This window comes from Dromiciops gliroides, chromosome 3 (genome assembly GCF_019393635.1).
Source record: "Dromiciops gliroides isolate mDroGli1 chromosome 3, mDroGli1.pri, whole genome shotgun sequence".
Lineage (NCBI taxonomy): Eukaryota > Metazoa > Chordata > Mammalia > Microbiotheria > Microbiotheriidae > Dromiciops > Dromiciops gliroides.
In genome coordinates, this window is record NC_057863.1 from 91,254,353 (window position 1) to 91,398,531 (window position 144,179).

A 144,179-nucleotide genomic window follows, 5' to 3' on the forward strand; every position below is an offset into this window, starting at 1 on the left:
GAATTGAAGTAAGCAAAAGCCTTACTGTGAGTACATGCTTAAAGAACTCTGGAAACAGTGAGAGATTGAATTGGGCTGAAATCTCGGGTTTGTATGGAAAAGATAAATCAAGGCCGGATTCTGGAGGATCACTCACTCAATCTATTGATTAATAAACATTGATTAAGTAACTACCGTGTGCATTTCATTTTCTTGGATGTGTTTGGATGTGTCAAATAAATCTATATTCTCCCTGATCTTGGTAAGGGGAGCTTTGGGAATCCTAATAGCTTTAAGGAGATGAAGATAATTTTTAAATTTTTTTTTCAGATTCTCTCTATTCTAGGTCTTATGAGTTGAGTGTGTATGTGTGTGTGTGCTCCAAACTTAATCATAAAACTTTGTATCTCCAGTCATTAGGCACTCTGCACTCCCAGATTCAAGATTAATTGGCAAAGTCATGCAAGTATTTACTTAGTTGGAGATGGAAAAGTATCTCCACATTTTTCATTTCTCCTTTCATTTTTTTGGATATGTTTGGATGGGTCAAATAAATCACTTGAAAGAGCATTGTTATTTATAAATTACAGTAGGATGGGTGAATTGAAATTGCCTCATTCCTCATCTCCCTCGGTCTTGATCTTATTTGTGCTTGATTGACATTCTTCTGTGAGAAGGCCTAGAAGGCACACCAGCATGGGGAAAGGAAGAAACACCCTACTTCAGGCTATTTCTAAGGATGGGATTCACGACAGGTATCCATGATAGATGGATGCATAGTCTGATTGGCCTATTGTTCACATCACAGAACTCTGGAAAGTAGCTGTATAATAGCCCAGCAAGTCCTGGAATCCTCACTGGAAATGGAAATCAATAGAAAGAAAAACCTGGCTCAGTCCTATCATTAATTCCCTTCACGCCCACTAGACTCCAGCCAAATCGGCTTACTCACTGTTCCGAGGACATGTTATCTAGTCTCTTGCCTGTGTCTTGGACAGCCTTGCAGGCTGTTCCCCCTGCCTGGAACGCTCCTTCACCTTTGGCTCTTGTGATCCCAAAGTCTCCTTAAGGCTCAATTCAAGTGTTGCCTCTGAGATGAGGTGATCCCTCCAGTTGTTGATGCTCCCCCTCCCCATTAATTTGTAATGATCTCCTACATATTGTATATTAATTTATTTATCTACTTACATCTTGTTTCTTCTCAATAGAATGCTGGGGCAAGGGATTGTTGTTTGCCTTTGTCTTTGTAACCCCAGTTCCTAGTTTAGTGCTTGGTGCATAGCAGATCCTTAATACATTTTTGTTGAACTCAATTGAAGAAAGCTTTTCTGAGGGTTCCCTAGGGAAGAAGAGCTCTGTTCAAAGATGACTTTAGTGGATCTAACCCTGCCAATTATTTCTGTCACACCAAAGTTGTGCCCTCATTAGCTAAAAGGTACCCTATACCCAAATTGAGTTGCTTGCTTTATGTAAGACTGTATGTCTTCCAAGGAAAAGGAACAAACTGGTCACAGAATCCCAGATGCTAGGCTGGAAGGAGGTCACCTAATCCAACCCCCCAAATTTTATAGATGAGGACAATGAGGCCAGAGAGGTTGAGTGACCCCACTCAAGGTCCTAAGGTAGGTAGTAATGGAGTCAGGATATAAACTCAGATCATCAAACATTCAGAACTTCTCAGTTTCCTCAATGTCATAGTGCCCCCAATTCCTCCCACCAGTGGTCTTTCCAGATGTGCTATTGTCATCTCTTCTGTGATGCCCTTCTTGTGAGCGAGAACTCTTTCTATACTTTTTTTTTTCAGGACAACCAGGGTTAAGTGATTTGCCTAGGGTCACACAGCTAGTGTCAAGTGTCTGAGGTCAGATTTGAACTCAGGTCTTCCTGAATCCAGGGCTGGTGCTTTATCCACTGCTCTACCTAGCTGCCCCTCTTTCTATACTTCTAACAGTTCCTAGCCGAGTGCAGTGTTAAAAATGGGGACTTACCATTAGTGGAATGGAATACCTAGGCAAGCAATCACAAGTGTAGAGACCAGGAAAAGTAGGAGTAACAAGAGTAATTCCTGTCAATCAGAAAATACATGTTTCCATTGTACTGGAAATTTTTTTAAAAATGCAATTCATCTAGCGCATATTGTGTAACAGATATGTGCCTAGCACTGTATTTTGAGTGTAGAGAATTGGTTTTTTAAAAAGAAGATGAGGGGGCGGCTAGGTGGCGCAGTGGATTAAGCACTGGCCCTGGATTCAGGAGTACCCAAGTTCAAATCCAGCCTCAGACACTTGACACTTACTAGCCGTGTGACCCTGGGCAAGTCACTTAACCCCCATTGCCCCGCAAAAATCAAAAACAAAACCAAAAAACCAAAACCAAAAACAACAACAAAAAAGAAGATGAGATGTGATGGCTGTTTTCAGGGATGTTAGGGTCTCATTGTGGCACTAAAGTGCGGTAAGCATCACCATGTAGGAAGTTTTGGCTTTATGAGCTTCGGTGGTCACTGGGTGATGGCTGCAATTTCATGAAATCTGCTGTTTTCAGGACTAGAGCTTTTAATATTTCTTACTTGGATAAATTCATCTCTTTTCTTCATCTGTCCACCCACAAGGAGTTTGCTTTCCTGCATGCCCAATTTTGAGAAATAATGAACTGAAGGATTAGCCTGAATTGCTGTGGATCTTCCCTCTCTCAAAGATTTCTTTCATACCCATGTCTTCCAATGGAAACAAGACAATTGCCTCATACAATTAGCTCTATTTAGATATCTAAATAGTACTAAATGTTTTAAACTCATTTCTTCCCCATTCATGTTTCTGGAAGAAGTATGATTCAATGGGTCAAGTGAAAGATTACCAGTTAGTCAATAAGACACATCCTTAGAGGCAGCATACCATGGTGGATGGAGAGCTGGCCAGGAAGCCAGGAAGATTCGTGTTCAAGTCACGAAATCAATCCATCTGTTGTCAAGCATTTATTAAGTGCCTACTATGTTTGGGTGCAAGGCCCTGTGGCAAAAGTGCAAAGAATGTAATTATCCTTATTTGGAAGTTTACATTCTGCTGAAGAAGACAACAAATATGCTTAGACAACTAGGTGGCACAGTGTATAGAGTTTTGGACCTGGAGTCAGGAAGACTTGAGTTGAAATCCAGCCTCAGATACTTACTATCTGTGTGAACAGGTCTCTAAACCTCTGTTTGCCTCAGTTCCCTCAGCTATAAAATTGGGATAATAATAGCACCTACCTCCCAGAGTGGTTGTGTGATTTGCAAACCTTAATTTGCTATATAAATCTCAGCTACTATGAAGTACATACATGCATATGGCACAAAATAAATCATTGGAATGCATGCCAAATAGTGACAGATAGGGTCATTTGGGAGGGAGGGCACTAGCAGCTGAAGGGATCAGAAAGAATTCATGCTTGAGCAGCATATTAAAGGAAGAGGCAAAGTCTATGAGATGGAGATAAGGGGGTCTATATTGCAGGCCTATGGGGATAGCCAGTGCAAGAGCAAGGAGACAGGAAATGGGGTTTTCTGTGAGAGGCACAGAGAGAAGACCAGTTACTTTTTTGGGGGGGGGCAGGGCAATGAGGGTTAAGTGACTTGCCCAGGGTCACACAGCTAGTAAGTGTCAAGTGTCTGAGGCTGGATTTGAACTCAGGTCCTCTTGAATCCAGGGCCACTGCTTTATCCACTGATCCACCTAGCTGCCCCTAGGCCAGTTACTTTGGATGGCAGAGTGGAGGCAAAGGAACAATGTTAAATGAGGATGGGGAAAAAAAAAAGGTTGTGAATGCTTTAAAATCTAAACAGAGGAGTTTATATTTTATTCTGGAAGCAAGAGCAAACTCCTGAAGCTGATTGAGTAATGGAGCCAGATGGGGAGATTTATACTTAAAGAAAATTGCTTTGGCAGCAATGAATAGGATAGACTGGAATAGAGATAAATGGGGCAGGGAAACCAGTTAGGAGGTTGTTGTAACAATCTAGGAGAAAGGCAAGGAGAGCCTGAATTAAAGCAGGAGAAATGCATAAGTAGAGAAAACCTGTTGGATGCAAGAGATGTCATAGAGTAGAAAAGGCAAGATCGGGCAATTGACTGAACATGTGGGATGAGGAAGAGTGAGGAGCTGAGGATGATGTCAAGGTTACCAACCTGGGAGATTGGAAGGAGGATAGGTGCCTTTGAGAGAAATAGGAAAGTTTGGAAGAGGGAAGGTTTTGGAGTGCACCACCTAGCTGCCCAGAAGACTAGGTCAGTAGAGAGAAAAGAACAGCTGTAATAGAAACTGTGGAGGTCAAAATGACAAGATTGTCCAGGTTAAATGTCCTTCAAATGATCCTTCTATGGCATGGACTCCAAGCCCTTGAAAATCCTCACTCCTCTCTTGTGGATACTTTCAGGTTGATTAGCCTTCTTCCTAGTATGTTCCAAATTCAACCCAATTCTCCAGATTTCATCTGACCAGGGCAAAGTAGATTTGAAAAAAGCTCTTGCCTATCATTTAAAATCTGGCTATTGAAATTGTTCCAGACATGGAACCTCCATGTATAGGCAAAGCCTACTTAATGTTATACAGTGGTTCCACTAAAACATGAGGTTAGTGGGAATAATAGCCTAAGTATGGCACTTGGTTCCCTAGGAACAATTTTATAATTTGGGAAATATTTTGCTGAGTGGCTATTAAGTCTTTTGGAGTGCTGAGATGATATATTTATGATGGTGATGATACTGGTCCCCTCTGCTGCATAACCATCCCTTTCTTCCTATAGAGAACCCAGGGTTTTACTTGGCAAAACAGAAGATGGGATAAGAGAACATCTTTTCAATCTCCATGGTTGCCCCAGAGATGTGTGTGGAGGACAGAGATTTGGCATATTCTCTGGTCCCCACTTCCTCTGTCAGAGTCATTAGGACTCAGTGTGGTGAGGAGAAATTCATACAAATCTGAACTTGTTCTCCCAGGTAACGGGGAGGTCCTTAGGGGATAGAGGTCAGGATGCTCTCGAAGGATTGTTGGCAGGTGAGTGTTCCCTGTGATTCAATGACCCATTTTCTGATTGGCCTAAGTATTAAGAACTTTGGATGGGCTACACTCCAATGAGCAATGACAAAATGGAGGGGATCCAGGTGTCCTTATGTTTTACTTGGCTAGAATGTACTTCACAACATTATTATAAAATAATTCTTCCTGTAAGTAGGAACATATTATTAACTTGTACCAGTGTCTCAACCACCATATTCATCTTTTTCTATTAACAAATGCAGAAATAACAAACTGAATAGAAATGATTTTGCCTCTAATGGCCTTCAGTGAAAATAATATCCTTTATTTCCTAAGATTTTAAAGCACGTTCTCAGAATTAATAATAATAATAATAACATAATAGAATAATTATTATAACAATGTAATAATAGATTTCATTGTTACAATATAATCATTATAATAATGGAATTGAGTAATTATTATAGCAATGTAATAATTATAACAATATAACAAACATTATAATATAATCATTATTGTAATAGAATAGAATTATGATGACAATGTGATAATTATAATGATATAATTGAATCATTAGAACAGAATAATTATTATAACAATGTAATAATTATTTTAATGACATAATCACCATTATAATAGAATAGAATAATTATGATAATAGAATAGATTAAGTATTATAACAATGAAACGATTATTATAATAATATGATCACCACTATAATATAATAATTCTAATATAACAGGCTAATTATGACAATACAATAATTATATGATAATACTACATTTACTATAATAATATAATAGAATAATTATTATAATGACACAATCATCATGATTAATATAATACTCATTATTTTATTCATCAATAATTCATATTGATGTAGCATTTCAAAGTTTACCAAGTAGTATCTTACAAAAACCTGTGTGGTAGGAAACTGTAAATATTTTCCTTCCTCATTTGACAAATATGGAAGATATAGCCAAGATAAATTAAGTGCCTCATTCAAGGTCACATGGTAAGTAGCAGAACCACCCCTCTCACCTGAGCACTTTTGATGACAAGTGGAGTTCTCTTCTCAGGGTTCCTTGATTACTTCTCCTGCTACTAACATCTGATGCAGCACTTTCTTGCTTATGGTCTTTGTTACTTTTATTGACTCATTTGATACTTAGAACTGTATAAAGTAGGCAGTGGAAAGTATTTTATCTACATTTTAGAGATAAAGAAACCGAGCCCAGAAATGTAGAATGTTTATCCAAGCTCACACAGTTAGGAAGTGGCAGATTCTTGATGGCTGCTCTTTTCCACCACAGCACAATGCCTCTTTCTCCAAATTCTTCAAGAAAGGTAAGCAGGAAATACAGATAGAGAAATAATTTCTTATAGTATAATAATCAAGTCAATAAACATTTATTTAAAAAAATAAGCATTTATTTAAGCAATATGTGCTAGGCATTATACTAAGCACTGGGGTTACAAAGAAAGGAAAAAAAAGGTGCCTTCAAAGTGCTCACTGTCTAATGGGGGATACAACATGCAAAAAACCATGTACAACAAGATATATACACATATATACGTGCATACATATCTGATATGTAGATAATCTCAGAGGCAAAGCACTAGCGTTAAGGAAGATTGGGAATGGCTTCTTGCAGACCATCATTTATTCAACCATTTCTCCATGTGTGGCTATACCCTTAGTTTCTAGTTCTTTTTCATCACAGAAAGAGCTGCACTAAATATTTTGTACATATAGGTCCTATTCTTCTTTCATTGATCTGAGTTTATGTGTGTACACACACATACTATATCTATATCTATATCTGTATGTATACATGTATATAAATGTACACATATACATACATACATACACACACATATAGATTTGTTGTTGTTGTTGTTGCGTCATTTCAGTTGGGTCCAATTCTTCATGATCCCATTTGGGGTTTTTTGGTGCAGATCGTGCAACGGTTTGCCATTTTCTTCTCCAGCTCATTTTACAGTTGAGGAAACTGATGCAAACCAGGTTAAGTGACTCATCTAGGGTCACATAGATTTAGTGTCTGAGGCTGGATTTGAACTCAGATCTTCCTGACTCTAAGCCCATCCTCTGCTCCACCTAGCTTGCCACAAATATGTTTTTACACATAAAAATAAATTATTATTATTTTTTAAGGGCAATGGGGGTTAAATGACTTGCCCAGGGTCACACAGCTAGTTAAGTGTCAAGTGTCTGAGGCTGGATTTGAACTCAGGTCCTCCTGAATTCAAGGCCAGTGCTTTATCCACTGCGCCACCTAGCTGCCCCCCATAAAAATAAATTATAACCAGGACAACATTCCTCCCAGGCAGGTCAAATTATCAGGATTTTCTTGTATGTTAATTAGCTTGAAGAATGGGAAGATAGGCATGAACAATTCAACAACATGAGGTTTGGGTGGGCAGGATCAAGACGAGCCAGTTTCTCTGTTTTTCTTTTTTGAGGTTTTTCCTTTTTGCTCTGATTCTTCTCTTATAATATGACTAATGCAGAAATATGTTTAATGTTATTGTACATATATAACCTATATCAGATTACTTGCTGTCTTGGGGACGGGGGGAGGGAGGGGAGGGAGAGAGAAAAATTTAAAACTAGAAATCTCATAAAAACTAATGTTGAAAACTATCTCTACATGTAACTGGAAAATAATAAAATACTTTTATAATAAAAAAATAAAAACAAAAGATTATAAGACCACTGGGAAACTGAATGGTTAACAGTAGTGCCCAGAATATTTTTTATGCCTGAAACATGCTAAAAGAGGAGAAAGGAAAAATAAAATACATTGTACTTTCTAGCTACTTTTAGTAATTAGCAAGGCTACTTATTTTTATGTATATCCATTGTCTCTGCAACTAGATTATAATTCCCTTAAGGAAAAGAACTCTATCTTATAATTTTCTCTAAACCAGGGATTCTTAACCTAGGGTCCATGAATGTTTTAAAAATATTTTGATAATTATATTTCAATACAATTGATTTCTTTTTTTAAATTAATAAAGTATTTAATTTTTTTCCCGTTACATGTAAAGATAGTTCTCAACTTTTGTTTATACAAGCTTTCCAATTTCAGATTTTTCTCCCTCCCTCCTACCTCCCCTAGACAGCAGGTAATCTGATATAGGTTATATATATATATATATATATATATATATATATATATATATATATATACATACACATACACATACATAATATATATGTGTATATATATACATACACATACATAATATATATGTGTATATATACATACACATACATAATATATATGTGTATATATACATACACATACATAATATATATATGTATATATATACATACATAATATTAATCCTATTTCTGCATTAGTCATGTTATAAGAGAAAAATCAGAACAATGATGGAAAACCTCAAAATAGAAAAAACAACAGCATAAAAACAAAAGAAATAGTATGGTAATTGATTTCTTTTGTAATCGATGTATTTTATTTTATACATTTAAAAGCATTATTCAGCGAAGAGGTCCATGGGCTTTATCAGACTGTCAAAGGGCTCTACGACACACAAAAAGGCTGAGAACCTCTCCTCTAAACCAAGCTTTGCATCTAGCAAGTGGCTCAGTAAATGTTTATCAATATTTATGAACTATTGGATTGTGCGATTAGGATGGTACATACTATGGGATGATCTGATTTAGTCTCTTCCACAGGTGCATTTGTGAGTGTTGAATTTATCATTTTAATGTATTATCATCTGTATGCCAGTCAATAAAGATTTGTTCTACATGTCAGGCGCTATGCTAAGTGGTGGTGGTGGGGATATAAAAAGGCAAAAGACAGTCTTTGTTCTTGAGGAACAATCTGATAGGGGAAATGATTTGCAAAAAGCTATGGTCAAACAAGCTATATACAGGATAGCTAGGAAATAAGTAACAGAGGGGAGGCACTAGAATCAGGAGGGATCAGAAAAGGCTTCCTGTAGAGGGTAGAATTTTAGCTGACACTTGGAGGTAGCCAGGAGGCAGAGGCGAGGGGGGAAAGCCTTCCAGGCAAAATATGTGGAATGAAGAGTTGAGGTGTCTTGATTGAACAACAAGGAGGCCAATGTCACTAGATTGAAGAATATATGATTGGGGTGGGGGAGCTGTAAGGTATAAGAAGACCAGAAAGGCTAGGTGGCGCAGTGGATAAAGCACTGGCCTTGGATTCAGGAGGACCTGAGTTCAAATTCGACCTCAGACATGACACTTACTAGCTGTGTGACCCTGGGCAAGTCACTTAACCCTCAGTGCCTTGCCAAAAAAAAAAAAAGAGGATACAAACTCTTGGAAGAGACCACAAGTTCCCTCTCTTTCTAGGGGCAGCTAGGTAGTGCAGTGGATAGAGTACCGGCCCTGGAGTCAGGAGGACCTGAGTTCAGGTCTGACCTCAAACACTTAACACTTACTAGCTGTGTGACCCTGGGCAAGTCACTTAACCCCAATTGTCTCACTAAAAAAAAAAAGAAGAAGACCAGAAAGGAAGAGTGGGTTATAAGAAGTTTTGAATACCAAAAAAGAGGATTTTATATTTTTTATATTTGATCCTGGAAGTGATAAGGAGCCACTGGAGTTTATTGAGTAGGGAGGTGTTACATGGTCAGACCTGAACTTTAGAAAAATCACTTTAATGGCTAAATGGAGAAGAGGTTGGAGCAAAGAGAGATTTGAAGCAGGCCGAGCCACCAGCGGGCTATTGCAATAATCCAGGTGTGAGGTGACAAGGGCCTGTGCCAGAGGGGTGGCAATGTCAGAGGAGAAAAGGGGAGGGTATTGGAGAGATATTGCAAAGGTGGAATTGACAGGCCTTAGCAACAGCTAAGGGGGTGAGAAAAGGTGAGGAATCCAGGATGACTCCTGGGTTGTGAACCTGAAGGACCAGGAGGATGGTGTTACCCCCTACAGTAATGGGGGGAGGGTTTAGGGGGAAAGATAATGAGTTCCATTTTGGACATGATTAAGTTTAAGATGTCTACCAGTTGGAGAAGTCTGAAAGGCAGTTGGAAACGCAAGACCGGAGGTCAGCAGAGAGTTTGGGGCATGGTAGGAAGATTTGAGAATCATTATCATAGAAATGATAATTAAATCCATGGGAGCTGATGAGCTCACCAAGTGAAGTAGTATAGATGGAGAAGGGGGACAGAACCCTATGGGACACCTATCGTTCGTCATCCTGGCCTGGATGAAGAAAAGTAATTTTTCTTATTTTTTGTCTTGCAAAGATCATTAAGTATGTCAATATTCTCAGACTCCTGGAAGTTGATTAAATTTTTTGGAAAAAAAAAAAAAGAGCTAATGTCACTTTCAGCCTGAGTTTAATTATAGCTTTTATAAAGCATCCAATGAAGCAGTAAAAAGCCCCAGTACATAGAGACTTTAGAATGTCAGCTTGAAGGGCAGATAGAATGGAAATCGGAAACTCTTAAACACTTGGTTTTAAGTGGTAAATATGGCCATTTATTTGCCAGTCATAATTAACTGGCAGCATTTATTAAGCGCCCATTACAGGTGCTGTCACAAATACAAAGAAAGGATCTTACTTTTTTGTATCTTCCCCTCCTCCCACCCCCATGCCTATTCCCCACTTTTGTCATTCCCCACTTATGTACTAGACAGGGAAGAGTACTGGATTTAGTCAGATGATCTGAATTCGAATCCCGCCTTAGCTACATTTCCTTTATGACTAAACAAATATTTTCATTTCTTTTGTCCTCTGTGTTCTCATCAGTCCAGGGAGGGCATTGGATCAAAAGATGATCTCTAACTCCTAGCTCTCAAACTATGTTCCTAGTAGGACCTTACACATTCCTGAGTGAAGAAATGACTGATTCCTAATTTAATTCTTCAAAGGTTTATTAAGTTTGTAAAGAGGGGCAGCTAGGTGGTGCAGTGGATAAAGCACCAGCCCTGGATTCAGGAGGACCTGAGTTCAAATCTGGCCTCAGACACTTGACACATATTAGCTGTGTGACCCTGGGCAAGTCACTTAACCCTCATTGCCCTGAAAAAAAAAAAGTGTAAAGAACACTGTCCTGGCACTGATCAAGTTAGAAAGTTTAAATAAGATATGGTCCTATGATCCCTCCCCTCTCGGCGCTTCTATTTGATTAATTTACTAGGAAGAGGCAAAATCTGATCAGGAATTCATATTGATCTAAGAAGTAATTAAAAAAAAAGTCCTCAGATTTAGAGCTTGCCTCTGATGCAGCTTTCAGAAAACGCAGGGCTAAATTATGCAGTGTTACAAGTCACATTAAGTTCTAGAAGTCACACACACACACACACACACACACACACACACACACACACACCTTATTGTTCCTACACAACAGCTGTGTTTATGCTTAGTAAGCCCTATCTAATCATGGTTGGATCATTTCCATAAAAATGGCCGGGGGAGTTCCAACATCAAGGCACTCGGCACTTTCTGGTAGTGACAATCTACTGTTGCTCCCTCTCTTCTGTTGAGAAATTGCAAAGAGTTCGGGTTGCCTTCTAAGCCTTGGGGGGAATTTTTGAGACAGTTGGACCACGATCCTCTCACTCCCTCAAGAAAGTCTGTGATAAATTAAGCGTGGAGCCAATCTGTTTATGGTATTATGGATGAAGCATTCAACAATAAACCAGGATTAATAAATTGGTGTTTGTTTACCTAAAGGCTGGCTTCATGTTGAAAATTGCATTTTAAGTAAAATGGACAAAACAGCAATGAAATGAAGCTATGGTCTGGGTCTGACCTTGCCCTAGAGTGTTCAAGTCTCAAACTCCAGGGCTCGTTGTAAATTGTCATTATCTAAAAGTCCACGAGGGGGTGCCTTCCTTTTTCTTAGGTCTTGAATCTAGCAATTCAGAGGGATGCATCTCTTCAGTTGCTCCATTGGCCACTGCCACTGTTCGATGCATTACAGTATACAGCGGCAAGTTTAGGCCAACTTATTTGGTTATAAATGGAGGTAGTATAGAGGATGAAAATCCATCACTGGGCTCTCTCTAGCAGGAATTGGAGTAATGGCCCTGCCTGTCCCCCTCTTCATTTTGGGTGATACAGAGTAACATATGGAAGACAAGCAAACCTGGATGGGTACTATCTCCATCACATTGCAGTATGTTATATTCCCTATCCCTTCTCCCCATTCATCCCTCTTCCACACTTCTCTCCTCACTCAGGTTCACAATGGCCGTCTTTGACTTCTCAATGACCTTCACCCCACCTCCCTAGCAAAGGAGTTGCCAAGTCTTGTCAGTTCTAACCTCCGTACCTTTCACTACTCACACCCACCCTTCCTTTCATTCTCTGCACTCACAAAGTCCAGGCCAGGCTGTTATCACTGTTTTCCTGGAATTTGGCAATAGCTATGATCCACACAGCTACCAAAATGATACTGCTAAGGTGAGTATTGCTGCCCTATTCAATCCATTACTGGCCCTCTACTGACCCTAGGGCCAAATGCTATTTCATCTTCATCTCATTTTAAATTTCTGTTTTTCCTTAAGTTTTATAAAGTGTATAATTATTAGCATAGTACATGGATATTTATTTTTAAAAGTAAATATACACAGTGGACAGAGCACTGGGATTAGAATCAGGAAGATGAGTTCAAATCTGGCCTCGTGACCCTGGACAAATCACGTCACCCTGTTTGCCTTAGATTCTTCATCTGTAAAACAAAGTGCAGAAGGAAATGGCAAACCACTCCAGTATCTTTTGCCAAGAAGACCCCAAATAGGGTCACAAAGAATCAAACAACTTAAATGATTCAACAACAACAACAAAAAATTCACAAAGTGAAAGGAGATATACTAATTTTCTTTAACCTTTTAGGGAAGGGTATATGATCAAACGTTTGGAAAGCCCTGGTCCAGATGATGTCTTATAACCCTCATAGCTCTACGATAATAAAGATGGATTCAGTTCTCAGAAATGTAAGAATCAAGTTCTTAACCATTCCTTTCTTTTAGTTTCCTACATTACTTATTATTCTTATCCTTTCAGACAGTCCCCACTGCCTTATATTCAGGATTCCTATGCCCCAGGAGACCATGTTTATTAAACAACTACATTTATACAATAACTATTGAAAATGACTGGGGGCAGCTAGGTGGTGCAGTGGATAAAGCACGGACCTTGGATTCAGGAGTACCTGAGTTCAAATCCAACCTCAGACACTTGACACTTACTAGCTGTGTGACCTTGGGCAAGTCACTTAACCCTCATTGCTCCGCAAAAAAAAAAAAAAAAAGAAAAAAGAAAATGACTCCCCCTTCCCCCCACCTTCACTTCAAAACTCATTGGTTTCTTTTCCTGTTTTGTGTTTTTTTGAGACCGGGTCTCCCTATCTCACCTAAGCTGGAAGCATCTTAATTCTGTCTCTCTGGTAGGAGGTACCATGCTTCATGAGTGATCCTATAGAACTGCGGTTATTCTGTTGAAGAGAGTTCTCATGTCTTTCAGGGCTTATTTGTTTTCACGCTGTTACTGTATAAATTGTTTCTGGTTCTTCAATTCCCTACATTAGTTCCTGCAGTTCTTTCCAGGTTTCTCTGAAACTATCGTTTTCAGCATTTCTTGCAGTGCAATAGTATTCCACGATCTACCCCGATTTGTTCAGCCATTCCAATGGATCACAGACTTAGCCGAGACCTCTGAAGTCATCTCATGCAAAGCCCTCATTTTCAGTTAGGGAAACCGAGGCAGAGTCTATGGAGTTTCTCCAAAGGTTCTGAGTGGCAGTCTTCACCTGACCCCAAATCCAGCTCACTTGGAGACAAGGGCTTTTCATGTGCTTTTTTTCCCTGCTGAATCCCTAGTACCTGCTATATGTAGATGCTTAATAAATGTTTATTGAATTGAATTTGTAGGGGAAAAACTGGATTTTAAATACTATTTAATGTCTAGTTTCTTCCTCCTTGCTCCCCTAAACTGCATGTTGCTCCCCTTGCCTGGGTTATACATTTAGCAAGTACTCACTACTCACCTGAAAACTGAGATAACAGACAGTGCCCAAACTGTCATCACCCTCAGTGTGACGGGGAGAGAAGAAGGTGCTTTCTCTCAATAGCCCAGATAATTAGAGTTGATTTGGAAATTGAAGGAAATAACCTTTTTGTGAGAATTGCTTATCCCAGAAATGCTGGCAATTTAAAAAAAAATCATTTTGCAATATTAAACAAACCTTTATTTCCAGGTTAAGCATCACATCTTGGAAAGAGGATTAAAAAAAAAAAGAGGGGGGCAGCTAGGTGGCACAGTGGATAGAGTACCGGCCCTGGAGTCAGGAGGACCTGAGTTCAAATCCGGCCTCAGACACTTAACACTTACTAGCTGTGTGACCTTAGGCAAGTCACTTAACCCCAAATGCCTCACAAAAACCCAAAAAACAACTAGTTCTTTAATTGTAAAGTTCAGAATGATAAGACTGGATAAAGCAGCCCATATGAATTTTTCCATATTCATATTTCACACCAGGGATAAATTTAGTGATTTTTGAGTTTAAAAAATTAACCTTTCCTTCAGAAGGAAACCTAATCTCTTATGACTTGAGTTTTAAATCCCATGATAGCATCAAATGCAAGTTCAAAATAAACTGATATGGGGCAGCTAGATGGTCCAGTGGATAGAGCACCGGCCCTGGAGTCAGGAGTACCTGAGTTCAAATCCGGCCTCAGACACTTAACACTTACTAGCTGTGTGACTCTGGGCAAGTCACTTAACCCCAATTGCCTCACTAAAAAAAACCCCCCAAAAAACTGATATACCAGAGTAGAACTCCTCAGTTGTTTCTATTCAGTGGGCAAGACTGCTTATCCTTTTCCTCCATGATAATTATTATTTTTTTTTTTGGTAAGGCAATTGGGGTTAAGTGACTTGCCCAGGGTCACACAGCTAGTAAGTGTCAAGGGTCTGAAGCCAGATTTGAACTCAGGTCCTCCTGAATCCAAGGCCGGTGCTCTATCCACTGTGCCACCTAGCTGCCCCCCATGATAATTCTTATTGGGAATGACTCAATGGAGAGTACTTCTAGCAAAATGTATGAACACCCAAAAGAGACAAAAAGGGAAAGCGATAACAGCAGCTTGAAAAGCAATCTTCGGTTTCTGGATGTGATGACAGCCCATCTTCCAAGGTCCTAGATTCTTAAATACCATCACAAGTGTTATTCATGACAATTAGCAGTTTTGTTAAAAAAAAAAAAAAAGATTGTGTAGTAATGCTGCAAATTACAGTCAAATGGCTCATACAGAAACTACTAATCAATTCTGAGGCTCTATAGTATCATTAACAGGTGAACTTTATTGGGGGGGGAGGTGGGGCAATGAGGGTTAAATGACTTGCCCAGGGTCACATAGCTAGTGTCAGTGTCTGAGGTTGGATTTGAACTCAGGTCCTCCTGAATCTAGAGCTGGTGCTTTATCCACTGCACCACTTAGCTGCCCCCTACAGGTGAACTTCTAAAACTGAATCTTGACAAAATCTACATAGCAATTCCCAAAACACTATTATCTGACAATCATCAAAGCCAGACAATGATCAAAAGTGTTAATGAGATGGGTATTTGAAGGATGATTAATCCAAATGTATGAGCATAAAATACACAAGGGGTAGGTTTATCTAACAAAAACAGCATTATCATCTATATATTTATCATATACTTTTTTGTCCAGGAAAGTCAATAGACACACAACCCTTTACTTACCTATATCCTCGATACCAATATGAATATCTGAATCAACATGACATCCTCTTTTCCCACAATTTAAAAGGATGGCTTTATGGACAATGTCAGATGTTCCCAGGGACAACAGGAGAGAATATTAAAAAACTTCCTATGATACTTTATTCATCAAGGCTCTTTTTCAGTTGAAAGTCTTCTAAACTCAACTTTCAGTGTGCAGGTGAGCTCAAATCTCTGACATGGTATCAGAGACTGGCTTTTGATAAGCCTTCTTTCTGCAGGGCTGAACAGGAAGAATGCTTTCCTTCTCTGCATCTACCCATTCAGTTTCTGGGCTTCTGGCAACAGTCTGTGAAGTTTTTATTGGAGGACCAACTTAGCCAAGTTTAGAGAGGGTGGCTGTACACTGGGCTCACCCCGGGGACTCTCAAAGACCAGAAGAATGGCCATATGCCTTAGTGGCAGGAATATCAACCCTGAGGAAATCCCAGATCTCTGAAGGCTCAGAGGAAAAAGCTTGAGTCTCATAGTTGCTCCGACGGTTCTTTAACTGTCATTAAAGGTGGTACAAAACAACTCGTTGGATCCAGTGTATCAAAACACAAATGTAGGAAGCACATCGTCCCTTTGGCCTTGAGGTAGGCAATATGAGCTCCCCAGCATGGGGAGAAGAATGCTAAGTAGGAAAGAGCTTGGTGCAGACATATCACCGTAAACTCTAAACTATTTTTATTTATCATTGTATGTCTATGTTTTTGTTTTTGTTTTGTTTTGTTTTTAGTGAGGCAATTGGGGTTAAGTGACTTGCCCAGGGTCACAAAGCTAGTAAGTGTTAAGTGTCTGAGGCTGGATTTGAACTCAGGTACTCCTGACTCCAGGGCTGATGCTCTATCCACTGCGCCACCTAGCTGCCCCTGTATATCTATGTTTAATAAGCAAAATGTTGCAAAAGAAATTATTTAAGTGACTCAGTGTATTAACAGTGGGGCTGGGAACCTTAACTTTGAACTCTGTTCTTCTACCAATAAAGAATATGTCTGTGAAAGAAGTAACAAAATACCCAAAGATAAATTTCACGAAGACCTTCTTCAGAATGTCTGAAAGACAGTTGCATATAAAGACACTATTAAAATGATCTCTGGGGCAGCTAGGTGGAGGAGTGGGTAAAGCACTGGCTTTAGGATTTAGGAGGACCTGAGTTCAAACCTGACCTCAGACACTTACTAGTTGTGTGACCCTGGGCAAGTCACTTAACCTTCATTGACCAGGAAAAAAAAATCTCTGGCTTATCTTGGTAAAATATTTTTAAAGACAAAACTAAATAAAGACCAAGGAAGCCTTAATGTTTTAGAAGATGGTGGGAAGAAAATATTGCACTCTGCATCTTTGTCCAGTTGACTTTTTTTTTTCAACCTAAAGTTCAACTTTCAGTGAAACTGTTCACTCTGTTTTAGAAGGTGATAACTCAGGGGCAGCTAGGTGGCGCAGTGGATAAAGCACTGGCCCTGGATTCAGGAGGACCTGAGTTCAAATCTGGCCTCAGACACTTGACACTTACTAGCTGTATGACCCTGGGCAAGTCACTTAACCCTCAGTGCCCTGCAAAACCAAACCACAACAAACAAACAAAATAACTCATATTTTTATCTTTTCTAGTGAGCTACTATTTACATTTGTGAGTGTTAGGAAAGACAGCACTACAGAGAGAGTGAGCCATTTGGATGATGATGTGACCCAACAGCTCATTCCATTTATATAAGATGGTGAAAAGCTGAAATTGAGCTTTCAATAAAAATTAATTTTCTCATTACTGATGTTAGCCCTATATGCTTTTTCCAAACCAGAACAAAGAAGCAGTGGAACAAATGTGATTAATTTGTTAGAGAATATGAGTAATGGAATTTGCATCTGAGATTAGAGTTTTATGGCTAACATAGTAAGGAGAATTGCTTTAAAGCATTAACAAGTTATCTTAATACCTTCATTTGGGCAGTTGAAATTAAAGGTTGCAGGAATTTCCCATTTATGTTTCTCCTATTCAGGGGATTTAGCCATCTGTAAATAAAATGGCATTCATGACTGCTCTGAAATAGCTGCCTAAATAAATTAGCTGAAAACTTTTAAATGCTCATGAACAAACTATGAACACTCACCCGCTAACAAAACCCTAAGACTAAGACAGCTTCGTTTTAAGACCTGAACAAAAAATGACTCTTCTCCTTACCTACAAGTACACATGACAGACCTTATTTCCATTATATTTTTTTTAAACCTTAGACATGATTGCCAGCACAGGCAGCTGTTTAGAGAGAAATTTCCCTAAGTCTTAGGTTCCAGGACTTTATGAAATGTTTCTCTCGCACATTGATCTGAATCATGGAGGCACAATCTGCGGTCAGAGCCGGTGAAGAGATAAGCAACCATATGGGTGTTGGGACAGAGGGTCTTAGCCCAGGTTTATAGCCGGTGCTTGTTAGGCTTTTATGGTATAATACAATAGTGATGAGATGAAAAGCTCACAATAATTATTTATAGAGAAGCCCATCCAAAGAAGCTAGAGAGGGCAGGTGCTGTATTGGATTTTACATACGGACCATTATTTTCTTCTGCTTTCACATTTTAAAGGCCACAAGAGAGAATGTAGGATTTGCAGGTTTACTGGAATGTGAAAGAAGAGATTCTTTAAAAAAAGAAGACTAACACAAAAGAACAAAGGTAGAAAAAAAAAGACTAATTCTTCCCTTACATGGAATTACAATCCCTCCCCTCCCCATGAGGCAGGAAAAAGGCTTAATACATTTACCTACAACTATAGCTTTGGTGTTTTCTCCTTAACCACTTAGTAAAATAATTGCTTCTGTTTTAATAGTTCTTTTAGTATAAGGTAATGAATATATTATAAAGATAAAAGTTTTTTAGGAAAGAAATGCCAGTTATTTCATCATCTTCTTAGTCCTTATGTGACTGATAACATGTCAAGTCAAACTAGGGAATGAGTATTAAAAAGAAGCATTGTGGCCTTTAAGAACCATCTTTATGAACTGTCAAGGCAATGCAAACTAACTTTTTTTGTTTGTTTGTTTTTTTGCTCTTCATTTAGAATTTTATTTTTTTCCCCAAGTTACATATAAAGACAAATTTTCACATTGATTTTTAAAACTGTGTTCCAAATTCTCTTCCTTCCTCCCTCTCCTCCCTTAAGAACTCAAGCAATTCAATACAAGATATACATCAAGCTACTTTTTTTTTTTTCCCTTGCGGGGCAATGAGGGCTAAGTGACTTGCCCAGGGTCACACAGCTAGTAATTATCAACTGTCTGAGGCTGGATTTGAACTCAGGTCCTCCTGAATCCAGGGCCAGCGTTTTATCCACTGTGCCACCTAGCTGCCCCCCAACTACTTTTTAATAGGGGTTTTTGGTTAAATTAAATGTAAGAAAATGCATATTTCTAAAAAGATTGCTGACGAGTCTCCTTTCTCTAACCTTTAAAAAGCTGTATTTCCCAGGGCTCCAAACGATAGCTTTATTTCAGCTGTTCCACTTATGATTATATTTAAATTTTTTAAAAAACATTTCTGATAGCAACATTCTCTTTTTGACTGTTAATCCCAACATAAGAGTACATTTTCTCTTTAAGGCTGAGTTTCAAAAACCAAAGATTTTATTTATACAGAAAAGCAGTATTATAATTGGCTCTCTTTTAAAATAAAATACATTTTGCATACAAATAAAAGAATATTTACATATCCAGTAACTGAATCCATGACTTCAAAGTACAGGAGTATGAAAAGACAGCTTGCTGTAAAGAGGATGACACTCACATCATAAAAACATGTTGCCTTTGCCGTGTGAAAACCGGCTGTTGAGTTCTCTAGATTTCTTAATCAGAGCTTTCTTCTGGGCTTCATCAAAGCGGTTGACTTTGAGATCTTGATCACGGTCAAATGGCCTTCTCTCTTGGGGTTTATTTTTCTCTTCAGCTGTCTTGTTCTTTAATTTTCTGTGATGTATGTCCATAAGAGATTCTGATCTTTTTGAGTCCTGGGGTGGGGTGGAAAGGGAAGAGGAGGTGAAAATCTTAGCATGAACATCACAATAATAAAATCTGATGATGAAGTAGAACTATTAGATATAGAAGTCAATATCAAAAAAGAGTGGTGTCTGACTTTGTGCTGCTTTCTCAAAGCCCAAAGACAGGTGGAATCAACAGGACATTAGTTAATGTAAATTAGATGCAACTTGAGACCTCACATGAGTTGTAACCTTGGAGAGAAAAAGATCTAGGGGGTCACTGCAAACATTTTAATACTCCAGTGTGAAGAGCTGACATTAATAAGGGAATACTGACAAAGGAGAAAAAAATTAGAAACTTACTCTAATAGAGCTCTAATAGAGCCTGCTAAAATGTAGACAGCATATATTCCTCAATAATACTGAGAGCAGATAGTTATTACCATACTATTATATAAAGGGGAAATTATGGAAAAGGTGAAAGGATGGGCTAGAAAAGCCAAATTTTTATTTCAGGTCTATAAAAGATGGGGGCAGCTAGGTGGCGCAGTGGATAGAGCACTGGCCCTGGAGTCAGGAGTACCTGAGTTCAAATCCGGCCTCAGACACTTACTAGCTGTGTGACCCTGGGCAAGTCACTTAACCCCAATTGCCTCACTAAAAAAAAAAAAAAAAAAAAAAGATGATGGTTTCAGTCAGCATATGGTGCATCAGTGATAGTCCCTTCAACTCTGACATGACAAAGCAGAAAAAGAAGATGTTCAAAGAGGAGAGTAATAATTACAAATTAAGAGGTTTGTGGCTCTGAGAAGTTAAGGGGAGACACAAATTTGTAAAACCAAGCCAATCAAGTATCTATGCACCAAACAAATTAAACAGAACTCAGTTAGGTATGATCTGGAAAGGGCCGTGGAGTTCATCTAGTCCGACTGCCTCATTTTATGGATGAGGTTAAGTATGTTGCCCAGGCATTCAGGATGGATGTGACAAAGCAAATGTATACTCTGTAACTCCAAATCTAGTCTTTTTTTTTTTTTTTAGTGAGGCAATTGGGGTTAAGTGACTTGCCCAGGGTCACACAGCTAGTAAGTGTTAAGTGTCTAAGGCTGGATTTGAACTCGGGTACTCCTGACTCCAGGGCCGGTGCTCTATCCACTGCGCCACCTAGCTGCCCCCAAATCTAGTCATTTTTCTACCATACTGCTGTATTATCAAAGTAACACAATAAAGTGTAGTTTCATTTCTAGGCTATGACATACATCTGACCAAAGGTGCTAAATTTGGGGGAGAAAATAAATAGCAAAAATATGATGAGAAGCACAAACTCATCAGGAGAGAAAACAATTAGGGAAAATGTCTGGATTTTATGTGATATTAACCAATTTTCAAAACAGTATGAAAAATAAGGGAAAAAAATTAAAAGTTTTTATTTTCCATGTAAGAATAATTCTTCTAAGGTTATATATTTGTGCATAAAACAATGCTCTCTAATACCTTTGTTGGCATTCTAAACTCTACAAATGAAGAAAGGAATAACAACTGAATGAGTTAATAAGCTACAGATTAAGGGACAGCTAGGTGGAGCAGTGGATAGAGCACCGGCCCTGGAGTCAGGAGTACCTGGGTTCAAATCCGGCCTCAGACACTTAACACTTACTAGTTGTGTGATCCTGGGCAAGTCACTTAACCCCAATTGCCTCACTTAAAAAAAAAAAAAAGCTACAAATTAAAAATGGAGGACTATAAACCTATCTGTTCTCTTGGTGAATTACCATTTGCTGGTGTTTTGAAAGACTTAAGGTAGAAGTAAAGAGACTGTCTCTTGGATCTGGTGGGAAGGTTCTTTTAAGTGGTATACTGTGAACATAAAGGCATCTTCTTTTCAGCTTCCTAGCTAGCAGGCCTACTTTAGTAATCATTAATGTTGCAGAGGAAGGCCCCTTAACAGTTCTGTGTGTCAATATAGGAAAGAAGAGCTTGGTATAAGGAGATAAGACTAACTAAGATGCTAAGTACAGACCAGTTTTCAATAATCGTGCAAGCAGGAGGGAGGTGGCATGACAGTTCTAAATAATGAATATTTTAAAGTAATCTTATTTGGCTTTAAACTACAGAGAGACAGTACTCAATATGAAACACGCATCATTAAATACAGTCATCCCTAATTCTACTCAGCTCTGCTCTATGACTGGCAACCTAGCTGATGTCATGGGAATGGATCTCTGTGGATAAGGCACAAACTCAACAATCAGAAAGAGAGCCAGAGTAAACTACAGGGAGATTCATTTTTTGGCAATGGTTTAAGCCAAAGTTCCCTTGGGGGCCTATTAACTGGAGAGGAAATAATGAAATAAGGCTGTGGCCATTAAGAACTGACCAACAATTTAAATGCCTCTTGCTTGTGCCTTTTTCCCTCTGTTGTCTCAGGAACGACAAAGAAAAGAGTAGGGTGCTCCTTCTGCTACAGCTGCTATGCATGTGTGAACTGGGGTACAGGAAAGTTATCCAGGAAGAAACTCGTCAACAATGCTGTATATGTTGTAAGCAAGTGGCAAGTTGGACGGTATTACGGTTTTAAGATATTGATGAAAACCACTGAAATGAACAGCAATGAGGAGTGAGGGAATTTTCATCAAAAACACATGAAAAAATGTTCTGGGTTTCAATAGTGTCAATGATTCATATCAGTTTCTTGAAGTTGGAAAGCATTTCTTAGAAATATCGAAGACTATAACAGAAAAGAGAAAAGACAATGAATGACATTTTCAACTAATCTGTTAACTGTTGATTCCTTGAGATTGCTCTGGGTTTAGACTTTTACATCAAACATTTAAACTCCTTAACACTGAAGAAGATTTGTATAACTCTGGGAGGCTCTTATTTTCTGAAAAAGGGCTGTCTATCCCCAATAATGGAAGTTCTGACAGATGAGTCACTTAAATAAAATACAAAATGAAAATATTATATGAGAACACATAAAAAAGATCCTACACAAAAGGGTATTTTTTAAAAAGTCTGACACTGCTTTCAGCAGCAGTTTAAAAAAAAGGTTATAGTGATATTACCATGGAAACCAACAGAGCTGGGTATTTTTCCAGAGAGACACACAGGGAAGCAGGGAAAGAGACAGGTGTATATGTGTGCATGTGTAAGTGTTTGAAGAAAGGGGAGATCAGCGTGAGGGTGGGTAGAAGACAGAGAAAAAGAGAGAAGTTGGAATAAAGGAGACGAGCATTTTGCTTCATCACTCACGTTGTATGAAGACACCTGCTCAGCCAATCTCTTGTCCCTTCCTGATAAGATGCGCTCCTCATCATTCTTACCCGTTGGCTTCTTTGCTTCCTGTGCTTCCTAGTGAATGAAAAAAGAGATGGAGCATTACCAAATCATAAAAGAAATAATAAATAAAAACAAACCAATACTAATAATATTCAGGTTAAATTACAACTAAAGACTGAATTAAGACTGGGTCATGGAATTCCCTCCCATTAGTCATGCTGATGATACTGCTAGATAGAAAACAGATGGGCAGAGCTAGGATCTAAAATTCTTTGTATTATTATAATGGGACTGAATGACTTTGGTGAAACAAGAGAGATGAGCGTTTTGTTTTTAAATTCTGCGTTTTGTTTGTGAGGCCTCTGTAATTTTACCAGTGCCATGAAATTATCTTTTAGAATCTGTAATGTAGTACCCATTATCCATAACAATTACATCGGCTCCTTATCTATAAAACAAGGGGGTTCTTCTAAATTATTCCCACAATCTCTTCCACTCTAAATGTATGATCCTAAATAAAACCAAGTTAGCGACACCTAGCATCACACGTGTTTTTTTCTCTTTTGGGATTTGGTGCTTCGACTGGGATGTTTGCTCCATTCTCCATCTTGGTTACTCAATGAATGAATAAAGAAGCATTTCTTAAGTATTTAGTCTATGCAAAGCACTATGCTAAGTGATGGGGATACAAAAAGAAAATAAGAGAGTCTCAGTTCTTCACAAGCTCACATTCCAATGGGGGAGATGACACAGAGAGGTTTCATTTGCAAGTCAGAAGAAAAGGTCTGGTGGGTCCCCTGGGCCTTGAGAGGCAGCTAGCTGCCAGCTCCCGTCTCTACCAGAGTTGTTGGACAATGATTGCAGGGGATGGCCGTAAGCAGTGTATGAAATTAAAAATTTATTAACATTTATGCTTTCTTGTCTTTTCAAGATGTCCTGATTTTCTCAAATTTTCCATGACAGATGATGGCATGAAACATATTTATGGAAAAAAAAAAATTAAGCCAGATGATCTTGAGAACATCTAAGAATGAAACTTGAAGGAGGCGGCCAAAAAAAGCAAAGCAAAGACATGTCAAGATTTCTTTAAACAAACTATTTTCTCCATCAATGACTTTCTGACTCCATTCTAACCCTGATGTATGATGTGAAGAGGTAGAAGTGGAATTGAGGAAAACAAAGATAGGAAGAGCTGCTGGACCGGAACAAGAATACACAGAGGAGATCTGTGCTGGAAGTGTTGAATGTTTTATATAGAAGAAAAGGGGATCCAAATATTTGAGGGGGAAAAAAACCTAAACTTTTACAATCAAGAAAAGGCAACTGATAAAACATCACCAGTTCTATGCATATGCTTACTTTTTATTTCTATGAAATCTTTATGAGAAGAATCTATACACATACCAAGGAGAAGATGAATGAAGATATGAAAGGGAATCAGGCAGATTTTCACAAACAATGTTGGACAACAGACCACACCTTTATGATCCCTCTTAGCCACTGAAAGGGGCTTATTGACTGCACTTACCGTCTGGTGAGCAAAAAAGTCCTTCATTTGGTAGAGCAAAACGCCCCCAGCAAAAGTCTCTCTTCTGGTAAGAATTTTCTTATGTCTACATTTAGGTTTTTTAATATTACTCCGATGAACGCCTCTCTGATTGTGAATATAAAACAGGGATATGTATGCTTGCCAAAGGCATCGATCTGCCTGTCTCATGGAGGAGTCCATCGCAGTGTCCTAATTCAAGAGGGATTCCCTCTAGCTGATGAAGTCTTCTTTAAGTTCCTGTTTGTAGATGACTGTATGTTGGGTGCATGAAGCACCAATACATTGCAGAACGTCCTAGATGAGATCCATGGTCATTCAAGAGTTCAGCCTAAACATCTACACTGGAAAAGCCAAGTGAATTTAAAAAATGCATATTGTCTAGACTGTGATATGCAACTCAAAGGATGGCTCAATGGATTGCCCCATCAATATAGAGCTTAGGCAGACACAGTGAATAGAGAGCTGAGTACTGAACAGGAGGAAGAGAGTGGGATGGATTGTAGCTGGGTAATTGTGTAGTATTTTTAATGACCTGTCATTGTATTATGCAATTAAATTATACTACACAAAGTATTGAAATGACAGTATTTTAATGAGCTTCTTCCTGAAACAAAGGCCCATATTTTTAATACCAATATTCTTCCAGTATGAATAATAGAATAATGAATAATGGGATAACACAATCTCTGAACAATAAACATCATGAATCACCCAAAAGGTCACAGAAAAGTGCACGGCACATATGAGCACACCATGGCCTATTACTAGAGAAGAACTGTTCATAAGAAGCAGCACAGAAGAAATTAAAGAGATGTGGACTGGTCCTGTGGCAAGTTTGAAGTAGAAATGATGGAAACCACGCAGGGAACACAGTCTATAACAAATGTCCACAAACTCAGGAGTGGGGCCCTAAGTGCACCCAATGGGCTGCTTGTGGTAGATTTATGAGAGAACACTGACAAGAGCTGTACAGGATGAAAAGTCATGGATGGATGATTTGTCATTGGCACTATTGGCAGGGGGTACCCACACTGATGGATCAATGATTCCTAGAAGTATTAAGGAGTAGAATGTTCCCCCTGCTCCCCGCCCCCCCCCCCCAGCTTAGATTATATATAGATTGTTGAGTATTTTTAGAGAGGGGGTAGGGGTCACAGAGCTGGCCCTGGGTGCAAAAAGCAATGGGTTAAAGTCCTGCCTCTGAAACATACTAGGTAGTTACCCAACCTTCCAATGTTCCAGTAGCTTCAAACTCAAATAGAAACTTATTCCTGAGAGGCAGAGCCCCATACTGACTTAGAAAACCCCAGTGAACAGTATCTACGTTGTACTGTGCTGAATGACTGAATGTCATACATTGTTAGCTTTGCTCAATGACTGATCCAGACCAACATTCACAGCAATAGGCAGCTCTTATACGTATTTAACTCCTCAGGCAGGGGGGTGAAGACACTGCTTCTTCTTGTCGTGCCTCTTCCCTAACTGCTTCTTCTCTCTCCTTTACTTAAGGTGGGCATTTCCCGGTGCTCATATGTGAATCTTCTTTCTTTTTTTCTTTCTATACCCTCTCCCTTAACAACTGAATTAGGTTCCATGGTGTCTATGCCATGAGGTCACTCCTCTAACTCTTTCTCCTGGACTCTCTCAAAGCACTCAACTCCCCCACCCAGCTGCCATAAGGCCTCTCTCTACCCAGGTGTCCCACAAGCACTTCAGCTCAACACTTAAAGACTAAGCTTTTATCTTTCTCATATAACTAGAACTCCTTCTTCTGACTCCACTATTTTTGTCATTCAATTCAAGAATCATTTATTAAGGGGCTAGGCTACACTATGCTCTAAGGATGAAAAGAATCTAAAAGTCAAACATCCCCTGTGCTCCAGAAGCTTACCTACTCATGAAATCACAGGTCCAGACCTGCCTGTGTGCATAAAAACACAAGAAAAGCTATGATAGGACAAAGGAGATTCCCCCAAAGTGCTCCAGGAAAACTAAGGAGAGTGAACACTTGGAGGTGGGGAAGGCTTAAGGGAAACAGTCCCTGGGGGAGGGGAGGGAAGGGAGGGAGAGAGGAAGGCAGGAGGGCAGGAAGGAGGGAGGGAGGAAAAAGGAAAGAAGGAAGACATTCTAGGCATAGCAGATAAATGGCATGTCACTTTGGGGAAGACTTGAGAGAGGCTGAAACAGAAACAATGCTGACAAAGTAACTGCAGTAAGACCATGGAGAACCTTGAATACTGGACAGAAGAGTTTGCACTGGATGATCTCAGAAGTAGCAGGGAGGTAGTGTAAGCTTTCCAGCCGGGGACTGACCTGGTCAAACACTTATTATCTTAGGAAGGTCACCACAGATTACTAGACATTAGTACACATTAACACTATATCTGACCCTTTTCTCTCGATCATCCCTCTTGAGTAAAATGTGCCTTATGTCTTCTTATACAGAAAAGCTGCATGCCCGGGGTAAATGAAATTGTGCTTACTTTAGCTTTCCTTTCTTTGTCGGCTGGAGTATCTGTCCAAACCGATCGATCGCCAGATTTGTCATCAGCTCTTCTCTTGAAAGTTCTTGGTCCGACACCAAAACCTTTCAGTTCTGGAGGGAGCTCAGTCATCCATGATTCCCTTGTAACTGGTCTGGACCCATCCTTCATGAGATATTTAATTAAAATAAAAAAGATATTTAAGTATATACATAACATTTTATATCAATTTCTATACTTCTCAACTGATGCTTTTGACAAGGTTGCTATCAGTTAATACTCAATCAGTGAAAGTGTAACTGAACTTGATAAATTTACATCCAAATATTACTTAAGCACCAAAGAGATACTTATAACACTTACATCATCTCCTTTAGTGAGTTTTTCTTTCATTCTCTGAGCTCTCCGTTCAAATTCTTTAGTTATACTATAGTCAACTGGTCCTTTTGCAGGCATTGGTCCAACAATGGCCTCATCATCTTCACTACTCTCTGTTCCCTTTTAAAACAAAACATAATTATTACATTAAACAAAGACATTACAGAGCCAAGTAGTATTAAAAACAAATTAAATTTCTAAATTATAGTTTTACTTATACCAACTGCCTAGCCCATAAGTATTATCAAAAATATTTATCAATCGTGTAAGTGTGATTTTTGGGCTAAGTGTTTTAAGATGAGATAATGCAAATAAAGAGTTATATAAGAAGTGATGATAACCTTACTATCTTTTTTTTTTTTTTGGCGGGACAGTGGGGGTTAAGTGACTTGCCCAGGGTCACACGGCTAGTAAGTGTTAAGTGTTTCAGGGTGGATTTGAACTCAGGTACTCCTGAATCCAGGGCCGGTGCTTTATCCACTGTGCCACCTAGCCGCCCCCAGATAACCTTACTATTAGCATGAAAAAAGTCTTTAGCCATATTCTCCACTGCCCAGGCTATCAACTGTGGAATAAGGTATACACAGTGGGTGCTCTGGGAAGTAGCATTACTTTTTATGGGTCAATAGGAACACAATTCAGTACAGTTAATGAAAAAGAAATGTAGTACCAGAGTTAATAGAGCACAGATCTAAGAGTCGATGCCGTTTTCCAAAATTTCAAAAGGGTGCAGCATATGCCTTGGTGGAGACTATGGATTGTTAGAACTGAGCCAAATTCGTCTTGATTGAATGAGTTTTGGAAAGAATCCTCACAAGTTCTATACTTTGCTCAGTGTCACTTATAACAACTGTGGGATTTCAAATAAAGAAAATCCCCGTTAAGTAGCCCAGCTCTATGCTTAAGTAACCTACAGTGTGATCTTAGTAACTCAAACTCTCTGGGCCTTAAATTAATGATTTGTAAAATGAGGGAGTTGAACAAGCTGCCACTAAGATAGATGATGCTGTTTTCAGTTCTGTGTGCAAGTCTTGAAAGGATGGTCGCTCAATCTCTTTAGAGGTTTTTCACTTGGTGTATTGGTAATGAGGATTTTTGTGGAGGTGGTTCCTTAGTTCCTACTCACTCCACCATCTCCCTAGAAATTCACTGCCAACATTCTTGTACAAGTAGCCTATAACTTCATTTTCCATCTCTTTACTATCTACTCTACCCTTAATTTGGTTTGGGCCTCCTCAGTCTACTGAAAACTGTACTCTTGATTGTCCACAATGACTAGCTCTCCTCAGTCTTCATTCTCCTGCACAGCTCTATGGTAACTGATACTGCAGACTCTTCTTCTCTGTGGCTTCCATGATTCTACCATAATAAAGTAAAGAGAGCCTTGGACTCTAGTTAGAAGACACAGGTTCTAATTCTGAAGTCCTCTAATGATTGGTGTAACCTTGGGCAAGTTATGTCAAGTCTCTGAGCCTGTTTCTTCATTTCTAAAATGAGGGGATTCAAACTAGTTATCTCTAAGAACCCTTTCCTCTATAAAGATTTATAGCTCTACCATTTTAGTTCTCCTAGGTTTGTGAACACACCTCATCTCTCACTAGCTTTTCCTTCTCTTTTCCCTTAAAGACAGCCAGTCTCCAAGTTTTGGTTCTTGGACTTCCACTTTTGCTCTATGCTCTTTCATGGGGATTTAATCCACCCTAGCCTCATTTCTCTGTGTATAGCCACTAAATCTATATATTTATGGCCTTGACTTCTCACTTCATTTCCAGGCTCACATATCCAAATGTCTCTAAAGTCCTGATGTTACTTTTAAGTTTAATACAGTTAAAACTCAACACCTAATTTCCTCTTCTGAAAGTAGTTTCTGATCTGCATTTTTCTACTTTTGTTAGCAAAACAATAATTTTCCCTACTTCTAATCCTCAGTCATTTTTGATTCCTCCCTCTTTTCCACTATGCTCGTGTTATCTTTTTTTAAAAATTTTATTTAAAAAAATTTTTTTTAGTGAGGCAATTGAAGTTAAGTGACTTGCCCAGGGTCACACAGCCAGTAAGCATTAAGTGTCTGAGGCCGGATTTGAACTCAGGTACTCCTGACTCCAGGGTCGGTGCTCCATCCACTGCACCACCTAGCTACCCCTCATGTTATCTTAAAAGAACTGCAAAAATGAAAACAGCTATGATATGTGTCAAACTGTATAAAATTCCATAGTAATGTATCACATTTTACCAAGTGCTATAATATTTTGTACATTTCTATCTTCCATATAAAAATGGTTTCCTTTTGCTTACATATAAATGCCAATGCTTGTGTGAAAAAGTTGTTCTTCAATTCATGACCCAAATAAGTATTAAATAACAGCTACACAGAGTCATTTACTAGACTATTTTGGATGTCACTCCTGATATGATCTTCCAGACCATGCCATCTTTATTCCTACTCTTTCTTCCTCTAATAAATCAACCAAGTGTAAAGACATGTTACTGGAATAAGGATTCATTATTTGGTAAAAACTGTTGGGAAAACTAGAAAGTAGTCTGGCAGAAATTGGGCATATGCCAGTATCTTACACCATTTACCAAAGTAATATCAAAATTAAAACGTGACCTACATATAAAGAGGTATTACAAGAAGATCTGAAGAATATGGAATATATTACCTATCACATTTATGGATAAGATGAACAATTTGTGAATAAACAAGAGATAGAGAACAGTGTAAGTTGTATAACAGAGAGTTTTTATTACATTAAATTAAAAAAATGTTTTGTACAAATAAAACAAATGTATTTTTGAACAAATAAAACCAATGTAGCCAAGATCAGAAGGAAAGCATAAAGTTGGGGAAAAAATTTTAGACACAGATTCTCACATAAAGGTCTCATATCTCAAAAATATAAAGAACTCTGTTAAATCTATAAGTATATGAGTCATTCCTCAATTCATAAATGGTCAAAGGATATGAACAGGCAGTTTTCCAATGAAGAAATCAAAACAATTTATAGTCATATGAAAAAATGTTCTAAATCATTATTAATTAAAGAAATATAAATTAGAATAAACTTGAGCTATGAGATTGGCTAAAATGATTGAATGGAAAAATGACAAATGTTGGAGGGGAAGTGGAAAAATTGGGACACAGATTCATTGTGGGTATAACTGTAAACTGATCCAACCATTCTGGATAGCAATCTGGAATTATGCCCAAAGAATTACAAAACTGCCTATACCCTTTGATCCAGCAATACCACTACTAGGTTTGTTTTCCCGAGATGATCAGGGGAAAAAGGAAAAGAACCTATGTGTTCTAAAATATTTATAGCAGCTCTTTTTGTGGTGGCAAAGAACTGGAAATTGCAGGGATGCCTGTCAATTGGGGAATAGCTGAACAAACTACGGTATACGAATGTGATAGAATACTATTGTGCTATAAGAAATGACCTTGATGATCCTAGAAAAACATGGATAGACTTGTATGAAATAATGAAGAGGGAAATGAACAGAAGCAAGAGAACACTGTATACGGTAACAACAATATTGTCTTAAGAACAACTTTGATTGACTAAGTCATTTTGATTCTTATAAATACCCAAATTAACTATGAAGGACATAAGAAGGAAGATGCTATCTGCATGCAGAGAAAGAACTGATAAATAGTATAGAATGGTTTCACACACTCACACACACACACACACACACACACACACACACACACACACGTGTCTAGTGGTAGCCATCTCTTGGTGGGGGAGAAAAAAGGGAAAAAAAGAGTTATACTCTAATTTTATTATATATTTAAAAGGAACAGCAAGTTGTACAAAATAGATTTGCAGTTTCATGCATAAACATCTGAATCCTACTATGTTATGGAAATGCTTGTTTTAAGTTCAGAATAAAATAATTAAAATAAAATATGTCAAATGCTAGAGAGAAATGAAGGGAGAGGACTGAGAGACAGCCATCTAATCTGGCAAGAACAATGGCAGCTGAGTGATGAAGCTGGCAGCCAGACCGCCAAGAGCTAAAGAGTGAGTTAGAGGAAAGCAAATGGGAACAACTGATACAAACAGGTTTCTATACAAGCTTCTTAGCGAAAGGGAGGAGAAAGGGAGGAGGATGAGAGATTGAGGGGTGGCAGGGTCTACTAACATTTTTTCAGGATCAGGGATTTTGGGGTTTTTGATTCCTGAAATGGAATCCATGTGGGTGATGTGAGAGTAGGTCATGAGGACACTGAGGAATTGGGAAGCTAGAATGTTTAAGTGAACATTAACATGTATCTTGACGATCTCTAGCATAAGGGCAGGAATTAAGGGGGAGAGGAAACCAGGAAACCACATACTAAACTCCTTGTGAAAGGAAGGAGAATGATTTGGGGAGCTGAAAGAGAACTGTTACTGGGATCTATATAATCACATATGTAGAAAGATCACTGCATTGGGAGTCAGAATGCCTAAATTTTAGTCCACACTTGGCCACTAAGGTTACATTAGCTGTATAACCTTGGGCAAGTTACTTAACCCATAAAGGATTCAGTTCCCTATCTTTCAACTGAAAGAGTGAGATCAGAGGTGTTAAACGTGGCCTAAGATACTTCTAGGTGCAGTCTGAACCACATTATAATGTAATTTCCTATCTTGCCTATCTGTTCCAAAATACACTGGAATATTGTCAAAGTACTCTCCTTTGCTTTATGGGAAACACATACTCTAATAAACAGAGAAGATACTTGTTATTTTTGTAGTTTGATTAGTAAGGCACAGAAGAGCAGACACTATGAAGCAATGAGGTGACTTTTCTTCTTCCATGCCATCTGCTGAAGAAAATTGCTATAGAAAAGTTTTAAAAAACATCTTTGGTGGACAATGGCCATCACCTTAAATCTTTTTTTTTTTAACTAATTAACTAACAATTCAATTAACTGCTAATTCTGAAAAACAGGTGTAGCTCATGCCCCACAATGACAACAGCTTATATAATATCCAGTAAGCTCTAGGCCTATGAATATATTTTAGGGTTATGCCACCACGAAGATTTTTGATTAAAATGTTCTTGTTGGGGGCGGCTAGGTGGCACAGTGGATAAAGCACCGGCCCTGGAGTACCTGAGTTCAAATCCGGCCTCAGACACTTGACACTTACTAGCTGTGTGACCCTGGGCAAGTCACTTAACCCCCATTGCCCTGAAAAAAAAAAAATGTTCTTGTTGAGGGAGCAGCTAGGTGGTGCTGTGGATAAAGCATTGGCCCTGGTTTCAGGAGTACCTGAGTTCAAATCTGGCCTCAGACACTTGACATTTACTAGCTGTGTGACCCTGGGCAAGTCACTTAACCCTCATTGCCCCACTAAAAATTTTTTTTTAAAAAAATGTTCTTGTTGCCAAAAATTCCTCTAAGCACAGAAAATTTATACTGTCCCTTTTGAAGTTTTACTAATGCTGATTTTCTGTCTTATGTTCTCCATACTGCTATATTTAGAATATATAAACACCATCTTTGCTGCAAATACATTCGATTTCCCCCCAAAATTAAAGAAAAAGGCCACAGAAAAAGTTGACGTCTTTCAAATTATGTTAGGCCCAGTGCTTTATGTACTTAGTCCAAAATATTGATTTGTTTGGTTGAACATGTAAAGAAGGTAGACCCAAATACAAGAAGGAAAGTCTATGTATTTCGTTGTTATTTGTTTGTTTGTTTGTTTGTTTTGTGTGTGTGAGGCAATTGGGGTTAAGTGACCTGCCTAGGGTCACACAGCTAGTAATTGTTAAGTGTCTGAGGCCGGATTTGAACTCAGGTCCTCCTGAATCCAGGGCCGGTGCTCTATCCACTGCACCATCTAGCTGCCCCTACGTATTTCTAAATTAAACAAGGAAGCATTTCAGAAGAGCCATATTTAGCAAAATTTGCTTAAGGTCATAAAAGCAATAAAATGACCCCCCCCTCTTAAAGCTATAATGAAACAAAGTGAATGATGACTACTCAAAATTCTATCTTAAGGCAGGATTCCTCATCCACAGGGAAAAAAAAATTGCCACCACATTTGGGGGGGGGAGGGGAAGAAAAGCAAAATGGACATATTACGTGGCCTACAACCATGTCTTCTAATTATTTTACGTCTGCCCCACAGCAAGGATTACAATGAACCATATATAATAGAGATGAATGCTGACAGACTCTATTGAAAGTTAAATTACTTTACAATTCCTGCAGCAAAATTGTTTCCCAATAGGAATCATTTTCTTTCAATTTGCTCTATAGTCCTTGATGAATAAGAGTTAGAGGCATTTTCTTTTCTACAACACATTCACAACCTGACTTTCAAAGTGCTCATATCATGCATATAGCCAAGCTGATACTTAATAAATATTTGTTCAATGAATGAACCAAGAATTTTTCAATAAGAAGATAACTAGTTTTTATGTGCTAATTAACAATAGTCTAACCAAGTACTATAAGATATCAGAGCATAATTTTTCATAGAAACTGACAAAACAGAATGCAGGAGTTGGAAAAATGAATATATTGTTAAAAATCACCCACCAAAGAAAGCCTATGATGATTACCATAATCTCATTGTTTTGTTTGAATCCCAGTGTAGGCAGTAGTCTTTCTTGCTTAAGTTTCACAGTACTGGTAAAATAAGTGATATGTTATATTTAGAGTAGGCATTTGTATTTAGTTGTAAATCATACAAAGAGTTGACTGCATCCCTTTCACTTCTTCCCCCATTAAAAAAAATAAGAGCAGCTTTTAGAAACATTTATAAACAATGAAATATAGAACAAAAGAAGAGAAACAAAAAAGAGGATAGAAAAATTAAATCAGGGAAAAAACCCAATTCTGGAAAAGTGTGTTAGATGCTTTTGATATTAAAAAACTGTTAAAAAGAATATTTTATTCTTTTTTCTTTAAGTTTTGAGTTCCAAATTCTATCTTTCCTTCCCTCTCCTGCTCCTCCTGAGACAGTAAGCAATTTGATATAGGTTATACATGTGCAATCATGAAAAACATTTCCATATTATTCATTTTGTACAAGAAAATCCTAACAAAAAAGAAAGGAAAGAAGGAAGGAAGGAAGAAAGAGTATGTTTTAGTCTGTATTCAGACAACATCAGTTCTTTCTCTGGAAGTGGATTGCACTTTTAGTCCTTTGGCATTGTCTAGCTAAGAAAAGCTAAGTCATTCACAGATCTTCACTGTACAATATTGCTATTACTGTGTATAATGGTTTCCTGGTTCTGCTCACTTCACTCAGAATCAGTTCAGTCTTTGCAGGTTTTTTGAAATCATGTTGCTTGTCATTTCTTCTAGCACAATATTTCATTACAATCATATACCATATTTTGTTCAGCCATTCCCCAATTGATGGGCATCTTCTCAATTTCCAAATTTTTACCACCACAAAAAGAGCTGCTATAACTATTTTTTGTATAATTAAGCTCTTTTCCTTTTTTTTGGATCTCTTTGGGATACACACCTAGCAGTGGTATTACGGAATCAATGGATATACAGTTTTACAGCACTTTGGGCATAGTTCCAAATTGTTCTTGAAAATGGTTGGATCAGTTCACAATTTCACCAACAGCACATTAGTGTCCCAGTTTTCCTATATCCCCTCCAACATTTATCATTTTTCTTTTTTGTTATATTAGTCAATCTGATGGATGTGAGGTGGTACACCTCGAAGTTGTTTTGATTTGCATTTCTCAAATCAGTAGTTATTTAGAGCATTTTTCATATGACTACAAATAACTTTGATTGCTTTGCCTGAAAACTGCCTATTCATATGTTTTGACCATTTGTCAATTGGGGAATGACTTGAATTCTTATAAATTTGAGTTCTCTATATATTTGATTTGATTTTTTGGGGGGCGGGGCAATGAGAGTTAAATGACTTCCCCAGGGTCACATAGCTAGTAAGTGTCAAGTGTCTGAGGTCAGGTTTAAACTCAGGTCCCCCTGAATCCAGGGCCAGTGCTTTATCCACTGCACCACCTAGCTGCCCCCATCAGTTCTCTATATATTTGAGAAATGAGGCCTTTATCAGAGATACTTGCTGTAAAAATGATTTTCCCAGTTTTATGCTTTCCTTCTAATTTTGGTTGCATTGGTTTTGTTTGTGCAAGAACTTTTTACTTTTATATAATCACAGTTATCCATTTTACAGTTTGTAATACCCTCTATATTTTGTTTGGGCCTAAATTCTTCCCTATAGATCCGACAGATAAATTATTCTACGCCTTTCTTTATGTCTAAGTCATGTACCCATTTTGACCTTATCTTTGTATATGATGTGAAATGTTGGTCTATACCTAGTTTCTGCCATACTGTTTTTGAGTTTTCTCAGCAATTTTTATCAAATAATGAGTTTTGTACCAAAAGCTTTGATCTTTGGGTTCATCAAACACTAGATTACTATGGTCATTTACTATGGGTTGTGTACCTAATCTATTCCACTGATCCACCACTCTATTTCTTCGTACCAGATTTTTTTGATAATTAGATCTTTAGAATACAGTTTGAGATCTGGCACAGTTAGGCCACGTTCTTTCACATTTTTTTCCAGTGGTTCCCTTTATATTCTTGACCTCTTGTTCTTCCAGATGAATTTTGTTGTTATTTTTTCTAGCTTAATATTATAATATTAAAAATTATAAGATAATTTTTGTAGTTTGATTGGTAAGGCACTGAATAAATAGATTAATTTAGGTAGAATTGTCCTTTTTATTATATTGGTTTAGCCTACCCATGAGCAATTAATATTTTTCCAATTGCTTAAATCTGACAATTTGTGTGAAAAGTGTTTTGTAATGGTGTTCATATAATTCATGGGTTTGTCTTTAAATAGAAGTTCTCTATTTCTTGCTGTTAGATTTTGTTGGCAATATATAGAAATGCTGATAATTTATGTGAGTTTGTTTTGTAACCTGAAATTTTGCTGAAGTTGTTAATTATTTCAACTAGGTTTTTTGTTGATTATCTTAGATTCTCTAAATAAATCATCTGCAAAGAATGATAGTTTTGCTTCCTCACTGACTATTCTAATTCCTTCAATTTCTTTTTCTTATTGCTATAAGCTAGCATTTCTGGTATAATATTAAATAATAGTGGTGTTAATGGGTATCTTTGCCTCCCCAACCCTTGATTTTACTGGGAAGGCTTCTAGCCTATCTCCATTACAGATAATGCTTGCTGATGGTTTTAGATAAATATTACTTCTTATTTTAAGGTAAGCTTCATTTATTCCTATGCTTTTTAGTGTTTTTAATAGGAATGGGTATTGTATTTTGTCAGACTTTTTTCTGCATCTACTGAAATAATCTTATGATTTCTGTTGATTTTGTTATTGATACAGCCAATTATGTTGATAGTTTTCCTAATACTGAACCAGTCCTGCATTCCTGGTATAAATTCCACCTGGTCATAGTATATGATCCTTGAAATATTGCTATAATCTCCTTTGCAAGTATTTTTTTTTAATTTAATTTTTTTGTTTCTGTTTTGTTTTTGCGGGACAATTGGGGTTAAGTGACTTTTCCAGGGTCACACAGCTAGTAAGCATTAAGTGTCTGAGGCCGGATTTGAACTCAGGTCCTCCAGACTCCAGGGCTGTTGCTCTATCCACTGCACCACCTAGCTGCCCCTCCTTTGCAAGTATTTTATTTAAAATTTTTGCATTAATACTCATTAGGGAAATTAGTTTATACTTTTCTTTTTTTATTTTTACTCTTTCTGGTAAACCAGGAATCAGGTATCAGCATCATATTTGTGTCATAAAAGGAATTTGGTAAGACTCCTTATTTGCCTCAAATAGTTTGAGATTAGTTGTTCTTTAAATGTCTAGTAGAATTCACTTGTGAATCCATCTGGCCTAGGGATGTTTTCTTAGGGAGTTCGTTGATGGCTTGTTAAATTTCTTTTTCTAAATTGGGTTATTTAAGTATTCTACTTCCTCTTCTATTAATCTGGGTAATTTTTATTTTGGAAATGTTCACTGAATATTTCTACTCTTTTCTATTCTATGTATGTTAGAATAGTCACACTATCTCATCTATCTCATGTTACGTTTAAAGGGCCTACTTATATAAATGCTAGGGACATTTTGAATTTAAATACTAGGTATATCAGTAAGTCAGGAATTAAATTGGGCAGTTATGTGCTTAGCACCACCAGAGCTCATGCACTCTCTGGTGCAGGATGACCATTCAGCACAAAGCTGACCAAGTCCTGAGTTAACAGATACTATCAAGAGCTCCCACAACTCCTCGAAAATGTCATCAAGTGGAAGAAATGATGTTGAGGACTAGAAGGAATAGGAACATCATTGCAGCATAGCTGACCTCTTTTACGTCTGCCTGGCTAAGCACATTGCTCTCACCACCCTACTATCTGGCTATCGTTTTTGGCCAGCAGTAATAGTGAGAGGAGCAAGGGTTTGTTTTAGCACTTTGGGCCCATCTCCAAACCATGATGCCTATGCTCTGGCCTGTATCCTCACCCTTTCCCCCACTACAACCTTCAACTCTGCCCCTGGGGACAACAGGCTCTGATGGGTACATTTTCACTGCATCTTGCTCAGAAGCAGGCCTTTATACTGTTTCCCAGGTATGTTCACACTATGCTGCTGCTGCTGCTGCTGCTACATGCCCTCTCTCAACTCTATGTGTAATCCACACACAGAGGGAAGGGACTATCTTCGATCTTGCTTTCATTTGTATACTCAACACTTAGCACAAAATACTTAGTAAATATGCTCTCCTCCAGCTCTTTTCTCCCCACTCTCTTCTCCTTCCTTCCCTTCTGTCTCTTTCCCTTTCCCCCTCTTTGTCTAATCTCTCTGCTGCTACACAGCTGGGGCTACCTCATTCACCAGTATCTCTGCTTTAGTTCACAGAACTTCAGGGGAATGACTAAGTATCGTGTAAGAAGCTAGAGAATTGTTTCCTACCTAGGAATTAACTTTCTACCTTGGGATGAGAGGGACAAGAGGGATGAAAGCCACCTTCTTTTTGTAATCTGGGTTAATCACCCTGACACTGTTAGTTATCTATGGACAATTTTAGGTACCCACGAAAAAGGGTATCCTGTTATTTTCCAGAATGATCTAGTTCACTGGTGTCAAATTCAAATAGAAATGGATTCCTGGGGCCACATAGAAAACCACAAATGAACACTATATATGTTTTGTATGTGTACATGCATTTTACTCTGGTTCAGTCAGCACTAAAAGTTTTGTGGCCGTGAGTGTGACACCTCTTATTTAGTTTATCCCAATGGTTCCAAGTCGAACTCTATCTCTTATACAGAACTTTTCTACACTCTTAAATGATTATTTAAGTCTTTTATTATTATTTAACTTTTCACATCTTTTCATCTCCCCAGCTCAAATTGTAAGTTTTTTTTGCTGCTGCTTTTTTTTTTTTTTTTGAGAGGCAATTGGGGTTAAGTGACTTGCCCAGGGTCATACAGCTAGTAAGTGTCAAGTGTCTGAGGCTGGATTTGAACTCAGGTCCTCCTGAATCCAGGGCCAGTGCTCTATCCACTGTGCCACCTAGCTGCCCCCCAATTATAAGGTTTTTAAGGGCAGAGAAGAGACCTTAAACATTTTTTTGTTTATTTGTTTTCATCTGATATAGGTTTCTGGCTATATATGTAAAGATAGTCAAGGAAGGAAATTTTACAACTTCCTTTGTAACTGACTCCAGTATTTAATCATCTAGTCAGAAATACTATCTTATTTTTAACCTAAATCCTTCCTGTTAAACATACAGTAGATCTAATTGAGTTTGTTTTGTCCTTAGTGTAAATGGGAAATTGTTGAGCATAATCTTCTGGACTATAGTTGTTTACTTACTTAAAGACCAAGCATAAAATACCTGAGGATATAAAAATAGCTTAGACATGGTCCCTGACTTTATGGTGATTAAAAGTTTAGCAAGAAAGATAAAATGTGTAGAGAAATGACCATGAAGTAAGGTATAAAGTGAGAGTTTGATAAAAGAAGCAAAGGGTATTCTGTTCATCTTTTTGTTTCTTTTTTGTGGGGCAATGAGGGTTAAGTGACTTGCCCAGGGTCACACAGCTAGCAAGTGTCAAGTGTCTGAGACTGGATTTGAACTCAGGTCCTCCTGACTCCAGGGCTGGTGCTTTATTCACTGTGCCACCTAGCTGCCCCCTGTTCTGTTCATCTTAATTTTTAAAATTCAATTTTTCCAAACCTCAGAGTTGAAAGATGATGATGTGGGTAGTCCTAGATCATCTCTGTTTTCCCCAATCTTCTGCGATCGGTTATTAAAACCAGGTGGTAATGCAGGACCTATAATTGGCCTAAAAATAAAAGTCAAGTTTATAGATGTTTGTACATTCAACATAAAAGCATACACAAATAGGCTAATCAAAAATCAGGTACATTGAAACAAATTCAAATTATTCAAATGTTACTTTGAAAAGGAATTCTCTTCTAAGTGTTTATCTACCAGAAATCAGGAAGAAAATCATTTCACTTTAGTTCTCCATTAGTCAGCAATTAGATTTTCTTTCAGTGATTCTCAACCTGTGAGGGCATTGATGTGTCATCCTCTCTAAGAGCTATATAATATGATTATATTTTAAGCATTAAAAAAAAGGAAATTTTTTTTACCATTGAATTACACTCTAATGCTACTTATTCTCATGACATGATAAAGGAAAGTGATGTACAGCCCAAGCAGTGTACTCATACCCACAGTAACTTAAAATTTGAAGAAAGTGAGTTGGACAGATCCTCTGCTGAGGATTAAAGAGGAACATGGTCTAGAACTGCAAAGTGTGAGAGTGTAGACAGACTGCAATCTGCAATGGTTGCCAGGCATTCCTACACTGAGGAGGTTATTGGGATATTAGTTTACTGCAGAATACTATAGACTGAATCTGGGGAAGTCAATTCTACTGTGTCTAGGAATTATCTAAGTCCTCACTTTTGGTAGTTACTTTCCAATGAAAGAATAAATAAAAAAGCATTTATGTTAAGGGATTACTATGTGCCAATAACTATGCTATGTGCTAGGAACATAAATAAAAATGCAAGACAGGTCCTGCTCTCAAAAAACTTACATTTTAATAAGGGGAGACCACAAATATAGGTGTGTTCAACTACAAATCAGATGAAAAGATTTCACGATTCTTAGGATGAAGAGGCAAAACAGATGATAATGCATTATTACTAATGTCACTAATGTTTCTGACATTGAACCATTTGACAGTGCCCAGGACTCTGGTGATAAGAACTTTGTGTTCCAGGTCTTCCACAGCTGTGGCTGATGAAGATGTGGGGAATGGTCCATTTACAGAGGAAGCTGTGAGTTCCCATGTTCACAGGGCTGCTTCCCTAGACTATAACTGCAGGAGTGAGGCTTGTGGTCTGGGGGTGGTAAAGCTTTAGCTTCTAGGGGTCTTGAACTTACCAGCCTACTGGTGGCAATCAGCTGGCAATGGGCACTGTTGGTAGTGGGGATGGCAGGCCTCTTCTCCATAAGGGTTGCTCCCCTCTTGATGGCTATACAAGGGGTCAGTTAGAAGCAGGCCCAGTGATCTGGGGGCAAGGCTATTCCTCAGCTCTTAGAGGTTTAGAGGTTGAGGGGAAGGTGGTGGTTGTATGATACTAATACTGAAATCTACCTTAAGAGTCATTAAGATTATAAGCAGAGCTACTTATGGACAGATTTGGCTTTGGCAAGGTTCACAGATACAGTAATAATGAATAGTCTTCGCAATGGTAGCTAAATTAACTTTCTCAATAGGCAGAGAAATAAAACATCTGGGTTAGTTGGAAACTACAACCATGTCTGAGAAAGCTACTGCTGGAACCCAGTATAGACACCAACTTGAGTTCTTGCTTCTACTTTAAGCTTCTTAACCTTCAAATAAGAAAATGCAGGAAGACAAGAAAGAAAACTTCCCTCCACTTTTCTGGCTTTTCATTATTCTTTACATTTTCCTCCAAATCTCAAGGTACTACTGACCTATTTAAGCCAGGCACTATTTTCTAACACCTCAGTATTTTCAAAGAGGTAATACAGTGTAGTGGAAAAAGCCCTGGGCAAGGGATCTGAGGCCAGAAGTCTCCTTCCAGCTGTCATTTCTGGGTCACTGACAGAAAGTGAATGATCAATTACTTCACCATTTTGAGCCTCAGTTTCCTAAACTTCAAAAAATGAGTTAAGGATCTGTCCTGATATTTATCTAAATTAATTTCATTATTTTAATTTATTAATTTATTTTAGATATCTCCCTAAAATACCCACAGAGTATTTCAAGAATCAAATGAGATAATATGTGAGAATGGAAAATGTAAGGTGCCATATACATCTAGGGCACTATCTCAAAGGAAGCCAGGAAAGCAGGAGGTGAAGGTGAGGGAAAGAGCAGGTAGGTAAGATTAAGTGATTACTATGCATCAGGCCCGGTGCTAAGTGTCGGGCATACAAATACAAGCCAAAAAAAAAGAGTCCCTGCCCTCAAGAAGTTTATGTTTTAATGCAAAACCAAGACGTTAAAAAGTTGAAACACTGGAGGGATGGGGAAAAAGAAAATTGTATGGGAGCATAGTGGTGAAGCTCAGGGAGACTTAATGCAGAGCTAGAGGCCCCTTGAAGGGACTTACCAATGGGAGAACGGGACCAGCATAGTGTAGAATGCGCCAGGCATAATAAGGCCAGTGAAGTGGTACAAACCGAGATACAGAATGTTGTATGAAGAACAGCAAGAGGGGCAGCTAGGTAGCACAGAGGATTCAGGAGGACCTGAGTTCAAATCCGACCTCAGACACTTGACACTTACTAGCTGTGTGACCCTGGGCAAGTCACTTAACCCTCATTGCCCCGCAAAAAATCCAAAAAAATAAACCAGCATGAAAGCCAGTCTTGCTGGATCATAAAATCTATAGAAGAGAGTAAAGTGTTTTTCTAAGGAGATATTTCATATTGCCCTCTATTTTTTTATTCATTTGGATTTGCTTTATTTTGTCTTGATTTCTCATAAAGTCATTAGCTTCCATTTGTTCAATCCTAATTCTTTTTTTTTTTTTTGCAGGGCAATGGGGGTTAAGTGACTTGCCCAGGGTCACACAGCTGGCAAGTGTCAAGTGTCTGAGGCCGGATTTGAACTCAGGTCCTCCTGAATCCAGGGCCGATGCTTTATCCACTGTGCCACCTAGCCGCCCCTTAATCCTAATTCTTAAGCAATTATTTTCTTCAGAGAGCTTTTCCATTTGGCTTTTTAAGCTGTTGACTTTTTTTTCATGACCCTCCTGCATCACCCTCATTTCTCTTTCCAGTTTTTTCCTTTACCTCTCTTATCTTTATCTTCAAAGTCCTTTTTGAGTGCTTCCATGGCCTGAGACCAATTCAAATTTTTCTTGGAAGCTTTGGATGTAGGAGCTTTGACTTTGTTATTTTCCTGTGAGGGTGTATTTTGATCTTCCTTGTCACCAAAGAAACTTTCAAGGGTCCGCATTTTTTTTTCTGTCTGTTTATTTTTTTTCTAGCCGGTTTCTTGACTTTTAACTCCTTCTTAAAGTGGGGCCCTGCCTCCAGGACGCATGTCCCAAGCTTCAGGGGGTCTGAAGTGGATTGATTTAAGGAGAGGCAGGTTCTTCACTCCCCTGGCCTGTAAATAGCTCCAGGCTTGCTTATTCTTTAACCCAGAAACAGAATTCTGTCTCACTGTGGTTGCTAGCTTCAAGTGTGTCTGCACCCCTCCTCCACCTGGGCCTGCCACTCAAGACTGCTTCCTGGTTTCCAGCATGGGCAAGACAACTGAGTTCCGCCTCAGCACCAGCAGTGACCCCTCTTCCAGTAATTCGACCCTCTCACCAGACCGTGGGCTGAGGTTCAGAAGTAGCCACAGCTGCAGCCAGTTCAGAAGCTGTGGAGGTCTCTTTCTCTGGTGAGGCCTATTTGGGGCTGGATCTGTGTCAGTGTGGCCCAGGTCTGGGCTCCACTCCCACCCAGGGACAACAGACCTTTCTTGTCGACCTTCTAAGCTGTTTTTGGCTGGAAAATGATCTCACTCTGTCCCTCTGTGGGTTCTGCTCCTCCAGGAATTGTTTTAAGGCATTATTTGGAGGTTTTGGGAGTGATTCATGTGGGGAGCTCTGAGAGGTTACTGCCTTTCCCCCGCCATCTTGGCTCCACCCCACCAAAAGTCTCAAGTAAAGCATTAAGAAGATTGTAAAGATAGGAGTGGATGAAGCTGTAAAAAGCATTTTATATTTGTACCTCCTGCCCCTGGGGCCCCTCCCTCTCTCCAATAAGAGAGGGTAGAGGATGGACCCTGGACAACTCCTCCCAGACCTTCTACTATTTAAGGATTCTCCCCCTCACTTCCCACCCAACTACATTCCTGGACTTCATCATCTCCAGAAACTCATCATTCTGCAATTTGAAATCTACTAGGAAATTTGTATATCTTTGAATCATTTGCCACTCTGGCCACATGACTTCATCATATCACCACGCCAGGTAACAATTTCCCTCAGGCAATCCTCACCTCTACTTTTCAGTTTCTTTATATTTGTTGTCTCCTCTATTAGACTGTGAGTTCCCTGAGGGCAGGGACTGTCATGTGTTTATTTGTATCCTTAGTGCTCAGCACAGAGCTTGGCCCATAGCAGGCACTTAATATATTTCTTTACCTTGATCCTGGAGATGATAAAGAACCACTCAAGTTTACGAAGTGAAGGGATGGGGGAGGAAATGACATGGTCAGATGTGTTTTGGGAAAATCATTTTGGTAGCTCAATGGAGGATGGATGAGAATGGGAAGGGACTTGAGGCAGAGACCATTCAGAAGACTACTGCAATAATCCAGGCATAAAATAATAAGGGCCTATACTATGATGGTGGCTGTGTGAATAAAGAGGAAAAAACACATAAGATACATTGGGAAGGTACAAACAACACGACTTTGCAACAGATTAGAAATGTGGAGAGGAGTCAGGCACGACACAGAGGTTCTGAGCTTATGGTACTGCCACCAGCAGTAACAGGTAAGTTCAGAAGAGAGGAGGGTTTGGAGGGGAAAAGATAATGAGTTCTGTTTTGAGACTGCTGAGTTTGAAAAGCCTAAGGGAGAATATAGTAGAGATATCCAATAGGCTGTGTGGTGATGCCTGACCAGAAGTCAAGAGAGAGGTTGGATTAATAGATCTGAACATAGAGATGACAACTGAATTCATAAGATGATAAGATCACCTAGCAAGATAGTGTAGAGGGAGAATAGAAGAAGGCCCAGGATAGACCTTTGGGTGACATTCATAATTATTGGTCATAACCTGGATGAAAACACAGCCAAGAAGACTGAGGACTGGTCAGTCAAAGGAATAAAACTGAGAGAAAGCCAAGTCATGAAAGCCTAGAAAGAAGAGTCTGCAGAAGAGGATGAGCTACAGTAGGCTCAAGAAGGAGGAGGACTAAGAAAAGGCCATTAGGAGATCACCAGTGACTTGGAAAGTTTTCTTTCAATGATGAGATAGAAAGCTAGACTGCAAAGGGTGAGAAAGAGTGAGAGAAGTGAAGACACCTATTGCAGATGGCCATCTCAAAGAGTTTAGCCACAAAAGGGAGACATTATATTAGAGGGGAAAGTCTTTAGGAGATTAAGAGAATGGGGACAAAAATAGTGATTCTTCTGGTATAGAGAACATACAAGCAGCAACTTTCCTCTCCCAATGAAGTCAAATGCCTCCTCTACAACTCTGAGTCTCAGAGAGTAACCTACAGCACAGAGGGGGTAAGTGACTTTCCTAGTCACACAGCCAGTGTGTGTCAAAAGGAGGACTTGAACCCAAGTTTGCTCCTTCTCTAGTCCTGAGAACCAGCTCATGAAACACGTTCATTACAAGAATCTCACTTGGAAAAGATCAACCAATACTATTATTTTATGTTAGTTACCTCTGTGGAGAATCATCCTCCTTTTTAAATCCGGGAGGAAGAGCGGGCCCAAAAAAGCCATCATCATCATCTTCTTCTTCATCTTGATTTCTTCTCTGTTTTCTGAAAAGGAAGAAATTTCACTTAATTTACACATGAGAGAAACACAACCACAAAGTTATTTCAGGAAAATTTGTCAGGAAAAACTCTCATATTTTATGGGAAGTCATATACTCAACTGGTTAAGACAAAACACCAGACTGCAAAAAATATAAGCCATCAAAGAAAGAATGAAGTAATTTCACACAGCACATAAATTTTTATTGCAACTTTTTTCTGGAATTTTTTGCTTGCCTAAACATCAGAAAGAAATCTCATTTTTCTTCATAACAGCAACAAAATTAACTACATCTGAAGTGCCTTTTATTTATTTATTTTTGGGGGTAATGAGGGTGAAGTGACTTGCCTAGGGTCACATAGCTAGTAAGTGTCAAGTGTCTGAGGCCGGATTTGAACTCAGGTCCTTCTGAATCCAGGGCTGGTGCTTTATTCACTGTGCCACCTAGCTGCCCCCTGAAGTGTCTTTTATAAAGAATTTATAAGCCCATGACTGGGGTGTATTGAAGCCAACAAGTTAGCAATTCTACTCCTAAGAACCATCTGAGGAAGCATTAAGGGAGGATCTCCTATTTTTCCAAAGGAACAAGAAAGTCTTGCCACCAAATAACTTGCTACATACACCAATTTTTACCTTAACCTGTTGCTACTTGAGGCACAATGAGATTGTAAAGTCAGGTTGAAGTTTTAAAGGGCTTTAAAAGCTAGAGAAAGATTTATAGTTTATCTCAGAGGTATCCTATCTGCACTTAAGGAAAATGATCTTGGAAGTCGTGTGAAGGACGGACTGACTGGCAAGAGACTTAAGGCAGGGAAACCAATTAAGAGGCTGTTGCAATGTTAGTTTCTTTTTGTCTCCCTAGGGTTTAAAACAGTGCTTGGCACATAATAGGTGCTTAATAAATGTTTACTGAATGAAATAATATAATAAGAGGTGATGGGGCCCTGAAACTAAGGTGATAATAACTGTGAACTTATAGAAGAGGTTCAATGAGAGATATAATGTACAGGTAGAGAAGGTATAATTTGGCTCCTGGTTATATATATGGAATGACAGAGAGAAGGATTAAAGATAATGCTGAGATCAGGAACCTGGGCGACTAGAAGGATAGTGATGTTTCCTACAGAGCTACAAGTGTTTGGAAAAAGCAATAGTTTTGGAGAAAAGATAAAGAGTTCAGTTTTAGACATTTTGAGTTTAAGGATACAAGTGTCCAATAGATAAATGGTAATGTGAAACTGATACTCTATGTAAAGACTAGGGCTAGGAATATATAAAACCCTATATACATATATCTATAGAAAGCTATCTACAGATAGCAATATATCTACATACATATACATATTCCTGTTAATCTGCATAGAAATGATAATTAAAACCATGAAAACTGATGAGATTTCCAAAAGAGAGAATGGAGAGAGTGGATAGAGCACCGGCCCTGGATTCAGGAGGACCTGAGTTCAAATCCGGCCTCAGACACTTTACACACTTACTAGCTGTGTGACCCTGGGCAAGTCACTTAACCCCAACTGCCTCACCAAAAAAAAAAAAAAAAAAGAGAGAGAATGGAGAGGAAGAAGAGAAGCAAACCTAGGACAGGCTAGAACACCTACAGTTACAGGGTGTGATATGGATGATAAGCCAGCAAAGAAAATGAAGAAATAGTGGTCAGACAGTGGTTGAGGAGAACCAGGAGACCTAGGAGATAATGGTGTCAGAAAAGCTTTGAGGAGAGAGTTATGGGGGTGTGGTACAGTGGTACAGTGGCAACACTGTCAAATACAACAGATGGGAAACATAAGGGCTGAAAAATTACCATCAGATTTGCCGATTAAGAGACTGTTGACAATTTTGAAGAAAGTAGTTGAGTGATGTAGCTGAAAGTCAGATTGCAGAGGACTGAGGACTGAGTGAGAGGAGAGGAAATGAAGGCAGTAAGTACTGATAACTTTTTTTCTGGGAGTTTGGCTGAAAAAAGGGAGGAGAGATTTAGGACAACAGTTTGCAGAAACAGCATGGTTTAGTGTAGGTTTTCTAAGGATGGGGGAGGCTTGGGAATGTGTGAAGGCAGAAGGAAAGGAACTAGGATATAGGGAGATACTGAAGAGAAAGACAGAAAGAGAGGGGGGAAAGAGAGAAGGAGAAAGAGGGAGGGAGAGATTGAAATCTGCTGCAGAAGATGAAAGCAGATTTGATTCCATCACACATGCAGAGGAGCTGGCCTTGGGCAGGAGAAGAGCCATCTCACTGTTAAGAAACTGGGGAAAGGAGGTTAAGAGTGAGGGATAGAGGCAGCTAGATGGCGCAGTGGATAGAGCACCGGCCCTGGATTCAGGAGTACCTGAGTTCAAATCCAGCCTCAGACACTTAATACTTACTAGCTGTGTGACCCTGGGCAAGTCACTTAACCCCAATTGCCTCACTAAAAAAAAAAAAGAAAAAGAAAAAGAGTGAGGGATGAAGGGGCAGCTAGGTGGTGCAGTGGATAGAGCACCGGCCCTGTATTCAGAAGTACCTGAGTTCAAATCTGGCCTCAGACACTTAACACTTACTATCTGTGTGACCGGGGGCAAGTGACTTAACCCCAATTGCCTCACTAAATTAAAAAAATAAATAATTAAAAAAAAAAAAAAGAGTGAGGGATGACATCAAGAGGTTTTGAAACTAATCAAGTGAGGATTCTTCAAATGGCCTCAATTTTTTCAGTAAAGAGATGAGATTCTCACCAGGAAGAAGGGAAAAGAATCTTCATTCTTCAGAGTTCAATATACTGAGTATATTGTGCTCAGCCAGCTCAATAATAAAGTTAACAATTTTAGGAGTTCCTCTATCATATCTTTCAGGGAGAAGCTGGAGAAGAACTGGGAAACTAAGGCCCCCAAAGGTCCCAATGTTACAGAGCCCATTTGGGACAGTCACAACTAGACTCAGGTTTATTAACCCCTGGTGCAGTACTGTTTCTGTTTGTTCTTCAATTTCCCACACAAAGCAGTTTGGTGTATGCATTATAACACAACAAATATTTATTATATGGCTGTTCTACAAAAGGCATTGGGTTGGACACTAAAGAAGGATACAAACATGGAAAAACAATTGTTTCTGCACTTGCATTTAAATCACAATAAGGGAGGTATGACGTGTATACAATGAGTATAGTGCACAGTAGAATGGGACAGGGGAAAAAGAGGAGACTCATGCTAAGAGCCTTAGGAAAATCTGAGGAGAGGTTCTTTTCATTTGAGGGCATTAGAGGAGGCTTTCTGGAGGAGCTTGTACCTGAGCTGGGCCTTGAAGAGAAGGATCTTAAAAGGTATAAATTAATCAAAAGGGCACTGTAGTCATGATGCAAGAATGGACAGAGGTAGCTGACAGCAGAGACTAGAAAGGATCCCAATTTGGTTGGAATATAAAGTGTGTCAAGGAGACTAGTGTGAAATAATGCTGAACCAGACTGTGGAAAGCATTCAATGCAAGGTTAAAGGATCTGTAGTTTATCTCAACAGCAGAAGCAATAGAGAACCCCTCTAAGTTTTTCAGCAGGAGAGTAATATGGTCAGACCCATCTATCAGGAAGACTATTGTGCAAGCTATGTGAAGAATAATTTAGTGAAAGGCGAGAATGGAGGGAGGTACTGAAATATTATAAGTATTATAACAGTCCAGAAGAGAACTGATAAGGGCTAGACCTAAGGTGGGTGGTATAAATGCAAACAAGGAAGAGTTTATATGGGATGTCATGGAGGTAGAATTACCAGGGCTAGAGTCAAGAATAACATGAAGGTTTTAAGCCTGGGACGATGTTAGTGCTATCAAAAGAGAGAACTGAGCAAAGGAGATGGTTTAGGGAACAAGATCATGAAATTCGAATGAGAATGTTAAATTCATGGTTCCAATAGAGCATTAAGGTCGTGATGTTCAGCCAACAGTTGGAGATGTGTGAAGGGAGAAATTAGGACTACATATACAAAGATCTGTAAGGCATTTCCTCAAGGACTGAATTTATGGGGGTGAAAGAGACTGCCAAGGGTGAGAGTATAATTCCATGATATCTCACTTTCCAAACTGCTTTGTATTTATCTTGGATACATTTTGTATTTACTTACCTGTGTACATGTTGTTTCCCCCTCAGTAGAATGTAAGTTCTCAATTGATCCAGCAATACCACTGCTAGGTTTGTATCTCCCCAAGAGAGAAAAAGACCCATTTGTACAAAAATATTTATAGTAGCTCTTTCCGTGGTGGTTAAGAATTGGAAATCAAAGGAATGCCCATCAATTGGGGGATGGCTATTCTATTGTAATGGAATATTATTGTGTTATAAGAAATGACAAGCAGGATGATTTCAGAAAGGCCTGGAAAGACTTATATGAACAGATTAAGTGAGCAAAAGCAAGAGAACATTGTGCATAGAGACAGCAATACTGTTCAATGAAGAACTGTGAATGACTTAACCATACTCAGCAATACAATGTTTTAAAACAATCCCAAAGGACTAAGGATCAAGCATACTATCCACCGCCAAAGAAAGAACTGATATATTGAACACAGACTGAAGCATGCTATTTTTCACTTTCATTTTTTCCTTTTATTCAAGTTTTCTTATGTAAAATGACTAATACGGCAATGTGTTACACAATTGCATGTGCATATCTGTTTACTACCTCAGGAAAGGGGAGAGGAGGGGAGGGAGGGAAGGAAGGCTAGAATTTCGAACTGAAAACTTTAAATAAAAATGTTTGTTAAACAAAAAAAAGAATGTAAGTACGTTAAGAGAAGGAATTCTTTTATTTTTGTCTTTGTACCCCCACGGGGTACAGTTCTGGGCACAAAATTAGGCACTCACTAAATGTTGAATTTCTAGAAAAAAAGAGGACCAAGGACAGAGCTTGGGGGGCGGGGGTGGTCAACTACATTTAGGCACATGATGATGAGCCATCAAAAGAAATAAAGAAGAAACATTCAGACAAATAATAAAAGAACCACAAGAGAGCAGTGTCAGGGGATCCAAGGGGAGAAAAAATTGTAAAGGTGAAGAGTGGTGGTCAACAGTGGAAAACAGTTACAAAGGATAGGGAGTGAGAATAGAACATTAGATTTGTCAATTAGGTCACTAGGGATACTGGAGGGATCAGTTCCAATAGAGTTGAGGAACTGACTGGGCAGTGAAGAAATAGAGGAAGCAAGTGTCCATTACTTTTTCCAGAAGTTTGGCAGTGAAGAGAAAAAAACATGGGAAGATAGCCTGAGGGGATGACATGAATATGTGTGTGTGTGTTTTTATTTATTTTTTGCAGGCCAATGAGGGTTAAGTGACTTGCCCAGGGTAACATAGCAAGTAAGTGTCAAGTATCTGAGGCTGGATTTGAACTCATGTCCTCCTAAATCTAGGGCTGGTGCTTTATCTACTGTGCCACCTAGTTGCCCCATGAATGCGTTTTTTAGGATGGTAGGTCTTCAGCATACTTGTAGGCAGCAGGAAATAGATGGCTGACATTTGAAACAAGAAGGGGACTGATCAGTAGCAGAGAGGGTGTAGGAGAGATGAGATCAAGGGCAGAACTGGAGGCATGGGCAAGGAAAGAGGCAACTTCAGTTCTGACACTAGAGCCATGTAGGTGTATGGATGAGGGTCCAGAGAAGTTGTGAGTTATATTAGACAGAAGTTAAAGGTATTCACAACTAATGGCCTTAATTTTCTTGGTATGAAGTAAGATCATTTTCTGACAGGGAAAAGTGATTGGGGGGGGGGGGGGGAGCGAAAGGGTTCAAAACGAACCGGAGACTTGAAGACAGAGGAGGTTAGGAACAACTCCTGTGGAGAGCATAATATATAGTCAGTCGGAAATTAAAAAGATGATTTCTGTGCAGGGGCTGGGGAAAGTGAGACGTCAGATAGCATGAACTTATTATGGACTACGTCAGCAAAGTTTCCTGAGTGCCTATAGAAGTGCTTCAGAATAGAAGCAGAGAAGGCAGATGGTGGGGGTGATCCTGGGTTGGGGATTTAAAGGGCAGTAATAGGACAGGTAGGAAGGGAAACGGGGAAATGGCTGGTGAGACTCACTCAAGCCCATGACAGGAGGGAAATAAAGCCAAAACAGAGACCATCACTGACAACACAAGAGATCAAGGGAGTAAAAGCCTAGATAAGAGCAAAGAACTTGTTTAGAAGTACTCAAGCTGTGAAAGCTAGAAGAGAGACAGGAAGCTATGATGGGGGTGTGTGGGGGTGTGCGGCAGAATTCAAGATCCTACAGGCTGCACCGTTTCAGGTGTTCAGATGGTCTAAGGCACAATTGACTACTGATGCTTTACAGTGAATGAATGTAAACAATAATTTAGAATTTTGGGTGGCTCGATATCCATATCAGGTCTAAAGTAAGCAAGCTTGTTTTAGGGAAGGCTGGATTTAAAGAAATGTTATGTTTCAGAAGGAAAATCATATGTTCAACCAAATTAATATATATTATAAACTTCCAGACAAATATTCTTTTTTGGATCTGGTTAGGATGGTTGTTTGCAGAATCTCTAGGGCAAGTCCATAAATAAAGGACAACTGGTTAAAACACAATACTCCACCTTACACTTAAGTTAATTTCCCTTTAATGGATTCATTTTATGATAAGGTCAAATGAAATAATTTCTACCTTTTGGCATACACACATTCAGATGAAAGGTCCTTTTCCCAGCTGTCTCTACACTGAACTGTCCTATTACAGACAATCCCACAGAGAAGGTTTAATCAATGACTCGTGACCAAAACGACTGACCTTGGGGTTGGACCAGTGTCATGTTCCTCTTCAGAATCTTCCTTTCCTGCTTGGTGTGGTGAAGGAGACACACTGTCTTCGTCGCTGGATGATGAGTCTGAACTACTGCTCTTATAGTTGGGGGGCAGAGCTGGTCCTGCAACTAAAGAAAATCTGCTAGGGAGGCTGGAACCTTTACAAAAGCTTTCCTAACCACAATGAGCTCTCCTGTGCGTTTGCAAGCTGTGTATTGTCTATCATTCATTTTAGCACTGAGCATATACTAGCTGGTACTTTACTATCATATATGCATTTTGTTTGTATCCCCAGGAACTCTTAGAGGGCAGGAACCACATCCTTTTGTATTCTTAGCACCTAGGAGTAGTTATGTGATTTCATCCAGGTGGGCACACCCTCTACAAGGACAGATCCAACCCCTTCTCATCCTGTGTGGTTCCTGTCTTTGTCTTTCTTCAACCCTTCAATGAGGTCCCTTACATAAGGACCGTCCACTATGATATATCGATGACCTGAGGTTCCAAAACTATTCTAGGAGGCAGCTAGGTGGCATAGCGGATAAAGCACCGGCCCTGGATTCAGGAGAACCTGAGTTCAAATCTGGCCTGGACACTTGATACTTACTAGCTGTGTGACCCCAGGCAAGTCACTTAACCCTCATTGCCCCGCCAAAACAAAACAAAACGAAACAAAACACAAACAAAAAACCTATTCTAGAGGGCAAGCTGGAAAACCTTGGAGTAAGAACTATGTGATCAAGCTATTCAAGGACAAGCTTAGCTGATTCTAGGACACCTTATCACCAGTTTGGCTTCAAGCTAACAAATTTGTGGTCAAATCAGTTCTTCTACTAAGTAATACAGGGGTTGCAATCAGCATCAGTGAAGGAAATACACTGACAAAATCACAAATCTCTGAAGTAATCAATGAGATCTTTGCAAAGAATGGCAGACCTTCTAGACTATTAATATTTTGTGGCTACTAATGCAATAATCAGATTGCCCATTTGTTTTCCCTTTCTCTCACTATGTGACCAGTCTACTTTCTTTTCATGAGTCTTTTACAATTTTTTTTCCTTTTTTTGTGTGTACAATCCATCATTGACTCTATGTTGCAAGCTACTTATCAGTCTTATTTCTCACTAAAGACTTAGCACAAACTTGAAAGCTTCTCTGCTTTAGTATCTTTAATAATTTGATAGAATTTCCCTTAATGTTCTTTCATATCATTAAACAGAACAGGTTGCTTTAGAATCTATCCTAGAATTCAATAGTTTGCAAATTCTTTAGGAATTTACTGGGCTGTCTTTCACTTTTATATTCCCAGAACTTAGCATGTTTGGTTTTTTTTGCATATAGTAGGTATTTAATAAATGTTTGATGAACACCACACTTCAGAAAATGCCTACAACTGACTACTATCTAGTCGAAAGACTAAGAATCAAATTATTTTAGACTAAATTATTTGGAAAGATAACTGATTTTTTGTTGCCCAAGTGTTCTGAATCTATAAAATTAGGATAAATCTTTTCCCTAGTTCCTAATGCACCTCTGATTTTTGGTTTACCCTGAAAACAAGGAGTGGCACCACTATCCAGGATGAATGGGAGAGTATCCCCAGAATGGGGATCATTTCAATCCGAATACCACTTTGACATGCTCTTCTCTTACTTACACTAATGGTCCCTCTTTCTCTGCTCTTAATTTTAAAGTTTTAAGCAGGAAGGTTTTTCCCCTCTTTTTTCCTTGCTTTCCTTTCCCCTTTCCACACAATATAACATAATATTGAAACCTATGTCTCTAGGCAGCTGGTGGCTCAGTGGATAGATTATTGTTGTTGTTTGTCCTTCATTCTTTTTTGGGGGGGGGTGAGGCAATTGGGGTTAAGTGACTTGCTCAGGGTCACACAGCTAGTGTCAAGTGTCTGAAGCTGGATTTGAACTCAGGTTCTCCTGAATCCAGGGCTGGTGCTTTATCCACTGTACCACCTAGCTGCCCCTGTCCTTCATTCTTTTTTTTTTTTTTTGCAGGGCAATGGGGGTTAAGTGACTTGCCCAAGGTCACACAGCCCTGTCCTTCATTCTTGAAGAGGCCCATGCCATTGGGAGGTAATGGCATGACTTGCACTGAATTGGATTTAAGTGAGGGAGGGCTGTGCAAGGTCACCAACTTCACTCTCTCCTCCAGAGCCATCTGGGTCTAGTGGAAAGAAATATATCAGAAAGAATGGAGATGGCCCTGGATGTCTGAGGCAATTGGGATTAAGTGACTTGCCCAGCATCATACAGCTAGTAAATGTCAAGTATCTGAGCCCCCATTTGAACTTGGGTCCTCCTGACTCCAGGGCCAGTGCTCTATCCACTGCGCCACCTAGCTGCCCCAATGGATAAAACATTGGGCTTGGAGTCAGCAAGATCTGAATTCCAATTCAGCCTCAGACACTTCCTAACTACATGACCCAATCACTTAACCTCTGATTGCCTGACCAAATGATTCACTGGCTAAGGAAATGGCAAACCATTCCAGCATCTCTCCCACCTACACTCCATGGAAAGGTGTGGTCCATGGGGTCAGGAAGAGTGAAACATGGATGAATGACTGAACAACTACAGTAACAATGCCTCTAGGTACTACTTGTCAGCAATATTCTGACTTTGTTATCTGCTATGACCTCAATGAAACAGGCTAATTCTAAATTGGTTGGTAAGGTATAGGCACTTGGATTTGGCCTTGACCTGTCATTTCACTGGCTTAGGGAGTGCCCAAAGAAGAACCTCCTTTAGCAAAGCAGGTTGAGACCTTCTCTCCAACTTATAGTCACCAAGTTGCCTAGAGTACTGAGAAGTCAAGTGATGTGCCAAGGGGCACACAGCCAGGATATGCCAAAAGTGGGACCCAAATGTAGGCCAGCTTTTTCTCACTACTCTGCCATGCTGAATGAGAATATTAGTTACAAAAAAATTTAACTTTTTAGGAAGTAGTACAGGTTGAAGAGTAATTTCATTGATAGGAGTTATACAGTTACAGTGACTGTAAAACTATTTAAAATTTGTGCTACTGTGAATTAGTTATTACTTTCAACAGATGAGTATAATACCCAAGGAATAGCATATGGTACTACAAAAAAAACTAGAGCACTATTGAAGTGTGAAATCAGCTATATACTGCACATAAAACAATTTAATGTTTATATGTATCAAAGGGAAACAACATTATGAAATAAGATAGCACCGTGCTATGAGAGAGACAATTACAGGCCAAGTTGATTTGAGCAAACTGTACTTGTTGAAGACAAGTGCAGGAGAAGGTCGCTAGCTTCTCTTTCTTTCTTTCTTTCTTTCTTTCTTTCTTTCTTTCTTTCTTTCTTTCTTTCTTTCTTTCTTTCTTTCTTTCTTTCTTTTATCTATTTATTTACTTACTTACTCCTCACTCATTTATTTAATCATTCATTCAAACTGAAATGTTCCCTTTTCACAGCTCTAAAATTCATTATTTTATCACTCATCAGTAACATTTACTAGGTGCTTAGTATGTGCAAAGCACTGTGCCAGGTATTGAAGTTAAAAAAAAATTAAATAGTGCTCTAGTAGCAGCAGCTTTCAATCAATCATTTGTCTCAAGGTTTCCACACTTAGAAGGAAAGTAAAGTCTAACAACCCTTTATACCTAATCAATGAACAGGCATTGAGTAAGTGCCTTCTTCCTGCTAGGCATTGTGCTAGGTTCTGAAGAGGCCAGGATAAAAATAAAACTGCCCTCCAGAAGTTTCCATTCTTCGGGAGGGGGGGGAGATGTATACATATAAGCACAAAATAAGTACAAGATAACTGTGGTGGAGGTGGCAAGAGAGAGGCAGTAGCTGCTGGAGGAGAGAATCAGGAAAAGCTCCATGGCACCTGAGCTGATTTGAAGGAAACTAAGAATTCCATGAAGTGGAAGTCAGAAGGTTGTATATTTCAGGCACAGGGACAGTCAACTCAGATGGTGTGTTGATAAGCAGTAATCATAATAGCTATAAGTGTGCCAGGCACAGTGCTGAAGATACAAAGACAAAAACAGGCCTTCCCCTCCAAGAGTTATCATTCTAGCAAGGGAGAAAATGTAAATAACTATTTCTATGTATGAATATGTACATGTGTGTGTGTTTGCATGCACCCGCGTGTACCCACATATTGTGTAACCATATACCATGTAATCATGTACTATATACCCATGTACCTGTGTGCCACATAACCATGTACCGTGTAAATGTGTACCTGTATACTGTGTACCCATGTACCGTGTGCATGCTTCTATGTGTGTATAAAATACAAGTATATGAGAAAGTATGTATTTTTAAAAAATTGTACAAACTACAATTTTTATAAAGTATTCAGGTAGCATTTGCTCACCTATTAGGAATGTTGTAGAGGAGATTCTTCTAGACTAAATGATCTCTAATGTTCCTTGCAACTATAGGATTTCACAGTAAATAACTTATGGTTATAAAGTAACTGATCAACAAGGACTAGTGGATGGAGTAACCTTCCAGAGGTTAAGTAGAGTATTAAGCAGAGTTTGACTTTTGATATGCTCTTGGCATATCTTTAAGACTGTAATTTGAAGAGAAGTTGTAGACTTGCTTTGATAGAAAAAGTTCCCTATACCAATAAAATCATGAGTCCAGTCCCTATCTGTATTATTCAATACTATATAAAAAAAGATCATATAATTTTCACAGATATGGGTAGATAGTGTATTCTTAACCAAGCAAATGATTTACAATTACCAAGCAATTACAGAAAATAAAATAAGCAATGGATTATATGAAACTGAAATGCTTCTGTACAAACAATTGACTCAGGATAAAAAGGGATGCATTTGAATGGGGAAAACATTTTTGTATTAAATTTCTCTAAGAGTTTGGTTTCTAAGTTGTATAAACACATATATGTAAATATGTTATATATTTATATATTACATATATTTATATATATCCATATATTTCCATATGGATATATAAACAAAAGGCCACTCACTAATAGATAAATGGTCAAAGGATATGAACACACTGTTCAAAAAAGCTAAAAAACAGAAAACTGTTAACAACCATATGAAGATATGCTTCAAATGTAAAAAGGCCAGAATGAGAATATAGGATGCATGGAAGTGGAGGCTTAGGTGTATGTAGTAAGAGGCTTCAAGACAGAAGGTTTGGAATAGTCACTGTGAGGAGTGGGATAGAGTCGATTAAAGAAGAGCAAAAGGATTTTCATGCTATAGTGAGGTGTCAGTTGAAATAGATAACAAAGGGGGGGGGCAGCTAGGTGGCACAGTGGATAAAGCACTGATCCTGGATTTAGGAGGACCTGAGCTCAAATCCAGCCTGAGACACTTGACACTTACTAGCTGTGTGACCGTGGGCAAGTCACTTAACTCTCAGTGCCTCGAAAAAAAAAATAGATAACAAATCTGTTGTGGACTTCCCAAAGCTCTGTTCAACAGGACTATGATAGTAGTATTGGAGTAGGCTAAGTAGGAGTGAAGGAGATGGTTGATGACACAATCCAGAGTTGAGTTTTGGCAGAAGACCTTGTAGAGCTGAACTATAGGGTAGAGACTGGAAGAGAAATGGAGCCAAAGCAAGAGTGATAGCCAAGTAGAGTGTTTGAGGGGTGGAGGGACAGGACATCATCTAAACCAAAGGTATGGTGTTGCCAACATTAGGGTAGATGTCTAAACCAGATAATCATTCTATAAAAAAGATCATAAATTGCTGGGAGTAGGGAAGCTCTCTAAACTCTTTTCTTGTATTCCCTATAATGCCTAGCATAATCAAATCAATGTGTTAACAGTGTTTCACTATGTGAATGAATTTGACTAATGATTCTTTACACTTAGTTAACAAGCATTTATCTTGTATCTGCTACGTGCCAGGCAGTGTCAGGGGTACAAAGACAAAAATGTTACAGTCCCTGCCATGAGGGAGCTCATATTGTATGCACAAATAGAACTATATACAAAGTAATATACAAATAATATATAATGTAATTTCTAAGCGAAGGCACTAACACCTGGAGAAGAAGAAAGACTAAGAAAACAAAATGAGATGTTTGTAAAGTTCTTTGAAAATCATAAAAAAATTCTCTAAGTACTAGCTCTTATTACTTATTGTTAATAAACACTATTTGTAATGCACTGGATTAAGGGCTGTAGATACAAAAAAGGGCAAAAATATAGTCCCTGGTCACTGCCATCAAGTAGCTCACATTCCTATGGGCTGAACGTATTTTATTCTGGAAGCAGTAGGAAGCTACTGAAACTATTTTAGTAAGAGGATACCATACTTCTCTATTTTTTTCCTCTCTCCAGCATTTTCTTTTTTTTCCCAATAAACATTTTTTTTTTAAGTGAGGCAATTGGGGTTAAGTGACTTCCCCAGGGTCACACAGCTAGTAAGTGTTAAGTGTCTGAGGCCAGATTTGAACTCAGGTACTCCTGACTCCAGGGCCAGTGCTCTATCCACTGTGCCACCTAGCTGCCCCCCAATAAACATTTAAATTACTTCATTAGCAATTAGTTCAGTGAGCTAAGAAATCTGTTTAAGATATAAACTATCCAGTTTCCTATAAATATAAAGTTTAGATTTGTCACATTTCTGTCCTTCAAAAAAACAAAACTTAAGGCTCCTTTGCTTTTTTTCCTTTCCTTCACTTGTTCTTTCATAAGGATTTCCCAATCCCACCCCTTATACCCCAAGAAAACTTAGTACTTATGATGAAGTATGTTTTTGATGTATGTAGGTCTGCTCCTTTTTTTATTTAATTTTTTTTTTTTAGTGAGGCAATTGGGGTTAAGTGACTTGCCCAGGGTCACACAGCTAGTAAGTATTAAGTGTCTGAGGCCGGATTTGAACTCAGGTACTCCTGACTCCAGGGCCGGTGCTCTATCCACTGCACCACCGAGCTGCCCCTGCTCCTTGTTTTATAATATACCTGAATGGAATTTGGAAATACCTTTATATTTAATTGTTATCTCCATTTCACAGATGAAACCAAGGCTTGACAGAGCTTTGATGTGACCAGGATCAGAAGGCAAGTGGAATTTGAGCTCTGGACTTCCTAATTCTATGCCCAGAACTATCCACTGTGCCACCTAGCTGCTGCCTCAAATACTTGTTGACGGACAGACAACTTTACCATCTAACTCTCAGTCTACTTTTCCGGGATGGCACATTCTCTGTTCCAATTAAACTGGCTCCCTCTCTGCTCCCTGCATTCATCTTCTGCCTCCTTCTCTTTAAACAAGGGGCCCCTTATGTTGGTACATAAAGCGAGGGAACCCAAATCAGGGAGACCTGAGTTCAAATCCGATAATTAGCTATGTGACCCTACGCAAGTCACTTAACCTGCCTGCCTCAGTTTACCTACCTGTAAAATGGGGGTCATAATAACACCTACCTCCTAGAGCTGCTGTGTGAGGATCAAATAAATGATTGTTTCAACTAGTTTGTAAAGTTGATTTTCTAAGTACACCGTCATCCTATTCCTTCGTTTCCGTTTCTTTCTCGTGGCCATGGCTAGCATTGCAGCGAGGATCAAAGGGGATCGTGTTTGCAAACCTTACGGAGCTGTATAAATGCTACGATGGCGAGGACGCCTGGGATGTTTTCAATCCCCAGGCCTTTCCCCCCATTTCCCCCTCCAGTAGAATCCCTTGCTTCGCACAGCGGGGCTTTCCCAAAGGCCCCCATGCCCTCCAGTAGTCAGGGCTTCGCCCCTCCCCACAAAACTACTCTGCATTTCCCGACCTAGCACAGGTTTCCGGTGCACGTCTCCCCGGGCTAGAAGGGCAGGCCCGTTTCTGTCTCCTCAGACCCCCCGTCAGGTCCCCAGCACACAGCAGGCCTCGTCACCCCCAGAGGTGCTCGGGCTGGCCGCGACTCGGGCGGGATGGCTCGCGCTTCCTCCTTCCCAGGTTACCTGGACTCAGGTCCAGCTCTTCCTCCGCAGTCCCTCGGGCGTTGAAGCCCGGGGGCAGCGCGGGGCCGATCAGGTCCCTGGCCATGTCGGCCGGGGCGGGGCAGACCAGCCTCCCGCTCTGGACGTTAGGGCTCACACACAACCCACACACACAACACGCACGCGCAGGGTCCCTCTCGGGTTCCCAGATTAAGGGGAAAACTCCGCAGTTTTTCCGGCGCCGGGGAAGTGACGTCAAGACATGGTCATTGGCCCCGCAGTATGTTTACTGGTGGAGCGGAAGTGACGTATAATACCGTCGCCTCCGAGGTTAGCCCATGTGCTGCTTGCGGCTGGTGAGGTGACGATCTTGCCTCGGTCTCCCTGGTGAGACCTACCTCCGGGTTTCATGGACCCGTTCGGTTGGTACCCTCCACCCGGGCCGCCCCCGGTGGTAACGCTCCAGGGGTTTGAGTCTGATCAGTCTGCGGACTGGACATCGTGGGGGCTTCCTCCGCCGCCGCCGCCCCCACCGTCCATTCCGCCGCCTCACCTCCCCCCTCCTCCCCTTCCCGCCTCCTCCGAGAACTCCTGGGACTTCCAGCCGGCCCGGGACTGGTCCTGGGCGCCGGCTCCGGGCTACGACGGCTACGACCCTCAGCAGAGACACTGGTACCAGCAGCCGGGTAAATCACATGCTTTTGCCTCCCTAGCCATCTTACTTTCTTATTTCGATCCCCCATTCTCCCCGTTCCCCAACCCCGCGAATGGGTTCAGCTTCCACCCTCCATCCTCATTCCACCCCCAATCTCCCGCGTGTTTGGTTCACTTGGAAGCTGCCCTGTTCTCGCTGCCCCGCTACTCACCTCTCCCAATTTTGGATTGATCGGAGGGGTACTTGTTCTGATCTGTTAGAGCCAGAAAGGCCTTCGGAGGTTATCTAAGGGGAGGGCACGGAATAAGCATTTCTGCAGCGCTTGTCACTTTTTTTCTCGTTTGAACCCTGGAAGGTAGGTGCTCTTATTATCCACCTTTTATAGTTTCGGAAACTGAGGCAGACAAGGTTAAGTGACTCGCCCAGGATCACACAACTTGTAAGTGTCTGCAGCCCGATTGGATCTTGGGTCTTTCTGACATCAAGCCCAGTGCTCTATCTACTGCCCTACCTAGCTTTCTCTTAACTAGGCCAACCCTATCATTTTAGAGATGGGGAAAGTATCTCTTGCCCAAGGTGGCAGAACTAGTAAGTTTCAGAACTGGGATTTGAATCCAAGTCCTTGGACTCCAAATTCAACGTGCACCACACAAAAGGTTTATTTCATCGTGTTTTCCTACCTGGTGTGAGATGTTGCTGATTTCATTGTGATAGGAACTTGATCCACTTGTTATGAGTTTGTGTTTGAGGTAATAGTATTGATGTGGGCAGAATTTTGGGTCAAATTGATCGTGAGTCGTCCCAAAAGAATTAGAAGACTCAAGTTTTATTGCAATACTGTGGGTGACCACAGGGAGAGAACCAGAATAAGGGAAAGGTATCTCTCCAATAGCGAAAGAAAAGACAGTTATATGTATAGTATAGACCAACTGATTTATCAGTCTCATAATAATCTCCACCTTGGGGAGGTACAAGGGAGGCCTGTCCTATTCATTATAATATTCTCCACCTTTGGGAGGTACAGGGGAGGGCTTATCCTAATTTGGAGTTCCTGAGGTCCTAAGCCAACCCCTGAGGTGGGTACCTTTTTCAGTGGAGGTGTTTTGGGGGTTTACAGGTCACAAGGTGAATCTGGGGACAAATTTGGCCTTTTCTGCGCATGTCTCTTTCTGATTCCCATGGCTAGTTTCAAAACACCTTCATTTTTTTCATTAAAATTTCTATACCCTATCTTGTGTCTTATTGTTATATGATCTGACCCTTTATGGTCTCGTTATGGGTCCTGATCACTGTGGGTTTGATAACCTAGCATCCTGACTTGTAAGTTATCCATTAACTGGGGTCTGACTCCCTTTTAGATCTAATATCTGAATTAGAGCTTGGACCTTAGGTTTTTCTATTAACCCCTTTTTTGCCTCCTACATCAGTATCATGGTGTAAGTGGTTGGAGTGTTGGCAACGAAATCATAAAGACCTGGGTTCCTATTCTTACCTCAGACCATCAATATTGGTGTGACCCTAAGCAAGTAGCTTAACCTCTCTGGGCTTCAGTTTCCTCTTCTGCAAAATGAAAGAGTTGGACTCCTGACCTCCAAGGTCCCTTCCTGGCTCTAGTCTTTTAAAAGATTGGAGAGACCTTTCATCATAACCACTCTGTGTGGAAGGTAGTTATTAATACCTATTTTCCCTATTTTTCCTATTGCTCATTTAAATTTCTTATTGCTCATCAATTATTAGATTGAACAATTCTGATTTTATGAGGCAATAGTTAACTATGATTGAAGGATACCTACTAGCTAAGATTAAAGAAATTAGTTAATAAACACATCAATCTTGGATGGGCACTACAGATGGCTAAGGGCCTGATTCTAGCGTTAAATAGGAGAAGATGAGCAGGTTGGGACATGTTTGATAAATTTCAGTTGCTATTCTTGTTCTTCAGAAGAATCAACATTGCTGTTGACTTAAAGGGCTTTGCAGAGTTGTATGATACAGTTGGCTGCACCATTGGTGGTGTCTTGTGTACAAGGATGGTCATAAAAAGGTCATCAAGGAAGTGTATGATTGGAAAAGCAAGTGAAGCATAATGTGGGGAAGTGAGGTTTAACAGAATGGCGGCAAGGCCACACACAGAAGGAGAGTAATATGGCCAAACCTATTTATCAGGAAGACTATTGTACAAGCTATGTGAAGAATAATTTAGTGAAAGGAGAGAATGGAGGGAGCTATTATAAGAGTTACTGAAGTATTATAAGAGTCTAGAGGAACACTGATAGGGGCTAGACCTAAGGTGGGTGGTGTCAATGCAAACAAAGAAGGAAGAGTTTATATGAGATGTCTTGGAGGTAGAATTACCAGGACTAGAGTCAAGAATAACATGAGAGAAAGGCCTCTGGTGTGTCAGGTATATGTTGAGAATTTTTCTAGAAGGACAAGAACAAGAATCTCAGAGGATGAGGAGTGGATGGGTCAAAATCTGCATTTGGTGCACAGGTCATCATAACAGTGTTTTGATGTGTGGAAATGCCATCTCACCTAACTCATTCTCCTGAAGGAACAATAGTTGTGTATTTCTTCTGTCTAGCTTCTCTACTATATTTCTACTATATCCCCTTCTTGACAAATACTCTGTAACCTGTAGTTTAAAAATAATTATAAATAACTATGGTTCTAATTTTGTTTTATAGGCAGAAACTATCATTTCCCCAAGAAAAACCATGACAGATCAAATAGAAATTTCAAAAATCAACAAAATGGAAAACAGAAACAAAAGGTAATAAAGAGAAGTCTTCTGAGATAGGCTCTTTGTTGCCTGTGTAAGGTTTTTGTTTTTGTTTCTTTCATGTGGATTGGGTTTCTTCTTCTTACCTTGGTGGTGGGTTTCTTCTCTAGACGCTTAAGTAAATGTTGATCAGGCAACTTTTTTTTTAAACTTAAGCTCCTATAGGGGATGTAATAGAGAGACTCCAGTCTACCTCATCTGTAGACCATATCCTTGAGGTACCATTAAACAGAAGCTTTCATATTAGGCATTAGTTGTGTAGTGGGCACGATGTACAATTTTCATAATTTTAATTTGAAAACTTCCACATAAAAGAAAAATCACATTAAAATATTACATAAATGTTGTATAAGTATTGAATTTAATGTAAATATTAAGTTTATTTCACTTGCAACAATTCTACGGTTGAACTATTGAAAATGTTTTTTTTAAAGGTTTTAGCTGTGTAATCACCTTAGTTCTGTTATAGAATGGGAAAATATTAAAGCAGCTAACCTGCATTCAGGGGTTCATTTTGTTCTGGGTCCATGTTTCCATGTCTCTGTGTTATGTGTGTCCATGTTTCCATGTTCGTGTTTCCATATGTCCATGTTTCCATGAGTCTATGTCTCTGTGTGTCCGTGTCTCTGTGTTTCCATGTTTACGTGTTTGTGTCTCCTTCTCTCCTTGTGTCTGTTTTTGTCTCAGTGTCTCTCTGTTTCCATGTCTCCATGTTTCTATGTCTCCGTGTCTCCATGTCTCTGTGTTTTTGTGTCTCCATGTGTCTGTGTCTGTGTTTCTGTGTGTTTCCGTGTGTCCGTGTCCACAGGTCTACCCCCAAGAACCATTAATTCTCTGTAAATCAGAACTATGGGCAGGAAACATTTAAATATGATTACAATTCACATAATGTGTTACCATCTAACTGGAATGAAGTTGAAAGTAATTTCTTTTAGACTTCTTACAAGGGGGCCAGTGTTTATTTTTCATGGCTGTTTAAAATATAGTCATTTTATTTAAATGAATGAAATTTAAAAAATTTAAAATAATTTATAATTTTTAAGGTTTGTTTTTCTTAGCATCTTTCCTTCAGAATTGTAACCATCTTCAGAATTTTTTTTACTTTATCGAGCATCTACTGGCACTATGCTGGGTTCCAAGGATACAAAGAAAAAGTGAAACAACACCTGTCTTCAGGGAGCTTATACCCTAACAAGACATACAAGATGTTTGTATGCAAATATGTGCAGAATTGACAAAATAAATACACGTTCTCTTTGGGCAGGAGGGTTATATGTTAAATGTTAATAGCATTTAATCAAAATAATATTTTTTCAAGTTGTTATTCATTTCCTGATATTGAACATTCTTTTGGTGGCTGTTTATTAGAGGTTTTCTATTTAAGGAATGATGACTATTTAAAGATGATTGCATTTTTTACCAACAGAAAAATAAAGAACCAGTTTATACCCATTATTGTGATACTTGTGATCGTGGCTTTAAAAACCAAGAAAAATATGATGAGCACATCTCTCAGCATAGAACAGTAAGTTTTCTTTTCTGATTGGTCCCTAATTTTCAAAATAGTTCTCACTACTTTTGTGTTTCCTAACAATTTCAAATTTTATTTCCATAAGGTTGCTAACTTTGATAAATGGAGTATGCTTTTAAAACAAATGTGGAATGTTAGTGCAGTTAGTAGGATAGTCTGATGTTGAGGTGGTCACAAGGTTTGATAAATTGATAGCATGCTTTGGGGCCATACACTGTGTTTGGGGGAGCTTCATTTCTTCAGGGAAGCTCATGTGTGGACTTTTTTTGGTTTTGTCTTTTTAAAAAGAATTCAGCTGTTCATCTCTATGTGCTACCTCCCAGGGTTGTTGTGAGGATCAAATGAGATAACATTTGTAAAACTTTGAGCATTCTATGAATACTGTTATTGTTGTTGTTGTTACATTCTTCTCCATGCCCCAACAGCATTGGAGTGGGGCTGACCTTTCCTTACATTGCCATCAGGCTCTACAGAGTGCTTTTATACTTACTTTCCCTATGCCAAGGCTGTCCTTGATTTTGCTTAAACCATTAAAAAAAAAGTGTTGTTGTTACAGAACACTTTTGTTTTTTTGTTTTTGGGTTTTTTTGGGGGGCCACGAGGGTTAAGTGACTTGCCCAGGGTCACACAGCTAGTAAGTGTCAAGTGTCTGAGAGCGGATTTGAACTCACATCCTCCTGAATCCAGGGCTGGTGCTTTATCCACTGCGCCACCTAGATGCCCCTTTAACTTTCTTTCTGAGATGATCCTGGCACTCAAGCAGAGAGAAGAACCTGTCCCTCTGCTCTGGAATGATACTTCTTCTGTCCTTGACTTAAACATTGAGAGATAACAATCTTTACCTTGAATAACTTAATTGACTGTAAGAACAAATTGGGTGCAGGCATCATCCGTGCTGTGACAGGATCCATTTCTTATGAAAAGTAGTGAGTAATGTTTGTTTTGTTTTTTAAATTACCACAGTGCTCTGTCGATGGCTGCAGTTTTAGTGCTCATGAGAAGATTGTTCAGATTCACTGGAAAAATGTAAGTTATCACTCTTAGGTTTAGGCTTTGATTTGCCAGCTTCTTTTCTCTTGTTTGCTAACTCTTCAATAATCTTGGCATAGCACAGATGATAGTTTTACTTAATTTTTTAGTCTTGTTATTCCCTCAGCTACTTTCACTGTCAAATTAAGAAGATGCATAGGATTCTTAATGTTCATCAGTGATACAATAGATTTACATGACTTTGTTAAAGTCATCTGGCAGAACCTCATTACTAGTCAAGAACTCTTCCCTGAAAGACAGCATCATTTGGTTGTTTTATTGCCATGGCTGGTGCTGAACTTGGATTTCTATGTGAAGTCCCCATTGCTCCCATGCACTCTGATCAAATTCCCAGTAATTAAAAGCAGACTCATTTTGACATTGAAAACATTCTTTTTCTCTCTTAGATGCATGCTCCTGGTGCCAAGCGGATAAAATTAGATACTCCAGAAGAGATTGAAAAGTGGAGGGAAGAGAGAAGAAAGTGAGTAAGAACTGGTTAATATATTGCTGTTAAGGCCAGGTGCTGCAAATTGATGAGTTTGCTGGACTTGCTGCACCTAATACATCATTTTTAGACTCTGGGGAATTTGATCCTAGAGAAGTAGGACAAGTAACTAACTGAATAAAATAGCAGCCAGAGAGTTAGGGAAGGCTAAGATTGGGAGATGAGATCCACAGGCTTTGGTTACAGCAGACTACTATTATATATATTTTTTAGCTTTGGGAGGGAGAGAGATTTAATGTACTTTGTATTTTATTATTTATTATTGGTAGTAATACTAAAAATGCATTTACATAGCATTTTTAGGTTTACAGTGACATTTCATCACAACAACTTGTGAGGTAGGGAATGTAAATAATCTTGCTTCCATTTTATAGGTGAGAAGACAAAAGGTTTCAGTAGGATTCCCCAAGGTGATACCTTGTATCCAAGCATGTACTCAAATTCAAATCTGATTCCAAGCCCATCACTTTTCTTATATCAGGATGCCTTCTATTATAAGAATTAAATAGATCTATTATACCCCATAGTACTTCTTACACATTTCTAAGATAATGAAATAGATTAGTCTTGTGGATTAGACCAGGAATTAGAAACTTGGGATCCAGTCTTAACTCTATAGTTAGCAATGTGATCTCAGGCAAATAATTTAACCCTTTGTCTATGAAATGAGTGGGTTATACTAGATGACATCAGATGCCTCTTTTAGTTCTGTGAGTCTTTGAATCCATAGTGTCTGGATGGGATTTTTCTAGTGTGTAATACCCTAAGATTTTTTCCCCATACTTAGTAATTATTTTTGTTTATATTTGAAACCAGTATTGTCCTTGGCTTCTTTGTCTCCTTCACAAAGAAATCAGGTATTTGTTGGCTAAGTTCATTTTGGGGTTCTCTTTTGACTCCTTGTTGTATGTAGCAATTTATATCAGTTTAAAGTCTTTAGGGAATGTTGATACTTTGTATTGATGTATTTTCCTTTATCTGTTTTCTGTTCTTTGGCATCATAACTTTTGGGAATAGGTCAGGTTGAAGTACTTGTAACTGTACTGTCCTTTTCTTATTTTTGTACTTGGAATTTGATATTAATTTTGACTTTTGCTCTAATGAGCAACTACCAGACTGCTTCTTCCACATTGACCCAGGTTTTTCCTGTAAATTTAGATAAGATCCATTAGATTTTTGTGATGTTTGATGGTGATCAAGGATTACTAAGGTCATCACAGCTGAGTTGTGTTTAAAAAGGGTGTGTGTGTGTGTGTGTGTGTGTGTACACACACACACACACACCAATAGACACATTTGTTCCTCTTACCTCCCCTACCTGGTGGGCCATCCTCAATAAGAAAGGGGGAAAAAGCACTTCAACAGAACTGACCAGTTCATTGGCCGCACCTGACAGAATGCGCATTCTGAACCATATTTTCCACTACCCTTGTATCTCTTTTGCACTAATGTCACTAAGTATCCATATATATAATTTGCAGGGCAATGAGGGTTAAGTGACTTGCCCAGGATCACACAGCTAGTAAGTGTCTGAGGCTGGATTTGAACTCAGGTCTTCCTGAATCCAGACCTTGTGCTTTATCCACTGTGCCCGCTAGCTGCCCCTTCCAAATATATTTTCACTTGGTTTAGAGGATCTCCTTGAGAGAGAATTCTGCTCTTCATTCTCAGTAATAGATGTTGGCCATGAGCCACACCTATCTTCTGAATGATCTTGTCATAAATAGGGCAAAGTGAGATGTCCAGCTGTCCCTTGATTTTTTTTTGTTGCCTTTGGACAGAAATGCAACCAACTTTGCCAACTCTGTTATTTGCATCTTTGGGGAGAATGTGGGGTCCATCTTTCCTTTTAGTGGCAGCTTTGTTATATATCCTGGTTCACTTTATAGTGAGAATATCCATGTTGGTGTGCTTCAGTTTTCCCAGCACCCAATTTTTACAAGGATCATAATATTTGGACACGAATCACACATTTATTATTGTGCACAATAATAATAGCCAGCATTTATGATTTAAGTGATTAAAGGTTTGCAAAGTACTTTACAGATTTTGAGATCTTGTGAACTTCACCAATAACATTACAAAGTAGGTGTTCTTCACTCCCCATTTTATAGATAAGGAGACTGAGGCTCAGAGAAGTTAAGGGACTTGCCCAAGATCACATAGCTTAGTAAGGGTATTTGTTTTTGTTTTTGTTTGGTTTGGTTTTTTTGCGGGGCAACATGGGGGCTGTGAAAAGTTTGGCAACAGTAAAAGGTTATGTATACCCATTTTATATGGCTGGGGTCGTATAAAAATTTCTCAGGCAAAAAGGGGTTGTTGTGAGTGGAAAAAGTTTAAGAAGCCCTACATTAGATTGTACGCTCCCCGAGGGCAGAGACTGTCTTTTGCCTCTTTTTATGTACCTAGAGCTTAGCACCATGCCTGCCACAGAGTAGGTACTTAATTACTGATTGATCAATCCAGTTTGCCTCCATGACACACTCTGACCACATTCCCTGCTCCCCACAATTTAACAAAATTCAGTGATTCTCTGTTAACAAATATAAACCCTCAGCATTTAAAGTTCTTCAGAACTTAACCTGATCCTGCTTGTCCAGTCTGCAATCCAGAAAAACTGGCTTTCTTGCTATTCCTCACACTTGACCCTACATCTCTTGTTTCTCTGTCTTTGCAAGTGCTGTCTCTCATGTCTGGAAAGCTATTCCTCTTCGAATCCTTGGTTTTCTTCAAGATCCCCTTCTACATGATACTGTTCCTGGTTCCCTCAGCTCCTCCCCCATTCACAAGGTGTTTTTGTATGTGTTTTATTTGTACCTATAGTACGTGCATGTTGTCTCCCCTATAGAATATAAAATTCTGGAAGAAAGGGACTTTTTTCCTTCTGTCTTTGTACCTCCAGTGTCTAGCACTGACAGGTGCTTGGCACCTAACAGGTGCTTAATAAATGATTGTTGATTGATTGATATGGCACTCTTTTCTCTTTGACCTCCTTCAGATATATGCCTAGCAGTAGGATATCAGGGTCAAAAGATGTTGGACATTTTAGTCATTTTAAAAAATTAATTCCAAATTGCTTTCCAGAGTGGTTAGAACAATTCACAGTTCCACCAACACTGTATTAGTGTGCCTGTCTTCTCACAGTTCCTCCATATTTGACAATTTCCATCTTTTGTCATCTTTGCCAATTTCCTGAATTTGAGGTGGAATCCTAGAGTTGTTTTTTATTTTGGTTCATTTTATTGTTAGAGATTTGTAGCAGTTTTTAAAATTGTTAATAGTGTTCAGGTAATATTTGACCATTTATCCAATAGGGAATGACTTTTGTTCTAATATATTTGGATTAATTTCCTATATATCTTGGATATGCATATACATATCTATTTGTGTGTGTGTGTGTGTGTGTGTGTGTGTGTGTATTATCCCCAATCAACAGCTTTTCTTATTTCCTTATCCTAGCTACCAAAACTTATAAATTTCATGTAATCAACATTTTGTTTTGTGTATTTTCCTCTCTTGGTTTTTAAAAAAAATTTTTTTTGCTTTTTTTTTGCTCTCTCTTGTTTGATTAAGAATTCTTATGAAAGATACCTCTATTGTTTTCCTCTTACTTTTAAAATAGTGTAACCTTTTTATATTTAAATCAAGTATCCATTTTAAATTTATTGCAGGATAAGGTATAAATTCTGGTCTAAACCTACTTTTTGCCACACTGCTTTCCATTATTCCTAGCAAATTTCTTGTCAAATAGGAAGTTCTTCTCCAAATCATGTTCTTCTTTTTTTTTCTTTTTCTTAAAAGAAAGTGAAAAAAAAATTATACTTCAGTTTGCAGTCAGAGTTCATTGGTTCTCTCCCTGGAGGTAGAGAACATTTTTCATCATGAGCCCTTTGGAATTGTCTTGGATTGATGTATTGGTCAGAGTATCCAAGTCTTTCACAGTTATATCATTGTACACATTATTGCTGAGCTCACTTCTACTCAGTTCACACTGAATCAGTTTATATAGATCTTCTCAGGTTTTTCTGAAATCAGCCTTGGCATTTCTTATGGCACAATAGTATTCCATCACAATCATATGCCACAACTTGTTTAGTCATTCCCCAATGTTTAGCAATTCCCCTCAATTTCCGATTTTTTGTGAACATAATAAGAGCTGCTATAAATATTTTTGTACATGTAGGTCCTTTTCCTTTTTCTTTGTTCTCTTTTGGAATACATACCTAGTAGTGGTATTGCTGAGTCAAAGGATATGCAGTTTGATAGGTTCCAGATTGTTCTCAAGAATGCTTGCACCAGTTCAAAACTCCAGCAGTGTGTTAATGTGCCCATTATTCCACATCCCCTCCAGAATTTATCATTTTCTTTTTCTGTCATGTAGTCAATCCAGTGCTCTGTTTGGCATTCAAAGCCCTTCATAATTGAGGCCCCTTCCATCTTTCCAGTCCTCTTACACCTTCCTCCCCAAAACAGACTCTTCAATCCAGTAACATTGACTTTTTGGCTCTTCTGCCAACAAGACATATTCCAAATCTTGGTCCTGAGAATTTTCTCTGGCTGTCTCCCATGCCTAGAATGATCTCCTTCCTCATTTTGGCTACTGCTTTCCTTGAAGTCCCAATTAAAATCCCATCTCCTATAAGAAGCATTTCCCAATCCCTCTGATGTCATACCTAAAAGTTGTTTTTAATTTGCATTTCTCTAGTTAATAGTGATATAGAGAATTTTTCCATGTAACTATAGATAACTTTGATTCCTTCTTCTGAAAACTGCCTGTTTTGACCATATATCAGTTGGGTAATAGCTCTTATTTTCATAAATTTGACTCAGTTAAATGAGACCTTGATCTGAAAAACTAAACTCACTGTTAAAATTTTGTGGTATTACTTATATCTATAGTACTTTTTGGCAAAATGCAGTTTCCCTAATTATCTCTTTTAATTGGGTCTAGTTTTGCTTTGCTTTGTCTGAGATCATGATTTATCCCTGCTCCAAGTTATGTTCTTAATTTTATTGAGTTACAGCTTCATATACAAAAATCAAATCATTATACAATAATAAGTCATAACATTTCCCTCATAACTTTGTGTTATCTGCTTTTAATAACCTCAATTCACTTAAACACAACAAACATTTATTAAGTGCCTCTTGTGTGCACAAGGGGCACTAGGGAGCTATGTAATTTGGATAAAATTCTTATCTGTTTTAGGAACTTATAGTGTTACGTGATGAAGGGACTGAAGAATTCTAAAGCAATGGATTAGATCCTGAAAGGAGAAGGTCTCTATTTTTTTAAATTAATAAAGTATTTTATTTTTTTTCCCTTACATGTAAAAATAGTTCTCAATTTTTGTTTATACAACCTTTACAATTTCAGATTTTTCTCCCTCCCTCCCCTCTCTCCCCCCTCCCCTAGACAGCAGGTAATCTGATATAGGTTTTTTATATATATATATATATACACATACATACATACACATAATAACATTAATCCTATTTCTGCATTAGTCATGTTATAGGAGAAAAAAATCAGAGCAAAGAAGAAAAACCTCAAAATAGAAAAAAAAACAACAGCATCAAAAACAAAAGAAATAGTATGGTTCATTCAGCATCTATACCCGCAGTTCTTTTTTTTTTTTTTCCTGGATTTGGAACTCTTCTGTACCATTGCATTGGTGAGAAGAATATAGTCCATCACAGTAGATCAACACTCAATGTTGATGATACTGTGTACAATGTTCTTCTGGTTCTGCTCATCTCACTCATCATCAGCTCACGCAAGACCCTCCAGGTTTCTCTGAACTCCTCCTGCTCATCATTTCTTACAGCACAATAGTATTGAAGAAGGTCACTATTGAAGGGGTGATGGGTGGAGGAAGACATTTGGGAAGGGTGATGGCGTTTGAGGTGGCCTTTAAGGGTAGCTGGCTATTCTTCAGGGAAAGGGAACAAGAATATCCTACTTAGTGTTGTTAGCACTCATAGGATATTCTTGAGCATGTTCTGTTTCTTCATGTAGATGTCTTTATTATTTCCTCGATTAGATTGTAAACTAATGGAGGCCAGTTCCAACCAATCTTACATGACTTTGTATCCCCTGCAGTATCTAGCACTTATAGTCTTAGTGGATAATAGACACTCAAGACTGCCAGGCTAGGTTTATAAAATATTTTCATTATAGGTTTGTTTGATTTTGTGTATGACTGAGTTAAGTCATAATTTGTTGGACACTTAGCTAAGAATAAGAATTATTCAAAGTCTCCTTTTTTATGTATGACTCATTATGTTCAATACAATAACTAATAGCACTTCTGTAATTTTTTTGGTTACACACAAATTCTCATTTCATGAGACAATCACAGAAAAAGCCAGATGAAGCTGTGTTCCAAAACATTGTTCACTATTGAAGTAGCTGCTTTCATATTAATGCCGACTTTGCCCCCTTGTGGTTTTGTGCAACAAGTGCTATGGGAACTAAATTCACCTTGTAAGTGATAGTGATGCACGTTTTGAGGACGGAAGTTTTTTGTTAATGCATTATATGGTTTTGCTTGACCTTCTAGGCAGGTATAAATTAGGGGAACAATTTTCTTGAATGTGGGGCAGAAAGTTGGTGGAGAACTTCAAGGTCTCTGGTTAGATGTTTAGATTTTAAGCAGGTGGCACTTAGGAGCCATGGTAGACTTTTGAGCAGGGAATCAGTCTAAGCCATGAGGAAAGGAGAATGTAGAGCTGGAAGAGAATTTTTAAGACCAAGTAGTGCAGCCCTTCATTTTACAGATAAGTAAACTGAGCCCTAGAGCGTTGAACTTGGATTCTTTGACTCCAGTGCTGTCCTCTTTCATGACAGCTTGATTGCAATATCTGAGCTATTCTACAGTGAGTAGAATGCTGGACTTGGGAGTCTGGAAGACCCATGCCCAAATCCTGCCTACAATACTTGGTAGATTTGTGACTCTGGGCAAGTTATCCAGCCTCTTCACCCTCAGTTTCCTCATTTGTAAAACAGGGATGATAATACCTTACAGGGTCATTGTAAAGTCCATATGAAATGGTATATGTCAAGGCAGAGTTTAAAGTGGTATTGAAATGTCAGCTCTTTCTGTTAGATGGGATAAAGGGGAGCTAGAGACAGCAGCCTGGCTTGGACCTTGTGACAATGGGCTCAGAGTATGCGGGGATTCGGCCATGAAACAGGGCAGCAACTGTCAGAATTAAGAGCCCCTTCCAGTGTTCTGGCAGATTTACCAGCAAGTTGCTCATACGCTGGATTCATTTCAATTTAATTAAAAGGTGACCTCAGGGTTACAAGACTATGAGGCTTAAAGGCCAGTGCTGGAAACTGGAAATGGGTGTTTTGGGAAAGGACGGCAGTTTAGGCTCAAATATAATTTACAATTGTTGATGAATTGCTTTGTCTTCAGTCATTTTTTATCAGTTCGATTAAATTGTGTTAGCCCCTTAAGGACAAGAATGAAAATGTCTTTTTTTTCCCTTCCCTCCTTAAGCCCAACCAAGCCAGACCTCGGCTTGTGTTCTGCACCTAGTAGGTGCCACTTAGCTATGGATTCCCTAAGTATTCATATCCAACACTAAAGTTCCTTAGGAGAAAACATTTTAAACTTGTCTTCAGTTAGGATTTCTAAGTGCCAGAACTAGTTACCGAGGTAAATTATAGATTCTTCTCCCCTTGAGGTCTTTAAAAAAACAAATAATTATACATCTGACATCCCATGGAGGTCTTCCTAATAATTCCATCATCTGTCATTTCTGTAGTACTTAACTATAGGCATTCCTAGATTCTCTTATGGGTTCTCATACATGTGTTTCACTAATAGGAATCTTTTGGAGTATTGCTTCCGAATGCTTGATGATTTTCTCAAAAATACGTTTATAATTTCCCTAGTCCACATCTTTGTACTAGTTATTTTGTAAAACCATATTTTTTATTTCTTAGTCTTAATCCATCTTAATTATTTTAGAATGGCCATTGTCCTCTAAAATGAAATAATTTTACAATCTTCTATCAGTATTTTTTTTTTCATTGTACCTGGACTTCACATTGGAGTCACCAAGTGTCAGCATTCACATTGGAGGCTCTTGTGAAATGTTTTGTAGGCTTTTCTCTATATTTCACTACATCATAAAATCATAATTTTAGAGCTTGAAAGGGGCCTTAGAAATAATCTTTTCCAGCCTACCCATTTTACAGATAAGGAAACTGAGCTCCCGAGAGGTTATATGACTTGCCAAATGTCATCCAGTATTAAATGGCAGGGTCAGAATGTGATCCTCTGTGATGCCCTGAGTTCAGATTTAGTGTGTTCAAAGCTTTCATCTTCACGTCAGAAGATGAAGAATCGATCTTCCTTTCCCACCACAGTTACGGTTCTTCCAAAAGCTTCCATGTTCTTGCTTATACTTGGAAGGTGCATTGAATCTAACTGGCTATATTAAAAATCGTTCGGGATAACTTTAGAATTTAGGGTATAGGGAATTTTTTCAAAGATCCATTTTGTAAATTCCTTATTGCTGAAAAAGGAGACCAGATATGATTAAACTAATTTTAGAATGATTTTTTGTTTATTTAGAATCCCCCCCCGTTACATGTAAAAACAAATTTTAACATTGATTTTTAAAACTTTGTGTTCCAAATTCTCTTCCTTCCCCATCCCCTCTTAAGAGCTCAAGCGGTTCAATATAAGTTATACCTGTGCAGTCATGCAAAACATTTCCACCTTAGTTGTAAAAGAAAACAAACAAAAGAACTGTACCATGAGTACTTTCTCTGTGGAGGGATTGCATTTTTCATAAGTCCTTCCGAGTTGTCTCGGGTCACTGCATTGCCGAAAAGAACCAAGTCATTCACAGCAGATCATCTTATAACATTGCTGTACATTTCACCCCAGGCCTTTCCGATGGCTTCCTTCTCATCACTTCCCACAGCACAATAGTGTTCCATCTCAATCTCATCCCACAGTTTGTTCAACCATTCCCCAATTGATGGGTATCACCTCAATTTTGAATTCAACTTTTTAAAAATCTCTTTTAGGATACCAACCTAGTAGTAGTATTGTAGAATGAATTTAGTATCAAGGTTTTATACCAGAGGGTTTTTTTTCCTCCTGTAGTAGCATTTTATTTTAACATGATTGCTTTAGGAAGGCATAGCTTTTTAAATATCTCTGTCTCTCTAGATATATCTAGTATGGCTTCTCCATGCTTTGGTGTGAACAAAATAAGTAGTAGAGTTTTGTTGTTAAAGTGTGAGATTAAAAGGAGAAAAGCAGAGCTCCAGTCTAGTGGAGTCCACTAGGTGGTGTAGTTATATGGTTTATTTTAGTAGTTAACTTTAACTGTTTAATACCATGTCTTGAAAATCCGGAATGCCAACAAGACAAGGACAGAAGGAGGGGAGTGTTCAAGGTGAGTGAGCAGCTTCCTTAGGAAGCCTCTGACAAGTGTGGAGTCTAATGAGAGAACAACTTCACACTTAATTACATAGGATTGTAGATCTGCAGCTGGAGGGAACTTTGAAGGTGATCTGATTCAACCCCTTTTTTTTACAATAATGAAAACAGATCTAGAAAGGCTAGGAGATGTGCCCAGGGTTACACAGGAAGCCGGCAGTGTTTGAAGGCAGCGCCTTTGCCTCCCTGGCCAACTTCCATCAACTGGTACAGGGAGTAAGTATCAGGTCCTTCTTCTGTTCTACGTGCACCAACAAAGAAGCATGATTCACAGCAGCCTGGAGCCCACCGACAGGCTTGTCGACATCACGCTGTCTGAGTTGAAGTCAACCTCAGAAGCTCTTTCAGCGCTAATCCACTTCTGAACTAGGGCGACTTCTCCCATAGCGAGCCATCCTGTCCATATTTGCAGACTTCCAGTGAGTGGGCACCCACTACTTTCCAAGAAAGACCTTGCTGATTTTGCTCACCTCTCTCTGTCTCCTCGTATCAGGCTTAAGTCTGCCTCTCCACATCTCATCACGCTTAGGTCTCTCCTCTGGGGCCAAGCGAGACCAGTCTAATACCTCTTCTCTGCAGTAGAACTTTGAGGGATTGAAGACAGCCAACACATTCCCTAGGTCTTCTCTCCTGGCCAAACATTCCTCACTTCTTCAGATCTTCTTAGAGCATATTCTCCAAGCCTCTCATCATCCTGGTGACCCTCTGGACAGGCTCAACCTTGGCTTGGTCTTTTTAGAGATGTGGCTGTCAGAACTGACCATTGCTCCCAGTGGGACCTGACCAGGGGAGTGGCCTTTGCTAAGCCCTCTGCCTCCCTCCCTGCAGCCTAGGACAGCATTAGTCTTTTTGGCTTCCTTGTCATCCTCCTGACAAACGAAACCCCCTAATCTTTTTACCCACTTAACTTTGAAATAGGAACTATTCATCTCTCTCCTGTAATGGACTTGTTAAATAGATTTTTTGGAACCTTAGGTTTAGGTGAAGTGGAATGACATTGGGTAACCTGGCAGCATAAGACTTTTCCCTTTCTTTGTACCCTGTGGCTTAGCGTAGTGCCTGGCACATAGTAGGCGCTTAAAAACCAATGCCTGAAAACGGCCATTGGCACAGTCAGGTTTGGGGGGCTTAATTAGGGCCATTCTACCTAAGGGAAGACCTTTTTGCAGATTTTGATCTTCGGTAATTGTAGGAACAATGAATAAATTATTTTCCTTTCCTTGGTATTCTCTGGGTTTGTTATTCCAAGTGTACTTCAGGAACTTGAACTGTATCCTGTATCAAAGAGGCCTACTGTTTAAGAGGGTGGGTGGCTTTTCCTTCTTCTCACAGCTCAGGCTTCCTGGAGGGTGGAGGTAAAAAAGCATTAGGTATTTTATGTTGGTGGGGTGAGTTCCGGAGTGTTTGTTAGAGCATAGCATGTTTTAAAGGCAGCTAAATAAATGCTCTGGTTTTTGCCTTTGTTAACTAAATCGAATATTTCTTGTTTCCCTTCTGGAGGTGGCTTTGCTTTCTAGTACCCTTGCTTTCCCTCTTTATTTTCATTCTAATATCTCTCATCTGGGCAAGTAAGAAGAGGAGAAAACTTGGAAGGAAATATAAACTAATTTCTCAGACTCCTCTAATTACCCTCTTAGAACTGTGGAAGGGACTTTGGGAGGTCATCTCTTGACCTTCGGCTGGATTATACTGAAACTCTGCTAGGAAAAAAAAGAGTCTTTACCTCTGGAAAAGGAGAATTCCCTGCCGCTGCCACCCTTCCCCTCTGCCATGCATGCCCACCTAGCTGAGTTGTTTCTAATGCTGTTCAGTCATCATCTTCTCATTGCACTTTTTGTCTTGTCATTATTATCCAAACTCATTTGCCAAAAACTAATATTTACATGCACTGGTACTCCAGTGTACTAGGAGTATTTGCTCCCTATATAGAGAGAGGCAGGGTTAGTCAGTCAGCATTTATTAAGTGCCTACTGTGTTCTGGGCACTGCTAAGCACTGGGATATAAAGAACAGCAAAAGACAGTTCCTGCTCTCAGGGAGCTCACAGTCTAATGGGGGAGGCATCATGTCAGTGGACAGCATCTTCTGTGTATGTCAACAGAGGGAGGGTGCTAGAATTGAGGGGGATTGGAAAAAGCTTCCTGTAGTGGATGGAATTTTATCTGGGACTTGCCAGGGAAGCTGGGAGGCCAAGAGGAGGAGGAGGGAGAACATTCTGGGCATGGGTGACAGCTAGAGAAAATGCCTAGAGTTGGGGGATGGGAGGGTCTTGTGCGAGGAGGAGCCAGGAGGCCAGTGTCACTGGATCCCAGAGGATGGGTCTGAGTGGAAAAAAGAGGGGGGAGAGGGTGAGCCCCAGAGACTTCCTTTTTATTCTGCTGGTGTTTTCCCTTCGTTAGTAGCAGTAAAAAGGCTTAGAAAATGTCCAGAGCTCTGTGTGCTTGCTTGAAGAATTAGTGCTGAAGAAGAAGCAGTAAGATGGCTTTGTGTTGGTCTGGGAGCCAGGAAAGGAGGGCAGTAGGATCCAAAGCCACAGGTGGAGGCTGTGGCAGGATAAGCTGGCTGAGACTGACAGCTGTCACCTGGGCTGGACACAGCAGGCTGGTTCACAAGCTCTTGGAGACCTTGGCCTCTCACTGCCCTGCCTTTTAGCCCGGGCAAAAGAGATTGAGGTTGGGAATCCCATAGGGCAGCTAGGTGGCTCAGTGGATAAAGCACCGGCCCTGGATTCAGGAGGACGTGAGTTCAAATCCGGCCTCAGACACTTGACATTTACTAGCTGTGTGACCCTGGGCAAGTCACTTAACCCTCATTGCCCTGTCCTGCCCCCCCACCCCCCCCCCAAAAAAAAAGGGAGATTGGGAATCCCAGCTAGGCCCAGGTTGTATCTCCCAAGTATATTCTCCCATACAAGTCCTGTTACATGGTACAGTGGGGATCCACAATAATGTTAGTAAGGATTATCCTTTAGTTACTGTGTGATAAATAAATTTGGGGGGGATGTGGTAAGCTGGTCTTAGAACCTGATCTCATGTATGGCACTGTGTTTGTAAGAAAGCGTGTTCTTGGGGGCAGCTAGGTGGCGTAGTGGCTAAAGCACTGGCCCTGGATTCAGGAGTTCCTGAGTTCAAATTCGGCCTCAGACACTTGACACTTACTAGCTGTGTGACCCTGGGCAAATCACTTAACCCTCATTGCCCCGCCCCCCCCCCAACCACACACACACACACACACACACACACACACACACACGAAAGTGTGTTCTAAGGTTCAAACAAACTCACTTTAAAACCAGCTTTTTTTTTTTTTTGGTACCCACATGTACAAAAATATTTATAGCTGCTCTTTTTGTGGTGGCAAGGAATTGGAAATTGAGGGAATGCCCATCAATTGGGGAATGGCTGAACAAGTTGTGGTATGTGAATGTCATGGAATACTATTGTGTTGTAAGAAATGATGAGCAGGTGGATTTCACAGAAACCTGGAAGGACTTACTTTTGAGCTGATACTGAGTGAGATGAGCAGAACCAGGAGAACATTGTACACAGTATCAACAACATTGTGTGTTGATCAACTGTGATAGACCTGACTCTTCTCAGCAATACAATGGTCCAAGATAGTTCCAAAGGACTCATGATGGAAAATACTCTCCAAATCCAGAAAAAAATAACTGTGGAATCTAGATGCAGATTGGACCATACTATTTCTATTTTTTTTCCCCCTTTTGCTCTGATTCTTCTTTCACAGCAAGACTAATGCAGAAATATGTTTAATGTGATTGTACATATATAACCTATATCAGATTGCTTGCTGTCTTGGGAGGGGGAGGGAGGGAGAAAAATTTGAAACTAGAAATCTTATAAAAACAAATATTGAAAACTATCTCTACATGTAACTAGAAAATAATAAAATACTTTTATGATTAAAAAAAAAAACCCAAACAGCTTGAAACACCAGAAGATGGTGGTGAAAACTGAGCATTGCTTGAGTCTTGTTTGTTTTGAAAAAGCCCCCGGTTGTGTTATTGGTTCATTGACTTCTTATTGTTTGTCCATCATGACCCCAGCATCACGTTCTCTCATTCTTGTTTATAACAAGTCAACCCACTGGGTGGCAGTGTAGCACAGCAGGAATAGCACTGGCTCTAAAGTCAGAGGATCTGGGTTCATATCCTGCCTCTTACCTTTATTACTTGTCACCATGGACAAGATACTGCAATTCAGCCTCTGCAGTTTTCTCCTTTGAAAAATGAAGGAATGGGATTAGGTGGCCTCCGAGGTCCCTTTGGGCTCTTGATCTGTAATCCCCATCTTGCAGATGTAGAATCTGGTTTTTCTTGACCCAGATAAGTCTCCCTAAATTTTCCTTATTGAAATGTATTTATGGTTGTGGTTTCTGATCATTTTCCAGTGATCAGTCACTATCTCCGGGTCCGAGCCACTCCATGTCACCTAGATTTTTGTCATCTGCAGATTTAGAGAATCAATCAAGAAAGCAGACAGGTGTTTGGTAAGCACCCACATTGTGCTGAATGCTGTGGCTATAAGGATGAACAGGGAGGAAAACCCTGCTCTCAAGGAGCTTACATTCTAATGGGGGTACACAGAGAAATATAGGCAATGTAAATCGAAAGTGAACACACATAAATGTATACAGAGTAATTAAGTACAAAATAGTTTGGGAGGGGGATTATTACCAGTTGGGGGGGGGGGGACCAGGAAAAACTTCCTACAGAAGATGGTGCTTAAGTTATCTGTTTGTCTGTTTCCCTATCATTTATCACCTATCCATCTCTGTCTACCTGTCACCTACATTTTTATTACTTATCCATTTTTGTTTGTTTCTATCTGTGAGTCATGAGGTGATTGTTATACTCATGGGAGCTGATACGGTTACTAAGAGACAATATAGAAAAAGAAGAGGGTATTTAGGGCAAGGTGTTGGGGATCACCCACAGTTAGGGGATGTGATATTGAAGACCCAGCAAAGGAGGACTTAGGTAGTTGGGGAACAAGGAGAGAACATTGTCAGAAAAACCCAAAGTGAAGCAATTTTGCTGGAGGAAAGGGTGGTCGCTGGTGTCCGTTATAGCAGATCACTAGAGAAGGATGAGAAAAAGGACTCGAGGAAAGACAATCAGATATGGCAGTTAAGAGATTGTGGATAACTTTGGAGAGAGAGTGACGTGGTTGGGAATCAGACTGCGGGGGGCCGAGGAGTGAATGAGAGGAGAGGAAGTGACGGCAGCAAGTATAGCAATCTTTCCCAGGAGTTCGGCTAAGAAAGGAAGGAGAGAGAGAGGACAGCAGCTGGAGAAGAAGATTGGATTTAGTGTAGGTTTCCTAAGGATGGGAGAGACTGAGCATGTTTAAAGGCTGTAGGGAAGGAACCAGTAGAGAAGGAGAAGTTGAAGATTCATGAGAAAGGGGGGCTAATTCAGGATGCAGTCAGCTGGAGAAAACAGGAGGGGATGGATCAGGAGTGCATATGCAGAGGGCAGCTAGGTGGCGCAATGGATAAAGCACCGGCCCTGGATTCAGGAGGACCTGAGTTCAAATTTGGCCTCATACACTTGACACTTATTAGCTCTGTGACCCGGGCAAGTCACTTAACCCTCATTGCCCCACAGAAAGAGAGAGAGAGCATATGGAGAGGTTGGTTGCCTTCTTGTCAGAGACAGCAAACAGAGGAGACAATAGGAGATGATGTTAAGGAGGGTTTGAGATGAAGAGATTGGAAGAGAGAGCTTACACTGAAAGGCTTCCATTTTTTCTATAAAGTAATATGATAATAAAACCATACAATATGAAATTAGACAAAAAATATCCTTTTCCATTTCATTATTCCAATGCACATATTAAACCAGGCCCAGGTCCGTGTCTTTAGAGCACTGCCTTTTAGGTCTGCCTTCAGTCATAGTGATGCATTGATCGCTCATCGTATAACCGCTTATGTCCCTCCCCATTCACGGTTATGCTCTCCTGGTTATATTTGTTCAGTTTGACTTGTGCAGCCGCACTGGAATCCTTGCCAAAGTCCTGTCCTGTCAGTCCACCAAATCTGCCCGTTATCATCGGAGGTTAGTTATTCAGGCCGGATTATTTTTTAAAACAGTACTACCAGATCCCAAAGGTATCTCTGAACTGATTTCAAAAGTACTTTCCCCAACATTATTGTAGGTAAAGAAGTTAAACTTATAAATGCACAGTTTTTAGTTTCTCCTTGTTGTAGGAGCTTGTGTGAGTGTTATATGCAAAACACATACTTTTCTTTTTGACCCTCCTCACAGTATCTCAGGGACAGCTATTTGGCACAGTGATAGAGTTCCGGGCCTGGAGTCAGGAAGACTCATCTTTCTGAGTTCAAATCCAGCCTCAGACACTTACTACCAGTGTGATCCTGGGTAAATCACATAACTCTGATTGCCACAGTTTCCTCATTTGCAAAGTGAGCTGGAGAAGGAAAATGGCAAAGCCATGAAAACCCCAAATGGGGTCACAAGGTGTCAGACATGACTGAAAAACAAATGAACATTTTCTCTCCTGAAGAAATGAGAAGCCTGTGACTTAGTCAGCTGTTCCCCTCTGACTTAAATAAATATTTCAATGCAGAAATTTCTGAGTGGCACAACTGTGGAGATATTGAGAGATATTTTAGAGATAATCTGAATTCTTTTGTAGAAACTTTCCAACGCGGGCCAATATTGAAAAGAAGAAATTGTTACAAGAGGAGAAAGAGCAGAGAGGAGACGTATTGACGACAACACAGTTTGGGTAAGTTTTCTTCTGGTGAGCATAGTCGTTCAGCCCCTTTGACTTCCTTGTGTTCTCTTGTTGCTTATTTTATCAGAATAGATTGATAACCAATAAGTGTGACGTTCCCTGTGCCAAGAGTTTGCTTGAAAGTCCTTGCTGTTGGGACTTTCATCGCTGACTCAGAAATGGTTACGTCTTTGTTCTTGGCCAGAATGTTGGGTTTGGATGTCAGAAGGGTTCCTGGAGCTGCCTTAATTTTTAAAATTTAGTGTTTATGGGATGAGGGAGCCTTCCAGCCAGGTCAGTGTCCTGTTTGCTGAAATAAGTGTTATTGTGCATGTACCTTTGCCTTTCACTTTGTTCTAATTTCTTTCCTGACCTGATTCCTAATTTACTGTTTTAAAAAAAATAAGATTTTCCACTGACATAACCAAATCAGGTAAATGCAAGCAATCCCTGTTTGGTCAGGGGACCCAGGCCACCTTATTGGCAAAAGCACAAGGATTATGAAATGTGTAGAAGAAATAACTGCAGTCAGTATGCTAAGAGTTCATTTATTTGCTCCCACACATTGGGAAGGGGGAAAGATAACCTGATGTCATCAGCTCCTGCTTTCTCTTCTCCAAAGAAGTTGCTGTAGTTTGGAACAATTGGCCAGAGCACTGATGGACTGCTATCAGGAATACTCTGGGACGCTCCCCAGAAGCTAGCTACCGGGAGTGATCAGGTGACTGAGAATGTCTGATAGACTCAAAAGAGCACAAATTTGGCGGTCAGAGGACCCAAGTTCGAATCTATTACTTACAACCAATTCAGACTCAGACTGTGACTTCAGGTTTTTCCTTCTGTAAAATGAAGAGATTAGACTTGTTCACCTCCACATTCCATCCTGATGCTAAATCTAGGGTGCTGTGCTTACTCCCCTTTTATATACTTCATTTCAGAAGGTCATTCTTTATAACTCCATGGACATCAAAGATGCACATTGAAGCACTTTAACTTTTACTAGCTAACACTTCAATTCTCATTTAGCATCTTAGGGATTAGTTGACAGTCTGCTGAAAGCAAGAATAGGAGAGTAATCTGGTTGGGGATGAGGGAATATCAGGAGCTAGAAGATGGGACATTTTACTAGTCAGTTAGTCAATAAACCTTTAAGTGCCTGCTAATGCTGGGCACCATGCCAAGGAAGCACTGGGGATACAAAGAAAGGTAAAAGACATTCCCTCCCTCAAGGAGCTCACAGTCTGTGGGGGTTAAATAACACATAAAAAAAGAAGTGGGATGGGTAGGGGAAAGTGGGCTGCCCAGTGCTGGAGTACAGTGAATTCCTGCAGCAGGTAGGAATTGAGGAGTTCTCTCCTTAAGTGGAGGGTCTGGGCATATCTAATCTGGGCAGGGTCCCAGGGGCAGGTGGTACTGAGGAGGTGAGAATTTGAGTTGCTATGGTCCAGGTAGGCCTAGACTTAGCTGGGTGACTCAAGGTCACCCGTGCATCACATAGGGCACCTTTACCTTAAGTTCTCATCCACTGCATTAGATCCAGTGAGTGTGGGATCCGATTGGAGATTACACTAGATGAGATGCACCTGGGTCATTCTGAGTCCTCTCTGAAGGTCTTGGAATTTGGTGGGGTTGGGAAGAAGGTGGTCATAGCTTTGGCCTAGCCTGCAGCTGTGTCACAAGTCTGGGTGCTTGGTGATCCCACAGGGAATGAAATCAGACTCTGGAGGTGCGACAAGGCCAGTGAAGGGCAGCCTCAGTAAACTGAACCTGCTGACTTGATTGCCTACTGTGATGACCACACCGACCATTTGGTTGTCTCCATCCCAGAGGAACTAGAGGTTGGTCTAAAGACCGTCAAGGTGCAAGCTAGTGAATGTAGGAAGGGACCATCACCAGGGCTCTCACGGGGCGGGGCCATTGCTGGCTGATGTGCCTCCCCAGTGGATCCTCCCTCAGTTTCTATAGCAGGAGCACCTTGTCTAACACCAGGGAATGTGAGCTGGTTCCTGGGCCCAGTGTCAGGAGCAGATGTAACTGAGCAGGGCACAGTGTGAGCTTCAGGCATCTGGTGTTGAGGCTGGCGTCCTGGGGCCAGGTGGGGAAGGTTATGATCCTGGAGGAGATTACGGGCCTTACTGACAAGCAAACCTCAGGCTATTCTTTTTTTTTTCCTAGAGTTTACCTTTATTGGGATAGAAAAAGTGATGTGAATGTAACCAGCTTCAGGGAGATGACAAGTGTTCTTTCTCAGGGTGTAGATAGGTTGTGAGTATGTGTGCCCAGGGCTCCTGCTTTCTCAGGACAGCCACAGCCCACGTGCCTTAGTCCTGGTGCTTGAGGTAATTAATCAACATAGGTGGAATATCTAGTTGGTCGATGGCGTTGGCCTGGTAAGAGCCCTGAAGAGCTTTTCGGACTGCAAGACGAGCCTGGGACATCAGGGACTTGGGATGAGTTCTTTCCCTCAGCAGCAGGGCCACAGCTTCCCCACCCGGATCGATCTTCTCCAGGGGCAGAGAGGGGAGATAGACATTGGCCCCAAAGTCCACAAGGAGCTGAATGTACTCCAGCGGGCAGCTGTGCCGGAGGCAGAACTCAAGCAGTGTGCGCGGCTTGGGCACTCGGGAGAGTAGCTGTCTATCTGTGCAGTTGTAGTCAGGGTCAGCGCCATACAGCAGGAGAAGGCGGAAGCACTCGAGATGGCCATAGACGGCTGACAGGTAGAGAGGCCCGGAGCAGGAGGTGATGTTGGAAGCCCACTCTGGCACCCGAGCCTTAACATTGGCGTCTGCTCCATGGTCCAGGAGCTCCCTCAGAATCTCGCCGGCACCGTTCCGAGCAGCTGTGAGAACTGGGGAGCTGTTGTTATAGATGCTACCCCCGGGGCTGGCCCCAGCCTTCAGCAGGACCCGAACACAGTCCAAGTGCCCGTGGCTGACTGCGGTGAACAGGGGTGTCTGGGCCTTAACGTCCAGGCAGTCCACCTCTGCCCCATGGGCCAGGAGAACTTCCAGGCAGCTAAGGTGGCCACGAGAGGCAGCCAAGCGGAGTGGGGTACCTGGCACACCCCAGCCGCTGTGACTGTTGATGAAGCGCTTGTAGCGCTTCTGGTGAAGGAGCTGGTCTAGGGTGCTGGCATCGTTGTCACAGACAATTTGGTTCAACTCCTGCTTCTCACCAGCATTGTCTTCCTCGTCGGGCTGTTGCAGCAGGGAGAATATCTTACTGATGTCCATGAGGTTCATCTCTGCAGGCTGAAGAAGAACCCCTCTCATCTTGGGTGGCAGAACACACCAGATCTTCAGAAGGGATCTTCAGCCTACGAACCAGAGATGGCAGAAGGGGGAGACGGCTGGATGGAGACGAGCTCCCACGGAGGTGGTCACAGGAGAAGGCAAACAGTAGGAGGTAGCTAGGTCACAAGCCTCTCAGGTCGGTCATACCTCAGGAGAAAGTGGACACAATACTTCGCCTTTTCATAAGATGAGGGAGTTGGACCCAATGACTTCTGGGGTCTCTTGCAGCCCTCCATCGGAGCCGCTAGCCGAGGAGAGCAGAGTCGGAGCGAAACCGACCTCACCGTGGGCCAGCCGGCCGCCGGTGATGTCAGTGTCCACCTTTGTGAGGCAGGAGCCCGCTTGGGCTGGGGCGTCCCGCCCCTGGGCCACCAGGCAGCCTCCACCTCAGGCTATGCTTAGCATGTAAAGCAGAGAGATCCAGCTGGGAACAGGGCCTGTCTCCTGCCCTGCCTGTTTCCAGGTACCTTCTCCCAGGGAAGAAAGCATGGATTTCTGTTTCTCCAGCGGTGCTTTAGCTCTCACCTACTCCAGGATTGTGATGGTCTGAAGACTAAGAAATACTGTAGGTCTTCTTGTGACTCGTCAGGGGTTCATAAAAGGAAGGCTTATATCATGGCATTAGATACTCGTTAGTATTAATAACCAGAGCTTCCTCATTGGCTGCAGCTATAAAATCGCATGGGTATCCTTTGGCCTTACTGTAAACACTTAGCAGTTTTTCATTATAGAAAATGTATATACATGTTTTTTCATTATAGAAAATGGATCTTGTAAAAAAAAAAACTTGGGTTGTAACCCTTGGTGACTTTATGTTGTTTCTGGATTCTTTGGTGGTTGGTTTTGTTTGCTTGTGTGGTAAACCAGGTAGGTTTTGCTGCTTAAGGGGAGTCCGTACAGAGCAAGAGCTGTTGTTTTTTCACTAGACTCTAAAATTTGTAAGGACCAGGGTGTGGGGGGGGGCGTGGGGGGGTGGGGTGGGGGTATTGTGACATATCCAAACTTCCCCACCTAGCCTGTGCCTCATATAGTAAACACTGAATTTCACTTGTCTGTCTATTGGCATCAGTCTTACCTGTGCCCAAAAAAGTTGCTTTCAAATAACTTAGCACTGTATGGTTGGCAGTGACCCCTCCATATCTTCTGCTTTTTTATATCTATTTTTAAAAATTTCGAAAAATACTTTGTTTCTAACTTCATATTTTCTTGAGAAGAGTAGTGTCCCTTTAATCAAATTCTGTGCAGAATACTGTGCAGAAGAGAGAAAGTTTAGGTAAGACAAGATCCCTGCCTTCAGTGGAGGGTTACATTCTTATGGAGGGGGACATCAGGTGCTGCATGGGTTTGAGACTCAGGATTACATTTCTGCCTGAGAAATGTATTTGAGAGAGTTAGAAAACAAAATCTTTGCTATTAAGAAGTTTCACATCTCTCATCTACAGAAAGATGCAGAGGAAGTGGAAACAGCCTCACATCAAAGCAGCTGGGAATCAGCAGCATGGGAAGCACAGGAAGTGGCAGAAGTGGCAGAAGTGGCACGGTGGCCAGAAAACACCAGAGATGGGTGAAAATTTGGCTGAAGGCACGTCACCCACCGGCCCTCCAAGCTGTCCTCAAGCAGAGGAGCTGCGTGCGACCCAGACGGAGGCCTACCAGAAGGACGTGGATCCTCTGGGAGTGCTGGCTGACAGTGAGGCAGGTGAGGTCCAAGAGGAAATATGGGATGATATCGGTGCTGTCTCCATCCCCACCTTCCACCCTCATCGTCCAGACATTTCTGGCTCTTGCACCTTTGATCCATCAAACACCTCTCTGTCGGGAAGTGGGTGACCTGGCTTATGGTGGATCCTTTGGAATTGGTCCGTGGGCATTGTATCAAGAGGTGTTTTGGGTTTTCCCACACTTCATTGGACAAGGAATCTCTGAAACGATCTCTTTTGTTGGTTCTTAAAGAATAAAAATATTCCGTTACATTAATGTCCTGTAGCTGGTTTAGCCATTCCCCAGTTGGTGGGCACCCCTGTAGGTTCTGGTTCTAGGCTCTCTCTTCCCTCCCATTAGCCACAGGCAGTCTTGTTCTGAAGTAACATGTTCAAGTCTAGTTGAATACTTAGGATCATGAATCTAGACCCAGAGGTAGAGGCCATGTAGTCTAATCTGTTCTTTTTATACTTGAGGGACTTGAGGAACAGAGAGAGTAAGTCAGCTGCTCACGGTCACCACAGCTATTAAGTAAAGCTGGCTAGGATTTGAACATGCAACCTTTGTTGCCAAGAGACGTCATTCGTCCCTCTTTCCTTAGTGTCCCAAGCAGAAGAAGGGTGTTTAAGATGTAAAAGTAAATAAATGACTTGATTAGGGAGCCAGAGGGATCTTAGAGGTGATTTCTCCAACCCCTTTATCGTGCAATGAGGGAACTGGTTCCTAAGAGGAAAAGTGACTGGTGTCATTTCAGACACCAGTCTGTCCCCCATCTGCTCTCTCTGGTTTAAAGCCCTTTATGCTGCATCATGGGTTTTAGACCATCCTGCTTGCAACTGTCTCTGACTCTCACTTAGAGTCGCTGTGCCATCGAAGTCAAGCATAGAAAGGTCTGGGATGTGTTCACTCACTGGCTTTTTAGACTGAACCATGCTAGTTTTTGGTTTTAACTGAAAATTGCATGTGAGTTTAAGGATTGTCAGGTGAATATTCAAAGGACTGTGGAGACTGGCCCAGTTCAGTTCTCAGAAACCCTGGGGGAGAGCTGGTCCTCTTGAGCCTTCGGTGTGTCCTGGGCACCTCTGGCCATGTGGGAAGCCTCTGGTGCCCTCTTCAGGATCTTTTTAAATGCCCAAGGTCTGACTGGCTGGGCATGTAGTTATTAAACTAGTTTACAAAACAGGTTCTGTGACCCAGGTTTAAGAGCCCTAGCTGTAGAGAATGTGTTTCTGTAATTCTTTTGACATCATGTAGTGGGGGGAACCAGTCAGAAGAAGGGATTTGAATCTCAGGTCTGCTGCTTACTGCTAGTCACCTTGAATAGGTCTGGTCACGCCTCTATAGTTATTTGTAAAATGAGAGGCTTGGATTGGATAATCTCTTGGTGCCCCTGCCAGCTCTAAACCCTATAAAATCATTTTAGAAAAGGGTAGGTGAGCATCAGTCAGGTACACCTGGGAGAATTCTTGGAGAAATCTGACAAATCTGGGAGTGTTGTTAAGCCATGGATTGAGGTTAATGATAATGAACAACAATAATAATTATAGTAATAACAGCTAGCTAGGGCTTTAAGGTTTGCAGAGTGCTTTGTATGTGTTACCTCGTTTGATTTTCACAATAACCCTGGAAGGTAGGCCCTGTTATTATCTCCATTTTACAGGCTAAGAGGGAATGACTTGCCCAGGGTCATACAGTTCAAAAGTATGAGACAAGATTTGAACTCAGGTCTTCCCAGCTCCCAGCTATTCCAGTGCTCTGTTTTCTTTGCCACTTACAAAACTATTGGTACATATTTAATTAGCATGTGAAACTAAACGGTGTGGTATAGTGGGGAGAACCTCAGGATTTGGAGGTGGTAGATCTGGGTTCACATCCCCACTGTGACATGTGATAGGTTAGTCTCTTACTCTGGACCTCTTTCCTCATCTGTAAAATGAGGGTGGACTAGGTGACCTGAGATCCTTCGTGGCTCTGAATCTGAATCTGTCATCTGTGATCTGACTTGAAGATCTTAAAATACAGTTTTATATTCCTGTTGGAATTTCTGCCCTTCCCATTATCCTTAGAAACAAGTCATTTTGGTTTGAGCTGAGGAAGCCCCCAGGTGTTCTCTGCTGTTTGTCCAAGCCCCTGCTCATGGTTGCCTGGTGCCTGTTCACCTGATGAGGGCTCTGAAACAACACCCCAGAGATCCTAGGGAGACAGTGAGGTCAGTGATGGTGTAAGGAGCCTAGTAAATGAAAGCTCAGAGGCCTAAAGTGAAGAGGCAGGATTGGATGCCTTCTAAAGAGGTCCTCCCCAGCCCTGGATCTATGAAGGGAGTAGCGTTGTCCTGGAACTCAGAGAGACCCGAGTTTAACTCCCCAAACCCTGAGTAGCTGTGTGAGCCTGGGTGTATTACTTAACTGTTATATACCTCAGTTTTCTCTTCTGCAAAATGGGGGTGATGGTAATAGTATCCACTTCACAGAGTTGTTGTAAGGATCAAAGAAGTGCTTTTCAAACCTTGAAATGCCGTATAAATGGGTCAGCTGTTGTTCTTACTGCCCATTCGGTGGACAGAGAGTTGTCTGATTTGGTGGGAGGGCAGACTGTGAAGATTTGGAGTATGGTGAGATAACACTGGGCAGGTTAACAGCTAATTGATGAAAGCATAGTGTCGGGCACAGGAATGGTGACTGTCCCACTGTACTCTGCCCTGGGTAGATGCATCAAGCTCATTTTCAGAGGCCACATTTGAAGAGAGATGTTGACAAAGGGTGGCCATCGGGTGGGTGAGTGAGGGGAAGCAAAACCATTTCTAGTAATGGTTAGTTGGCCAGTATTTATCTTGGAGAAGAGAAGATTGAAGGGAAACGTACTATCTGTCTTAGTTTACTCACCTGTAAAATGAGGGGTTGGATACTGATCTCGAGAGGCCCTGCTCCTCTAAATCCTATAAAAATCATTCTCTGAAAGGTCTAGTAAATATCATTCAGGGCACCTTAGTGGATTCCGGGAGATTGCTGACAGATTGAGGAGTCTTGTCCCCCATAATTGAGGGGCTAAAGAATTCAGTTTGTTCTTCTTGGCTCCAGAGGGCAAAATTAGGGTGCAAGGGATCGAAGTTCCAGGGACGGTGCCTCTCAAGCTCAATGGAAGCAAAACTGTCCCCAAAAAGGAATCAAGGGGCAGCTAGGTGACACAGTGGATAGAGCACACCAGCCCTGGAGTCAGGAGGACCTGAGTTCAAATCCGGCCTCAGACACCTGAATTAGCTGTGTGACCCTGGGCGAGTCACCTAACCCCAATTGCCTCACCCAAAAAAGGGGGTGGGGGTGGGGATCAAGCTTTCTTGTGAAGTAGTGAGTAGGTAGGTTTGGCTCCAGGTCAGTAAGCTGCGGCTGCACAGTCCTTTGTGGGGCCTGCTGGAGAATGGACTCATGCATCGGTCAGGTTTGAACTAGACAGCTTTTAAAGTTCATTCTGTGACTCCATCCCTATTGAGGAGTGGGGGAGGGACACAAACCCTTCGCTGGATTGTGCAGGCGGGGGAAAAAGGAACCCTTGCATCGCCACAGTTTAATCCCACCTGAGGAGCTTTCTGTTCTTAACCTTCCCCCGTTCCAGTTCTTCCTAGCCCTTGGTCCAGGGGTAAGAGATAGTGATCTAATGGGATTCGATTGTATTGTGGCAGCGGCAGCAGCAGCAGCAGGCCGAGTCTGCCCAGTGCTGTTAGACCACCTGAGAGTTAAGTCACTCAAGCTGAAAATCTCCTAACACTCCTGCCCATCCCGTCTCTTTTCTGATTGGCCTGACCAAAAATTTTCCTCAGACTCTAAGAAGGACACTGATCCCCATGGTTTGGACCAGTATAGAGATCACCTAGAGGTTTTTTGTCCTCAGATGATACTTGAAAGAATTTACTGCCCTGGGATCAGAGCCTGACAAACCCTCTTTACTAATGCGGGGTTTAGCATTTTTCATTATGCTATGTGAAGTCTTTGGCCTGGCCTTACTCTAAAGTGCGTTTCCTTACTTCCACTCATGCACATTCACATTTACTATCACAGCGACTTGAAAGGAGATGAAGAAAGCCCTAAGCAGATGGCCTCTACCTGGACAGCCTGGGCAAATCCCTCTGGAAGCTCCTGTGCACTGAGTGTACACTTTGTTCCTGGGATGCATGGAAGGCCAGATCGATGGATGGGGCATGGGAGGCTTGGCTGGCAACTCAAGCCTTCACCCGACTCATGTGTAGTGTAGAGAGTACTTTCTAGGTATGGTCTTTTTGAGCCTTTCCATAGAATCCTGGACAAGTGGTGTCAAAATTCAAATAGAGAGGCAGGCAGCATGTTGACTTAGAAAACCACAAGTTAACATATCGCATTGTAATTTTATTTATTTTGTACATGCGGGTCCTTTACCCTTTTTTTTTAATGATTTCTCTCCTCTTTTTAAATTTTTTATTTGTGGGGCAACAAGGATTAAATGACTTGCCCAGGGTCACACAGCTAATAAGTGTCAAGTGTCTGAGGCTGGATTTGAACTCAGGTCCTCCTGAATCCAGGGCCAGTGCTTTATCCACTGCACCACCTAGCCGCCCCGTTTCCTAAACTTTTGACCAACTCCTAGATCCAAAGCAAATTTGTTGAGCCAAGACCTAGACTAGACCATATTCCACAAAATCCTGCTTCCCTTTGGTGTAGAAATGATACCTGAGATCTCCAAGGGAGCATCAACTCTGGCAATTCTTCCCAACTTAATAGGTTTTGAGTGCAAGCCCAATAGTGCACTGTGCCTGTCTCCTGAGGACCAGCTCAGCTAAGTTCAGAGGTAATGATCACCAGGAGGCTGGCAGCCAGTCACGTTTTCCTTTGTTTTGGGCCTTAGCCCCTGAGACAAGAAGGGCTTGCAGTCTGCATTGGTGGAGTCATGTGTCCTTCGAAGTAAGAACTAAACCACATTGGTAGGTTTTGGTGGTTGGTGTTTTACCCTCCCACCTAAGTACTCTTGGTATGATGCATGCCATACATCATATTTCTAGCTGGGATTGTGGGGAAAAAATGTTATTTCAAATGGAAAGCCCTTTGGAATAACATATTGTGTTAAATTCTTGTAATGTGGATTTCCCAAACTTGTCATTTTGGGAGTATAACTTGCTGTCTTTTAATCCCCTACATAGAGCTGTATTTTTATATTCCTACATGTGGTATCTCTGCCAGCTGGTCAGATTAGATGGCTTACAGTTACTCAGTTTAGCTTCTTCCCTTCCTTCCTTCCATTCCATCCTTCTTTCCTTCTATTCTTTTCTTTTTCTCTTTCCCTCCTTTCTTTCCCTCCCTTCCTTTCCTCCCTTCCTTCCCTCCTTTCCTTCCTTCTTTCCTTCTTTTCTTTTTCTCCCTTTCCCTCCTTTCCTTCCTTCCCTCCCTTTCTTCCTGTCTTTTTCGGCTCGTTGTAGCCCCGTTTCTCCACAAAGGCACAATGCTTTTCATTGCTGTGCTAGCTAGAGATCACTTCGGGAAGATCACTGGTCTCCTGCCTGAGACAGAAGAAAAGCAGATGGTCAGTAATGTTGAGTTGTGCATCTGTGGCTGTGGTGCATGAGCCTCCACAGACCTTAGACCTTTCCCTCCATGTGAGTTATCAGCTGCTCTCTACATAGAATCATTGTAATAGAACATGAGGATTGTTGTGCTGACTGTTCCCAGGGCCTGGAACGTTCTTCTTCAGCCCTTAACTCTTCCTTCCCTGGATTCCTTCAAGACTTGGTTTACTTCTCAGCTTCTGCCAGAGGCCCTCCCCCTCTGCTCCACTGACAAAGTGTCATCTCTGTGAGATTACCTTCCATGTCTGTATCTTGTATGGACTGAGTTGTTTCCACACTGCTGCCCCCGTCAGATTGTGCCTCTTTGGAGGCACGGACTCTTTCTTTTTTATTCCCAGTGCCTAGCACAGTGCCTTGTACTTGGTTAAACTTGTTAAATTTGCTTGTCAGCTGACTGACTTAGCTAGGTTTGAATCACATCTCAGGTCCTTACCCGCTACATGACTGAACAAAGCCACTTAGCTTAGCTTTCCTAGGTCTCCATTTTCTCATCAGAAAAATAAGCGAATTAGGTCACGTTTCCTATTTTTTAAGTTTTTTCTTAGAAAAATGATCTTTTCAGTTTTTTTCATCATTTCCACCACCTACTTTTTGGAGACATTGTGGCCAAGTGATTTTTTTTTTCTGGGGTTCTACTTATGCTTATTGGGAAGTCGTCCCTTCTCCTGGATTTACCTTTTGGGCTTCTTTCTGTCTATAGTATTTCTTCATTAGATGAAGAGATTTGGGGGTAGGTGGGGTTTTTTTTGTTTTTTTTATCGTTGTTGTTGTTTTGTTGTTCCTGTTTTCTCATGTCTCCAGCCTCAGTTCCTGGATTGAGACTTTTTGCCAGGTTGAAACTTTGTGCCTTCTTGCTTGCACCCTTGGATAACATAGCTAAGCCCTAGTCTTGCCTACTGTCTTGGGCTGGTGAGTCATCCAGAGCTTCAGTCAGGCTCTGCCTCAGTCCCTGGCTTCTGCGTCTCTTTACTGGTAACCCAATTTGCCTGCAGCCCTTGACCCTCAAAGACCTTATTGCTACATCAGAGAGTATGTTGGATTCTGGCTTCCTGGAGCTTGCCTTCCCAGTCTCTGATCTCCTGGATACAGACATCACCTACCCGAGATTGCTCTGGCTTCAGCCCTCCTGGCATTGGCTCTCTCAGAGTACCCTCAGCCTTCTGGTTATCTTTTTGTGCAGTCCTGGACTAGATAGAGGGGTGCGTTGGTGTTTTCTGTGTTTTTATTGGTCATTGTTTCCTCTCATGATCTTTGCTGCCTGGGCTGGGGGGTTTCTTCAGGAAGCTGGGCTTGATTTGTCACCTTTTACATCATTCAGCATCTTGCCTGGAAATCCCTTCTGCTTCTTGAAGCTTTGCCTGTTGCTATCTTCCCTCTACCCCTTTCCCCAAAGCCAGAGTAATCTTTCCTGTCTGTCTCTCTGTCTCTGTCTCTTCTTCCTTCTCCTCTCCCTCCTCCCCCTTTCTTAGGTAATGTAGCATTCAGCACCTCTGCCATATTATTGATTTATGTGGCGTTTCTCTAGTAGACGGTAACTTCCCATGAGGCAGAGACGGTGTCTTATTTTTTGCAACCCCACAGCACTCAGCACATACATAGTAGGGGATCATTAAATATATGTTGGTTGACTGGCTAAGTGAATATATTTCTGTGGCACTTGTTATCTTCTGGATATACCTTATGATTCAACTATAGTTATCTCACAGAACTCAATTGTAAATAGGCAAAGAGACAATTTCTAAATCTAGTAAAAAGGAGAGGAGATTTTTGCTACCAAAATTCAAAAATAGAAACTGAGTTTGAAAGCAGCTGTATTTAGTGATGTGTTCTTAATTGGGATAAAATGAGATATTTGTAAGAAGCACTTACCACAGTGCCTAACACATAGCAGGTACTAAATACATGCTTCCCCTTTCCCTCTATCTTCTTCAGTTATGACTGTGTTTCAAAGAAGTGAGACTCCTTTTGGGTTTTCTTTTTTTTTTTTTTTTTTTTTTTTAGTGAGGCAATTGGGGTTAAGTGACTTGCCTAGGGTCACACAGCTAGTAAGTGTCAAGTGTCTGAGGCCGGATTTGAATTCAGGTCCTCCTGACTCCAGGGCCGGTGCTCTATCCACTGTGCTATCTAGCTGCCCCCTTTTGGGTTTTCTTTTTACCCAATGTAAGATTGTAAAAGTCAAGATCTTGAGCCAGCAAAAGATAAATTAGCCGCCCTGTTATTTTTTCAGCCGTCATTTCCATAATTTGATTTTCTCACTTTGGACATTAGTATCTTAAAAATGAGATTTGTATTGTTTTAATTGTGTTTATAAAAAAACTGAGTGATGATTGCCTTGCATTTTAAAAATGTCCTTAAACTTGTACTAATAGATACTGACTAATTGAAACTCAATAGGCTTTTGCTACCTGCAAGCTTAGAGCGGGACACTAGGCAGCTAAGAACAGTTTATACCTTCCCGTCTTTACCTTGATAACTGGCAGAGGGAACGTAATTTTGAGCCTGGCTTAGGCGAACTCTTGTATGTGGTATATAACCTAGAGTCTGCGATGGCCAGGCTCTATGTCAGCTCTCCTGGGAATGCCTGTTGTTGGAGCCAGGAAGTATTTGGGAGTTTGGGGAAATTCTTCCTAGATTTACTGGAGCCCTGGGAAGATAGATCCTTCTTGGAAGGGGCATTTGGGACAGCGCTGAAAGGGAGCGAGTGGTTTTCAAGATGTTTCCTGGGACTGGGCATCTTCATTGCTGCTGTTTATACCAGGGGTTTCCAACCTCTTTTGGGTTGTGGACCCCTTTGACATTCAGCCTTCTTGTGAAACCAGTGCTTTAAAATGCATAAAATAAAACATGTCGGATTACAAAAGAAATCTGTTATATTGACACAGAGTTAGCAGAACGTGAAAAGGCAGAAAACCAGTTGATTATAATTTCAGGAGGGGTGGGGCAATGAGGGTTAAGTGACTTGCCCAGTGTCACACAGCTAGTAAGTGTCAAGTGTCTGAGGCCTGATTTGAACTCAGGTCCTCTTGAATCCAGGGCCAGTGCTTTATCCACTGTGCCACCTAGCTGCCCCCTGTTGATTATAATTTTTAAACAAAGGAATAGGGACTAGTCTGTAAATTCATTGATATTGGGAACTCCCCGATGAGAAAACCCATCCACCCCCACAGTTGGCACGTTCCTTGCTACTTATGGTCTCTGAGTGACTTTTCCAGAGACACATAGCTCAGTACGTATGAGACACAGGACTTTTGAACCCAGATCTTCCTAGGGCCAGAGGCCAGCTCCTTTATCCACTACAACATGGCTGTTTCCCTTTATTTTATTTATTTATTTATTCGTTCATTCATTCATTCACCCATTCAATTTATTTATTTATTTATTTATTTTTGCAAGGGAATGAGGGGTTAAGTGACTTGCCCAGGGTCACACAGCTAGTAAGTGTCAAGTGTCTGAGGCTGGATTTGAACTCAGGTACTCCTGAATTCGGGACTGGTACCTTATCCACTGTGCCACCTAGCTGCCCCTTTGTTTCCCTTTAAATATACACTTTTAAATGAAACAAACTGTGTTAACAGGGGAAAAAAAGTGTTACCCATGGTAGGCCTCCTGACAAGTGTAAAGGAAGTGGAAGAGAAGATGGAGAAGTTAAAGCGCTGTCAATATGTTGTCCCCCCGCACGACTCTCTGCGACTGGAAAGATGGTTCTGCAGCTTGGCCTCGTCTTGTTTTTCTCCCGTCTGAGATCTCTGCTGTGCTCATGATTCTTTTCCCTGGACCCGTCTGTATAAATATCATGGCTACGGAATCTCTTTAATGTTCCCAACTGTAGATTCTTCTCTCACTTCCCTTCAGTGAATTCAGAGAGCAAATTGTACTGAGCACAAATGCTGGAGGAGATAGTTGTCCATGACAAAGGGTTCTGCGTTTTTTTTCCATCCAGGAGAGGGCAGTGATTTGCATGCAGATCATGGGCTCCTTCTATTCCTTGATACATTCGAACTTCCCCATTAGCAGCTCACCCTTGAAGTGTGTGGAGGGTCTCCTGTGGATTGGGTTGGCACCATCTTAGATTTTGCTGCTTGTCCAGAACAAATTTAATAGGATGTTTTCAGGGCTGCCAAGTAGCATGGGCGTTGTTGACCCAGGCCAACAGGGAGGCCTGCTGCTTGACCTGACACAGGTGCTTCACCTTCTGACGTAGGCCGTAATAGTAACTGAATTCCCATATTTGGTTCCTTTCCCCCTGAAATAGGTTTTTGCTTTTTTGCTTAGTCTTTAGAGGTTCTGAATATGGAAAGCCCTGATTGTCTTCATTTCAGCATGATTCCTTGGCTAAGATCCTCCTCTATAGCATTGTTTAAATATCATGGTTTCTTCTAAACAAATCTTTTTATTTTGAAATGGAACTTCTACATTGCTTGATTGGAAAGGTGTTTTCGTTTTGTTTTTGTTGGAGGGTTGAGGGAAGACCTGCACTGATAAGATTAAACACCTTTCTTTTATTGTTTGTAAGACCTGTAATTAATAGCAAAGCCTGTAATTAAGTCTGTTTGGAGAAGGCAGAACTAACATCCTCAATAGATAAGGTGTACCTGAGCTGTGTGTGGTCACCATTTGCCTCTCTGTTCCTTCCATTTGGTAAAGAGCATAAACTAAAGACATTTGCTACCTTTTTGGAAGTTTGTCCTTTACAGAGGCCAAGAACAGGATTGCCTTGCACTGACTGCTGGGTTAGATTAAAAATCATTTTCTATGGTGCTTTTCTAAAGCAGTATTCGTTGAGGTTGGCTAAGGCAGAGAGACCAAGTTCCAGCACTTTGATGGGAATCTAGACAAGATGCTCAAGTAGTTTTCCTTCTCTTCCAGAGTCCGACAAGGAGGAGAAGCCAGAACATGTCGTCATCCCCAAGGAAGTCACATCAGCCCTGGGCTTACTGATGACTAACTATGGGAACATATCAGGGTCAGAGAGTGAGCCAGAGGGTGAGTACTTGCAGCTTAATTGCATCTGTTTTTTTGCCTACAACATAATCTCCGGTATGAAATTTGCTCATTAAATCCCTTTCCTATTGGACTGCACATCCTTTATTTTGACTTTCAAGTTCAATTTTATGTTGGCATGAGAGATGAAGTTAAACATGGGAGAGAGAAAGCTGGAGGCCCAGAGGATTGTGGGAACAGACTGGGAGGAGGAGAGTGAGACTGATTCAAGGAGCTGAGCCTGGTCTTATATTTATATCTCTGTCTGCAGAGATAAACACATTAGATGCCTAATGTGTACATTAAAGACCAGGCAGAGAAAGAGAAGAGAGTAGAAGAGATAAAAACGACAGCCAAGGATTAAAAAGAATGAAGGGAATGCTAAACAGAGTGTAGCTAAAGGATCTTTTTTTTCTTCTCTACTCCCTTTCCATACCTCCTTGGAAAGGTAGGCAGGACCACGGAGCCAGCCTGAAGGTCCCATTAAAATGCGCAGCACTTCTCATGGGTGGAGAGAAATTCTTCCCGTTGGGTGCTGGCCTACAGAGGTTGGCAGGCTTGAGTGGTGGAAACCACTAAAGCAAGTTTGGCTCGGCTTCTTTCGTTTTCAGCAAAGCATATGCCCTCAGAAATGGGAGTGATCTTTTATTTAGAAGTGAGTCATTCTAGAAAAGTCAGGGACGTGCAGCATAAATGCTTAGCCTTTGGGGATGAGATCATGAAGGGCAGCCTGAAATAATGTATGTGAAAGTCTCTCAAAAACCGTTAAGTGCTACTTATATACAAGATGACTTCAGGGCATCCCAAAACTCTTAGTGCAGTTTTAATAAGTTAACCCTATAACTACATTAAGATTTTTGGGACATGCTGTCTATAATGGTGTTGTCAGGATCATCTTTATCTTTTCTTCTCATCCTTCCTCTCTTCCTCCACTTCATCATGATAATAACCACCCCTTTTCCTATAATGTCACTCTTAGTGTGACATGGTGGTTAGGGCGCTGAGCCTGAGTTCAGATCCCACCTGAGTCACTTACCCTGTTTGCCTCAGTTTCCTCAGCTGTAAAATGGGGGGTGATAATAGCACCTCCTTTGTACGGTTGTTGTGAAGATCAGATGAGTTAATGTTTGTGAAGCACTTGGGACTGTAGGGACTATATTCCTCGTTCCATCTCCCAGATGGACCATTGGCCTGACTTAGTAATGTAAATGTAAATGTAAGTGATGTTAGAATGCTGGGTGAAGAACTAGGGTTCATTTTAGTCTGTGTGCAGCTTGTAGTTATGATAGGCAGTTGATATATGCAAGTTTAGTAGATGTGCTGTATATGTATATGTATAACCAGGCCCTGGGAGGGTTCGTTTGTTTTTTCTCTTGCAGCAAGGTTATTCAGTTAAGGGGGAGGGGGAATGTGATAAGGGTATAATAGTGCAGATTTATAGCATGAAAAGAAGGGCTGAATGGAGTTGGAGAGGCTGATGAAAACTTTGAGACCCTATTGAGAACGATCCATGGCAAAATCCTTCCCTTTAGGGAGCTGACAACATTCTTGGAGTTGACTGGACTGGAGCATTGTCTTGCTTAGGTATTTTGAGACTTGGAGATGGTCAGGTGAGAATCTTCCATTGTAAAAAGAGGCATTTAGAGAAGCGGCTAAGGGTATACAGAACTGATCTTGAAATCAGGAAGACCCGGGTTCAAGTCTCCCCCATGCCCCGTGTTCCCCCTCCCGATACCTACTGGCTTTGTCATCTTGCCCAAGTCGCTTAATTTCTTAGGGTCTCAGCCAACTGTCCAACCAAGACTATAAACTGAAGAGAAGGTACCCATCCACATTGGCCTTATGTGGGTGAAAGCGTGGGTCTGGTTAAAGTAAAGAAAAGGGGAAAAAAAGATGATATTCAGTGTATCATGAACATGCAAAATTGTGTTATTTTCATGCAGTTTAGTTGAAATTTGACCATCCTGTTTTTAATCTTAACAGAAGATCCCTTAGATGCTTGGCTTCCTTGTTCACTTTACAAAGAACAAAGACTCTGTTACTCTTCTATCCAGTCTACCTAATGTGAAAGTGAAATGCTTCTTTCAACATAATATCTTGGATTTCATTCTTATCAGCTCTACTTGTGACAGGTGATAGTAAAGAAAGCTGTCCCCAGGCTTACTGAACCCCTTAAAAACAGGTGGTATTATTAATAGGGTGCTTGCACACTGCACTGTGTTTGGTGTCTTTGTATTTGAAGTTGCCATTTTGAGGCCATTGCTGTTAAAAAGCATAAACAAAAGAATTTTGATTAAGGGCTGAGGGAGTCTCAGAACTAGAATTAACATTGGAATGGCAGAATGACGGGCAGATAGGAGGTTGGCACTAAATTAGGAGATGGTGTAGAAATCAAGAAAGGCACAGAGGTACTAATAGTCTTAGCACTTTTAATACTCTGCAGCAGTAAGCTTTGATCTGTGGTCTATGCATCTGGTTTAGAATAATGGGACCAGAGTTGGAGGGAGTTTTAGGAAGCACTGAGTGACCCAGTTCTTTGGTGGCTGAAATTCTTCCTTCCCAACCCTCACAGACCACTTTGGAGCACACCTTCTATCCTTTCACACCATTTTCTTATCTTCCTTTCCTTCCTTTCAGAGCAAAGCACAAAGTGACAGAGTCGGGGAAGGTATAGGACCATACCATGAAAGGGTGCGGGTACTACTTCCATCCCTAAAGGAAGGCTCTCTGGGGCTTAGGAGGAACATGAAAACCCATGCCATATGATAAATGTCCAACCAGGCAGCTATTACATTTCAATCAGTAGACATTTATTAAGCACAACGGGATCTGTTTAGAAAATACTACTTCTCAGATGTTGCCCAAGTACATTAATAGCTGGGTCCATTGCAAATATGGAGGTAGAGGAGAGGATCACCTTCTCTGGGCCACCAGTATCTAAAGCTAGCTCCCTTCCGTACAGAAAAGGAGAACTGAACCTGCTGTGTGATTACATATGGCTTCCACATTTGTTTTATGTTACATTTTCTACGCGACTTTATGAAAAAAGAGACCGTAGACTGAAAATATTGCAGAAATGAAATTGGTATAATCATTCAGTAACATTTATTAAGCACCTACTATGTGTTAGTCATTGTGTTAAGGGCTTGGGATACATCAAGAGGCAAAAGAGTTTTTGCCCCCAAAGAGCTTACGGTCTAATGGAGGAGATGATAAGCAGACACATATATGGTGGTTGTCCTTTGTTCTCGAAGGGGGCCAAAATGACATCACTGTTAGAATCAAGTTACAGCATGTCCATCTGTAGCCAATCAGACCAGTACAAGCTCGGAATGCTCTACCACAGGTTAGGCACAAATAGGCATATTGGGGCAGCTAGATGGCGCAGTGGTAAAGCTCCGGCCCTGGATTCAGGAGTACCTGGGTTCAAATCCGGCCTCAGACACTTGACACTTACTAGCTGTGTGACCCTGGGCAAGTCACTTAACCCTCATTGCCCTGCAAACAAAAAACAAAAAAAACCAACCAAACAAACAAAACAAATAGGCATATGAATATTTGGGGTGGATTTTCTCTAAATTTGCACATCTTGCATTTCTTTTGAGCCACTTCACTTCTGCTTTGCTCATAGAGCACAGTACCTTCCCTGATGAGGGCACACCATACGGGGCAGTCCTTTGCCAGTGTCTTCCGTGTCATGCAATCAGTTCCAAAGTTCTTTTGTTTGTTTGTTTTTGGTGGGGCAATGAGGGTTAAGTGACTTGCCCAGGGTCACATAGCTATGTGTCAAGTGTCTGAGGCTGGATTTGAACTCAGGTCCTCCTGAATCTAGGGCTGATGCTTTATCCATCGCGCCACCTAGCTGCCTCCAATACCAAAATTCTTGAGAGACCTTGAGAGTGTCCTTGTATTGCTTCTTACCACCATGTAAGTGAGCCCTTGCCTTGTGTGAGTTCTCCGTAAAAGAGTTTTTTAGGCAAGTGTATGTTTGGCATTCAGAAGACACGTCCAACCCATCAGAGTTGAGCTCTCTGCAGTCAAATATGAATCCTTGGCAGTTTAGTTTGAGAAAGAACTTCAGTGTCTGGTAGCTTATCTTGCCAGGTGATCTTCAGAATTTTCCTAAGATGATTCAAATGGAAGCAATTCAGTCCAGGATAAATAGGAAATGATTAGCAGAAGTAAGGGAGTGGAATTAAGAAAGGTTGGGGAGGGGCAGCTAGGTGGCTCAGTGGATGGAGCAGTGGCCCTGGAGTCAGGAGGACCTGAGTTCAAATCCTGCCTAGGGCACTTGACACTTGCTGGCTGTGTGACCCTGGGCAAGTCACTTAACCCCAATTGCCTTACCAAAAAAATAAAATAAAATAAAATAAGATTTAAAAAAAAAAAAAGAAAGGTTGGGGAAAGCTTCCTGAAGAAGATGGGATTTTAGATGGGAGGTCAGTAGTCAGAGTGCAGGAGGGAGAGTATAACAGGCACGGGGGACAACCAGAGAGAAAGCCAGGAGCGGAGAGGGAGTGTCTTGTGTGTTTAACAGCTGGGAGGACGGCGTTATGAGACTGAAGAGTATGTAAGAAGACTGGAAAGCAAGGAGGGGGCCAGATTTATGAAGAGCTTTGAGCACCACATAGCATTTTGTGTTTGCTCCTGGAAGCAATAGGGAGCCCCTGCGGAGTTTGAGTAGGGGGGTGACATGATCACCCTTGAACTTTAGGACAGTCCCTTTGGTGGCTGCAGGGTGGAGCGGAGTGGGGAGAGACTTGATGCAAGCAGGCCCCCCAGCAGCCTGTTTGTTGTAGGAGTCCTGAAGGGACTGGGACCTGCCCTAGAGGCCTGGCAGTATCAGAGGAGAGAGAGGGGTGTTGGAGAGATTTTACAAAGGTGAAATCGACTGGCTTTGGCAGCAGGCTGGACGTGGAGGGTGAGAGGTAGTGAGGAATCCAGGAGCCTGAGGGACTGGAGCTAATGATGTTGCCCTCTAAGGGTACTGGGGGAGAGGATGATTTAGGGGAAGAGAATGAGCTCTGTCTTGGACATGCAATGTCTAATGGAAATCCAACTTGAGATGTCTAAAAGGCGATTGGAGATGCTGGGCTGGAGGTTGGCAGAAAGACTGGGGCAAGAAAGATAGATTGAAGGATCATTAGCATAAAGATGGTCATTAAATTCCTGGGAGCTGCTGAGATCCCCAGGTAGAGGAGTTTAGAGAGAAAAGAGGCCTTAGGGCAGAACCCTGAAGGGTCCCTACAGTTAGAATGTGTGATCCGGAAGAGGTGCAGCAAAGGAGGCAGAGAAAGAACGGTCAGATCCACAGAAGGAAATCAGGAGTGTGGGGGGTCCTAAATCCTAGAGAGAAGAGAGGGTGAGGAGCAGTGTCAGAGGCGTCTAGGAGGGCAAGGAAAGTGAAAAATGGGAAATGGTCATTAGCAACTTTGGAGAGAGTGGTTCTGGTGGAATGTTATGGTCATAAGCCAGACTGTAAGGGGTTAAGAATAGAGAGGCGAGAAAGAGGAGGCACCTAGTGTAGACGGCCATTTCAAGTTTAGCTACAGAGGACAGAAGAAAAAGTAGGAAGGTAGTAGAGACGGAAGAATCAAGTGAGGATTTTTTCAGGATGGGGGAGGCATAGGCATGTTTATAGGAAGTAGGGAAGGAGCGAATACACAGGGAAAGATTAACATAAGTGAAAGAATAGGGATGGCAGAAAGTGCTCTGTTGGAAGAGATGGGATGAAATGGGAGGAGTGTGAAAACTCACTAGTGTTGGGGAGAAAGAGAAATCATGCAGATTATTACAGGAAGATGATGGCAGGGTGGAGAGGAAGACCACAAAGTCTTTAAACTTTTGGGGGGGGGCGGGCAATGAGGGTTAAGTGACTTGCCTAGGGTCACACAGCTAGTATGTGTCAAGTGTCTGAGGCCAGATTTGAACTCACGTCCTCCTGAATCCAGGATCAGTAGTGCTTTTTCCACTGCGCCGCCTAGCTGCCCCTGAGCGCAAAGTCTTTAAACAATTTTTCTACTTATACTTTCTATAGGGCTTCTTCCTACTTCTTCACTGTTTGAGTTTCAATTGCAACCCCTTATAACATGGGTCATTATTACATAAATTCAGTCACTCCCACTATTTGTTTCCTTCATCCCTACATATGTGCTGCTGAATGAAAGTGAAGAAAACCATGGGACTGTTCTGACTGGGTCCACTATACCTTTATGTTACCTAACCTCAACTGGGCTCTCACTGCTGCCAGGCAATCCTACAATACCTCTCTTATCAACTCCTCACTCTCCACAATGGCTCTTCCAGACCATTTCATCCCTCTGTCCACAAATCTCCCAGGGCTCCCTCACCCCCAAACTCTCAGTTGAGGACCCTGCCTCATTTTTACAGAAAAAATGGAGGTCATTTGCTTTGGACTCCCTCTTTCCCATCTCTTATCACCCAGATGTCTTTTGCTCCTCTCTCCTCCTTCACTCTCTGGCCTTACTCCTTATTAAAGCTAACAACTCCTCTACTGGTTCAAGTGGTCCCTCAGAATCACTCCATGAAACTATTCTTCCACAGTGTCCTATTTGTCCCCTTTTCCTCATCTTTCATGTACATTGAACCTGCTCTAGTTTCTTTTTTGGGGGGGGGAGGCAGTTGGGGTTAAGTGACTTGCCCAGGGTCACACAGCTAGTAAGTGTCAAGGGTCTGAGGCCAGATTTGAACTCAGATCCTCCTGACTCCAGGGATATCCACTGTGCCACCTAGCTGCCCTTCTTGTTTCTTTTTAATTTAACCTGTGGGCCCCTGACCAAACCTTGTTGTATTGAGCTCTCTCCCCCAACTCAGTCATCGTGCCCTTCCATGACCAGTCTTGACCCTATAGTTTGCCACTTTCATGCCTCACTAGTTAGTACACTAGAACTCTTTGCCTTTTCATAAGCTACTGTTGAGTACCTCTAATCCTTGTCTCTGGGTAACTCCAACCATTGAATTTCATACTGTGGTGGGTGAACATTGCTGGAGAAGGTCATGAAATCAAATCCGTTTTCATCCTCTCTAATGTCTTTTGGGAGGGGGATGGGGGCAGGGCAGTGAGGGTGAAGTGACTTGCCTAGGGTCACACAGCTAGTAAGTCTGGATTTGAACTCAGGTCCTCCTGAATCCAGGGCCAGTGCTTTATCCACTGCCACCTAGCTGCCCTATCCTGTTATTTCTTGATCCATAACTTTAGCTGGGTCCTCCATGGTGCTTGTACGTGATATGTTACTAATAGCTAACACTTATATAGTGCCTACTGAATGCCAGGCATTGTGCTAAGTCCATGTGTCTGTGTCCATGCCTGTGTTTCCATGTGTCCGTGTCCATGTCTCTGTGTGTCTGTTTTCGTGTGTCTGTGTCCGTGTCCATGTCTCTGTTTCTGTGTGTCCATGTTTCCAAGTGTCTGCATATATGTTTCCATGCGTCCGTGTTTCAGGTTGTAGCTCTGTCCACTTTTTGGGGGGTTCTCTTTGGAGCAGAGGGGACCAGCCAGTGCATGCATACTGCTTCACAAGAGACCTGTGATCTGCTGCTTTGGGACAGAGAAAAGGATATTAGATCCGGGATGGATCCCACGTATCCCTCTGTGGATCTGGAAAGAACTTGGCAGAATGATCACAGATGAAGACCAGCTCTTATGGGCTAAGAAGCTTAGGGTTAGGTTTCTATGACTTTTTGTGTCACAGATGGCAGAGTTTTTTAGGGTGCTGGTTCCAGGTCTAGGAAGACTGGAGTTTAAATATGTGACCCTGGGCAAGTAACAACCTCTGTCTGCCTCAGTTTCCTTAACTGTAAAATGGGGATAATGGCACTTACCCCCTCCGGTTGTTGTGAGGATTAAATGAGATAACGATTATAAAGTGTTTCCACAGTGCCTGGCACGTAGTAGGTACTTGATAAATGCTTGTTTCGTTCTTTCCTTCTGTCCTTTTCTTCCATGCATTCATCCATTGAAGACTTTAATTAGAAGACAGTTTGAGAGTCTTGTAAAATTCATGCACAGAAATTGTTTTTTGAAATTAATAAGAAATTCTCATTGCATTGCGCCTAGATTCTAGTCCTTTTTTTATTTTGAAGGTTTTGCAATTTTGTTTTGCTCTGTTTGTTTTAGAAACTTCCATCAAGACAGGAGCAGACTTTCCAACAGAAAACCAGGTTATCCTCAGTGATGTCCCTCAGAATCAAAGTCAGGATACTGAGAAACAGGAAAGAAAATCCCCTGTGACTAAGACTAAGAGCTTAAAGAAAAATTGGGTGAGAAAAAACTGTAGATATAGAAGAAACCTTTACAGAAAGAAGCAAATATCTGAACCACAGAAAAGACGCCCACACCTCTTAGAGATGGTAAGTGATTTCTCTTCGTGGTCTGCCATAAGGATGAAAGACTGGCTTTACTTTTTTGAAAGGTTGATAAATAATCAGAGTGAAACTGAGCCTGACAGCAGTGTGAGAGTTTAGACATGACAAGGTGGGAGAGAAATATCCATTGAGATGGATTTTTTGCAGGGCAATGAGAGTTAAGTGACTTGCCCAGGGTCAAGATTGATTTTTAATATTTGAGATTTCACTGAGTCAGTGATACGGTTACAAAGAAGACATCTGTCCTTAAACAGATGTAAGGTAGGAGAGCAGTTGCAATCACTCTGGTCACCACCACCACCGAACCACAGAACCATAGCACCATAGCCATTCTCCAAAAAGAAAGTCACTAAAACTCCTCTTGGCCATTAAAATCTGTCTTCTTTGAGGGCCATCTTCAGATACCTTCCCCTCTCCTCACCCACCCTGGTGCCCTTTCTGCCCTTGATCTGTCTGGGTGCCCCGTTCTGGTCACAGCTCATCTTAGTGAACACTCTCTTGCTAGGCATCAAAGGATTCACAAAATTACACTCTCCAGAAATTGGAGAGGAAGAGTGCCCCCTTTGATTCACAAGTGCCTACCTATTGATTAGAAAGAACAAAGTCTGCAGCTTGAGAGGGGCAGGAGGCGTTTACAGATCTCTGCCGTAAAGCTGAGAAACTGACATTTTGGGCAGCTGGATGGAGCTCTGGGCCTGGAGCCGGGAAGACCTGAGTTCAAATATGACCTCAGACACTTAATAGCTGTGTGACTCTGGGCAAGTCACAACCTCTGTCTGCCTCCATTTCCTCTTCTATAAAATGGTGGTAATAATAAGTCATAAAGCACCTACCTCGTAGGGTTGTTTTGAGGACCAGATGAGATCATATTTGTAAAAGTAGTTAGCCCAGATCCTGCCACATAGGTGCCTTAACTTACTTCATTTGATGGTCTATGAAAAATCTGAGTTTCCTTTGGCAAGAAATCTCCTATTGTCCCTTACCACTGTGTGCAGTTAATAGATATTCAGAAGTGATTTGGCTATATGAAAGTAGAACGGAGATGCCCTCTGTATTAGGCTGCTTTGTCATTTTAAACAATGCAGTGTAAAACTCTGGGATGACCAAGTTAAATATCAAAGATCATTACATCATCTCCTTGCCTTTTTTTAGCATCAAAAACGAGCTTTGATGGAGCCATTGCCCTTTGCTTGCAAAATGGCAACTCATCCACCTCTCCAGTGACAATCCCAGATTAATGGCAGTGATCGTGCTAGTTTTCTAATAATGGGTGTTTGTCTAGTTTTTCAGAGGTCTACAAAGGCAAACACCTATCTTCATTCTGTTTCTGCATTCAGAATTTTAGTTGCCTTCTTCAGAAGGGGCCGATTTCTTGATTTATTTTTCCTTCCTTCCTTTCTTTCTCTCTCTTTTTTTCTTTCTTTCCTTCCTTCCTTTCTTTCTTGCAGGCCAGCAAGAGTTAAGTGACTTGCCCAAGGTCACACAGCTAGTAAGTGTCAAGTGTCTGAGGCCGGATTTGAACTCAGGTCCTCCTGAATCCAGGGCTGGTGCTTTGTCCACTGTGCCACCTAGCTGCCCCTTGATTTATTTTTCTTCTCCCCTTTCCCCTCACAGCCTTGCCTGGAGTAATTTGGTAGCAGGGGGAGGAGACCTTCCAGCCTAGTCAGACTTTTTTTTTTTTTAAAACATTGATGGATTCTGAGGGATGAGTTCCGTGCCATGGCAAGTGATTCTCCAGGGAACTCAGTCTCTGACCGGCTTTTTGTTTCCAAGGGATTCCAGGACCATGCTGTTCCATTCCCCAGAACCTCTTACTAGGAGCTGGTCGGGCCCATTCACAGATCACTCAGAGGTCCTCTGATGGAATGGAGTCGTGGGGGTACAAAATAAGGGGTCTGCACACAAAACCTCATTGTCGTCTCCTCAGATGAGGTCTTCAGGCCAAATTCTAGGAGGTGACCATCTGGTCCTCTTACGTTCTATGTTTCAGAGCACTGTGTCCTTCCTTTGGAGCAGCTACCCAAAGGCCACTCAGATGGCTTGACATCTATGATGAACTGCTTCCCTTTCTGTTAAAGAAACTCATTTTAAAAAAGTAACAGTTCAAAAGAGCCTCTACTTTTATGTTTGAATGAATGAATAAATCATGGTGTAAGTTAAACTATAACATACCTAGGTTTTTTTTCCCCAAGAATCTGACATGTAGCTCATCTATGTGTAGCCCTCTGTGTGTACATAATTCATTCTGTTGTATACAGATTTGGGGATACTCCCTGTAGCAGACTGTCTTTCATTTATCTTTAATTCACTGGCTCATCTTTACTTTTCTTTTCAGCTTTTAGCACCGGACATAAGACATGAAAGAAATGTGATTTTGCAGTGTGTTCGATACATCATCCAAAATGACTTCTTTGGACTTAACTCCAAAGCAGAGCCACTAGGAAAAACAACTGAGAATGGCCAGGTGTCTGAAGTTTCAGAATCATGACCACATCTGTCCTGAAGTCTTGTTAGTGGCATCTCAGAAGCCAGCTCTGCAAAGAGGGCCAGACAGAAGGGAGAACTTTTACTCTCATTGATAAATCTCATGTAAGATATGATCTTGTACTCTCAGAGCGTTTCACTGGAGATGCCAGCAGATTCTTGGGTCTGTGCTTGTGCTGTCGGCATTGTGTACAAGGTTTGCTGGAAGCTACTACTTACACTTTTCTACTTATACTTTTGATGCCCAGGAAAGTTCAGAGGCATCCCACAGGTAGGATTGTGGTAATGGAGTTTAAAATGTACAATTCAGTTAAGCAGAGACCAAGAGGCAGGGGATGGGGAGGGAGGGTGGAAAAATTGTTTGCACACTGAAGGAACAAGGTTTTTTGGCTTTTAATGAGGAGGAAAGAAAAAAAATAATGGGGTTAAATTAGGACTGTTAAAAGGGTCTTCAAATTGACCTGTTTTAGTCCCAAGCACCTATGTTCAAATCTAGCTGTGCTCAACCAAATGTTGCACTTGGGAAATACTTGTGTAGACATGCTCTCAATTTATACTGTAGATTCAACGGAAGTGTCCTTTGCTATAGTTCAAGTTTGGACCATTGTTTTTTTCTAGTGAAAAAGCATGTAAAATTTAATATTCAATGAGGTTCAACTCATTTTATAGCAAAAGCAGTGTCGATGAAATAATGTAAGCTTAGGTCCTAAGTTTCAATTAGTTCATCATAAAGATAATAATTTATCCTTATTTTTAAGAAATTAGTCTTTTCTGAATAAAGCCAATGAGGTCTCTTGCCTCTGCAAATAACAGGGATTTTTGTTTGTGTCCTTTTCATTTTGTATCACATTTACACATTATATGTGACTTTGCACTTTAGTAACCGGGTTTCAGAGAACCAATCTGTTGCACTTCTCCTGGTCTTTTTTCAATCCTCATTGATGTTGGCCCCACCACAGCCTTTGATACTGTCGATCATCTTCTCATTGAGACTTTTCTTTTTCTAGGTTTTTCTAGGTTCTCTCTTTGACCACTCCTTGTCTGTATCTTCATTGAGGTCATCCCCTAACTGTGAGTGACCCCTCCAAAGCTCTGGCCTGGGATTGCTTCTCTTCTCCTTTTATAATATTTTGCTTGGTGATCTCATTGGCTCTTGTGGATGTAATGATTCTCTCTATGCCAGTCATTCTGAGATCTATTTATCTAAAGCTTCTCCAGCTGTGATTGTGACCACATATGGGGGTCATACAACTGAATGTGGGGGTAGCAAAAAATTTGGCGATAGTAAAAGGTTATGTATACCTATTTTATATACCTACATACCCAGGGGTGTGTAAAAATTTCTCAGGTGGAAAAAGTTTAAGAAGCCCTTATCTAGATCGACCCTCTGTCCAGACCTCCAATCTCATATCACCAAGGGTCTATAGCACATCTCTAACTGGATGTCCCATAGTAATTTTAGACTCAACATATCCAAAACAGAGCTCATTACCTTTCTCTGAAAGCCCTTCCCTCTTCCTAACTTCTCTTTTACTGTTGAGATTATAGCCATCCTCTCTGTCATCCAGGCTTACAACCTAGGTGTGTCCTCTTCGACTCCTTACTCTCCCTTATTCCCCATATTGGGCCTGTTCCCAAGCCCTTTTGAGTCTGTCTTTACAACATCTTTCAATATTACCTTCACTGCATCTCTTGTTTAAGTGTCCTATGTCTTCTAACATTGTCTCTACTCTGGTACATGCCCATATCATCTCATACCTGGACTGTTGCTGAAACCTGCTGGTGGGTCTTCTGCCCAAAGTCTCTCCTCAATCTTAAGTTTCTCCTTCACTCAACTTTCAATGTAATCTTCTTCTTCTTTTTTTTTTTTTTGCGGGGCAATAAGGGTTAAGTGACTTGCCCAAGGTCACACAGCTAGTAAGTGACAAGTATCTGAAGCCGGATTTGAACTCAGGTCCTCCTGAATCCAAAGCCAGTGCTTTATCCACTGTGCCACCTTAGCTGCCCCTTAATGTAATCTTTTTTTTTTGGTGAGGCAATTGGGGTTAAGTGACTTGCCCAGGGTCACACAGCTAGTAAGTGTTAAGTGTCTGAGGCCGGATTTGAACTCAGGTACTCCTGAATCCAGGGCTGGTGCTCTATCCACTGTGCCACCTAGCTGCCCCCCTCAATGTAATCTTAAAGCACAGATCTTTTAACCTCACCATCCCCCATTAAATTCGAGTTGTTCTTTATCACTTCCAGGCTCAAATATAAAATCTTCTCTGGCTTTAAAAGCCTTTCAGAAGAACTTTGACTTGGCCCCTTCCTCCCATCCAGTCTTTTTATACCTCATTCTCCCCCCCCCCCCCAATAATCTGTAGTTGAGGAACACTGGCCTTCTCATGGTTCCTTGAACACAACACTCCCATCATCTTTTTTTCTGTCTTTGCACTGGACTGTTGTCCTCCAAGCTTGACATGTTTCCTTTCCCCATCTTGGAATTCCTGGTTTCTTTCAAGACTTAGCTCAGAAACCACCCTCTACATGAAGCTTTTCCCCAAAGGTATTCTGTATCTGCTCCATGTGTGTTTTCTGTATGTGTGCTTATACACGCACATTTTGTTGCCTCCAGTGGGATGCAAGTTCCTTCATATCAGGGGCTCTCTTATTTTGCCTTTGTTATCTCAGGCAACTCATGCAATGTCTGGCACATCACATCTTAATAATTACTTGTTGAGTCACTCATTCACACTCTAAAGGACTCCCCAAACTTAACTCAAAAGGCTTTGCATTAGAGGTTTTCTCAAAGATGAAATTTACTGCATTGACTTAACACCACAGAACAATTTCAACCAAGATTGCAATGAGATGAAAGCAAACATTGATCAACACTTGAAGGTGTTCAGATGGAGCATAGTCACGTTTATCTCCCTCTGTAGGAAAGCAGCCTGCAGCACACCCAATTGCCAACATAGTTTAAATTTATTTTTGTTTTCTTGCCTTCGCATTCCCTGTGATTGCTTTCTGTACAGTATGCTCTCAAACTATTAATAATAATAACTAGCATTTACACAGCGCTTAATACGGACCAAGCACTGTGCTAAGCACTTTACAGTTACTATCTCATTTGTCCTCACAACAAATCTTGATGTTTATACGATTGGGGTGTTGATTGAAAAGAGCTCTTGCATCTTGTTGGTCAATGGCGGATAGCATTGAGGTGAGATGTTTGGATGGTTGCTTTTGTGAACTTTCTCCAGCTATAGTAATAGTGGTATCTTGAGAATGTTGAGGGGTAGCTAAGACCCTCAGAAAGGCCTATCCCTGTGGCACTGGTAAAGCTTGACAGGCATACATAATCAATAAGCAAGCTTGACTTCCTTTTTTTTTTTTTTTTTAAAGCACCTACTGTGTGTTGGGTCCTGGGGATACGAGGACAAAAATGAAGCATCCCCTACAAAGGAGTTAATGTTCTGTACAGGGAGATAGCATATCTCCATAGAAGTATGTATAGAATAATCACAAGGTAGTTTGGGGGGAAGGCAGTAGCAGCTGGGGAGGGGTTTCAAAAGGCCCCAGATAGGCTATGGCATGTGAGCTGAGCTTGGAAGGAAACTGGAGATTCCTAAGACACGGAGGTGAGGAGGGCATGGATTGCTGTTGTGGGAGATAGTAAAGACAGAAAACAGGCCGAGTGTTGCATCCGTCTGTTAGGACATCTTTCCTTCCGCCCTAGGACAACACCCTTCGGGCCAGACCTCTAGAGACCATGCCTGAAATAGTTACTGGACCCAGTTTGGGAATTCTGCTGGGGCCCAGCTGTTCTGAGTGGTGGGTGAGACTACACTCGCCTGACCACCGGCCAAGCCCAGACCACACTTCCATCCCTAGCTCGTAAGCTCCCTGAGGGCAGGACTATCCTTTGTCCCTTTTTGTATCCCCAGCATGTAGCACAGTGCCTAGCACATCACGGGCCCTTGATCAGTGCTTCCCTGTGGATGCCCATCGACATCTTTTTGCCATCTGCCTTACCATCATCACCCTTTCTCATCTCTACACAGTACAGATTTGACTCTCATTCCCCTATTCAAGATACTACAGTGGCTTCCTCTTGTTGGTCAGCCAGTCATTCAGCAATTATTAAGTGTCTGCTGTGTGCTGGGTACTGTGCTAAGCGCTAGGGAAACAAGGAAAGGCAGAAGACAGTCCCTGCCCTTGGGGAGCCCACAGTCTAATGGAAGAGAACACATGTGAACGATTATATACAGATAAGTAGGAAGTGATCAAAGGCACTAGCATTTTAAGGGGTATGGGGAGGTCTGATAAAGGCTTCCTGTAGAAGGTGGGAGTTTAGCTGGCATCTGAAGGAAGCCAAGAGACAGAGGTGAGTGAGGAAGGAGTGCATTCCAGACATGGGGGACAGCCAGCGAAAATGCCCTGAGCTAAGAGGAATGTCTTGTTTGAGGCATATCGAAGGGCTTCTGTTTAACCTTTAATCGCCTTTCACAAACTGGACCCCAAGACCAAGCCTGGTGTCAGAAGATCTGAGTTCAGATCTGGCCTCAGACCACTTCCTAGCTGTGTGACCCGGGGCGGGTCACTTAGCCCTCTTTGCCTCAGTTTCCTCATCTGTAAAATGGGGGCAATAATAATAGCACCTACCTCACGGGGTTGTGAGGCTCAAAGTACCAGCCATATAATAGGCACTATATATGTAAATGCTAACCATTCCTTCACACTGTCCGCCCTGTGCCTTGGCTGTGGCCTGGAATGTGCTCTGCTGCACCTTAAAACCCTTCATTCCCTTCAGAACTGTATGTCCCCGATCCCCCTCAGCTGCTTGTGCCTTCCCTAACCCACTGCCTGTATTTAATAAATGCTATTTAATCGAATAGAACTCCACAGCCTGAGGATGTTTTTTATAGGACTTCTTACTCACTGTGTATCACTGGTAATGTGCTGCACCGTGCATCATGGGGGCCTTCAGTGTTCTTTGAGCCACCCGTCATTCCGATTCCTCCAAGATGGTGGTGTTGGGACCTTATAAGGTCACAAGGAAGGGCTTTGATATCAGGCAACAGCATGGAGATGTTGAAAGTGAGTGCTGTCCACTTGCCCAAATACAATTGTGCCTCAGTTTCTTTATCTCTAAAATGAAGGTGTTTAACTAGATGGCCTCAGGTCTATTCCAACTTTCGATCTATGATCTGACATTCTTCCTAAAATATGTCATCCAGAATTAAACCCTGTATCCCAGATATGTACTGACCAGGACAGTTCATTACTTTGTGAAGTATTAACTGTCAACTAAAAGTATGGATGGGAAAATTTGCTAAGGAAAAAAAAATCTGTTTGTTCTTTAAAACAGAGAGGGAAAGGCAAGTAATGTGAATAAATACAGTGTTTAAATATGCTGCATTTTCTATTGTGGTGGTGCTGGGCCTCTCTGAAAGAGGCTTAACAGGCTGGAATTTCAGGATCAAGAATGAGATCCTGTTTTGTTCTTTATCATGCTTGCCATATGCTGCACCCCGGAGTGCACTGCATCCTATAAATACATTTTGTACTCATGTCAGGGACGTCTTCTGAGTCTTCTCAGAAAGGCACCAAGTTGACTTCTCTTGCTAAGCCTCTACATTTTGCTGTGTCTCAGCCTTTTTGCATGTGGAAGGAAACGAGTATCTTTTCGGGAGTTCCTTTGGTGGGTTGGATAGGGATTTCCACAGCCCGTTTCCTGACATCCCAACATGAGCATTCCTCATCTTTAGCACTGGGAATGTTGGAAACCAGAATTTCCTATACTCTGGAGACAGAGACCTTCAGTTCAGTGTCTCATCCTTGATTTTCCTACCTTCCCCTTCTTCCTAGCCCTAACCCTCTAGGGTTTGTTCTCTACTAAGAGGATTCAAGGGCAGGTTGGTGGCCCAGTGGATAGAGTGCCAGGCCTGGAATTGGGAAGACTCGTCTTCTAGAGTTCAAATCTGGCCTCAGATGCTTCCTAGCTGTGTGACCCTGAGCAAGTCATTTCACCCTGTTTGTCTCAGTTTCCTTATCTGTAAAATGAGCTGTAGAAGGAAATGGCAAACTACTCCAGTATCTTTGCTAAGAAAAGCCCAATTTGGGTCACAGTCAGATGCAACAGAGGATTTAAAAGTACCACTACTTTACAGTGGGAAGTCAAGAGTCCTGAACTCTCAGCTATATTGGTTAAGGACTTTGTTGTGCCAGCTCCACTCAGCGTCCCATTTTTAAGTTGTGCTTGAGGGGCTTCAGTTCCTTTGCTCTGTCTGGTTTCATGTTGTCTCATGCAGTGGCTTTATTCTCCCAGAGTATTTAACCAGTCAGCTGGTAACTGTTGAACAAAATTCAAGTATACCACATCTGGCCTCCGACACTTAGCTGTGTGACCCTGGGCAAGTCGTATGATCTGTTTATCTGTTTCCACATCTGTAAAACAAGGGCGGTAATAAGACCTGCCCCCCATGGTTGTGAGGATCACACAAGTTAGTAATGGTAAAGTGCCTCGCACATAGTAGGTGTTACATAAATGTTAGCTGCCATCTTTATTATTAGCTATTACTTTAGCTAACATTTGCATAAGGACTTCAAGGTTGCAATCAAATTAAAAAGGTTTGCAATTAAAACGCTTTAAGAAGAAGAAGAATAGTTGGAATTTATATGGCATTTTGAGGTTTACAAAGACCATTATCAGTATCTTATTTGATCTTCTCAAAATCCTTGAGAGGGAGGTACTGTTATTACCCCCATTTTATAGTCAAAGAAACGGAGGCAGGCAGACTAAGTGAGTTGCTCAGAGTTGTACAGCTAGTGAGTGTTTGAAGCTATATTTGAACTCAAGCCTTCCTGACTCCAGGTCCGCTGTTCCTCTGAACCACCACCTAACTCCTTCTGAGATGAAGACAGTGACTATACATAACCTTTTCTAGGACTTTGGCTCTGAACAGAAGAGATACAGAATGACAGGGAGGCAGCAAGTATAAAGAAAATTGTATTAGATTTGAAGCCAGAGAACTAGTATTTAATTACTACTACTTAACCCTCGAGTAGACTTGGACAAATTGCTTAATTTATCTGGGCTGTAATTCTTCATCTATAAAATAAGGGGACTAAACTAGAATGAGACCAAGTTATCTTCCCAAACTAAATCTATGATCCTGTAATCTTATAAAAATCAATGACCTGGATAAAGATATGGGTGGTATGCTCTTCAAATTTGTAGATTATACTATGGTGTAAAGGATAGCTAATGCATCAGATGACAGAATTAGTCCAGAGAATTGGGGTGGATTTAACAAATAAGATGGAATTCAATAGGGATAAATGTAACACTTTATTTAAAAATATATTGAAAAATAACTTCAAGTATAAAATGGGGAGGAATGTTTAGATAGCAATTCTGAAAAAATATCTGAGGGTTTTACTATAATATAAACTGATAAGAGTCAGCAGTGTGAAGTGCCATCCAAAAAAGCTAATTCAACCTTTGCATTGAGAGGCTTACCTTCCAGGAATAGGGAGGCCCTAGGATACTCCTACTGTAATCTGTCATCGTCAGACTTCATCTACAGTATTGTATTTGATTTTCTAGTTTTTAACTGAATATTCAGGTTGAATTCTTAGATCTACTAGCATGGTCTTCTAGGAATTGTAATTCCAACTGGTCACAAAGAGAAGAAAAAGTATAAGACAACAGAATGGAAGGAAATAAAATAATTAACAATCATAAGAAGAAATGTAAATGGGATTAACTCACCCATAAAATGTAAGAGGATGGCAAACTAGAAGGCAAAATGTAACAATGTATTGTCTAGAAGAAACATACTTAAAACACAAAGATTAATTAAATATTCTAATAAATGTAGAGTTAAAATGAGAAGCAGGAGCTAATATAATAAAAATGACTATGATACATTTACATATTCAGTGCTGTACCAAACTCTCAAAAGGCTTTTTCATAGACCTGGAAAAATAATAATGAAATTCATATGGAGGATCAAAAGGCCAAGAATCTCAAAGGTAACGATGAAAATTAAAAGGGGCAAAGAAGAGGATCTATCAGTACCGGATCTCAAATTAGACTAAAAAGAACTAATCATTTAATAATCGTTTTAAAAAAGAAAGAGAGATCTATTAGTGGAACAAATGAGGTACACAATATACAGAAGCAAACAAACACAGTAACATAATGTTAACAGCAGTTTGGGATTTTTGACATTCTGTTTACTAAAGGATGGTTTCATTATACTTGATAAAAAAACTACTGGGAAACTGGATGGCAATCTGGCCCGAACACCTCACACCATACACCAAGATAAACTCCAAATATATGCATGAAATACACATAAAAGTTCATATAATAAGGAAATGGGAGGAACAAAGAAGAAATTACCCTTTAGATCTATGGATGGGGAAGTGTTCCTGACTAAGTAATAGAGGGACTCACACAAAATAAAATGAAAAATTTTGATTATATGAAATTGTAAAAGTTTTATACAAACCAATCTAAAATAATAAAAATTAGAATAGAAGCAGGTAACTGGGGGAAAATGTCTGCAGCACATTTTAAAATAAAAGTCTCACATCCAAGCTATGTAAGGAACTGATTCAGATTTATAAGACCAAAAGCCATTTCTCCAATATATAAATGGTCAAAAGAAGTCAAAAAGCAGTTTTCAAAGGAAGAAATCCAAGTTATAAACAATCGTGAAAAAATGCTCTAAATAATTAATAATTAGAGAAATGCAAATTAAAGCACTTGCAGTATGCCCTTCAAATCTATCATGGACGATTAAAAAAAGAAACTGACAAATGTTGGAGGAGTTGTGGGAAACAGGTACATTAATGCATGTTAATAGAACTGTGAATTGGTCCAGTGATTTTGGAAAGCAATTTGTAACTATTCCTAAAGAGTCACTAAATTGTGCATACCTTGACTCAGTTATGTTAACCCCATCTAGGCCTATACCCCAAAGAAAGAAGAAAAAGATGTGTGTGTGTGTGTGTACACACACACACAAAATCATTCATAGTGGCTCTTTTTATGATCAGCAAACATTGGAACAAATACTATTGGGAAAACAAATAGTGATATGTGAATATAATAGAATATTATTGTGCCATAATAAATTATAAAATGGATAATTTCAAAAACTGAGAAGAACTATATGAACTGATGCAGCACAAAGTGTGGAACTAGGAGAACAATTATGACATGCTAGAGAAAAACAACTTTGAAAGGTTTTAGAACTGTTATCAATTCATTGATAAACTTGGAGGCCAAGAGAATGAAGGTGAAGCACAACCTTCACTCACCATTCAGAAACAGATTTTCAGACACAGCCAAGGTGAAAATTTGTTTTTCCTGGACTTTGCAGCTATATATGGAGGGCTTTTTTTTTTTTTGGTAGAACTTTTTATTTGGCCAATAAGTGGGTAAGGGGTAGCATGAAGAACTGATTAATAAATAATTTTGCTAAAAAAGAGACAACCAGGGGCAGCTAGGTGGCACAGTAGATAGAACACCGGCCCTCGATTCAGGAGGACCTGAGTTCAAATCCAGCCTTAGACCCTTGACACTAGATGTGTGGCCCTGGGCACACTTAACCCCAATTGCCTCACCAAACCCGCCCCCCCCCCAAAAAAAGAGACAACCAGAGGTATTCTTCCTCCATTCCACCTCTTATCCCCAGCTTGATAATTCATTTTTGCTAATAAGCTAAGGAACATTTATGTTACATTTTTATTCTGTAGTACCTTCTTTTTAGTTAGTTCTACTAAAGGACAAGTATGTTGCCTTTAGAAGCTAGTGTAGTGGCAACAGCCAACTGAGAATCCTTTAAAAATTTTACTCAGCCTATGTGGCCAGATCAGCCCTGCCCCCTGAAATAGAGAAATACCGCATGACCCATCTTTGATATTTTTTTAATTCAAAGTCAAAGGAGTCTCTGGCTCTTTTGCATCTCAGTTTCACTGTGGGAGCTCTGCTACACATCTTTGGTGGCCTTGGGAAAGCAAGTCTCTTAGTTATGTAGCATCTCCTTACAAATGGAGGGGAAGACACTTACCAACCTTATTATCAGTCATCATTGTTTACAGAAGAGTGTGTTGATGTTAAGCATTAATGGAGAAAAATGGAAATAAATCTGTTCTTTGAATAAAAAGTTTTTAAAAGCATAATGTGTTTCAATTGGAGTTGCATTATTTTAACAGGAACGTCCTAAGATCATACAATGATGGGAGGAAAGGGAAAAGTACTGACTGCAAGTCATCTGTGCTTTATAGGGCTGCAAGTTCCTTGCTCCTTATTTCCAGATTGGGGAAAGTTTTAAGAACTGATTTCTGGATCATAGCTAAAAATACCAGGGCTCAAATTAGGTGAGAACTTAGCACTTACACTATTTTTGGCGGCTTCAGGGAAATGGGACAAGGAAATATACCTTGTATTGTTTGGAGGGAGAAGATATTCTCTGGTGTCATTTTCAAAGGCAATGAGTATAAACTATGAAATCCTTAAACTGCTGTTTTTTAAAAGAGGCATGGGGAAAATGAGAAGATACTGAATTAAAGCATAACTGAGCAGGGTCTGTGTGCCTATCATTTCCTTGAGTGTTCTAGAAAGGAAAAATACTTGAGCTTGAATTAAGTCTTCACTCTGTTAAATGTGGTTGATTGTATCATAACAGACCATTTCCTCAGGCTGCAATGTATTGAGAAGAACTGGACTACAACTTGGAGAAACACAGTAGGCTGAAGGACAGTGCTCAGGCTCATGAGAAGTGCAGCCCTGGAGTGAATTGAGGTTTATTGAAGAGTCTGCAGGCACAGTCCTCACTCAACAGCCCTGTTCACTAGTGGATGTAGCTTCCGAAGGCCCTAAGCCGACGATAGCCAGTGAGTCAGAAATCGTGAGTACCCCAGATTCCCAATTGCTAGAAGAATGGCAAGCCCCACCAATAAAACAAGGGGGAAAAGGAACAATATCTTTGGAAATGCCTGTGATGTAAAAATAAAAGATAGCTATACATTTTATTTTTAAAAAATAAAATAATTGGGGCAGCTAGGTGGCGCAGTGGATAGAGCACCGGCCCTGGATTCAGGAGGACCTGAGTTCAAATGCGGCCTCAGACACTTGGCACTTACTAGCTGTGTGACCCTGGGCAAGTCACTTAACCCCCATTGCCCCACAAAAAAACAAACTAAAAGAAAACAAAAAATAAAATAATTTAAGATGCACCAGTGGCAGTCGGGTCTCAACCCATGTTCTGCATGACTCGGGGCCTTGGGGACAAAGGAGGTTTTTAGACCCCAAAGACAGGCTAGATGGAAAAATACTGGCAAGTCCCTTGTGACATCCCTTGGACCTCAAGGGAAGGCAGGGGCTAGAAGGAGTTTGTGACAGGAAGGATGTGGCTTATCTTTGGGAGGGGGCTACAGGGGCAAAGCTAATCATTGGTAAATAGAAAGTTATGCAAAATTCAAGACACAAGTAATCACCTATCATATAAGTAGTAGTTAATTCAGTTAGTCCTGTAGGACAGTGTCAGCAGCAATCTTGAGGTATCCAGTATTTATGACCTATTGGAGACTTAGAATCCAGCCTATGTTAAACTTATGCTGGTTAAGTAGGACTTGACCAGAATTTTTCTTTTGCGCTCTACTTTTAGGAGAAAAAGGCAAGTGATAAGAGAAAAAAAACACTGATATTTGAGATCTGTTCTCAAAAAGTAACTTATACAGGATGTCCTGGGACCAGCAAACAATCTGTCCAATCTCTTCCATCTTTCTTTTTGTTTTCTTCCATCTTTCTAATCTTCATCCCATATATCTTATCTATAACTGAGGTTGTCATCAGCTATTCAGATTGCTGGCCTTGACTCACTTCAAAATCCTGACTCCCTACCAATTCAAATGTCCCCATTTATAATAGGTTTTCAAACCTCAAAGTGTCATATCAATGTTAGCTCTCATTGAGAAAGGAAAGTGCGCAATCGTTCTCATGAAACAGGGCTGATGATAAACAAGTATTTGCTCTCTGGTTCATTCAGTTTTAGTAATAACCCTAGTGCTTTTCTGCTAAATTCCAAAAGGTTTCATTCAGGAGATGAGCTTCTGTTGTTCTCATTGCTATATCTCTGATAGGCTGTAGCACATTCCTAATGATGACTGGCAGGTAAGAAGTGATGGGAAAGATATGACTAAGGAAATATCTGATCAGACAAAGAGCTAGGCCCGTCATTCAGCAAGCCTTAATAGTTGGACAGCCCTTACAATTAGTACCCAGGAAATGCTAAAAAAAAAAAAAAAAACCCTCAGAGGAAGATCTCTGATGTGTTGGGTAGCTCAACTTTGGAAGATGTATGGGAAGGTATATCAAGAATGACAAAGAGTGAGAAAGGTGAGAATAGATTGTAATCTATGTCAATGGAAAGGTGGGACCCCAGATCCACCAAAGTGGGACCGAAGCATTGTTATGATAATTGTGATCCTAGCATCCTAGATTTAGAGTTGGAAAAGACCCAAGAGGCCATCCAATCCAACCTCCTCATATATATCAAGCCCAGGAGTTGAACTCAGACCTCCTGATGCTATTAAGTCCACTTCCCTTTCTATCTGCATAAATAAAAGATGGTCTGAAAGATTTGCAGCACATAAAAGGACAGTGTCAGCTGCTGGAGCCATACTGAAGTTTTGAAAAAAAAAAATTAATGTATGTTTTCACTTGTTTAAGGTCCCCGTAAGATATCACTGGATCTTGAAATGGATATCAGTTAACAATTATTTATCGTTTCATATATACCAGACGCTGTGTCAAGAAAGGAAAAAATGCTTTGTTTATAAGGAATTGACATCCTAATGGAAGATGCAACATACAAACCATTATGTACATACAAGATGTATACAGGATATCTGGAAGGAAGTCTTGGAAGGAGCCCACTAGCATTAAGGAGGACCAATAAAGGCTGTTTGCAAAAGTTGGGATTTTAGCTAAGATCTGAAGGAACCAGGAGGCAGAGATAAGAAGATAAAAAACATTTTGGATTCTTGCCATGCCCTCCCATATATCCTCAAAACCCAATATATTCAATGTATCAGATTTCTTCCTCCAAGTTTTTCAGTATTTCCTAGGTACCAGTCACAGTACTTGTTTAACTGTCATGTCTCACTCCCAGGGGACAGTCAGTGAAAATGTATGGAGTCAGGAGATGTCTTGTGTGAAGAGCAGCAAGGTTGGAGTCCCTGGATTATAGAGTATATGGAGACAAGAAAAGTTGACTGGTTGGTTGGTTGGTTGGTTGGTTGTCCTTTATTCTCAAAGAAGACCAAATGACATCACTATGTTGGTGTCAAGGTACAGTCTGTCTGACTGGCTGATTAAAGGATAGGAGCTCGGAGGGCTCTACCCCAGGTTGGGCACAAATAGTCCATATGAGCACTTGGGGAGGAGATGTCTCTAAGAAAAGACTGGAGAGGTAGGAAGAAGTTAAGTTAGGTAGGACTTTAAAAGCCAAACCGCGTTTTGTATTTAATCCTAGATGTAATAGGGGGCCATTGGAATTTATTGAGTAGAGGGGTGACACAGTCACACCTGTGCTTTAGGAAGAGCATTTCTGACAGCTGAGGAGAGGATGGGCTGGAGTAGGGAGAGACTTGTGGCAGGTTACTGAGATAGTCTGTTATCACTGAGCATATCACCATTGCTGTGGATGGTAATCATTTAAATTTTATTCAGTCTGCCCACATTAAGCATCAGGTTGCTTCTCAGTGGCCTGTAGAACTGTGGCTTACTTATGCTTTCTATCCTCAGATTTTCTTTTTTTCTTTTTTTTTTTTTTTGCAGGGCAATGAGGGTTAAGTGACTTGCCCAGGGTCACACAGCTAGTGTGAAGTATATCCACTGCACCACCTAGCTGCCACCCCCCCCCCCAATTTTCTCATACAATTGATATAGGATATGAGTTTCACAGGGAAAGAATAAGTGAGTTAGGAAAAGAACGGCATTTGAGTGCATTTGAGAATGGGGACCAGGGGGAACATGAATAACACAAATTCATAGATAATTTCCAGCCTACCCCCACACCCAGTGACCTACCCAAAGCTAAGCTCTCCAGACAGAGTAGTAACATTTTCTTTCTTTTTTTTTTTTTTCTTCTAGGTATTTGTTTTCAATTAAATAACAGTATTGGGGCAGGTAGGTGGCGCAGTGGATAGAACACTGGCCCTGGATTCAGGAGGACCTGAGTTCAAATCCGACCTCAGACACTTAACACTTACTAGCTGTGTGACCCTGGACATTTAACCCCAATTGCCTCACTTAAAAAAAAAAAAAGTATATATACATATATATATATATATATATATATATGTTTACATACAACATTTGAAGTTTCTGTCATGCCTTGCTTTTTTTTATTGCATTTTATTTTTCCCAATTACATGTAAAGATAATTTTTAACATTCATTAAAAAATTTTTTGTTCTAAATTACTTCCCTCCCTCCCTTATTCCACCCCGCCCCCCCAAGATGGTAAGCAGTTTGATATAGGTTATGTATGTAGGCACGTTTTCAAGAAGCCAGACCTTGGAGACCACAGGCTACTCACGTTGAGTGCTAGACACAGACCACTCATGATTCTGGAGTAAGAGGCATTCCCAATTTAATTCAATAAAGTTCCACAGATATTTATTAAGCACTTAATGTACACCAGATACTATGTTATACACTGGAGATTCAAAGATGCAATATGGGCCCTGCTCTCTAGGAATCTACAGTCTAATAGATGTCAGCAGGGAAAGGAAGGACAAGTGTACAAATTTATGATAAAAGAAAGTGGGCTAAGGGCAGAGAGCGTGCTAACATCAAGCAAAGGACAATAGCAATTTGAGGGGGAAGAGACCACTTTCTCCTTGCAGGTGGAGGTGAATCATGGAGAAAGGCATCTGAGTCAGGCATTGAAGGAGGAGGGAGACTTCAACAAAGAAGACAAGAAAGGGGCCATCCCAGCCAGGTATGGGAGGGGACAGCATGAGCCCACTTATAGAGATGGGAAGATGAGAAGAGGGGATAGAGAGCAATGTTGTTGGCCTGGATGTAATGTACTTGAAACGGAATAGCATGAGGTTGTTTTGAATCTGTGAACTGGAGAGAGGCTATAGATGGCACTGAATGCCCACCCTGCAAGTTTTTATTTTATTCAGTAGGCACTTGGGAGCCATGACAGGTTTTTGAGTGAGGGAGTAGTCATAGCAGTGCTTTGGAAAGATTATTTGGGGGCAGCTAGGTGGCGCAGTGGATAGAGCACCGGCCCTGGATTCAGGAGGACCTGAGTTCAAATCTGGACTTACATACTTGACACTTACTAGCTGTGTGACCCTGGGGAAGTCACTTAACCCCAATTGCCTCACCCCCCCCCCAAAAAAAAGATTATTTGGACAATTGGAAGGACAGAGATTGGAGAAGAAATAGCCTTTGAGGGAAGAAGACTAATTAGGATGCTTTTAGGTGATACAGTGGCTAGAGTGCTAAGCCTGGAGCCAGGAAGACCTGAGTTCAAATCTGGCCTCAGACACTTACCAGCTCTGTGACCCTGGGCAAGTCACTTAATCTTGTTTGCCTCAGTTTCTTCATCTGTAAAATGAGCTAGAGAAGGAAATGGCAAACCTCTCTAGTATCTTTGCCAAGAAAACCCCAGATGGAGTCGTGAACAGAACAATAACAAAATGCTAGAAGAAATGAAGGCTTTAACTAAGAAAGTGGAGAAGAGGGACTGGTTCACCCACATGCTACTGCCTCCTCCTCTGAGATTACCTTCCATTTACTCTGTACAGATCTTGTATGTGCCTAGTTATTTACATGTTGTCTCCTTGAGGACAGGGACTGTCTTTGCCTTTCTTTGTATCCCCTTCACTTAGCACAGTGCCTGCCACTAAATAAAATGATTGTTCACTAGTTGACTGACTGGATGCAAGAATATTCCCATATCAGGTATCAGCACTGTGTTAAATGTTCACTACCTTATTCTCAGACCTGGAGCCAACTGGGACTGAACATGCAGATGGAGATGGGTTCAATGTTTCTTCAGACTGCTGGTTTAGATGACTCGGTGCTAACAGAATAGTGTTTGCCTCTGTCTTTCTGTCTCTGTCAGTCTCTCCTTCCCCGCCCCCCCCCTTTTATAAGGTTGTATGAAAAAGAGGTGGGGAGATGAATGGAATTGGAAATATGAAAAATCACAGATCTTGGTACCATGGTCTCCCCTTATAATCCACATAGAGATTATCAAAGCCTTATCCTTGTAGCTTTCTTCCCCTCCCCCCAACCTGAAACAGTTCTGACATTCAGGTGCTAGGTTGAAGCCAGCATATCCTCACAACATAATTTACCTCATCCATGATCCTTTGCTTCCCTCTTTTTATAATTCTGGCTTTAAGAAGCAGCCTCTGGGGAGAAGCTTCCTTGTTTACAGAAAGCTCCCAGGGGTATTGCAGTCCTACTGGGCTATTTTAAGTATATATGATCCAAGTAATCTCTTGAGGAACACTGTCAACTCTAGTTGCTTCTGTAGGCAGGCCCCATTAGAAACCGAATCCTGTAGTAAGCCCTGCAAATCCACCCACCGTGCCTGGGCGACAGTGGTAGGTGGTATTACCCAGAAAGGTTTGATAAGCATGATGTCTATCAGTCTGTGCCTACTTTAGATACAGCTCTGGTTGGGACAGCCAAGTCTTGTGGCCATTGTTCTAGATGTCCGCATAAGGAATGGATTCAGAGCCAAGTTTTGCTTGCTGAAATGGGAAACCAGGTCCAAACCCTTGAATGACTGGCTGTCGTGAACTTGAATCACACACCAAATCTCTTTGGCTAATATAGATGCCCTGTAAGTACAATGTGTTTTCTTTTTCTTAAGGAGGAAGAAAAAAAAAAAAGATCAAACAGTGAAGAAAATGGGATAGGTGCCCAGCATAGATTTAGCCTTAGACACATGGGAATTAATAGCTGTTCTTTGTGTCAACAAGGAGAAAGCTTTTTTTTTTCTTTTTTCTTTTTTTTTTTTTTTTTGGTGCAGTGTTAAAGGAACGCAGCTCTCTTACTAGGCTGGCCAAACTTCAAAAATTCATGTTGTTTCCTCCCTCCAGGAACACGGTGTTCATGCTGCCGGTTAAGGAGTGGAAGCTTCCACACTGATCTGCAGCAGGAAGGATTTGAGTTAGATATGAAGATGGGGGAGAGTGGCTAAATTCTGAAGCTGGTTTCCCAAGGGGGTTGTGGTGGTGCCATAGTTCCTGGAGGTCATTTTAAAAAAGACCTTTAAAGAGTACCTTTCAGCCCTCAGTTTCTGTGATTCTGTAATTCTATAATTCTGTTACTTAATAGGACAAGAGTTTTCTGTGCTGTCAGTACCTCCTTTCATGAGTTGGTGTGATTGTCTTTGGAAAGTTCTCTACATGATTGAAAAACAAACAAAATGAATTTCCTTAGAGGGTAGGCAGGCACATTAGTATTGTTAGCAAAATTTAGATATTTTAAACTTTGGATCCAGGTTTTTCTAATAATAATAGCTAGTGTTTACATAGTGATATAGGATTTGCAAAGCACTTTATAAATATCTCATTTGATCCTCACAACATCCCTGAGAAGCATGTACTATTATTATTATTTTTGCAGGGGAGGGGGGGCGGTGCAGGGAAATGAGGGTTAAGTGACTTGCCCAGGGTCATACAGCTAGTAAGTGTCAAGTGTCTGAGGCCAAATTTGAACTCAGGTCCTCTTGAATCCAGGGCTGATACTTTATCCACTGCACTACCTAGCTGCCTTATTTTTTTTTATTTTTTATTTTTTAGTGAGGCAATTGGGGTTAAGTGCCTTGCCCAGGGTCACACAGCTAGTAAGTGTTAAGTGTCTGAGGCCGGATTTGAACTCAGGTACTCCTGAATCCAGGACTGGTGCTCTATCCACTGTGCCACCTAGCTGCCCCCTAGCTGCCTTATTATTATTATTATTCCATTTTGTAGATGGGGAAATTGAGACAGACAGAGGTTAAGTGAATTGCCTAGGGTCCTAGTTAATTCCTGAGATGGGATTTGAAGTCAGGAATTTCAATACTCTATCCACTGTGCCACCTAACTGCCCTTTTTGAGTAATAGGGAAATGTGGGGGTTTTTTTGCTTTTTTGAGTTTTGTTTTGTTTTGCAGGGCAATGAAGGTTAAATGACTTGCCCAGGATCACACAGCTAGTAAATATCAAGTGTCTGAGGCTGGATTTGAACTCAGGTACTCCTGAATCCAGGGCCAATGCTTTATCCACTGCACCACCTAGCTGCCCCCGGAGTTTTAATTTCTTGCCTTAGCCTCTTCCTTCCATCTCTTTTAAACCACATCCTCCTTGAGGGCAAGGTCTATGCCCATGATCTCCAGTCATGCTGGGTCCTGTGGGCTGGCTAATACTTAGTGTGTGGCTTTGAACAAAGCAGAACCAATTTGCCCTTGGCCAGCAAGAACTGGCAGCACCCCCTGCTTCTCCCTGTTCTCACAACGAGCTCCCTGGGCAAGTGCTGCCGTTTCAGTCTGAGGGAAGGTGAAGATTATGAGACCCTCACTTGAGGGGGTAGGTGGGTAAGGGGAGGGGAATGAGAACAGGAACTTCAGAATTAAGTTGAGTCCAAAGTGTCCCCTGATAGAAAAAACTTGCTTGTAGCTCATGGTCTAGTGAGGAAGTCAGGACCCCAGCTCTCACACATTCATGGCCTCTGTCTAGTGACCAGAACACGGTAGTTTTCTAAGCTACCATCAAATAGGCAGTGACTAGAGCCAAACTGGCCTCCAGTGAAATGCAGTATAGGCCTAGGGTTTGTTTAAAAAACACCAGGCATGTTCATCCATAATGAATGCTGGCTCTCGGTGTGGGCCTCCAGTTTCCTAAGCTAAGGTTACAGAACATCGGGCCTTCTTTGCAGTGACACAAAGCCTGCTCTGAACTGAACTACAGAACAGAGAGGACTTTAACTAGGTCATGGCTGCAGCTTCCCGGCCTGCTCTGGGTATGGGCGTCCCTTGGTTCGCAGGGCATTTGTGGAAGGGATTGTTGCCTCCTGGGTCCCGTGCTCAGGCTGTGAGCCAGGGAGAAACCAGGGGTTGGGAGAAGGTGGAGACTCACAATCACCGACACATTGCTTCCAGATTTCCTGAAACATACCTCTGTGGAATGAAGGGGGTGTTCTTCAGTGGTCTATGGGAACTGTTTTGAAGATGTCATTTCCTTGGGAAAGAGGCTGGGGTGCTAGCTGAAGAGACACAGAGAGAGAGAGGACCAGGGACAGAGACACACAGGGAGGGAGAGAAATCCCCTCTCCTCCAAAACACACAGAAAGAAATAGACAGAGACAGAGAGGGACAAAGAGACAGAAACAGAGATAGAGACACATGGAGAAACAGAGGGATAGAAAGACACAAAGATAGAAACAGAGACAGAGAGCATACATTAAATACTTACTATGAACCAAGCAACCAAGTGACTCGGTGGATAGAATGCTAGAGTCAGAAAGATCTGAGTTCAAATCCAGCCTCAGACACTCACTAGCTGTATAATTTTGGGTAATTCCCTTAACTTCTATTTACCTTGATCTACTAGAGAAGGAAATGGCAAACCATTCTGGCATCCTTGCCAAGAGAATCTCATGGATAGTAGAATCCATGGCATCATGAAGAGTCAGACATGATTGAAGAACTGATAACAACAAAAATAACCCAGACACTGCTAAGACTTGGGGACAAAATTACAAGCAAGAGAATCCTTGCCCTCAGGAAGCTTACATTCTTTGTGTGTGTGTGGCACTTGGGGTTAAGTGACTTGCTCAGGGTCACACAGCTAGAAAGTGTTTAAGTGTCTGAGGCCGGATTTGAACTCAGGTACTCCTGACTCCAGGGCCGGTGCTCTATCCACTGCGCCACCTAGCTGCCCCAGGAAACTTACATTCTAATGGGGGAAAACAAACACATAAAAGGGTGAGCAAGCATGGGGAAGAATTCTGGGAGGGGTAATTCTGATGCCCATGACTTGAAGAGCTGGGTCCTGCTGGCAAGATAAGGCAAAAGCTCACTTATTGGAGCCAGAGAAGCCAGAGTCCCAGATGGGAGTTGGGGCGAACAGGGAGGGAGGAAATGGTTTTTGGCCATCCAAGTAGAGGAAGTGTCATGAAGAGATGGCCAGGAAGTGGGGAAAATTTGGGCTTACCATGAAGAATTGTGAATACAACACTGGTAAAACATTTCAAAAGATTTCATAAATCCTGAAGAATCCAGACATGTCCTCTTTAGCTATGCCAGAATTATAGTCTGCCTACTCTGCAGGGTGACTGAGGAGAAAGCTCTTGGTAAAAGTGTTATAGAAATGTGTTATTGTTACTATATTTGTGCTTAAAACACCAATGTACTAAATGGTTAAGATTGGCTAGCCAAATGTAGACCAGGGGCTTTACATAGCTTGATTTTCTTTTTCTTTTTTTTTTTTTTTGGGCGGGGCAATGGGGGTTAAGTGACTTGCCCAGGGTCACACAGCTAGTAAGTGTCAAGTGTCTGAACTCATTTGAACTCAGGTCCTCCTGAATCCAGGGCCGGTGTTTTATCCACTGCACCACCTAGCTGCCCCCATAGCTTGATTTTCTGAGATCCAAACTGTAAACATTTTTGTGAATTTTGTCCTAGAGTATGAAAACTTAATATTAGTAATTAATATTAGTAACCCCATCATCTCCCATGGGTTTAATTGTCATCTCTATGCAGATGACTTCCATCTCTCCCCTGAGCTTCAGTCCCTCATCACTAATTACCTATTGGGCATTTCAGACTAGATGTCCAAAAATATTTTAAAGTCAACATGTTCAAAATTGAACTAATTGTCTTTCTCCCTTTTCCAAACTTCTCTATTTCTGTAGATGATTCACTTATCCATCCATCCATCCAGTCTCCCAGGTTGGAAACCTTAGCATTGTCCTGGATGACTCTCTCTCCCTCATCCCAAACATCCAGTCAGTTGCCAATTTCTCTCCATGTGTACAGGTGCCATCTTAGATGAGGTGTTTATCACGTTACTTCTAGATGATTGTAGTGGCCTCCTAATGTGTCCCCCTGACTCAAGTCTCTCCTCACTCTAGTCCCTTCTCTATAACAGCTAAATTTTCCTTAAATGCAGGTCTAAACATGTGAATCCCATACTCACTCAACTCCAGTGGTTCTCTATTGCTTCTTGGATCAAATATAAACTCTACTTTTTAAAGCCCTACCCAAGCTGGTCCCAACCTAGCTTTCTAGCCTCAATGGCCACTCTGTGATCTAGCCTGTTGCTCACACAGGACACTCCATCTCTTGTCTCTGTCCTTTTTTACTGTCTGTCCTTACTTCTACCTCATAGGGTGGGGAATAGTGCCTGCTATGTAATGAATATTGTTTGACTGATTATCTTGAAACGTTGCTTCTCATGATTCACAGGTAAATCACAAAACCACAAATTTAGAAGGGCTGTCAGTGACCAGTCCAACCTATCCATGAACAAGAAATACTCTTACAACATACACCACCAATGGTCGAGCTTCTACTTGAAGGTCTGAAGTAAGGAAGGGGTACCATTGCTTCTTACCACAGGCCATTCCACTTTCACACAGCTTAAATTGTTAGAGGTGCTTCCTTATATCACACTACACTAGTAAATATCAGAGGAAGGCACTTAAACCAAGTCTTTTTTACTTCAAGCAAGCCCAACACTCTTCACAATTCCCTACTGCCTCTAAGGTTTAATAACAACCAACACCTTTGGCCACAGAGGAAGACATCTCCTAGAATATTTTCATTCCTTATTCCTAATCATAGAAGACACAGAGAATTTTAGAATTGAAAGTAACCTTAGTCACTAGGTAATAACAATATTATACTGCTGCAACTAGTTGGCATTTATATGTTGTGGTTGAATCATTTCAGTTATGTCTAACTCTTTGTCACCCCATTTGGGATTTTGTTGGCAAAGATACTTGAATGGTTGGCTATTTCCTTCTCCAGCTCATTTTACAGAGGAGAAAACTGAGGCAAACCAGGTAAAGTGACTTGCCTGGCGGGGCGGGGGGGGGGGGGGTCACACAGCTAGTAAGGAATGAATGCATTTTAGGTATGGGGGGATAGCCTCTGCAAAGTATAGAAGATAGAATGTCTACTGTGATATCTAACAGTCTGTCACATGGGAAGTAAGATTAGAATTTTTTTGTCACATACAAATGGAAAAAACTAAGATGAAGAAAACAAAATGAAATTCAGAAGGGGACACAAAACCCCACCTCAATCTGCACATAATAGAGGTTAATAAATTATCATACAAACCTCTTTGTGTTCGTCTTTGTATGTTAAAATGTATGTGTTTATTGATAATTATTAAATTCTTTTTTTTTTTTTTTGGTGAGGAAATTGGGGTTAAGTGACTTGCCCAGGGTCACACAGCTAGTAAGTGTTAAATGTCTGAGGCCGGATTTGAACTCAGGTCCTCCTGACTCCAGGGCCGGTGCTCTATCCACTGCACCACCTAGCTGCCCCTAAATTCGTTTTTCAAAAGAAAATTTAAGAAGAAAAAAGATAAAGAACTGGAACCAATGGGATAAAAGTTTATGTAGTGGCACCTCCCACAACTCACTCTGAGTGATATATGGAGACCAATGTTTGAGGAGCAAACATCAGCAATTACCTTTTTCGAGGAAAAAGTATGATGGCGAGTCACAAGGGGGGATAACATGTGGGGGAAAAAGACGTTTTGCTCCATTGTAGTAACTCAAAGCAAACAGATCAAAAACCTTGTCTGTGGCAATGACTGAACCACAAGGAGACAGACACCAGGAATATTTTGACCCAGTTTGAGTTCATCACTTAGATTCATCTTCTCAGCCAAATGCAGTTGATAGTGACAGAAGAGTCAAACCACACAGCAAAGAAGGAAACACTACGAGTGACGCCGTAGGAAGGAGAAGACTTAGGATACGAGCCCCGAGGAAGCCTCTCTGCAAGGGTAACCCTGGGAGTTTGTTTCATTTATTTTTGACGTAGATGACTTGTTCCAAGATGTCCATCTTTATTATTGCACCCAGAGAGCTAAATAGACACCATAACAGCTCACATTTCATTGCCACCATAAAGTTTCCAAAGTCTTCTTCCCACAGCAACTCAGTGAGTTCACCCTCATTTTGCAAATGAGGAAACTGAGGCTCAGTGAGGTTGTGGCATGCTCAGGAGCACACAGAGTAAGTGGTTGTACCTGGGACTTGAATCAAGGTCCCAATTCTTTTTTTTTTTAATTTGTTTTATTTTTACTTTATGGGAAAAAACAAACATTTCCATAACATAGTATTAATAAAAAAAGATGATTGTACATGAACTGCTAATCTATTATGTACAACTTGCTTTTTCTAATAAATATAATAAAGTTACTATGTAAATTTTTTTCTTTCCCCCCCTTTCCCCTATTTCATTTAGTTAAGTTTAGAATGTGTTGCCTGAGGGAAAGGACTATCTTTTTTTGGGGGGGGACAGACGGGGTAATGCGGGTTAAGTGACTTGTCCAGGGTCACACACAGCTAGTAAGTGTCAATTGTCTGAGGTCGGACTTGAACTCAGGTCCTCCTGAATCTAGGGCCAGTGCTTTATCCACTGCACCACCTAGTTACCCAGGACTCTTTCTTTTTTGTATTTCTATCCTCAGTACTTAGGACCTGGCACAAAGTAAACACTTGAACATCCTCTGTCTGAAGTAAGAAGCAAGAGTTTTTCTCTCTTAAAAGATCAGTTGTTCAATCAAACACGTATTAAGCATCTACTATGTGCCAAGCACTGTGCTAAATTCTGAAGATACAAAGACAAAAAATGTAACAGTCCCTGCCTTCAAGGAACTTAGATTCAATCAAGTAGAAAACAGGCTAAACTGAATGCCAAGGAGGTGGTGTAATTGGTTTCTTTTAATGATGCAGCCAAGAAGACAGATACTCCAGCTGATTGCATCCCATAGCATTTGTTTGTAATTAGGCTTGACAGAGGAAAGGACTAAAAGAAAACCAGACACTACACAATTATTAAGCTAGCAGAAGCCATTTCCCTGGAAAAGGGCACCTATGATGGACCCCAAATATATTCTTAAGAATAGAAGGCAGAGGGGCAGCTAGGTGGCACAGTGGATAGAGCACGGGCCCTGGATTCAGGAGGACCTGAGTTCAAATCCAACCTCAGACACTTATCACCTACTAGCTGTGTGACCCTGGGCAAGTCACTTAACCTTGACGGCCTCCCCCCCCCCAAAAAAAAAAAAAGAAAAAGAAAAAAAAGAAAAAGAAAAAAGAATGGAAGGCAGAGGGGTAGCTAGGTGACGCAGTGGATAAAGCACCGGCCCTGGATTCAGGAGGACCTGAGTTCAAATCCGACCTCAGATACTTGACACTAACTGTGTGACCATGGGCAAGTCACTTAACCTTCATTGTCCTGCAGGGGGCAGAAAAAAGGGAATGGAAGGCAGAAACTCATCTGGTTGTGCCCCTTCCTTCAAAGCTCAGCTCAATCAAGAAGTCTCCCTTGAATTCTCTAGTGCTTTCCCCCCCAGCACTTGCAAATTTTACCCTGTCTTAGAGTATTTGTGTTCATATCTCATCTCCTCTCCTAAGCCATAAGCTTTGGGAAGACCATGACTATATCTTATGGATCTTTGTATCTCCCAAAGGACCTAGCATGGCATTTAATAAATAAATGTTTTGTTATCCAAAGACCAGCGATCCAGTTTTCTTAAGGATGAGACACTTATGATGCTTTTTCAAAATAGGTTTTGAGGGGGCAGCTAGGTGGCATAGTGGATAAAGCACCAGCCCTGGATTCAGGAGGACCTAAGTTCAAAGCCAGCCTCAGACACTTGACACTTACTAGCTGTGTGACCCTGGGCAAGTCACTTAACCCTCATTGCCCTGCCAAAAAAAGAAAAAAAAATAGGTTTTGAGTGGAGGAGTGCAAGACACAGAAGAAAGATAGGAGGAAGTTGCTTCAGTATGTTCTTTTCCTCTAAAATAAACAATTAAAGCTTTCAAGTTAAAGGACAAATTCAGGAATTCGTAACATTCCCAACTGGAATGGGAAAGTGTCAAGTTGTTTAGTATAGATATATCAAAATGGCTTTCCACGTGTTACCTTGTGGGTCTGCTCATGTTATGCTCTTCCATACTTGGTTATCTGGCTTGCATCTTGAGACATTTGCCTGTAGGAAAATTCTTCAAGGAAAATCCTGAGAAGCAAAGCTGCCTTTCTTTTTCATGAAGGCTGAGCTCCTACATGGCTTACCAGCTGGTTCCTACAAGCACTGTCAAGGCTGTGAAAAATGACGGGGGAAATGGCTTTCCGAGCTTCAGTGTTCATTGGATTTCAAAAATCCCTGAGATTTGCTCACTTGGGAGGCAGAAAGATGATTTCTCCAATAAATCTTTATATTTAAAAAATCTTCAGGATTTTTTCAGAACAAAGCCAAATGACTATCATCCTTTTTCTGGAACACATTCTAAGTCAGATCTATCTTTTTTTTCTTCTTCTAGTTTTGTTGATCCCTTTTTACAGGGACAGGGATTGGACCCATGATTTTATTGATATAGAAAACTCTCACATGAGCAAACTCCCTCTACCAGTACCATTTGTCATCTTCTCTCAAAGTATTGTTTTATGGAGCTGTTTAGAGCGCTGAGAAGTTGGCTTGTTTAGAGTATAACAGCTTCAAGTCTAATGTGCTGCATCAAGGCTGCCTCTCTTCCTTTTTATTCATATTTTTAAATGTATCATAGTCATTCCCCAATATACCACCACTGAACCCTCCCTTGGGGGTGGGAGGGGAGGGAGGAACAGAAGTTGGAACACAAAGTTTAAAAAAAATTGATGTCAAAATTTGCTTTTACATGTAATTTGGAAAATAAAAGTCTAAAAAAAAGTGTTGGATATGGAATTGTAGGGCCAGGTTTCAAATCCTGACTCCTTCGCTATTGCCCCTGTGACATTGGCTAAACCATTTAACCTTTCCCAGTCCTGGTCTTAGTTTTCCAAACTATAAAAAATGAGAGGCTTGAATTTGGTTGTCTCTAAGGTTCCTGCCAGTTCTAAATCTGTAATTCTATGATATTTAGTTAAGTAAATCTGACTTAGAGCATATGCAATATTTTAGGGCCATAGCTCGCTATCACACCAAGAGGAAGAAAACATGTTTCATCAAGTATTCTTCAGGTTCAGCACTGATCATTGCACTTAATCTGATTTTGTCTGCATTTTATTTATTTGATTTCTCCTCATTTATTGGTGTCGTCAGCATTTTATGCATTTAATTCCACTATTGCTCTTGCCTTTTCCTCCTCTGCCAACCCCATTGACTTTATGTTTTGAATAGTATTTTATTTTTTCCTAATTTCATGTTAAGATAATTTTTAGCATTTATTTCTACAAGATTTTGAGTTCCATTTTTTTTCTCCCTCTCCTTCCTTCTTCTGATAATGATAGGCAGTTTGATAGAGGTTATACATGTGCTATCATGTAAAACATATTTCCATATTAGTCACAGTTATGAAAGAAGAAACAGGGGCAGCTAGGTGGCACAGTGGATAGAGCATTGGCCCTGGATTCAGGAGGACCTGAGTTCAAATCCAGCCTCAGACACTTAACACTTACTAGCTGTGTGACCCTGGGAAAGTCACTTAACCCCAATTGCCGAAGAAGAAGAAGAAGAAGAAGAAGAAGAAGAAGAAGAAGAAGAAGAAGAAGAAGAAGAAGAAGAAGAAGAAGAAGAATGGCTCAAAAGGGAAAAAAAGACACAAAAAATAATAAAGTGAAAAAAATTTACTTTGATCTATATTCAGAGTCCATCAGTTCTTTATGTGGATGTGGACAGCATTTTCCTTCGTGAGTCCTTTGTACTTGTTTTGGGTCATGGTGTTGCTGAGAAGAGCTGAGTCATTCAGTTGATCTTTGGCTGCATATTAGTATTGGCCAATTCCATCTTTTTCTTGACCACTTTAAAAAGCATTAATGGGGACAGGCTAGACATTTACCAAACTCAAAAGGACAGAATTGATAGGAAATCAGTATCCTAATGTTTCATTAGGAACTGTCTGGTGTACCCAGCTAATTATCTTCTTTTCTGGCTTCTAGTGCAAAACATTTCATTAGGATTCTCTTATTTTTTTTAACTTTGTCTTTCTGTGATATGTCACATGCATGTGAATGGTGTCAAATGTACTTATCTTGGTGATCACTCATATGTTGTTTTCACAAAATAGATTTAATTATTGAAAATGAATATTTCCTAGCTAGTGTTAGGATTAGTATTTTGATTCAAAGCACTAGGGCTCATCATCTTAACAGGAACTTGCTCTGACACCTGAAATACATAAGAGATTCAAAGTAGAGTAGAGAGCGTGACATCTAATTTGAATAGAAATCATATCATAGGATCATGAGCTGAAGGGGAACTTAGAGATCATCTAATGAACCCCCTTCATTTTATCAAAAAGGAAACTAAAGCCTCAGAGGGGAAGAGCCTCGTTCAGGGATAGTCAATGGGAGAGCAAGGATTTGAAACCAGATGTCCTGACTTCAGTTTCAATTCCATTTTCAATTCAATATACTGTGCCAGGGGTAAAAAGGCAAAAATGATACACATCGGGGGCAGCTAGGTGGTGCAGTGGATAAAGCACCAGCTCTGGATTCAGAAAGACCTGAGTTCAAATCCGGCCTCAAATACTTGACCCGTACTAGCTGTGTGACCCTGGGCAAGTCACTTAACCCTCATTGCCCTGCAAAAAACCAAACAAAAATGATATACATCTTGTCCTTCATGATCTTATGTTCTACTAGGGGAAGCAACATGACATCAGTCAATCAATAAGCATGTGTTAAATGCCTGTTTTGTGCCAGGCACTGTGCTAAGCACTAGGAATACAAAGAAAAGCAAAAGCCAGTCCCTGACCTCAAGGAGCTTACAATCTAATGGAGGAGACAAGCACACAAATATGTACAAACAAGCTATTTACATGATAAGTAGGAAACAATTTAAGAGAGAGAAGGTGCTAGAATTAAGAGAATTTGGGAAAGGCTTCCTAAAGGATGGAGTTTAAGGAAGCTAGAAGGCAGTTGGTGGAGATGAAGAGGAAGAGCATTCCAGGCACAGGGTGGGGACAGGCAGAGAAAATGTCCAGAGCCAAGAGATGGAGTATCTTGTTCATGGAATGGCCCGAGGGCTAGTGTCACTGGATCAAAGAATATGCATGAGATGGTGGTGGTGGAGCCAAGATGACAGAGGAAAGGCAGTGACTTGCCTGAGCTCGACCCAAGACCCTTCCAAATACTTTCAAATAATGCCTTAAGACAATTCCTGGAGCAGCAGAACCCACAAAAAGAAAGTGTGAAGTTGTTGTCCAGCCAAAAACAACTTTGAAGGTCGGCAGGAAAGGTCTCTTGTACTGGGGTAAGAGTGGAGCTCAGCCCAGCATAGGCCATGCCAGTGCAGCCCCAGCCCCAACAATACCACTATTAGGTCTTTTTCCCAAAGAGATCATAAAAAAGGGAAAAGGGGGGCAACAAGGTGGCGCAGTGGCTAGAGCACCAGCCCTGGATTCAGGAGGACCTGAGTTCAAAGCCAGCCTCAGACACAACACTTACTAGCTGTGTGACCCTGGGCAAGTCACTTAACCCTCATTGCCCTGGAAAAAAAAAAAAAGGAAAAAGGACCCACATGTATAAAAATATAAAAATATTTATAGCTACTCTTTTTGTGGTTGGAAATTGAGGGGATGCCCATCAATTGGGGAATAGATAAACAAGTTGTGGTATATAAATGTCATGGAATACTATTGTGTTGTAAGAAATGATGAGCAGGTGGATTTCAGAGAAACCTGGAAGGACTTATGTGAACTGATGCTGAGTGAGATGAGCAGAACATTGTACACTGTATCAACAACATTATGTGTTGATCAGTTGTGGTAGACTTGACTCTTCTCGGCAATACAATGGTCCAAGATAGTTCCAAAGGACTCATGATGGAAAATGCTCTCTGAATCCAGAAAAAAAGAACTGTGGCATCTAGATGCAAATTGAACCATACTATTTCTATTTCTTTTTCTTTTTTGAGGTTTTCCCCTTTTGCTCTGATTCTTTTTTCACAAGCATGACTAATGCAGAAATATATTTAATGTGATTGTACATATATAACCTATATCAGATTGCTTGCTGTCTTGGGGAGGGGGAAGGGAAGGAGAAATATTTGAAACTAGAAACCTTATAAAAACAAATGTTGAAAACTATCTCTACATGAAACTGGAAAATAATAAAATACTTTTATGAAAAAAAATTTAAAAAGAAAAGAAAAAGAAAATCACTTTGATGATTGAATAGAAGATAGATTAGAATGGGGAGAAACTTGAGGAAGGCAGACACCTTCACCCCACCCCCCCAAAAGCAGGCTATTACAATAGTCCAGATGTGAGCTAATGAGGGCCTATACCAGAGTGGTGCCAGTGTCAGAGGAAAGAAGATACTGCAAAGGTGAAATCAACAGACCTTGGCAACAGATTGGCTACGTGGGGTGAGAGAAAATGGAGTTAAAGATGATTCCCAGGTTGTGAGCCTGAAGGATCAGGAAGATGGTGTTGCCCTCTACAGTAACAGAGAAAGTAGAGTTTGGTTTGGAACATGTTGAATTTAAGATGTCTGCTTGTCAGTTGCAGGGAGAGGTGTGAAGGAAAGTACTCAAACAGGGGCACGTCCAGAGTCCGGAGTGGAGTTCCAGAAGAGGAAGACTCTCTCCCAAGAGTATTAAGAATAACAGATTCCCTGACTGTCTAAAGGCCTCATTGTACAGATGAGGAATTAGAATTCCTTTATTGTTTTAAAATGTTTGAAGTGACTGGGATCTGGGATATGTCACCTACAAAACTCACTGCTATATCTTTTTTTTTTTTTTTTGGCAGGGCAATGGGGGTTAAGTGACTTGCCCAGGGTCACACAGCTAGTAAGTGTTAAGTGTCTGAGGCCGGATTTGAACTCAGGTCCTCCTGAATCCAGGGCCAGTGCTCTATCCACTGCGCCACCTAGCCGCCCCACTGCTATATCTTTTATAGGATGATTGTATTCCCCATCCTCCCCAATCCTGGTTGCAAACAGTCTTTGAGTCAATGAAGGCAGAAGATAAGATACTCTAACTTTTTGGGGTATACTTAGAAGCCAAGTGAATGTGATCACCACAGTTCTCCCATATGAAGCCTTGCTTTATTTTTCATGACATAAACGCTTTCTGGAAATCACTGAGCCCAGTTTATTGACAGTATTTAGAATGTCCAGATGTTTTCAATATGCTTGTGGATTTGGGTGCAGTTACGAGCCCCTGTGATACAGATCCATAGAATTCTGTGGATCTCACCGAAAACACAGATTGTTATATGTATAGACACATATGTCCATGCATATGTCTGGGCATAGATGTGCCTATATCACCATGGAGATTCTGAAAATTTCTAAAAATCCCCTATGGAAAAAGCAGTATCAGGATGGTAAGTTAACACAGGCAAGGGAAAAAGCAAAAAATATAAGAAGTAATTTACCCATCTTATATATCTGGGAAAGCTGGAAAAACACTGGAAACCTGGAAAAACACTGGAACAAATTACCAAAAAATCAATTTGCAAACACCTAGAAGACCACAGGACACTGGGTAATCAACTACATGGCTTTGAGGAAAAAAACAAAGCTTAGCAGATGAATCTAATTTCCTTTTGTGATGGAGTGACAGGCATGGAAGATTAGGAGAAGCAATACATACAATCCACCTTGATTTTAGGAGGGCTTTGGATTTTATACTTCACATGTCCCTAAGGTAAGAAAATAAATGAGAGATGGCAGGCACAGCAGTAGGTAGATGTGGGATTAATTGAAGAGTAATACTCAAATAGAGATTCTGGGCCAACTTTGGGAGGAATATCAAGGGGTGGCCCCTTCCAAGACTAGTTCATTGCTTTCTTTTAAAAAAATTATTTATTTTTAGCATGAATTTAACAATTGTCAACAAACACATTTTAATTTACAAAGAGGAACATTAATGAAGATTATATGAAATATCAAATGTCTACAACATAAAATGTTTAACAAGAAATAAAGATGTAATCAATTTAACAAGATAACAAAACAGCTGCCTTATAAAAATTAGTAGTATTTCTTTCTTCAATGATATGGATGATGAACTAAAAAGCAACCTTTTTTCTTCTGTAGATAATGATTACATCTCACGTTTATATAGTGTTTCAACTTTAGAAAGTGCTTTTCTAGAAATTACCCCAGTAAGTAAATAGGGAGCACAAAAAGTATTATCTATGTTTTGGAAGATGAGCCACCTAAAGCTTCTTACACCTTAACTTTCCTCCTGTACCCCAACATACAGTCTCTTTTTTTAGAATATTACATTTGCTTTATCTTATAAATGGGGTTGATCTTGGAAGCAGACATGTGGGTTCCAAAGCTGTTTATAAGCTAATAGCATTGTGGCCCAAGACAAACCATTTAACCTCTCTCAGGCTCAGTTTCTTCATCTGTGAAATAAGCATGATGATACCTTCATAGTGTTGCTGAGAGGGTCAGATGAAGCAATGCATGTGAAGCACTTGGTAAATTTCAAAGCACTTTGATCCAGTGATGCTGGACATCTTGCCATTTCTAGATCAAGAAATTCTGTCTTCTGATTCCAGGACTTTTCCCTGACTGTCCCCAACCCTATCTTTGCTCTCCACGCCCCGCCCCCAATGCCTCAGATGCTCTTTCTCTTCATTTCCTTTAGCTTCCCTAATTTTCCAAGTCCCGGCTAAAATCCCACCTTCTATAGGAAGTCTTTCCCAATTCCCCGTAATTCTAATGTCTTTCCTCTGTTCATTATTTCCGATTTATCCCATATATAGCTTTTTTTTTTTTTGGCATCTTCTCTCCCCCATTCTGCTGTGAGCTTCTTGAGAAGAGGGGTTGTCTTGTTCTTTTCTTCCCGTCCCTAGCACTGAGGACAATGCCTGCACATAGTAGGCACTTAATGTTTATTGACTGACTGCCTAGACTGCCAGCCTGCCCGAGGTTACCCAGCTGGTAATTGACCAAACCCTAATTCAAACTCAGGTTCTTTGATTTAAAAATCAGTATTCTTACTACTACACTAAGCAGATAACAAAGGGGAGGAGGGTGCAGAACCTAAAAGGCCACAAAAGAACAAACTGAAGGCAAAGGAGATAAGAGGGCTTAAATCCATGTAAGCAGGGCAGCTAGGTGGTGCAGTTAGAGCACTGGGCCTGGATTCAGAAGGACCTGAGTTCAAATCCAGATTCAGACACTTGATACTTACTAGCTGTGTGACCCTGGGCAAGTCACTTAACCCTCATTACCCCAGAAAAGAAAAAAAAAGAGTGAGGAGAAAGCAGACACTTGACACTAGCTGTGTGACCCTGGGCAAGTCACTTAACCCTCATTGCCCTGCCCCCCCCCCAAAAAAAATGTTGAGCAGGAGGATTTCAGAGAAACCTGGAAAGAATTTTATGGACTGATATAAAGTAAAATGAACAGAAAAAAGGAAAACACTGTTGCAGTAACAGCAACATTGTGTAATGATCAACTATGAATGACTTAACTATTCTCAGCAATACAATGATCCAAGACAATTCCAAAGGACTCATGATGAAAAATGCTCTCCACATCCAAATAAAGAACGAATGGAGTCTGAATGCAGATTGAAGCATACTATTTTCACTTACTTTATTTTTGTATTTTTTCCTCTTTTGGTCTGTTTCTTCCTTCACAACTGTGACTAATATGGAAATATGTTTTATATGATTGCACATATATAACCAATATCAACTTGTTACCATTTTAGAAAAGAGTAGAGGGGAGGAAGAAAAAAAATTGGAACTCAAAATCTTATAAAAATGAATGCTAAAAATTGTCTTTACATATGATTGAAAAACAAAATACTATTAAGAAGCAAAAAAAAAGAGAAAAGAAAAGGTAAGCACAATGTGAAGTGTCTTATTTATAAAATGGTCATTGATCTGATCAGCCAACTCAAACGTAGATGAAGAAACAACAGCTAGATGACATAAGATCTACTTCCCTGAACTTGAAAGAGGGATAATCTTAGTTCAAATCTTGCTTCAGACATTTGGTTGGTTGTTGTCCTTCATGCTCTAAGAAGATCAAAATGACATCAATATGTTCAGATCAAGGTACAGAGTATTCTGCTATAGCTGATCAGACCAATATAAGCTCCAAAGGCTCTACCATAGGTTGGGCATAAATAGTCCAAATGAACATTTGGAATGAAGATGTCTCTACATTTGGTGTATCTCACATTGCCTTTGAGCTACTGCAATTTTGCTTTGCTCATAGAGCACAGAGCAAGTACACCATGCTGGGTGGTCCTGTGATAGTGCCTCCCATGTTTGAGGATTCCAAAATTCTTCAAAAAGACCTTGAAAGTGCCTTTGTATTGCCTCTTCTGACCTCCATGTGAGCTTCAAACATTTACTATATGGATGAACTAGGGTAAGACACTGAGCTTCTAACTACTTCAGTTTTCACATCTGTAAAATGGGGGTAAATCTAGCACTTACCTCACCAGGTTGTTGTGAGGATCCAATGAGATAATTTCTGATGTGCTCTTCAAAAATCTTAAATAATTACATAAATACTAGCTATTATTAGATAAAAGGATCTAGGTTCTCCCTTCAGCACTGCTCCTAAGCTAAACCTAATAACTAAAGAAGGGACTGGGAGAATGGCAGCATCATTAACAATTTTCTTCATAGAAAAATCATCCTTACAGGAAAAAGCAAGACCTAGTCAACCGCTCTTTGGAAAGCCTAGTGATTCAGAACAAAAGGCCAAAAACAGAGATACTATCATCCACCTAAATGACAACTTCTCTTGCTGCCTTGGAGTCAAATGAGTTCAAATCTCACTTCCCACACTTCCCACTGATGTCCGTAGCCAACTCATATAACCTCTTTGAGCCTCAGTTTCTTACCCTATAAAGACTGATGTGATCATGGCTATGCTACATAACTTCCAGGGCTATTTTGAGTATTAAATAAGATTTTAGATATAAAGGCCTTTGCAAACTTTCAAGTGATATATAAATGTCAGTTTTGATCATTTCCCTATTGTAAGAGCAAATGCCTTGGAGGAAATAAACGGTTTCACAAATGCTAACTTTGTAAACCCCCACCTGTAAAGTGAAAGCAAATGCCACAAAGAAACATGACATACAGACATTCCATGATTAAGTAGCAATGTCTAGGAGTATATAAATAAAGGCTGAAGTGAACAGCACGGACCATAAGTGTTCATAAAGTAGCTCAGAGAAGCATTCGCTCTGGTCTGGCACAACAAGGAAGGCTTTGTAGAGTAGGTAGGAAGTGAACAATGTGTGTCTCAAAGGATGGGTGAGATATGGATAGGGACAAAGGAGAGAGAAGACTGTTCTAAATGGAAAAATATATTGAGGAGAGTTTTGGGTTTACTTTAATAAGCATTTATCAAGACTCTCTAGTTCATAAAGCACTGTCCTAGGTACTAGAGATAAAATATGAAAATGAAAAAACGTCTCGGCTTTCAACAAGTATATGTTCCACTAGGAGATATAACATGTAAAAATAGGGATAGAGACTGAACCTGTCATTTGATTGGTATAGGGAACTCATGAGTGGGCTAATTCCCTCAACTGACATAGGTCAGTACCTTTTCTGGAAGTTATAAAGATTTGCTAAAGTGACTTGCCCAAGGTCACACAGGCAGTAGGAGTT

General features: G+C 40.8%; 3 protein-coding genes across 4 annotated transcripts; 1 reads left to right on the plus strand and 2 right to left on the minus strand.

Annotated features, from left to right (window-relative positions):
* Nucleotides 1–19,360: 19,360 nt before the first annotated feature.
* On the minus strand, nucleotides 19,361–60,383 carry GPALPP1 (GPALPP motifs containing 1). 2 transcript variants are annotated; one of them, XM_043998557.1, is made up of 8 exons: nucleotides 60,177–60,383; nucleotides 52,220–52,355; nucleotides 45,353–45,454; nucleotides 39,641–39,749; nucleotides 27,407–27,541; nucleotides 27,044–27,208; nucleotides 22,985–23,083; nucleotides 19,361–19,762 (listed from the first exon to the last, which is right to left on the minus strand). In XM_043998557.1, exons 1-8 carry the CDS (start codon nucleotides 60,259–60,261, stop codon nucleotides 19,544–19,546), a joined length of 1,050 nt encoding a protein of 349 aa, XP_043854492.1. In that variant the 5' UTR covers nucleotides 60,262–60,383; the 3' UTR covers nucleotides 19,361–19,543. The 2 variants fall into 2 exon arrangements, with proteins under 2 accessions (XP_043854492.1, XP_043854491.1); XM_043998556.1 differs by having other exon boundaries at nucleotides 52,220–52,361; nucleotides 60,177–60,381.
* A 103-nt stretch (nucleotides 60,384–60,486) lies between these two features.
* Nucleotides 60,487–111,195, plus strand: NUFIP1 (nuclear FMR1 interacting protein 1). The gene is made up of 10 exons (XM_043995260.1): nucleotides 60,487–60,841; nucleotides 63,498–63,583; nucleotides 65,019–65,117; nucleotides 66,087–66,149; nucleotides 66,560–66,636; nucleotides 82,810–82,902; nucleotides 87,629–87,885; nucleotides 98,341–98,457; nucleotides 106,592–106,824; nucleotides 109,175–111,195. The coding sequence occupies exons 1-10, from the start codon at nucleotides 60,565–60,567 to the stop codon at nucleotides 109,325–109,327; spliced, it is 1,455 nt and encodes a 484-aa protein (XP_043851195.1). The 5' UTR covers nucleotides 60,487–60,564; the 3' UTR covers nucleotides 109,328–111,195.
* Nucleotides 85,212–86,183, minus strand: LOC122745944 (ankyrin repeat and SOCS box protein 12-like). Its single transcript, XM_043991401.1, has one exon. The coding sequence runs from the start codon at nucleotides 86,163–86,165 to the stop codon at nucleotides 85,212–85,214; it is 954 nt and encodes a 317-aa protein (XP_043847336.1). The 5' UTR covers nucleotides 86,166–86,183.
* Nucleotides 111,196–144,179: the final 32,984 nt, after the last annotated feature.

Coding starts and splice junctions, on each gene's coding strand:
- GPALPP1 (XM_043998556.1), bottom strand. CDS start 60,261: ATGGCCAGGGACCTGATCGGCCCCGCGCTGCCCCCGGGCTTCAACGCC. Junction 52,362..60,176: donor AGAGCTGGACCTGAGTCCAG/GTAACCTGGGAA, acceptor GATTTTCTTTAG/TTGCAGGACCAGCTCTGCCC. Junction 27,209..27,406: donor AACTCACTAAAGGAGATGAT/GTAAGTGTTATA, acceptor TATCTCATGAAG/GATGGGTCCAGACCAGTTAC.
- NUFIP1 (XM_043995260.1), top strand. CDS start 60,565: ATGGACCCGTTCGGTTGGTACCCTCCACCCGGGCCGCCCCCGGTGGTA. Junction 60,842..63,497: donor ACACTGGTACCAGCAGCCGG/GTAAATCACATG, acceptor TTTGTTTTATAG/GCAGAAACTATCATTTCCCC. Junction 66,637..82,809: donor TGGAGGGAAGAGAGAAGAAA/GTGAGTAAGAAC, acceptor ATTCTTTTGTAG/AAACTTTCCAACGCGGGCCA.
- LOC122745944 (XM_043991401.1), bottom strand. CDS start 86,165: ATGAGAGGGGTTCTTCTTCAGCCTGCAGAGATGAACCTCATGGACATC.